Source organism: Cimex lectularius, unplaced genomic scaffold (assembly GCF_000648675.2).
Source record: "Cimex lectularius strain Harlan isolate CLEC.00 unplaced genomic scaffold, Clec_2.1 scaffold16, whole genome shotgun sequence".
Taxonomy (NCBI): domain Eukaryota; kingdom Metazoa; phylum Arthropoda; class Insecta; order Hemiptera; family Cimicidae; genus Cimex; species Cimex lectularius.
In genome coordinates, this window is record NW_019392679.1 from 2,786,278 (window position 1) to 2,898,290 (window position 112,013).

A 112,013-nucleotide genomic window follows, 5' to 3' on the forward strand; every position below is an offset into this window, starting at 1 on the left:
TGCTTCTGAAACCTAACGTTTTCCTAATTTACAACACAAAAATCACTAAACTAACACTAATATAAAAACAATATTGAATCAATGTTTTCCCCTACTTTTTAAAAATAATTGCTGAAAGCATACAAGTGTGTTTGATCACAGATGGCTGGATTGGTATCCAAAATCAACAGAAACAAAAAATAGCTAAGGGTTTCTATATCCTTCCAAATGGACTCAGCTACACACAGAATAGGCTATGGCAGTAGCAGTCAACGTGTTAAAATGGATTTGTATCTGCTAAAGGAGCATTCCACATCTACCGATTTTATTAAGCGAAACGACATTTTATTTTGGTTTCAATTCATTTCTGGTCCTAAATTTTTTTCTTGCTTCTTTTTAAAAATGTCAGAGATGTTCATTAGCTCTTTGAATCCAGGGTTTTTAAACACCACATCTTTTATCTTAGGGATGGTTTGGTATAAGGGGCCGTTTTCCCTGTGACGAAGATTTATATTTTAAAAATCAATTCAATTAACATGAGTCATGTTGGGAATAAATGAGGTATGAGCGAGCATACAATGCAGACCCTAGTATGCATGTGATTAGTGATGGGGGTAGTGGGTACCTTAAATTTGCCTTAGCCTAGAGTACTTAGATTAATTAATTTTGGTCAATAGTGTAGTTGTGTAAAATTGATTGTATTTTCAATACTGTATTTGGGAAAAATTGATTTTGTTTATATTATTATATCTCATAACCCCATGACATAACAACTGGCTGATGAGGAAGAAAAAAATTGTGTTGTGGTAAACTGTTATGTCAAGAGTAGTTCAATTGTGAGAATTAATTATTTTCAATTAATTATTTTTTTAAATTAAGGTTTTGGTTGAAATAAAAAAGTCAGTGTCACAAGCGGGATTTGAACCCACGACCTTCGGCTAAAAAAGATGATTAAGAACACCCTTGATGGTAATATTTAGTTAGTCCGAGAATAATTTTACATGAGATTCATTTTAGAAGACTTAATTTTTAATTAACTTAAGGTTCTCTAAGTATTTATATTTTTCCTCGTTTTTCTAGCACCTTATGATACTGAGTATTCTCCAACCTGTTTCCCGATCATCAATCAGTTGATATATGTCAATATTTGGCTTTTAAAAAATATGTAAACACATAAAAATCTTCTCCCTCCTCAGTACATTCAAGCAATTCCACATCCGTTGTTAGACAAAACAAACTTTTTATAAGTTTTTGTAGTTTTATGTAGGTAAACAAAAAAATTAAAATTGTTTATAGGCAAATACAGACAAACGACACAAATTGAGTTGATAAAAATATTTTTTAATTTTACAAGAATAAAAATGAATAAACAAGCATATATGCGAAGGGGGGTAAAAAATTGTGAAATTTATTCAGCTCCTTTTATCTTTTGAGCCCTTTGTTTGTTAAGTTCGTTCACTAATCGCACCACCTCTGGGTGCTTGAACTTTCCTTGTGTTGAGTCGAAAAATTCTTGCAAGCGTCCTGCATCGTTTTCAGCCTTTTCGTATTCAAATGCTTGCAAAATCATGTCTAATCGGTCCAGCTCTTTGACAAACTTAGCCTCCTCTGTGGTTTGATCCTCATATTCCTGCATAAAAGTAGATTAATAAAATTAAACGAATTAAAAACATAAATAAATAAAAAATAAGTAAAATAAAAACCATGGTTTAATCTTTTCTAAATTAAATTATTTATTGAATTATTTTTCAACCTTGTTCTCTAATGTTCTTGCAATTAGTATCATTTTAATCCCTTATAATAAGTAATGTTGACTTATTTTGTAAACAATGCCTCCACTTTATACTCAGTACATTTTTGATATCCCTTTTAATAAAAATGTTAAGGAATAAAATGCTGGTAATGGTGATATTAAAAAGAACATGTAGAAAAAAATCCTCCATAAATTTAATCAAGGATACATTAAATTGATAGACTGTGTAGAGGTGGTGATATAATTCTACACATGAAGCTTAGCACAACCAGCTGCCCTGAAAAACAGGATTCTAGCAGTCGCTTTTAAGGCCAATCCAACAAAAATCACTCACCAACTGTAAATGAACTAGGTTTATTACAGTAAAATGTAATTCACTTCTTAAACAAGTTCGGGCATGTTACAGAACATGAAGATAAGTTCCATAAGAACTCACCTAGCAGTAAACATAGTTTGCAACTGATAATTTCTTTTTTTTTTTTAAAGATTTTTATAGAAATTTATCTGAGTATTCCAAAACAGTATTGTGTCAATTCTAAATGGAACTAGATCGTTATACAAAGTTGGCTTTAGTGGTGTAACGAAATAGGCTTGACATTCTGTTTATTGGGATTGACAGACTGAGTAGAGGTGGTGATATAATTCTGCAAATGAAGTAAGCTTAGCACAACCAGCTGCCCTGAAGAACAGGATTCTAGGAGTCGCTTTGGAGACCAATCCAACAAAAATCACTCGCCCACTGTAAAATGATCTAGGTTTACTTTAGATAGATAGATATAATGATTCAGGGTATGGTATACTGCGCCCTTTAAGAGCTATTGTATCCCCTGTGCTCTGCCTAAAGCACATCCGTGAGTCCTATTTTATCAAGAAACTTGATTAATAGGCCCGGTTTCAGTGGTTGTAGTTCTTCTATGGTCACATTGTACATCCCAAAACACTTCCTCCTGCGGGCTAGTGTAGCTCCGCAGTTTGTTAGTAAGTGTGTTGGTGTCTCTTCTGCTTCTTTGCAGAATCTACATGTGCCATCTTGGATTATTCCAATTTTCTTTAGATGTCCATTTAATCTACAGTGTCCTGTCAGGAATCCTGTTAGGATTCGCAGTCTGTTCCTGCTTCCTTTGACACATTCTGTGATTTCTTTCTTGCCAAAGTTGGTTAGAAGATTCTTGGATTGTCTATGTCCAATAAGTGAATTCCAAAGTTCGCTCATTTTCTTTTTGTCCTTCTGTCTGAGGTATTCGTTAATAGTGTGTATTCCTATTCCACAGAAGGGTTCGGGTCCTATTAGCGGTGTGGCAGCCCCTTTTCTTGCAAGGGTGTCCGCTTTCTCGTTGCCTTCTACTCCCATGTGTCCTGGGACCCAGCAGAGGCTGACTTTATTCTGCGAACCTAATATATTTAATTTGGTTTTGCAGTTCAGCACCATCCTTGAACTAATGGTATTTGAGCTTAGTGCTTTGATGGCTGCTTGGCTATCTGACATGATAGCTATATTCTTGTTTTTGTATCCTTTATTTAGATTGAATTGGATACATCTTTCAATTGCATGAATTTCAGCTTGGAAGATACTGGTGTGCTTTCCCATGGGTTCTGAGTATTTGGTTCCGGGTCCGAACACTCCTGCCCCCGTACCTTCCTGTGTTCTAGATCTATCTGTGTACCAAAGGATGGTGTAGGTTTACTTTGTTTCCCCTCTTCTTAAAACCATTATAAGAGGCCCTACCGCCAGGCAGCTCGAGTATGGCCTAGACCTAAAGGAAGAAAGGGCTCAAGGAAGGAGGGTGGTGGAAGACATGTTTATGCAGTGTGAGAAATGAAAGTGCAATGTCTCTTGGTTGATGAACATTACAATTTAAAAATTAAACTGTTTCATTGGCTGGATCCACCTTTCCCACCAGAAACTAGGAGTTTCTCAGATACATCCCATGTTTTATATAAATATGCCCATCCCTAAATTAATAAGAATTATTATTTCCAAGTTGTTGATTAATCTTCTTTCATTAAACCCCTCAACATCTATCGTATCATATAAAATAACCTTTTTTTTTCTTACAGTGAGCAGGACTTTTGTTGGCAGGCTGCACACGTTCCAAAAGGACTGAACTAATCTTCAACCAGACTCACTATATAGTCTGGATCTTACTTTATTAGACATTTAATGGATTTCGCCTTGTTCCAGCATATATTGTATAAGAAATTTTTCAATAAAATTGTTAGGAATGGTCCTGCCATTGGATTAAGAAGCTTCAATACAACACGAAATATACTATTGTAGAAAGATAAAATGGTCATAATTTTTTCTTACTTGCCATTACATTTCAATGTTAGAAACTGGCAATAATTACCGTGAACAAGTTGAGAAGGTGATCGCCTCGCTTTCCAACAATGTTTGATATTTTTTCCATTGCATTCATTTCAATCTCATGCTTCTTTTCTGGCGTTATGTCGCATACAGGCGTGAAATCGCCGACGATGCTCTCAGCTAGGTCGTGGACAAGTGACATCTCCAGGCATCTAGAATATTAATAAATGAAAACCTTGTCTAACAAATAAAATACAGTATCGCACTTGACTCTGTCCAAATTGGGGTCTTCAAGGAGAAAGGTCATCATGGCCATGCGGTACATGTGACTTGCCACGGTTTCCGGGTCTTTAACATTTCTCAAAACCCATCCCGTCCTTTTCAAATGCTGAAGATACGATTTTCAATAAGTTTTTGCACTGCAACTGTACTGATTGAGAGAATTTACCTTGAGTTTATTGCATAGGCCGAGATATTCTAAATAATCACTAGCTGACATTATTAACAGAACAAAGCAACGTTATCACCAGGTTTATTTGTCTTGAATTATGATTTTGTACTACAAATTGCAAGTATCACAAGATCACAAGTAAGAGAACGCTAAGCGATCAATCCATTCTCTTTGGTCTGAATGCTCCCTGCCTATAATATATATTATATACATAAAAACCGGCAAAGGAAAACACCAGACTTTAGTACGGTTATCTTGTTATCTTGTCAGTTGTAAGTGGTGCGCTGGTGTGAGTACAAGACAGAGAACGTCATCATCACTGAGCAGCGAGCACGCGTGCCCACGTGGTGCCAACGGCAACTATACAACTAATGCTGCGAAATTCTTTAACTAATAAAAAAAAATTAAGCTCCCCATAATCATATCGTGGCATTAGTTTGTTACTCGTTCCTCCTAAATATTCGAAAAATTAATTTACAAAAGTGTTATCTTGACTGCTACTTCAAACATCTTTTGCGGCTGGCCACCGCCTCTGCCAGAAATTTAAGGCTGATTGTGTTGCATGAAAATACGAAATAAATAATAGTGGAAATACATAACACGTCCAACAATTTTTTTGGCGTACGAGGAACCCCACAAATCCGAATTGCAGATCCATTGGGGCTTATCCCAAGTCAGCTAAGTGGAAACAGGCGAATTAAGCATTATGTACTTGAACTTTAATCTAGTCTAGTTAGAAATAGAAATTGCCTGTCATAACAATATATTTGTTTATTTATTTAATTATTTACCGATTTAAATGTATTTTTAATTATGCATCTTTTTATTTATTTATACATTAAGTCAAACCATTCTGTTTTGTGGTTTTTTGCACACATTTTTCCACGATCCAAATCTTGTATGCTAAATAACTTTTCTGTGTGTATTTAAATCATATTGTAGTAGGAAGTTAGAATGCTTTACTGTTGTATGTATTGTATTGAAGTCATGTAAACATTCATTCCTTCATTTATATAAAGATCTTACCAGATCATCAATTTGGCTTTCGAACCCATCATTCCACTACTCATCAACTTCACAGAGTTACAGATTTCATTGCTTCTTGTCTCGAGCAGAAACTATACGCGACTGTAGTGTTTTAGATGTTTCTCAGATCTTCGACAAAGTATGGCATGAAGGACTATTATACAAATTAAAATGATTTTTATCCCTATTAAGCCTATTACAATGCAATCATACCTTAAGGAGAGACTGTGCGCAGTAAACCAGGGATCGGAGATTTCTGAGGTGAAAGAAGTGCTTGCAGGTGTGCCACAAGGGTCAGATGTTCCCATCGTTATTCATGGATGTTGAAACCCATGAGGAATGTATGTACTTATCCCCGAGGGTACTTCTCAGACGCCCAATGTTTTCAAAGAGAATACCAGGAAGATTTTACATGCATAGACTTCTCACATTCCTCGCCTAGCGGGGTGGTGCAATGCTAACCAAGTTCAGAAGTGCCCTGAAAAGAGCACATGTGCTTTGAAAAAGGCAGTTTTGTTTCTGGCACAGCTTTTCAGCCGTGCCTTTCACCAACCCCGGAGAGATAGAGAAGGCACTCTATCTAGGGCTCCGGTTGGCAGGTACCCTCCAGCTAAGATACAGTTTGTTTGGAAACCACGACCACCACGTGTCCAACCTCAATTAGTAGAGTCGCTTGGATACTCTACTCCCGTGGTACAGTATTATTTTTACGGCGGGACTAATCCCCACCCGTTCATACGAAACCCCTACTGATGCACCCGTTACCTGATCCTGAGGAGTGCGGGCTCAGTATCCCAGGAAGCCTCTGCCAAAGCAGAAGAGAAGGAAAATAAGAGAGACAGCGTATAGGAAGGAAAGGGGGGAAATTGCCTCCATCATTGATTACCCCCCAGGCACCAGAGTTGATGGTCGGAATTTGCCTGGGCCCACAATGAAGGTGTCCCTGTGGGTAGAGTTTTATTGTCTTTTATGTTTTATGGTCTTTACTCATGGGTGTTGAGACCCATGAAGATCTTTAACGTCCGGACTTATTCCCGAGGGGAGTTCTCAGACGCCCAGTGTTCTGAAAGAGAATACCTCGAAGATTTTACATGCATGGACAGATATTCCCATCTTTACTCATAGGTGTTGGGACCCATGAGGATCTTTAACGTCCGGACTTATACCCGAGGGGATTTCTCAGACGCCCAGTGTTCTCAAAGAGAACACCAGGAAGATCTTACATGCATGGACTTGTCACATTCGTCAGCTAGCGAGGTGGTACAATACTAACCAAGTTTAGAAGGGCCATGAAAAGGGCACATCGATACATGTGCCTTGAAAAAGGCAGTTTTGTGGTTTCCGGCACGTCCTTTTAGCCGTGCCTTTCGCCACCACGGAGAGATAGAGTCACATTTTTTATGTATTTTTCAAGAAAAACGAAAAAAACTGAATATTTTTTTGTTGTCTTTTTCGATGTAAAAAGTAGGCAAGTTTTTTCCATATATTTCAAGAAAAAAAATCGAAAAAATGTTTATTGTGTTTTTCGATGTAAAAGGCTCGTAGGACACGTTTTTTTACGTATTTTTCAAGAAAAACGCAAAAAACCCCAAAAAATCGAAAATTTGTTTATTGTCTTTTTCCATGTAAAAGGCTCGCAGGCACGTTTTTTACGTATTTTTCAAGAAAAACGCAAAAAAAACCAAAAAATCGAAAAAAATGTATTCTTTTTTTCGATGTAAAAGGCTCGCAGGCACGTTTTTTACATATTTTTCAAGAAAAACGAAAAAAAAACCCCAAAAAATCGAAAAAAATGTATTCTTTTTTCGATGTAAAAGGCTCGCAGGCACGTTTTTTACGCATTTTTCAAGAAAAACGCAAAAAACCGGCTCTATCTCCGGCTCCGGTTGGCCGGTGCCCTCCAGCTAAAGTACAATTTGTTTGCAAACCACGACCACCATGAGTCCAACCTAAATTAGTAGAGCTGCTTGGATACTCTGGGTATAGTCACTAAAATTACCAACACAAAAATTCGTTTTTGGGATTGTTGTTTGATCAGGACAGCAACCGATTTCTTCTTCTTTCCTGGCCAACTCCTCAACCTCAACCAATAATCAACAAAAATGAAATCCAACACGACCAAAACAACGAAAACTTTATTTTACAGTTCAGGATCGTAACCCTCCTATGATTGTGCTTGCAACCTTTCCCTCTAAATGAATATTGTTAATAATTTCGGTGTTAGAAAAAGATTAGATGTATTTAAAATGTATTTTTCATATATCATCTGGCAAAAGAAGATCCGTTGAATAGGTAGGGATATTCTAATAGCCTAGTTGAGAGATCGAAGTTGCTATTGATGTGTTTTTAATGCACTTGTGTACTTATCAATAACGGTGTGTGGTGTTTTTGGTTTTTTTAATTTATTTTAACAGTGTGAGACTTTCGTTCTTAGAAAGTTAGTGCTCGGATTATTCCTTTGAAGTTTAAGCCGACCTCGTTTCTTTTTGAAACGTGCCTTGTCTTTTTATCTCATTAATTTGTCCTTCTTTCAAATATTTCTGTTTATTAGCAATGGACTGTGTACGTTGATGGGAACTGTATCTTGGTGCTTCAGAACTTCAAAAAATTGGTACGATAGAACTGAACTCCTGGTTAGGGATGGTTCCATATTGTTATTAGAAGAACACCAGAATATCTTCCCTGGTGTTCTTCAGAGATAAATCCGCTTAAAGATTAAATCTTACGTGTTTTTTTGAACTTTTTTACTTTGTCCTACATCCAATCTCCCACTTGCAGCCAGTGGTCCTTCTTAGGAAGTGGGGGACAACTTGGCAAGCCGCGGTCTTCGGCTTCGTCTGTCTTTCCAGTCAGCAATGGGCCCTTCTCCACATCAATTCGTAGGATTCTTCTTCATCTTGGCTTCTGCCACGAGTACGAACTTGCACAGAAGACTGCCTAGGAACGTCGTACCGGTACACTATCACATCGACTGGGTAGTCACCAAATGCGAATTCTCCGGAAAGGTATACCCAGCAGGATTTATTAAGACATTAGCTGATAAAGAATTCTGCGTAAAAAAGTTTTCTTGTATCTGATTTATTAAATTTAACCATATTTTATGCTCTTTTTGACATAAAGGTTGATTAAAACATCCTAGTTCTCATTGGATTCTAAACACAATTTCACAATAATCAAAATTAGGGAACTATTTGGAAAAATGTTCTTTTTTGTTAGTTTATTGAATGTTTATTCAATCCTTCCTTACTGAATACAAGAAAACAATAAAATTTAACTTTAAAATTAAATGATGGAGTACAATTACGACTTTCAACTGCCTCCAGAAGCTAAGAATTATCAAGTTATAAACGGTGGAGAGAGACTTTTACAGATAAGTCTTAGCCGAAGATTTATGAAATTTTCCATGATATTATGATCTTAAGATTGAAATTTCAAAGTAAAACGAATTTAAAACAAAAAGCCATAAACGGCAAATAATAAATACATTACACACCTTTTTTATATTTTCTCCTTGTTTTCATTCCGTGATAAAGCCAGAAGACGAAGTGCCTGAATCTTCACCGATGAGAATTAAAATAAGCAGTGTTGGGTATTGAGTGAAAGATAATAATCGAATATTTTGCACGTTAAACATAATTTTGTGTATGTTTCCGTTGTCAGGAAGGCAATAAATCAAACGGGCGTGTCAAAAAGCCTTGTCGCAGTGCCCAGACCTCGCAAAGATAACATTGTGAATCAAATAATTATCATTGCCAATAAACAGGGATCCATATTTTACATTTACATAATGTTGGGTTAACGTATTCGAAAGTTGACAAGCGATAAAAAATATCATTCAAAATATATTATATGACGAACAATTTTGGATATAGCGTGGAAAATTTCTTTTCTAGCTTTCTTTAAGTACAGACAAATTTCTCTTATTTTAAACTATTAGCAGAACAGTTACAATAAATTTCTAAATTGAATTTTGAGAATTAGTAGTGTAGTATTAATAATAGAGAAAATAAAAATTTAAAAAAATTCATGCTGTTTATGTTACGAGCTGACCTGGCAGGCGAAACCTGAAGGAATTGCTTAAAAAAAACCTTTTTTTTTATCCATGGTTATTTAATTATTGTACCGAACCGAGGTCTCCACGGATAGCGCATTTCGCGACGTGCTGGTAATTATTGTGTTTAACCAAAAAGGTAATTCTGAGGCCACGACCCCGCATAAAAAAAAAGAAGCAAGAGCGCGAAATTTATCACCTCTTTACAACTCAAGCCTTACCTAATTAAAGTTGATGATGCGGGTTGGCTACTGTCCTGTTATTTGGTTTTAAGAATCTACTTGAAAAACTGTATTGCTTGCATTCATTTATAATACATATAAAAGTCAATATTTTTTTGAGTAAAGCGAGTTTCGGTAGCAGGCGGCATCGATCCATGTAAAAGACAGCCGGGGGGAAGGACGTCATTAACCGCATCCACGATTATCCAACTTAACGCTAAAAATCAAATGAAACCCAGGAAGAGCGACTCTCACGCCGCGGTCGTGGGTTCGATTCCCACCGTCGCCTCTGGCCCTTTTTTCACAATAACCCCCCCCCCCCCCAAATTTGAACACACATACGAATTGTCACATGGCTAATATGCATAGTTCATAACGCAAAAAAAAACCAGGAAGAGACCAGTTATTAGTAATCACATAATATATATTCTGTACAGTTAATACATTTTATAACACAAAGAAAAACGTTTAGCTGGTTAATCTAAGAGTTGTCCAAACCAATGTATTCACCTGTAGGTTATTTTATTTTTAAAAATTTGTATTTTGTAACTTACCGTTGCCCTTGTATCTTTATTTACAGGCATCGATTTTAATTAGTCATTACACCCTATACGACATATTTTCACCCTGTACATACGGTACGTTTGATTAGACAAAATTACATATTGGTGTTGCCTTCTTTTGTTAACCCCTTCCTAGTCTTTAAAACAACGTATACATCAGTTTTCTATTTCCACACTTTAATGTTCATTTGTACCACATCAGCGTGCTTTTTCATCTCACCTCACGTCAACCCGCTTCTTCTTTTAATTTTTCATTCGTACAACTTCATTTTATTTAGTTTTAGTACCTCCTCATTTATTTTCATCTATTTTGATTTTATATTATATTGGGAAGTCGTTTCTCTCATTATTGACATCCTTCAACGTTGCAACCCTTCTGTAATTACATACTATTTTTTACCCTCGTTCTCGGATATTTTTGTTTTGTTTTAGGGTTGGCAAATTGGTCATCGCTAGCCCTCTCTTCCTCAGCTTCATATGCATTTTCTTATCTCTTTCTCGATATTCTATGGAACAACGGTAACCAACCCTCTATTTTCTTTGTCCTATTACTAGCCTCTCTGTACCTCAGGGCCTCGTCAATTTTGGGTAAAATAAGGCAAATAACAAAACACAGACAGAAACACAGAACCAAGATAAAAATATGGTTAGCATTCACACTACCCAAGATTACTCGATATTCCTCGGGGTAATTGGGGATATGCCCTTCCATTCACGCTAATAAATTATGTTCACACACCAGACGACATTCGCACTGCCTCAGGGTACTCGATATTCTTCGACGTTCTTTGATTGGAAAGCCAAGTATGGTGAAACACAGAAGAGGGTTGTCAATTAAAGAATTAAAATATCTGTACGACTACAATACATTTAAATTATTGGTGAAGCCTAAGATTCAATTAAACCTAATGTAACTATCCAAGCAAAAGGGTTATCCAAACAAGACAATTTCATCTCTTGAAAGTTTGCACTTTCTGAGGTAGTGGATACGGTACATTGTTAATCGGGGGCATATTGCTAAGATTATTTTCATTTTTATTATTTACAGCTCAAATCCTACCTAGGCTACCAGGCCAGAGTCAAAAACATAAATTATATATGAATATAAATAAATATAAAGGAAAAAATTAACACAGATTTAGGACAACGCCGATTAGTATTTCCGGATGTACGAGCTGAGGACATCTTGGAAAACATAAGTCAATAAGGCAGTCTCATCCAAAAGGCGAGAAATTATTTCCCCTGTACTGTAAAGCCCGCAGGAACATAGCCACGTGGAAAAGTGGGTCATTCCTCAGGGTGTGTTGAGAGTCCCTCACATGGAGGGATATCCGGTGCATCGAGTTGTGCACTTTCCAACCGAAGGATAGGAAGCTGCTTTATATGGATTTTCTTTCGCATTCCCGTTGCTAAGTAGATTAGGCTCTTCATTAATCAAGATTCCCCTATTATTTTTAAAAGCTATTGAAGTTCATAAAATTTTAAATCCGCAGAAAAACATTTGCTACCAAGAACCAAGAATTATTCGTTGGAAGATAAAGAAAATCTTTAACGAAATAGCATAATGCAGTATGTTCGACTGCTTTAAGATCAAGATTGTTCAGAATCTCGTCTGAAGTTCAATTATAGTAGTAGTATTTTTACTCAAGAACTTGCTATTGATTATTTTGATTTTTAATTGCTATTTTCTTTTTATAATTTAAGTGGTAGTGTTCATAATTCTCTTGGTTTTTATTTTTTCTAATGAAACAAGTGGAAAAAGTACACAAAATTCATATTAAACTATCTTTTTTTGAGGCCAAAAAATAAAGATTCCAAATTGTTTAAAGCTTAAACGCCATTACACCGGATGCGTTGAATTGCAACGATATGCAAAGGCAGATTAAACATTCAGCTTAAAACATGTATCTTGTCCAGGAACTTTGTCGGCCGAATGAATGCTTAATCGAGCTGGCACAAGGTGTCTATTCTGGAAAGGCGTGTTATTCAACCCGGATCGAGAACATTACAATTTACATCGTTGGATCTTATTCCAGGTCATTTATTTATAGAGACGTTTCTCTTGATTAAGGATTCATCACGGTCCTGGTCTATTTTGGTACTGCTAAGACAATATGCCCTTAGCTAGAGAAAAAATTAAAAAATCTCATAATGGGGGTTAATTCTACTTATAGTAACAATTGATTCGTTTATAAAACGATCCGTCTATCATTTCGAAATTTCTAACAGCTATAGACATTATTTTCTACCAGTATACGTATGCAAATAAGTTTTTCCATATACAAATAATATATATTTATTTTTTAATTAACTTTTGTAAAAACGAGATACATTATGTAATGGGATACAATACAATCATTTGACATTGTTGTTATACATCCTGAGAGGAGCCAGCCACTTGCTTGATTTATGCTTGTTCCTCTCCCAGTTTTCTGAATAGTTCCATACTATTCGTTAGGTCCCGGGGCCATATCTCCGCTTCTATCACCTGACTGTTGTAGGGTTGAGTACTGTTAGTCATAGATCGGGCTGATGGGATGTGAGGATAGGTTTTCGTAGAATGAGGAAAATTAGTTGAAAATGATCGGTATTGGAAGGTCATTGAGAAGCGTAGTGTTGGAAGCATAGTAGAGCGCGTTGACAACGATTCTGAAGAGTTTGGACTGGAAAGACAGTATTCTTGGGATGTTATCAAGTTTAGAGGTAGCAGTATGTCCGTATGTCCAAATCGGTTTCAGTAGTGCCTTAAAAAAATTGCTTTTTGTTGTTACGTCTGATGTTTTTGAGAATAATTTTTATAATAGTCTTTTATAATAGTCGAAACGTCTAATTCCCGTCTTTTAGTTCATGTAATAAGTTTCGTAATAAAGACGTATAGACTACAGTAAAAAAACAAATTAATTTAAAAAAAANCATTTTCTTTATCGTGCCAACGTTTCGATCTTTATTGAGATCATCTTCAGGGCTCAAAGTGTTTGTCTTCTGTGTAATTGTGCCATTCTTGCGTGTCATGTTGAGAGTGCCCTCAAAAAATTAAATAATTGATTTTACAATTAACAAATTTCTAATAAACAATTATCGTCTTGCCCCATAGGAATCAATCGATCTCGAAGTGCGGAACTCCACCGATAGCTTTAAACTTCATTCAAGGGACCTTCAAGTTGACTTCGAAACGGTGAAAATTACGAAACTTTCTACCAACGAAGATGTAAACATCGTGCTCGTAAACGTAAGTTACCAAGGAAATGTTTATTTGGGTAATCTGTTGCTTACTTCAAATACTCAAATATTTTTATTATATTAAAAAAAATCTTATTGTCTTTATTATTGTTTTTGCTTCTGTTATAAATTCTTATTTTCAATTTTTACGCAATAACGGTCGAGAAGAAAAATTAGTGTGACGAGGAGGATTTTTCATCTCAACCGTGTTTGCATAAAAATTGAAAATAATAATTAATAGTAAACCGATAACTAATTAAATAAATAAATTCTTGCATCGTTTAATAATTGAAGTTGTGTTAGAGATAATTATATTAATGCTGTATATATAAGAAGAAGAAAAAATAATTTATTCTAGGGCAAGATTGTTCGCTTAGAATAATAGGTTAAAGTAAAAATTATTAACCTTTTGACATAAAAATAAACCTTGTCGTGGTGATCAACGTGATAACAATGGATTGTATCAAAAAGTTAAAGGAGTTAAAACTAAAATAAAGTACTCTGAAAATTAACGTAGAAAAATAATAATTACTGAGTGTAATAAACTGCGCTTAGATAGACCTTTGGAGGGAGAGGAGGTACAGATGTTTAAAAGAGGTAAGAGAAGACAGTTAGGGGGAGTGATTTCCAGATTTTTGGTACTCGGATAAGGAAAGACCGTTTAAAGGTGCACGTTTTCTGCCGGGGAAGGATTAGGTCACAGGAGCGGGTATTGCAGGAGTGAAAAGAGGATTTGAATCGGATGGACATCACGCATACACACATTATCCAAATGTAATGTGGACGATGGGTGTTAATGGCCTGGTGAGCTAAGGCACCGAGGAAATATAGACTTCGGGAAGAGGGACATACTTCGTCCTACTCAAATTCTTCATTTATTTAATATATTTCATCAAAATAATAAATTTCTCGAACAATCGTTAAGACAAAATTGCATAAAAAAAGAAATGGTTCGTTTACATAATTTGATAGTTTGGTCCTGGTCCCTAAGCGGTTATTCTCGAAGGATATCTAGTGTTTGGTTATACGGCGAGATTAAACTGACCAGGGTGACCGGAGATGTGCTATGATTTTTTTCCCACAAACAATGGTGTTGGTTTATTGAAGATACTTTAGTACTTTTTTCTTTGGTAGCATTCCAGACTACCATAGCATATCAAGGCCATAATTCATTCTCCTTAGGTTTGTTCAATGTAAAAATATATTGCTATTTATCGGTTTTGGTATATACAAAAATATTTACAATCCTCTTAACATTTCACTAGTTTTCGTGGTCCGCTTGACCAAATAATATCTTTCAATTAATTAAAAAATGAATGAAAAATGAAAAATTGAAAAATGGCAAAAAGGAGGGACAATTCAAAAGGTGTGGTTGAGGTGGGAAGTTGGTGTCCGAGTGGATCGAACTCACGATAGCTCAAGTGGTAGAGTAGCGGCGTATGTAGCCGAAGGTCGTGGGTTCGAATTCCGCTCTTGACACTGACTTTTTTTTCTCAACTAAAAACCTCTTAACAATTTTTCGCACAAATATCTCACTAATAAACTCTAAATTATTAGGTTTTGCAAGAAGTTGTGCGAAATTTCACTATTTTAAAACCACTAGGTCTTTCTTTCTCTTTCCTGCCCCTTGGCCCTCGAAGAGCTTTGCAGGTGTCTTTCTCTGCCTAGTGGCCGAAGCTCAATTCCCCCGCCGGAACTTTGCGGCGCCGAGCTGGCGCCCCCAGGATGGGCCTCGCGGAGGCGTCCGGTTGGGATCTGGGGGAAGAGCATCGTTTTTGGCAGTCTTATAATCTTATCCATTTTTATAGCTTGCACGTTACGGTACTGGTCTATGCTATGCCGGCCATCCTTTCTGCCTCATTACTGCCTTCCATAGCATTTCTGTGGCCTTGTACCCTGCCCTGGTGGATATGGCACGGCGGACGGTGTCCATGGATGCTACATCTACTTCTACTTCATACATCCATTTTGTGCGAAGTACGATGTACCTTTCGCACTCGAGAGCCACGTGGTCAACCGTCTCAGGCATTCCGCATTCACACAACGGGCTATCTTTTAGTCCTAAGCTGTGCAGTTTTGCTGAAAAATCTCCGTGCCCAGTAAGGAATTGGGACGTGTAGTGATCTGCCGTCAGATGTTTCATGGCTAAGCGATCCTTTATGCTGTTCAGGAGTCGGTAAGTGTGCCTTCCTTTTGGCGTCGAATCCCATCTACGTTGCCATTCCTCTATTAACCAGGCATCGACCTCTTCTTTGGACTGCACGGGGACACAGGGCTGGTACCCGTTGGCAAGCTCCCATGCAGCACACACAGCTTTGGCCTTCAGATCAATGGGGGGTCGTCCGGCAATCACTGTCAAAGCATCCGTCGATGTCGTTCGGTAGGCCTGGGTGACGACTAATAAGGCCGATCTTTGCGCACTGCGGAGTTTCGCCCAATCGGCCTCTCGCAGCACTCTTGTCCACACTGGGACAGCATATAAAAGCACAGACTGGCACAATGCAGTATAGTAAGTTTGCCTTGTTTTGTGGCTGATGCCCCACGTAGCGCCGCACAGGGCTCTAATTGCCGCGATTCGGGCACTATTTTAAAACATTCAAAATTGAATTGCTTCACTAAAAATAAAGGTTTTTCTCTATATCTGTTTTGTGTAGAACTCTTTCATGTATAGAATTATACCTGTCAAGAGAAGATGATCAGGGGTGATCTCACTACGAGGAAAATAACGATGAAGGGAAATAAGGCATTTTTACGAATATATCTGTATTTATATTACTTGTGCTATTGACAGAATATTTTTTGTTGGATTTGACAAATGTGAAATATGTATATTCATAAAGATGTTTACGATTTTAAAGATTCCTATTATTATTCCAAAACCTTCAGTTTTGAGATTAAAAATTATATTATAATTAAATATTTGATAGTTTACTGTTGAACAAGGATTACCTATAGATTTTATAAACAGACTTGAATTTATAGTCAATTCGGTAATATTGCCAAAATGTTCATCGTTAAAACTACCAGGGGTACATATCTCGGTTTCAGTAATACATTAAATAATGTTTTGAGTGTTACATGACGGACTTGGCATTGCAGGGCGAGAATAAGGACGTCGAGAGCTTTGAGTACTTCACGAACGACGACTCCCCTCGAAACTTAAGTGTCAACTCGGTCAAAGGAGACAGGCTTAAAGTGTCACTGAGCGAACCGTTAGAGGTTGGATCCAAATACAGGCTTTACATGGAGTTTAACGGGACCATGAACTCGAGGAAGGCGTTCGGCTTCTACTGCCAGAGATATCGCCATGGTAACCAGACCAAGTAAGTGTATTAACGGAATATTACTATGCCAGCCGGTTTCGAATCAAGGTCGATTGACAACCCTATAACATTTTATATATTCATGAATATTCATTCGAATTTTAGAAAGAGCGATCTCACGGTTGTGTTTGTGTTAATAGCCATCCTGTGCACACTAGTGGACAAATCAAAACTGAGTATATAATACACTGTAATTAAACAATTATCATTGGAATTTCCATTCTACCTACTGCGTGGCTAGAACATTTTTACAAGGGACGAACACTAATTATAGCAATTTTGAAGAAATTCGATTTTGTTTTTTAAAATTCTTTCCATATACGATCTTTTATCTAACATTGAGATAATAGAAAAGTAGTCAAAGACAAACATCAGTTAAAACAATAATTTTCTATAAATGTGATCAAATTTCGTTTTCTCAAATCCCATGGGACGTATCCTCTCAATATTTCCAACGAGGATCCACGTAATTGTGCTCTGACACAAAAAATTAAAGACATTAAAATGTATACATGGAGATCTTTGTGTTGGTGTCAGAGTGAGAAAGGTTCAAAGAAAATGAATAACTGAAAAATTAGGAAATGCTTTTTTCAAGTTATTCAAAAAACATTTAAAAATCTTGCACCCATTGAACCAAAAACCAAGACTAAGCACTCTTTAAGTACGCTGAAAATGGGACAATTAGATGACTAATCTCACACTGGTTAGAAGTCTGAGATGATAAAAAAGTTACAAATATCTCCGGATAAGAAATGACCACCTGTCTCTCAGTAAAAGAGATTTTAAGAAAACAATGGGTCATTGCTATTTTAGTAAATCGAAATAGGTGAAAAAGAAACTTCATCCCTCAGTTTTATTTCGCTGAGAGAAAAGGAAATTTAAGTCCGTTTGCGGTATTTACAATAAAGAGCCTAAAGAAAACAGCGAAGAAGTACCAAGATAGTCAAATTCGTTAAGAAATGAGCACCTTTCTTGTTTGGATATTGATTAAGATTTTTTCTATAATAGAGCTGTCTAAATCGCAGTGAGCAGGAGGAGAGAGATGAACCCTATAAATAATAAATAAAATATAAACAATCGCAAAAATGAAGTCACGTGGTCATCTAAGCTAAAATCAAATTGGATACAATACGTTGTAATTAACTTATATGTTGTTGTATCTTTGTGAATGGGCTTCTTGCCCGTCTAAATTAATAGATAAATAAATCAATACAAAGACAAGCCTATCTCCGTATTATGGTGCAAACTTTCATTTTGATTAATAAAAAATAGAGATAGCTTTTCTTATTTTCAATTAGTCCTAATTGTTCGGGCAGGTTTTCTTCTTATTAATGTAAACAAAGGTACTAGCTAAAACCGTACGAAGAAGTGTAGGAAAAATATTTATTTGTTTTAAAGGTGGTTAGCGTCTACTAGCTTTGAACCAGGGAATGCCAGGTCTGCGTTTCCATGTTTCGACGAGCCGGGACTCAGGGCGAACTTTACAATTTCAATAACCCACGACAAGAAAATGACAGCGCTTTCCAATATGCCGCTAAGTTCTTCGGCTCCTTCGTAAGTAGTGAAGTACTAGGTGGAAAGGCGGACTGGACGGTTCATGCTCGGTTCGGTGTTTCAGAGATCTAGGCGAAGACTGCGTCGTGGACACGTTTGAGACTTCACCGAAAATGTCGACGTACTTAGTAAGCGCTTTTGTCGGTGAGTACGACCACATCGACTCGAAGTATTTGAAAAACAAACCGATTCGGGTTTGGGCTCATAAAGAAAAGGTGTCGTACGGGGACCTCCCGCTTCGATTGACAGCAAGGCACCTTTCTTTCCTGCAAAATTATACTGGGTAATTATAATCCTTTCATATCGGAATTATTAAAATTTTGTTTTAATTATAATAAAATCTATGCTTTCAGAGTGTCAGACCCCATGCCGAAACAGGACTTACTGGCGATTAGAAATTTCGCCGCTGGAGGGGTTGAAAACTGGGGTTTGATTACCTATGAGTAAGTTCATTTTAGGAAAATATCGAAAAACTTTATCACTTACATTAATGATGGACGATTAAGCAATTAATTACTTTTACGACCTGCCCTTAAATGCATTTACAAAATCAAAACAACTGATAACTTCATTACAACCACACAATTATTTTAATCAATTATATTTTTTACCTAGGGTCTTGGTTGAGGTGAAAATGTTAGTGATACGAGCAGAATTAGAACCCACGACCTGTGACGCTAACTTTTTCATCTCAACCAACACCTTAGATAACGATTTTAACTAATTAAAATAATTGATAGATCGATTAAGACTACTAAAGATATATGGATTGACCAAACAATAATTATCGAGCAGCCGAGGGAAAAAGAGGCAACTAGTCTACAAAGACCATTAATTAATTGAGATTGAGCGGAAGCTTAGATTAATTGAGGTTTAAAGAATCGAATGAAGAATGCAGAAAATTAGGAAGTTGGGTTTTGTCTAAGTTTAAGCTATGTGCACTTAAAAATTAAATAAACCCTAGTTATAGAAAATAATTTGTTTCAGCGAACGTTTTCTTCTTTTCAATCCTCGCCACCGTAGAAATAAGCAGGTGGTGCTTCGTGCTTGCAACTTAATCGCCCATGAGCTGGCGCATATCTGGTTCGGCAACTTGGTCGCCCTGGACTCGTGGAGGGACATTTGGCTCAACGAAGGCTTTTCCACGTACTTCGCGGCGCTTTCCACTAACAAAGTACAAACTAAGCTTAACCCTTTTTTACGGCATAGTTTAAGATCTTTTATTAAGTTTATATTTTCTACTTACTGTATTTTCCTATTACGAATAGAATATTTTGTTGCACCATATTTGTTATTGACATAAAAAAATGTTAGATTTTTAACTTTTTATCCAAAATGTAGAGAGTTACGGGGAAAATATTATCATAATGAATTCCAATTAAAGGTGTACCGAGAATATGATACCCAGGCTTGGATACTTGCAAAAGAGAGTGCGATGTTGAGGGACTGCAAGTGGACGACTCACCCTTTGAGACCCGATTTGGAATTGGACGCTAGAGACATTTTTGACGAAATAACGTATTACAAAGGTAGAATAGAGTACTAATGCCAATCCATGGTTAGAAAACGTTGATCTTTCAGGGTCTTCCATACTTAGAATGCTGAATTTCACACTTGGTGAAGATGTTTTGAAGGAAGGCGTTAGGAATTATCTGCAAGAGAAGCTCTATTCCACCGCGTGCCACAAAGTTCTATGGGCCAACCTGGAGAAAGCTGCGGTCGCTGCTGGTCATAGCTTTCCAGAAGGTGTCACTCTCGAGCAAATCATGGACGCTTGGTTAAATAAACCCGGCTACCCGGTAGTCACAGTCAGTCGCGATTACACCACCGGAGAAGTCACCATTTCACAGGTAAATGTTAACAAAACATTTTAAGAATATGATTATATATTATATGGCCTAATTTGAGAGGCAAATACGTGTGTTTTTGTAGAAAAGTGTTTTGGAAAAAGAAGAAGAACTGAGGGAGGAGAGCGAATCAGATGGGTGGTTTGTACCTCTCAGTTACACGTTCCAAGATGAAAAGGACTCGACCGTGCGGACCAAGATTTGGCTGGACCCGAGACAACCGAATCTCACGATCCCCGATCCCGCTGCACCCGACAGATGGCTTCTGTTCAACCTCATGGGAGCCAGTAGGTGGTGAAATATTTTATCAAGTCTATGTTCTAATTGCCTTTTTTGTTATCGCCAGGTTACTGCAGAATACGTTACGATAGTACGAACGCCAAATTTCTGCTTAACGACCTTTCCAACTTTTGGATCGATGACAGGGTTTTAGTCTTGTCTGATATGTTGGAATTGGCGAGGATCGGTTTCGCTCCTGTAGAGGGTACGTTCGACGCTCTGACCTTCCTCAAGGACGAGCTTTCGCCATATCCCTGGTTGGCCTTACTATCTTCCACGTCAAAAACTGTATCTTTCTTTGAAGGAACTGAGCTGGAGTCTATTTATGTTGTATGTACCACGCTTAAATATTTCTACGCGAAAACCTAAACAATATACATATGTGAAACAATGTCAGAACAGTAAAGAATATATTCAAATTTTGAAAGGCCAATCTTTAAGCAACATACATAATGGCGATTATCGTAGATTGTTAACATTAAAGTAATAGTCAATGGTTGTAAAAATGATAAACAATGAACTATTCTGTTTTGATTTTATTCCCATATATTGTTTTCAATATTATATCACCGCTTTTATTGAATTCAATGCATTCTGGCGGATTAATAATAGAGAGCAGATTTTAACATTTGAAATATCGAGATTTATAATTTAAATTGGAAACTTTAGGACTTTTTGAATGGGATTCTCTCATCCGGCATGGAAAGATTGGACGAAAGCTCCCCCCACAGAAAAGAGCTGATCACCTTATCTTGCAAATTGGGTGTCGAACAATGCACCAAAATGGGACGAGAACTCTTCCGAAAATGGGCAGAAAATCCTAATAACGAGTAAGTTTCGAATTCACAATTTATACCTTTTCCCAGCATTTATAATCTACTGTACAGTAAGTACTAAGTGAGTACTAAGATCGGATTGTTTTATTAAAAGAACTGAGCTCTCGTACTTTCATACTCATAAATCATATGGGAACGAGAGTGAAAGAAACACTGATTTAAGGGGATGAAAGAAAAGAGAATAATAGTTTAAAAGGAAGGATGAATGGAGAGAAAGATAATAAAGAAACGATAGGTATATCGATAGAGTAAAAATAAATAGATGAAGATATAGATAAATGTATAGATGCATACATGTATACATTCACAAAGCATCGAGAAAAAGAAAAATAGATAGTAGGTAGATAGATAGATAGATAAATAGAGAGAGAGAGGGAGAGAGAGAGGAAGAGAGAGAGAGAGAGAGAGAGAGAGAGAGAGTGAGAGAGAGAGAGAGGAGCCGATTGAGTTTGTAATGAAGTTTAATATTAACATGTCATATTTTAAAGGTCATACATTACTAACATGTAGTTTTACAATTTTAAGCATAGAATGATAATCGAAAACCAAATAGTTTAACTTTTAATCTCCGGCACTACTTGTGAACTAAGATTGTTGTTAATTATACGTATCCAGAATCCCTGAGGACATTCGATACCCGGTGGTTTGCCTCGGGGTGGCAGAAGGGGACGCCAAAACCTGGGAGTTGGTCAACAACAGGTTGTCAACTTCTCACGAAGCGTCAGAAAAGAAAGATATCCTCAAAGCACTTGCGTGCAGCAAAGACGAGAAACTACTACTAAAGTAAGTTCTCATTATTGATTGTAAACTTTTATTTTATTTTATTTTATTTATTTTAAGGTATCTTCAATACGGACTGTCGTCAAATAAAACAGCTTTTTCGGGAAAGAAATTGTCTGTCATTTTGAAATCTCTTGCTAAACAACATCCCGATTTCGTCCTTAACACTCTATCGGAAAAAAATGTGGCACCGCCAAAGCAGTAAGGAATCAAATTTTATTATTTTAGAATTTATCATAAGGATATTCACATTATTGAGTTAAAGTTCAAATCCTATGAACGCATAAACCACTTTTAAGTGATAACTTAATGTAAAACTAACAAGCTACCATATTTAAAATGAAGATATCTAAATATAAAAATTATTTTCAGTAATACAAAATGGCAGAGGCTCCTGGAAATCTTAGCAGATCAGGTCAATAGCCCCGAACGTCTTGAGAAAGTAAGGGTGTATTTTTTTATATATTAAATCTTTTTCTGTATGAATTAATTTAATAAACAAACATATTGAAAACACTGCATTTTCAGTTCACCTATATCGTCAGCGGAAGTTCTGATTCTTTCAAATCGGCTGTAAGGAAAAGCCCGTTGCTGACAATCGCTGAATCCAACCTCGAATGGTTTAGCAACAATAAGCACGATGCTGAAGCTTGGCTCAGAAACCACCAGCAAATGAAAAGACAAGTTTAAAATTTCATTGTAAACAACGTAGGGTTCGTTTTTTTAAAATAGATTTGTTTATTAATTTTTTACACGTGTTAATGTTTCGTATTTATTGCTGTAAATTGTTTAAATAAATTATTTATTCAACAATTTCTTTTCATTGTTGTTATGCCTGGAATTTAATGGTTGATCGGTTTCATTGCTACACACACGCGTGCGCACACACACACACACACACACACACACACACACACACACACACACTCACACACACACTCACACACACACACTCACTCACTCACTCACTCACTCACTCACTCACTCACTCACTCACTCACTCACTCTCTCTCACTCTCTCACACACACACACACATTCACTCACTCACTCACTCACTCACTTACTCTCTCTCCCTCTCACTCACACACACACACATTCACTCACTCACTCACTCACTCTCTCTCCCTCTCTCACACACACATACACACACACACACACTCACTCACTCACTCACTCACTCACTCACTCTCTCTCTCTCACACACACACACACACACATTCACTCACTCACTCACTCACTCACTCTCTCTCCCTCTCACTCTCACACACACACACACACACACACACATTCACTCACTCACTCACTCACTCTCTCCCTCTCTCACACACACATACACACACTCTCTCTCTCTCTCTCTCACACACACACACACACACACACACNTCTCTCTCTCTCTCTCTCTCTCTCACACACACACACACACACACACACACACACACTCTTGTACTATTATTTTAATATTAATACCATTTATTTTATGGAATCTATTACTTATGCATGTATATATGAGAATATGTTTGTATTCTCTCGATTGGTTCCAACATATATTTGAATTACATACATAGGATATAATCTGTTTACAGTTTTCGCTCAAATACTAATTATTCAAAACTCATCTGCTATGTAATAAGCAAGTAATGCTAAGTAAAAAAAACTTATTGCAATTATTGTAACTAATTATACTTATAATACGTTAAATGAAGCAAGTAGAATAAAGTTAATAAAAAATATAATATATATAAAAAATATACACCCTCACACTCTCTCACAGAGGTTTCCATTTCTTTTCCATGAGACATGTTCAGGTGCGAATCGCTTCCTGTTGGCTTCGTAACACTTCAACAATTCAGATGTTCACTGGTTGTAAAGGATAGTTCACCAATTTATGAGTAAAATTATCTTTTGCAACCAGTGAGCTACCACTTCAATTATTTCTACTTCACATTACTTCGGCTTGTTCACAAATTGCCCACGCAGCGACTGAAGAGAGATGGATACTTGTATATTGCCATGGACTGGAGCAACCTTCAGGCCGTATTTATAATCCAACCTAACAAAAATTATTGTTTTATAAATGTCGAGAGAAAACTTTTTTTAAAGAAGAGAATCTTTTCAAGAAAAATAACTTGTTTAAAAAAATTTGTTAATCAGAAAAATGAGTTTAATTGTATTAATTTTTATTGTATGCGTTTTATATTCTGAACTTCACAAGTAACTGTTTGGTCATTTAACAACTTTTTTTTTAATACGCAATGAGAATTCGGGAGATACTATTTCTTTGTATAGCTAATTAGTTACACAACTATTTAATTGTACAGATATTATTGTATTAACTTTATTGAACAATTCGAATGAGGCTGTGTAAAATTCGAAGTAACGCATTTCATGTTTTCCTTGGATGTTCGATGTTCCCCTCCAAAGCAAAGCTCAAGGATCTAACTAACTAAGAACAAGTATCTGCCACGGGGAAGAAAGCCCCACATAGAGCCTTCTGGGGAGGTTTTCAACAGCCGGTGCTTACAAAAAAGGGCAGTTGCCAGTCAGTGGTTGACACGAGTATGGAGTAGTTGAGTGACACTGGTCAGTTTGTCACGTAGATAAATGGCATAGACTTTTGTTTTATTTTTATGGAGTGAGAGCGCATTGAAGGGCTTCGGCTTATATTGTGGAATTTAATCAGTTAACAAACGTGAAGAAAAAATGTGAAGATTCGGAAGAAAAGCCACTTCTCTGACAAATGTTCGACTCTCCGAGATATCCGTCTCTCCCTGTCTCTCCTCCGTTATGCCTTTCTCAATCTACGACATATACATTGGATTATATCTATAATTTTTATACGTTATATGCCCATTTTATAGTAATAATATTACACAATATTGCACATGGGTTTGCGTGTAACTTTTTTGGGGGTCGTATATTAAACTGGTTATACCATTCCGCAATGCACGTAGGTTGTGCGTTATGGTGGTTACAAAACGTACTACATTGAATTATCCAAATTGCTCACATTCAGTTTAATTCAATTCTCTTTTTATTTATAACAATAATTCAATCTGAAGTATTTAAACGTTTAATTAATATTAAATTATTTATATAATTACATGTTTATAGTTTATAACAAATTTTTTTAAGGATATAATCAGGTGCACAGTTATTAAAAAATAGTTTTATTCATTACGCTGTACACCTTTTTTTTAAATACATTTATATATTAAAACCGGTCAAAAAGAAACCATTCATGAATTTTACAAAGACGAACGTAGAAATAAATAAAAATTACAGGAATGGCTGGTCTCGGTGTTTGGGTGGCTTTCAAGACGAAGTTAGTCATTATAAGCATCTCCGTGTCGATGTGAGGGATGTTCAGGTCTCTGTACGTCGCTATTGCGAATACACCAACGATGTATAGGGCCGTAATTGTGAAGTTGAACTGGGCTGAGGTACCCTGTATAATTTTTTCCAAACAAAGGTAAAAATTTGAAACTAGTCTAAAAAATATTAAACACTTTTTTTTATAGCGTCATTGGTTCAAGAGAAATTCAGCCGGGCCATCTAAAAAGACACCCTGTATATCTAAGTGACACGAACACCACAAGCTAAGTGATCTCAATTTCGTGACTCGTGCATGCTAGGTGGGAAACTGTGATTGACAACAAAACCGACCTTGTCCCTCAAACCCTCTAACGAATGGCAAATAATTTCTAATATTCCTTTGGTTTGCTTTGCTTGTTTACAAACATATTTGCATAAACATATTTAATCACTTATTTTGATAATTCTGCTCATTCATCATTACAGCTAATAAGAGTTTTTAAATAAAATATATTCTAGCATCAAAGCGTTGTTGATACCAAGGATTGTTTCCGAGATACAGTTTCATACAATATATTATATTTTATGTATGTGTTTATTACAGTATATATCCCTGATCCAAATATGAAAAATAACTGAAACAAGAGACACACGTCTGGCATTCCACCATTTTCTAGGAGTCGTTGCTCACTGTTAATTGTTGAATGTTAGATAAAAATTCTAAAGACCTTTTTTTTTCGCAACATATAAAGACCAAACGCCATCATACGTACATAATATCATCCATCCCTTTCACCAATGAACAACATAAAAGGGAATTCGACTAACTACAACAATACACCACTGAAGATGGCCGAAAACGCGTGTGTCGGAGAGACAACGACAATCGGAGGACTGGCATGTTCGGAAACGGCCAAACGACAGGTTCATAATTTTGCAGACCTCAACGGAAAATCACAAAAAGATATCAATTCCTAAAAATATTATTATTTGTTAAACTAACCGGACTCTTTATGATAATATAGTAATAGCGATTATTGAGACAGCCTTAGGTTAAGGACGCTCAGCAATAAGCCATGAAAGAAACAACTTTGCTTCATGAAAGCTAACATAACCTTTTCCAATGATCCGTTTTGAAAAAATATACATTTAGTCAGAAATTATGAAACATAAACTCCAAGAATATAGTATAATAAATAAAAACAGTAAAGAAACTATTAATAATAAAATTGTATAGATTATAGTATTAAATACTAGATGTAATCGGTTGTAAATGGTCTAAAAATCAGAAAACTCCATAAATAAGAACATCCTCAATCTCACCGGTCAGTACTCATACTTACAAAAAAATTAACTAAATTTTACGTTGCATATTTTCGACCACTTTTTACCCGTGGTAATTTTTACAGATGAAAGGCTATATCCAAAATCCAAAATAAAATATCATAGGTATACTATAAAAGAGTGTATTGTCATTGATATTATTGAAGCTTAAATACTGATAGCCACAAAATATCTTTGGTGTGTGTGAAAATGTGGGGTGTTTAGTGACAGTCAATAATTATTCGGAGATCGCGAGGTGCGGTCTGGTGTGACTTAGGTTTTAGAAAAACACTTTTAAAGTACTTAAAGGAAGTAAGTATTTAAGAAACTTAATTATGTGTGGTGATTAGTGACCGTTAGTCGATGATTATTCGCAGATCGTGAGGTGTTTTCTTTATCGTGCCAACGTTTCGATCTTTATTGAGATCATCTTCAGGGCTCAAAGTGTTTGTTTTCCGTGTAGATGTGTCATTCTTATCTGTCGTGTTGAGAGTGCCAGTGAGATATTGTTGTTTTATGTTTATATACGTTGGATTTTGGAGGGGAAGTCGAGATAGAATATTCTATTGTATAAATTCATTTTTTTATCTAAAATTTTCTAGCATTGTATAAATTCATTTTTTTATCTCCAATTTTTTAACGTTGCATAAATTCATTTTTTTATCTAAAATTTTAGCATTGTATAAATCTATTTTTTTTCCTACATGTATTTGTAAAATTTAAACAATGTTTATAAATCCCAGGCCCTGAAGATGATCTCAATAAAGATCGAAACGTGGCATGATAAAGAAAATGTTTTTCTAAAACGTACGTCACACCAGACCGCATCTCACGATCTCCGAATAATTATCTTTAGTGTACTGGATTGCGTTAAAGAACGGTAAATTAAAAACCTAGTTTAAAAATAATAGTGTAAAAGAAAACAATTGTCAATCATTTCTAGGTTAAATTAATTTATTTTCCTAATTTTCTTAATGACTAAATGACTAGAGATTTTACGTTACGCCATACCTATTGCACGTGCTTATTTTATCTCAGAGTTCCAAGTGTTCCAGTTTGTTTTTCAAACCAACTGCTTGTCCTTGAGATGTCTTTTTATTGTTATAGTTATTGCTTTAAAAGCCATTTCACGCTCTTACAGATTTTAGATTTTCTGGTCACCTTCTTGAAAGAAACTATCACTCCTTTTTTAGTTGTCTTAGAACTCCGGACTAGAATACAATTATCTTTACATCGAATAATTGAACTAATGTCGTTTATTGTAACTGTGCGTCAGGCTGAAATAAATTGTAAGTATTGAAAATATAATAATTACTTGCACAAATACTCACCCGAGTTAAAGTAATCTTTTGATAGATCAGTCTGTGGCTTGATTTTCTTTGTAACAAACAACATCCTTTAAATACATATTATTTAACACGAATCGAATATTTCAAACAATCTGGTATTTCAATTATTATCAGTTCTGCAAATTCACCTATTTTTTTGTACCATGTTCCCTTATACGTTCGAAAGTTCAAATCACTAATGATTAAAATATCTAAAGTACTTTAAAACTTTAGATAAAGTATAATTGGTCCACAGTCAAACGACTATACAAAAGACGATACAAAAATGATGTTGCTGTTCATTGAATACATCATTCTGAGGAAAAATTAAATAATAATGTAAAACAAAATAATGTACGATGAACAGCCTGGTCTTAGTAAGTTTAACTTGGGCTTGAGAGCAGGAGTTCTGAGCTCACAAATAGGATTATGCTACAAGGATAAACAAAAAACAGATTTATACAAATTAGTGGTAGCAGTATTCATTCAATTTATTTGACTATTGTCATTTTATGTAATTTTTTAAAAAATTATTGGAGGAATATTGCTACTCCATTTACTAAACAGAATGAATGCAATGTATATAGGTGTGAATGTATTTATTTGTGTGAGTGCGTATTGAGTGTGTTGTATTTCGCACGCGCTTGGGGCTGAAATTACCAAGCTATCGGATGCCACTATACAAAAATTGTTTTATTATTTCATTATTTATCACTTTTAAACATTTTTTGTTTTTAATTATATATGTTTAAAAAAATTAAATTTATCACAAAAGGAAAAATAATTTATATTAATTTCGTTTTGATATAAGAATCATAATGCTACATTACAAGCATCGTTATAATGTATGTAACTTTTTCTTTAGAAACAATAAATTTTATTAACGCATTTGTTCCTGCAATGAAATTGAATTTAGGTAAAAATTTATACTTATAAATTCATAATAGGTAAAAATTTATATTTATAAATACTAATACATGAATACATAAAAAATAATTGACTTTTAATACTTTAAAATCAATGTAGAGTGGTTTTGTGTTGTACCTTCTATGTTTATTTAGCAATATTTTTATTATAGAATTTTGAACAATTATTATTGGAGAAATTGTAGATTTTGTGGTACCTCCCCAAACTAGGATCCCATTTGTTATCAAGGGTTGTAATAATGCAAAATAAACAGACCTCATTAAATCTAGCTAAAGAAATATCTTAAAATTTCAAATTTTCGCATATTTCCACGTCTACATATATGTTATCGAAATTATTTAATACAGTAAAATAATCTTGCTTTAAACTTGTGCTAACGCTGGATGATTTTTCTTATAACTTGTGTGTAATTAAATTTACTAATTTCGTGGTCCGCTTACCAATTAATATACTATAATTAATTAAGGTTTTTAGTCAAGATAAAAAAGTCAATGGCACGAGCGAGATTCGAACCCGCGATCTTCGGCTTGATACGCCGCTGCTCTACCACTTGAGCTATCGTGACCTCGATCCACTCGGACACCAACTTCCCACCTCAACCACACCTTTTGAATTTTCCCTCCTTTTTGCCATTTTTCAAAATTCAAAAGGTGCGGTTGAGATGGGAGGTGCCCGAGTGGATCGAGGTCACGATAGCTCAAGTGGTAGAGCAGCGGCGTATCAAGCCGAAGATCGTGGGTTCGAATCTCGCTCGTGCCATTGACTTTTTTTATCTCGACTAAAAACCTTAATTAATTACTTGTGTGTGATTTTTTCAAATAGATGAAAATGGATCGTCGTTTATAATTCACAAACGGAACCTTTTTGAAATTTTGGACAATGCGTTTTTTTTAAACAAAGGTAAAATTTCATTTAGGTCTGTAAAATTGGATTTTTCAAATCACTGTACTATAACATAGCAAATTAAAAAAGATATCGATCATTTATTCAAATCCAAAGAAATAAATAACAGATGATGATGTAAATATTTAGAGAGATGGGGAATAAATGTTATTTTTTACAACTATTTCACGGCATAGGCAAACCGTATTCAAAACATTATTAATTATTATAAGTAGAACGAGCCCATGGTGGAAAGGATTTGCAGGAAACCGAGTCGTTTGAAACTTTTCGCTAATCCTTTACCAGCCCTACATAAATTTAGCAAGCCAGTTTAAATTCCGGTCTGCTTTAAGTTCGTCGGACCCATGAGAAAGTAAATTTCCCCTGCAAATCCTGCCTTCGGCTACACGAGGAGAGTAATTCCGGCAATGTACATAATCGTATACTTCTGTATACATAGGTAGCTGTTTAGCCGGGTTTTTTTAATCGTTTTTCACACTACATTGTAATGCTACTTGAGCAACGAACCTATGAATTATTGAAAATTTGGTCGCAATAATCTCAGGCCGTGGTCAGGGTCAATAAACTTGCGGCCTGGGCTATTAAACGATTTCTCGCTTCTTTAAAACTCATAATGGTTTTTAAATATCCATTTTCTTCTAAAGAAGATGCAGATTAAACGTTTCAAACATCATAGTAATCAAGCGTATGGATTAAATCTACAAATTATAATGAATATTGGATCTTAAACACTCTGATTAACAAGAATAATAAATTTCTATTTATTATATCATGTGATACTAATTCATCATGGCCAAATACTTTACAAAATCATTCGTTGTACAGGAGCCTGGAAGGCAGGGTACAACATAACTCTGGTTTAGATTTTATTTAAACATTTTAAAATGGGGGAATCGGTGGCCCCAACGGTTTGGGCGTGGACGCGGCACTCATCGCTGTAATGTAAAGGTCCCGGGTTCGAATCCAGTGGCCCTGCAGTCGAACCCTATATACTTACAATTTTTTTTTCTTTTTAAACACCGGCACCCCGAGGGTTCATACAACCTCGTATTTGAAATACCCTCTGGGAAAAAAAAGGTTTAATCGATTTTCTTCAATACAATGGAAATGTTAATGTAAGTTTTGTAATCAACTAAAATAATTAGCTGAGAAGGAGACGAATCCCGATATACACGCGACAATACAGCGGAATCAACTATTTACGGCGACAGTTGCGTGCTCTCAGGAATTTGACGTTGCTTAAGAGTTTTGGGCAGACTAAGTTTCTTGCGAAACTTTTCTCTTTGACCTAGAAGAAAATACTTCTAGATCCAGTTGGAAAAATCAAGTCACCGGAAAGTATTTACGAAACAGAATAGTTAGGGATATAAAAAGCAAGTATTCATTTTGCAAGAACCTTGGCCTGTATTATTTTTGTTCTTCTATTAAATGTCTTCAACAATTGCAAGTGCAACCCTGACCTTGAATTTTAAATTTTTAAACTAATTTTATGTACAGATAAATAATTCTGTCTTAAAAATATTCCAAAATGTGTAATATTACGATAAATATGTATTAGTACACTGTGGATTAAGGCAATTTTCTAATTTTGACTTTTGTTTTGCTTTTATTCCTCGAAATCTCTGTAGTTGACCAGTTTACTTGTCACTACAACAATTAAGCCGAATTTCAAATCAATCATAGACTTTTGATACCTGTCATCAACCCCTGATGCCTGGAGACAAGTACATTGTATTGATGAGAAAGTTAGACTTTTCTTACACGATGTCAGGGAGCGAATGAACGTCAAAACTTTGTACAAAAAGTATTTTCTGCCTTCATTCCTAGTCAGTTTTCTCTCTCTACAGAAGACAACCTCTCCTGGAAGACAACCAGTTGATCATAAAAAAAACCATTAATCCTCAGTAATTGCCATAAATCATGGAGTTGATATAAACTGTTGAAAAATGAATAGGGATATTTCTAATTTATTCTTATTCTATTAATTTTAATTAAATTAGCCGATATATTCTTGTTAGTTGATAAAATGAAATAGAAAATACAAACCAAATAAAAAAAAAGTTAATCCTCACTTTTAATAAATTATTGCATACTGCTCTCCACACCAATCCAATCGTCATTCGAAAATAATTTGGAGCGCTGTTTTTATGAACCTTAATAACGAAGATTAGCGACAGAAAAAGAAAAATTATTTTTTCCAAATACACCTCCAACTTGCCTAAAGTGCAGCTTTCCAAGATAAGCGTAAAGAAAAGTTTCATAAAACGAAAGGAAATTGATAAGTATTGCCAGCTACCGAAACACCTCATTTTTATTGTCGATACAGCCAAAATGTCGTATACTTGGATTGCAATGTCGAAAACCCGTTTAAGAAAGGGCCATTGGAGGTTGACACATGAACACTTATTTTTCGGCCAAAACCCGAGTATGTGTCAGACATGCAGAGGAAGGTTCGATGTCGACCAACTAATTGACGGGTGCAATTCCTTAGCTCCGTATAGAGAGAGCGTAGGAATGCCACCCGATATGAGAATAGTTCTTGAGTACGGCAGCAAATATCTGCATCCCCTGTTCTGATTCTTGAAGAAAACGGTTGTTTTATTGTATATAGTAGTGATAGTTTTGTGTTATGGCTTATATTTATGTTGAGAGTGAGTGTATTTATTGACAAAATGTGTACTGTAAGAGGGCCGGCCAATGGCGTAATATTGGCTACCCCATCGTCCTTCAATTAGGTTAGTTATATAACAGGTGTAAAGGGTGATGATGGAATATCGAGTACTCGATCCTAATCGGGTGGGAGGTATGTAAATAGGAAAAAATTTATTTAAGAATGAGTGGGAGTGTAAATGGGTCTGGATCTCGGAACTACAAGCGTTGGAGCTGAAATGACCTTGCGTTTGATAGTCCCTGGAGCCCAACCTCGGAGGCTGGACGTCATTGGATCGAAATGCTGGACCAAAATCTGGTCCCGGCCTGCCAACGCCTGGGGTGGGTTATTCTTCAGGCCTGCCGGTAATTTATTGTAAATTACAAAAGCTGGGGTTGCCAGTGGACTACAAGAAGTGAAAAGTGAAGCATGTACGTATATACGCGTGGGTGTGAGCTTATATAAAGCAGTAATCTAAAATCAGCAATGTAAAAAATACGGCAGTGTTATAAATAAAATACGACATATAGATGGATATTTGATATTGTTGTGAAATTAATGGCAAACCTAAACGGCTCGAACAAAAAAAACCGTCAAAAGAAAATTAAGACAAAAGTTTCTAATTATCGTTAAACAATCGAATGTGCCGAAATCTCAGCGTGTGACGGCTTTAATTGGGGAGAACAATGATATTCATGGCGCTCACGTGCTTTATGTGACAGTCGGCTTTTATTACAGCAGGCCCGTTTGGAAGGAAGCACGCTTTTGATATAAACCTTTAGCTTAGCTCGAAACTGACGTTTGAGTGACACGTACGCTCCAGGATATCAAAACGGCTCTTCTCGTTGTGTTTCCCATTCCGTTTATCGTCTAAGCCCCAACCTATAATTGACAATCTCAATCAATACAACCTTTGATCGTCTTGTGAGACCTCATCATACTCTCGCCGTCCCCTTGAAACTTCCGTTGATCCTGTCAGCCGTCAAAAATATCACTAAACCTTCATCAATTGAAAGCAGATCGAGATAACCGTTACATTGATAACCTTATCTATGTATACACAAAGTTAAAAAATAAAAAATGTTCCAAGTTATAAAAAAAAATTCTATATAGTACAGAATATTAATGCTGAAATGCTCTGCCTTTTATTCAACTCTCAATCAATTGGGAAAACGCGTTAAACAATTATATTAACAAACAAAAAGAGCAGAGTAGAATAGAATTTTTTATTAAGGTAATGTAAGTTAAGATTCTAATTAAATGAAGTCATTAAGTACACTACTTGGTTGTATTGAAGTGTTTATAAAATATATATATAGTGTTATAAAATAATCTTAAAAGTATTAAAATGTTCTCATAATGAAACAGATTACTGCCAGTCTTTTAGTTTTTTATTAAAAATATAAATTATTATTGAAAAGCATGATCCAAAACTATTTTTGTTCATTAAAAAAGATTTTTTTAAATTAAAATTATCGCTCATTCTGTCCACTAATATATTTATCTAACACACCCTGAATTAAGCTTAAATTCATTTATAAACTAACTTTAAACGTTGAGCTCATGTTATAATGTAATACATGCATTGTCGAAAATGAGTGCATTACATATTTATGAAGTGGTAACAATTTCTCTCTATATTTAACGCTGTATTAAACCTATTTTATTAAATAACACGTTTAATATTATGAACTTTAAATCATGAAGTTTTCTTCGGTTGGTTGAGTGCTATTGAACAGTTTGAAGGAAGACAGCGAGACTAGACGGTTGATCAGGGTATGACTGTTAAAAGGGTTGAATTAATTAAATAAAAAATTTAGGGCTTAAATAAGACATCAATTTGTAAATTATAACAATATTTTTAAATGGAGCTTATCTCAAAGGATAAGCTAATCCCCTACAGCAGGATCGGGCAGTGCGAGCTGAGCTACGAAAGGACGAGGAAGGACTCTCTGAATTTTGTTTGAAGACACCTGCTCTTTTTATGTAAATGGCAAGGAGTTAGTTGCGTATGTCAAAGATCACATTTTTTTTCAAATCTGAATACATTTATTTTTTTTAAAGGTTTTGTTATAATTTATTTGGATCAGGTCCCAATTTTTGTATTTTCCGTTTAATTAAATTGAGTTTGTGGCATAAATATTTTTTCTTATTTTTATTTTACACTCGCAAGGATACGCATTTTGCATCGTGTGAAGGGGATTCACCCTAACGCGTAATAAACATTGGTATGACTGTTAAAAGGGTTGAATTAATTAAATAAAAAATTTAGGGCTTAAATAAGACATCAATTTGTAAATGTGACTCATAATTTTCTCTAATATTTATTAACAATTGATATCATTAATTACGTAAATTAAAGGTAGGAACAGTGTATAAGAAACAATATAAATCTCACTTCTTACAATTATTAGTATTAAAAGTACTACGGGACTCGGCGGATCAGGCCCAAGGTTGTTCTGATGCTGACAAACTGAGGATAAATGTTAAAATACTTGATGGTTTCACAAGATGACATCGCTTGATACAGTAAAAAATCATTTATTTTCTATCCAAAATTTAATTTGTTTTTATTTACTTTATGTGTAAAAGTTGTTATTAGGAATAAAATGGCAAAAAAAATCAGTGTTCTTATGTTGTGCTTTTTTCCAAAACCTGTAAGTTTTACTATAGTAAACTTTGGCAAACTTGTCTTTATAATAGAATATTTTTTGTTCAGCCGGCCAAATGTTTAATCAAAGTTCTCAATGTCATTCAGCCAAAACAATTGTCTGAATATAGTTTGTTTGGTTGGCAAATTGAACGTCGCGTCAACAATTGAAATTGTCATTCACGCAACTGTTCTTGCATCTTACGGACGGTATGTATGAAATTTGGATTGATTTCAACTCAAAGAATACAAATTCACTAATTTTGTGGTCCGCTTGACCAATTAAATTCGCTAATTTCAAAGAATACAATTAGATTGCTGTAAAGCAGTAAAAACCATTAAATTGCGTAATATATCTTCTAAAACAATATTAACATCGCAATATAAAGTATCTATATTAAGCTTAACACAGCTATTGAAATGAAACCCTATGTAGACTTCATTTTTTTTAAATAAATTTAAATTATTATTAACGCTTAATTTTATCATTTGATCCGACAACGTCTTTTTATATCATTATAATGTGATTAATTTTTTTTTCATTTTTTAAATCGTTTCTCCAACTTTTGAAGAGTTTTTTCTCGCTTTTAGACTATTTATGCTGGTTTTATCAATGGTTAGTTTCATAATAGTTTTAAAAAAATCATAATAATTTTTTAGCACGATGGTGACCTAACGATTTTTTTTTTTTTTTAAATAAATCCACCAAAGTAAATATACATCTCGTTACAATATATTTATTTAAAATATAGTTCTGTAGCATCTAATATAATTTAGTATGATAACCATAGTCATATCAATGGATGGACAAATTTAACGCATCACTCAATTTATTTAGTTTAAAATTAAATCCATTATCTTTCTACATTAGTTACAAGTAATTAAAAGCTATCGTAGTCAAAATAAACTGTAAGTATTGCTTTGTTTACATCCTTATTTTCTTTTGTACTAATTAATTTGCACAGAAATTAGCATTATGCCCTTCCATTCTGCTACGCCTAAAGTTAATATTTTTCCTTCATTGATGTTATTCTTATTTTTAAACCTTTTTCAATAACTCCAGTCAGGCCTTCGAGTGAGTATGATAGTGTCAGAATCATAACTTATAAAAGGAATTAAACAGCCGGCGCGAAATCGCCCGGAGCCTGAATGTAATCACTCTTCAATAGGAACGGATTTTTCGGCGCTTAAGAGAAAAGGGCTTTACACTAGAAGGCCTGTACAGGATCGACTTAGGTCTACAGACGAGAGAGACGATGGGTTCATCCGTCATCACGCTCTACAAAACTCCAGCATTACGGGAAATGGGATAATCTGACTCTCAGACAAGTCCGAAATACTTCGATTTCCTCCAGGAAGAAGAAGGCTCAATGAAAATTCCCTCAGTGACCGTCACCCGGCTCGTGGACCTCTATAAAATGGCCAGGCTTCAATTTGCACGGGAACATGTCAATTGGGCATTGGCAGACTGTGAACGAGTTCCCTTTTCAGTGGAGGTGAGTTTGTTTCAATTGAGCATAATTTCATATGGAGAGGCTCTGGAGAAAGGTAAGCCCCACGCTGTATTGTTTATTAGCATTCCACGATGAGTCACTGATGTTCTGGGATGGCATTTCCTTGGACGCCCGCACCGAATTGGTTGTCGTGCGAGAAAGATTTCTACCTTCACAGAGTTACAAGACATAATCAAAGAATATGTAGTGCCATTTGCTCCCACATCAGTGAGAAATCCTTGCTAATGCAGGATAATGCGAGGCTCCATAGAGGATGTATTGTGGATGACTACCTAAATGAGATTGGAATTATGTGCTTGGTGTGGCCTGCTCGAGATTTGAACCCAATCGAACACATTTGGGACTAACTTATTCTTGATTAATGGAAAATACGATTTTATCAGAAATCTTTTCCAATAAATGCAATTTTTTTCATATTTCTTTCATAAATGCAATTTATATATATATATATATATATATATATATATATATATATATATATATATATATATATATATATGGGTGTCATACTAAATGATATTAGATTTAATTAATAAATACAACGCCTTTTTCTCTTTCCTCTCTACAATGATAAATGTATTTTCAAATTTACAAAATGAATAGGAAACAAGTTATATTTTATGTAGATAGATTTATCAATAGTTAAATAAGAGATTTGGCACTTGAATGTCGTTGACAGCAGCAAGCCTTAATCTGAAACTCTTGATTGGTTCTCGTTGCTCTAAGGCCATTTTTGTTACTCCTTATTCGAATATCTCTAATTGCTGTAATCGATGAAACGCGAAGGAATTTGTCGAAAGGGATCGTAATAATGACAATAACACATGGCGACAATACCTGGATTTTGTAGTTAAATAGTGTATATTTTATTTTTATTTTAGTAGTTCTAATATTGGATTTTTTCTACAGAAAATGGACTTGCCAAAATGGGCCAAATGGGCGTTAATCATAGCTGCAGGAGGGATACTTACAATTATCTTAGTGAAGGTAAGCCAGAATGTATTGACTTTAATGTATCTAGTTATTTTAACGAGAATTATTTCATTTTTATTTAATTAGAAAGGTGTTTTTTTAAAAGAACTGAATGATAATTAATAAAATATTTCAATATAAATTTCATTGATATTTCTAAACGTACGTGCTGGCTTAAAATGTACTGTATGTAGCGAAAATCTCTTACGTCATACGTATTACACCAGATAATTCATTTAATTCTTTTAAAAATTCTAAAAAAATCATTCACTTTGCATTTGATAAAATAACCAGTCGTATGCTTTAATAGATACCTGCTGGTTTTGTACCGATACTTAATATAAATAACCACTCATTACGGCAGTCCATCTTTCCCTCTGAGTGGAAATTTGCTAAGTAGTACCTTAAAATCTATCAATAAAGTTAGAAATCCCGCTGTCACCTCTGGTTAAAGAAAATATCAATTTTCTGCTCTACATCAAAGCTGGGGCTTAGCGTATAGTTCACAAACCAGATCCAAGAAGGCAGTAACCAACTAAATCCGATGCAGTGAGAATTCGAGAGACATTTTACCACTCAAACAGTATTGGTTAAGTGAATGATGACGTCCGAAGGTGTATGGATGGTGGCGTGGTTGTTGTTTGTGCTTTTCGATTTTAGCAACGCCATTCGGTTTACCACCTTCTTCAAAATATAGCTTCCCTTGTTTCTCCAGCTTCGAGGTATATTGGTTTCGGTCTATCCTGTCGGGACGGAAGCAGGCGATCATTGAAAAAAAATGCAATTTCCACTCCACGTGGTTGCCAGTAAACCGATAAGGTCCTCGGGGCTCCATCCTGAGCTTTCTTTACTTTTATGATGTAATAATTAAAAAAATTAACCAGAATTTATTTCAACTCAAAGTTCATAAAACACTTTTACTAATACTGTTATTAAAATTCTTATACAGACTCTAGTATTAAGAATACTGTTCTTTAAAACAACTGATCCTTACAATAAACTCCTTGAACCTTCTCCCAAATCACCAGTTCGGCTTTCATTCTCAAAATGCCTCCGCTCAGCATGTGCTTGGCGTTGTGGACCACATATCCTCATCTTTTGATGGGATGACTGCTGGCGCTTTTTCTACCTCTTTCCGTTTTTTTTTATTATCCTACAAGCAACAGTCAAAATTATTTGAACGTGCTCTAAATTCATGTTTCTGTTTCATCTTTAGTGAAAAAAAAACCATATAACTTTTTCCTATCGGCCTAAACTTTGTGTAAAGTCAAGAAATTTTATTACAAAATTACTTTTATATCGCCATTTCAAAACAAAAAAATTGCGTTTGTCTTATTTCATTTTTTTATTATTAGTAGTTCAATCTTATTTTCTGAAAAATGGCATGCATGGTTTTAAATGAAAAACTTTATTGTAACAAATATTGTTAAAATTATGCCATTATCGGAGAATTTCTCCCAGGTAAAGACAAACTAGTTTGCTTTCTTCCTTTTTTTTTAACTAAACGTTAAATTACAAGTTAATCGTTCAGATTTTAATGGCAAATTTGCCACAAAAAAAAGGTGTTAACAAAATCAACTTTATTTTATTGTACAGAATATTTGTATTGACTAATGCACTTACTTATCTATGTTTTAAAAAACGTATTGAACCGTTTCTAAAATCCTTTCTAATGGTTGAAAAAATTTAATAATTATAAAATTCTCAAAACTCGTGACACTAGACTTTCCATCTCAACCAAAACCTTAGATAAAAAGTATAATTAATTTATTAAAAACAACCGTTAAGTATAGAAACGGGCATGAGCTGGCATGTTATCTACGACACAGTTTCTCGACTTCCTTTCTTAGCATGCGACCTTTAAGGCTTTTACTGGACTTTAGATAATGTTGGCATTTGCATTTCTCAAAGGATTTCCCTTCTTCTTTTTTTCTTTTCGATCTTGTTGATAAGAAAGCCATCGGGTTTATCACTGTGGAAAAAGAATTGAGATGAGAATTCAAACGTGTGAGAACGAAAACTTTATCAAAGCAGAGATGATGTAAAGTAGTAGAGGTTTAGAGAAATAGATCGATAATAAGCTTTATTTGTAAATATTCATTACTCCATAAATAATTTTTAAAAACAATAAAAAGCTTATTTTACATGGTTTTCACCGTCTTCCTGTAGAATTTTAAGAGGTAAATTACAATAGCAGTAATGATACATTATACGAGCATTTTATATTAATTTATGGAGTGCTGTTTTGAATAGTACAAAAAACATTTCTTTTTATACATTATTTATTTTTCTCTATGAAGTATTGAAGTATTTATTCAGTTCAGGTTTTTTTTTTTTTTTTTTTTTTTTAAGTTTAATACATTTCATATTGTAAACGACCGTCATTTTCTGGATTTATCGACCATTTGTTTTTATTTGGGACAAACAGACGTATTAGAAAGATGTAATTTAATGCAAAAATGCAATTTTAAGGCAACCTCCCCTGTTGAGGATTTGTGAGATTATAAGGAATTGTTAAGGATACTTGTTTGACGGAGTGANAGCGTAGGACACAATCGAGCGGCAAACAGCCAAAAACAGCCTGTATTTGCTGCACACCGGGACAAGATTATTGGAAGTGAATTTAGCCCAAATTGAATTCATTGCATATTTTGCAATATGAGTTTTTCGCTTGAGATGAACATTGAGTGAAAGTTTAGGAGTGAGAATTAGGCCCAAATATTTATACTCATTGACTGTTTCAATGCGAGAGCCCTTAAAGTACCAGCGTTCATTAGCCGCAAGCCTGCCTCTCCTACGAAAAACCATAATTTTGGATTTGTTTAGGTTGACCGAAAGATTCCATTTATTACAGTAAGTCTCTAAGGCATTAGTATTTTTTTGCAGGGTAACCGGTGAGTCTGACAGAATCACAATATCGTCCGCGTACAAAAGAATCTTTATTTCAATATTTCCGTAGCGTATACCGTATTCAAGACAATCCGGGAGATCGTCGAGGAAAAGGGAGAATAATAAAGGACTCAAGTTACATCCCTGTCTAACCCCTGAGCGCACCTCCAAATATCCCGAGATACCCTCCCCAACGACTGCAGAGCAGGATTGTTTAAATAAGGATTTCAATATTGAAAGAATTTTTATTGAGAAAGCAAGGTTGCTGAGTTTTAAGTATAAGCGCATTCCTATCCACACAGTCAAAGGCAGCCTTAAGATCCACGAAAAAGGCATATACTTTCTTATTTTTGTTTAAGTGTTAATTAATAATGTTGGTTAATGTGAAGATATTATCTATGGATGAGTAACCTTTCCTGAACCCGCCCTGGAACTCACTTAGGAGGCTATTGCTTTTGACAAATTTCTCGAGGCGTTGAAGAAGAAGATTTGAAAAAATGTTAGCACATGCATTGATACAAGAAATACCTCGGAAGTTGTTAACATCATTAACGTCACCCTGTTTGTGTAAAGGAAAAATAATTGACCTCCCGAAGGAAGACGGGACATCACCAGTGTTAAATACGAAGTTATAAAAAGATAATAATTTTTCAAGAAAACAGTCGGTTGCAAATTTATAGAACTCGTAGCTAATGCCATCAGGACCCGGAGCTTTATTATTTTTTAAACTAGAGACAACATTTTTCAATTCATTTAACGTAAAAGATTCATCTAAAATGCAGTCAAAAAGAGGGGGTTGAGAAACATGTGCAAAGGTGATCAAGGGGGGGTTAAGTAAATTTTTAAAGTGGGTTACCCAGGAACTCATCGAGATATTGCTGCTTTTGGAAGGAGACCTGTGTTTAAAGTGGTTCGCCAACTTCCAGTATTCTGTGGCATTCCGTGGTTTTCCAGAATCTTTCGAACAGAGTCCAGAAGTCTCATCCCAAAAATAGCACTTGTTTTGGAATAACAGTTTGTCAGAGCGCAGGAGACATTTAGCCCCTGGAATACGTCTTCGTATTTCGCCTCGAACGCGAAGAAGGCTAAATCTTTTCTGTCTGATCGATGCTGGAAAGTCTTGAGCGATACTGTAACCCGTCCCACGAAGAATAGGTGAGCTCCTTAGTTTTTTTCATTTTTCAATTCATTTAACGTAAAAGATTCATCCAAAATGCAGTCAAAAAGAGGAGGTTGAGGAACATGTGCAATTATATAATAATAGATAATTATTTGGAATATCCTTCGCAATCTCAGACTGACCAGTTTTAAAATAATTTAATTGTAGATTATCTGTTTATATATCTGGACTTATATTTTAGTTACGCAGGACAAAGCTTATCTGGTAAACAATCATGAACTGTTTATTCTCAACTTCAATTGATCATATCGCTATCTATAATGTAGCTTATTCTACATTTAATGATTATCACGGTATTCTCGTACCTAACATTTATTAATGATGACACTATAGTGTGCTTACCTCGTCTATTGTTATTTATTAATGATTCGCCGAATTGATTAGCCTACTTTTACAAATGTTACCAATAGTAGTCACCGTAATTACCGTCAGCAATTAAATTTATAATTAATTTGAATTAATTGATGGATTTGATAAGTTGTCACTTTACTACGAATGTAATTAGAACGTTCACTTATTTTACCTCGTACAAACTCACACACAACATATTAATTCCTCCAGTCTTAAACACTCACCTCCATCTTACACTTATACATGCAACCAGTGCCGGTCAGTTGCATGAACATTCTCCCCACAATCACACTGTTATATATTCTCATTCATTCATTTTGACTTACTAACTCAAACAATTTCCATAAATTTTTGTCACTAACACACCTAGAAATATTATAGTGTACAGAGTGTGTGTGTCCTTTTTAGATGGCCCGGCTGAATTTCTCTTGTACCAATGACGCTATAAAAAAAAAAGTTTTAATATTGTTTAGTCTAGTTTCAAATGTTTACCTTCTTTTGCAGAAAAATTAGACAGGGTACCTCAGGCCTAGTTCAACTTCAAAATTTCAGATACGACTCTATACATCCTGACATATCATTTTAAAGAATTTTTTACGCTGAAAACAAAGATGCAATCGGATATTAAATTGGTCAACAAATGACAAAACGTTTGGAAAAAACAGTCATTTCGTTGCTATTTATTAACCACATTTTATGTTCGAACTGCCTTTCTTGCTATTGTCATTAACATCAATGACTATATACATACCTATGACATATGCATACTTATGATTTTTTGTTTTGTACAGATTACTGAGGGTGAAAAAGTGGATGAAAAAAATATACAACGTCAATTTAATTAACTTTTTTGTAAGTAGAAATACTGACCATTGAGATTGGAGACGACCTTCTTTATGGAGTTTTCTGGTTTTTAGAACTAGACCATTTATAACGGCTTAAGTCTAGTATTAACACTATAATCTATATAATTTTATTATTTGATAGATTTTTACTGTTTTTTAATTTATTATGTTATATTCTAGCAGTTTATATTGTCTAATTTCTAACTAAATATATATTTTTAAAAAGGGATCAATGGAAAAGGTTATTTACTTTCAATTCATGTCGAGAGACGTGGTTGTAGAAGTCCTTCAACCTGATGATGAGCTAAAGGGCTCGAAATCCAGATCGTTACAAAACAACTTACTGTGAGTAGGAACTATCTTTTTAAAAAGGATTGAACACCACATTCCCTCCATCATTTATCATTTCTATAAGGTTATTTTAGTTTTCATGAAGCAAAGTTGTTACTATCTAGGTTTATTGCTGAGCGTACTTAACCTAAGGCTGTGTCAATAACAGCTATTAATACATTATCGTAAAGAATCATGTTAGTTTAACAAATAATAATCTTTTTAGGAATCGATATCTTTTTGTGATTTTCCGATGAGGTCTTTAAGATTATGAACCTGTCGTTTGGCCGCTAACGAACATGTCGCTGTATCCCTGTCAGTCGCTTTTTCGGCCATCTTCTGTGGTGTATTGTTGTTCTTAGTCGAATTCCCTTTTACATTGTTCATTGGTGAAAGGGATGGATCATGTTGTCTACGTATGATAGCGTTTGGTCTTTATATGTTGCGAAAAAAAGGTCAAACATACAAGAGTTGACAACAGTGAGCAACGACTCCTAGAAAATGATGGAATGCCAGACGTGTGACTTATGTTTCAGTTATTTTTCATATTTGGATCAGTGGTACATACTATAATTAACACACACATAAAATATAATATATTGTATGAAACTATCCTTCGTATCAATAACGCCTTGATGCTAGAACATATTTGATTTAAACTCTCTTATTAACTTATTATTGATGAATGAGAAGAAGTATCAACATAAGTGATTAAATATGTTTATGCAAATATGTTTGTAAACAAGCAAAGCAAACCAAAGGAATATTAGAAATTATTTGCCATTCGTTAGAGGGTTTGAGGGACAAGGTCGGTTTTGTTGTCAATCACAGTTTCCCACCTAGCATGCACGAGTCACGAAATTGAGATCACTTAGCTTGTGGTGTTCGTGTCACTTAGATATACAGGGTGTCTTTTTAGATGGCCCGGCTGAATTTCTCTTGAACCAATGACGCTATCAAAAAAAACAAAGTATACGTGTTTAATATTTTTAGGCTACTTTGCATTTTTACCTTTACCTTTTTGTAGAGAAAAATTATACAGGGTACCTCAGGCCCAGTTCAACTTCAAAATTTGAAATACGGCCCTATACATCCTGACAAATCTCTTTAGAGGATTTTTACGCTGAGAACAATGTTGCAAACGGATTTAAAATTGGTCAAAAAGACAAACTTTTAGCAAAAACTTTGAAAAAACGTATTTTGTTTGTTTCGTTGTTAATTCCAACTAAAGTAAATAAATTGCCTTTATTTTTTACATTCTGTCATTGTTTGTCAAACTGGCATTATGACTACCTATGCGTTACATTCGGTATTCCATTCAAAATGAACCGAAGAGCAAATTTTTCCGATCAACAGCGAGATCGTACTACCTGTCGTGCAGTCGAGTTGCATTCCCAGAAATTTCCAAGTCGACCCAGAGCAAACCGAAAAACGTTTATTTGCGTTGCTCGCAATATGAGGAGATAAGGATCAGTTGATATTCAATCACCAAGAAACCGGCAGCGCAATTTCGACGAGGAGCTGACTATTTTACTGTATGTTCGCGAAAATCCGAATTCCTCTCTCCGAAATGTTGGAAGAGTTTTTGGTTTTTCAGAAAATAAAATTAGATTGAATATTTCTTAATTATAGATTTAGATTGAATATAAAAAATATATTTTTTGCATTGTATAAATTCACTTTTTTCCACATGCTACATGTATTTGTTAAATTTAAACAATGTTTGTAAATCCCAGGCCCTGAAGATGATCTCAATAAAGATCGAAACGGTGGCAAGATAAAGAAAATGTTTTTCTGAAACCTAAATCACACCAGACCGCATCTCACGATTTCTGAATAATCATCGACTAACGGTCACTAATCACCACACAAAATAAAATTAGTTGTACACCGGATTTACAATTTCAAGCCGTATCGCTTTCATCTTGTCCAGAGACTTCGGGACTATGATTATGGCAGGCGTCTAACGTTCGTTGCACAAATGTCGATTTCGGAGGCTGAAGAGAACGTTTGGACTGATGAATCCATGCACACTTCTAATGGCATACTAAACCGTTGGAATTTTCGAACGTGGGCAGAGGAAAATCCAAGAATTTCAAACTCTTGTCATCATCAGGTGGTTCACAGTATCAACGTTTGGTGTGGACTTCTCGGAAATAAATTAATTAGGCCTTAATTCTACGAAAATAATTTAAATGGTGCGCTCATTTCCTCAATTTTTTGGAGCTGGTTTTACCAACACTATTAGATGATGTTCTTCTTCAACAACGACAAAGAATAATTCTCCAGCTTGATGGATGCCCGCGCTTTGCAGGTGAGAAGTTATTTGAATCGTCATTTCCAGGATAGGTGGATAGGACCTCAAGACTCGAGCAGTTGGCGAGTTCGGTTACCCGATTTAACTCCACTTGACTAACTCAACGTCTACGCTAATCATAGCCCAGCAACCTCAGTTGAAGAACTGTGGCAAAGGATAGAGGCTTTGTCTTAGGCTTTGTCTTAGGCTCTGTCGCTCGGAGCACCGGTGAAGGGTGGTTAAAAATAGCAAATCTTTGCATCTTTACGGAAGGCAGGCAGTTCGAACATGAAATGTGATTAATAAATGTAGCAAACCAAATGCGCGCTTGACAAACAATAACATAATGTAAACAATAAAGGCAATTAATGTTTACTTTAATGAAGAAGTAAATTATTGGTATTAACAATGAAACAAACGAAACGCGTTGTTTTTTTTTCAAACTTTTTGCTATAACTTTGTCATATTTTGACTAATTTTAAATCTGATTGCACCATTGTTTTCAGCATAAAAAATCCTTTAAAACTATATGTCAGGAGGTGTAGGGTCCTATTTGAAATTTTAAAGTTGAACTGGGCCTGAGGTACCCTGTATAAATTTTCTTCAAAAAAAGGTAAAAATTTTAACTAGACTAAAAAGATTAAATACTTATTTTTTTTATAGCGTCCTTGGTTCAATAGAAATTCAGCCGGGCCATCTGAAAAGGACAGCTGTATTTTTGGAGTATTATAGTAACTTTAGCAATATATTAAGTAGCCTGTAAATTAGTTTCTTGAACTATAACTATAATTATAAAATCATAATTATAGTTTAATTTTTTAAAGAAATATTTTAATGATATTTCTAACTTTCGCATATTTCATCACCCGACATTACATGAATTTAAACATCTTGAAACTGAGTTATAAACGGGTATTCTAAACAACATTGTTGTTACACCATAAATAAATAAATTACATACAAATGCGACTTGCAAAGATCTGTCTTTGAAATGTGTATTCTGAGGGTAACTGGATGTCAGTCATTCCCAGACACGTGTCAAATGCAGCAGACAAATTTATGAAAAACGCATATAATTCGTGATCGATTTTCTGCTTAATCTGATCTTAACAATAGTCGTACGATCCATAATATTATCAGCTTGAAATCTTGGTACATATTGGTATCTTTACTTGACGAAAAAGCTGCTTTATGTGCGCTGCCTTAGTCAAATTATATAGAAGGCGGAAGCTAAATCTGAAGTATTGAAATATCTAAAATTTCCAAGATTATCAAGGATTTCACCGATCAACGCTAAGGGGGAAGGATTGAATGAGTTTCTTTTCAACTACTAATAAAGAAAGATAGAACTTGAAGTTAGTTATAGCTCAAGTGGTAGAGTAGCGGCGTATCGAGCCGAAGGTCTTGGGTTCGAATCCCGCTCGTGACACTGACTTTTTATCTCAACCAAGACCTTAGAAAGAATAATTAATTAATTGAAATGTATTTATTTATTATATTATAATGAATATAAATAAAGAGTATTGATCAATTTTACTTGAGTTAAGTTATCCGAAAAAGGCAACGATTTCCGGTCCGAACTCCCCCCCCCATATGTACATCAAAATGACAACAATTGCCTAGGGAAATTTTAGAGGTAATAAAAAAATCGATTTTTTTCCGGCAAAGATGGCAAAATGCCGAAAAGTGTATAACTAAAACTTACTAACTAAAGGGATGCTGGGAAGATGTTAACTGGAAGACTTATCTTTAGATGTTAACATGCCTGGTACATTAATTTTTCTAAATTTACGCATGATTTAAATACTAGTTATGAGGATAAAATATGCTTGTGCGGACGGTTCTTTTACGAAAATACGGTACGTTCCGGTTACAATGTTATTTATTTTTATTATTTTAAACAAATTAACGTGTATCATTCTGACTCTTTTTGTGTGTAATATAATTATTAAATTGATCTTTGTAGTAAAGTCCTTTCTGCTGACATTCACTCTTGGGGTATTTAATACTACGGAACATTTATTAATTATATTAAACACAACAACAATTAGATAAACTATTGCTCCAGTTTTTCTATTTCATGTTATTATTATATTATTTGTTTTATGTTTAAAGTATACTTTTAGTTCAATTTGGTACCCATTTGTAATTTAGTCCTCAATTTATGCGATGAGTTATTTATTTGCAAGTCTGGTATGTTAATGTTACATTTTCCTAAATCAAGCAGTTTAGGTTTTAAAAATATAATCTCAACTAAAAACCTTAATTAATTGAATGATATTAATTGGTCAAGCGAACCACGAAAAATAGTGAAAGATCATGCTTGTTGTCATGCCTTGTTTTTCTAATTCAACCATTTAACGATCAATTTCCTCTTTATGAGCGTGAGGTAAGCAGTATGGTTTTAAACTAGATATTATTCTATGAGTAACAACTGATCACCCAGTAATACGATATAAAAATGTTGATATATTTATTCATTAAAGGGAGTAAAGCTTCCGTTTCTTCTTTGCTCATATGTTCAGTTCCTTTCAAGGTATTTAGAATTTTTATACGTTTAAAACAATTGTTCCTCGTCTCCAAGGGTATTACATAAATAATTTCGAATGTTTCTTTTCGTCATATAATTGGGTGGCCGCAGCGGTTTAGAAGTTGACACGTCGCTCATCTCTGTAAGGTATAGGTCCAGGGTTCGACTCCGGCGGCTCTGCCTCTCGCCTGGTTTCACTCACCCTAATACTTTCATTTTTACCTTTGCCGAATACACATAAATAATCACCTCCGATAAAGACCCCGTTACAGCTTCACGTAATTTACAAAATCACACACGCAATCGAATCCTGGCTCCGCTAATGGAGAATCACGGTTGATAAAACTAACAAGGGGACGACCAGGTTGGTGGGTTACGGATTTGAACCAAACTTTTTTTGATGATTCTACACTCCAAAATATCGGACACCTTTCCGCCATTTCTTGAGAATAGGCCCTGGTTAAGCTAAAAAAATCTGAAAGTAGGAATTTGCGATTTTTTAATATTTTTATTTCGCCATTCTACTTGCTTAAATCAACTATGTGAATATATCATTATACAGCATATTTTATGTTGATTGCAGTAAAAATATAGTAAAAGCTATAAAAATTTAACAATAACCAAAACATTTCTAAAACTAAATATTTTTCAAGTAAACTAGGTCATATTTTGTATAAATTTTTTATTCCTCTTTTCCGGTTGTTAACTTTTTTTTACTAGTTTAAAGAAATGCTGATTAAGATTATGGGCGGCCGTCTGGACCCGCCAGACTTGGTGTTGGTCTGAGGGGCGTTTGGTTATTCCATAACTTGCATTATTTTGAGCAAAACCATAAAATAAATTGTTAATTGAATTTTATGAATACAACCATGTAATAAATTGTTAGTTAAATTTAATTGTTTTAAATAAAGTTTTTCCGGTGTTTTGATCAGTTTTCTACCAAATCATTAAAATTGATTTTATTTAATAAAAACTGACGAATTTTTGATCTCGGTTAATTTGGTTTATATTAAAATAAGTTTGTTTTAATTAATATAACGACAATAATACATGTAATTGGAATAAAAATATGAGTGTCCGGTTCTTTTGTCTTCAGTTATATGTTTGGAACACCAAAAGCCGTTTTTAAAAAGATTTATTTTACCTTAAAACATATAAAGAAGATTACAAGACAGAAAAAGGCGAGAGAATCGTCAGAAGTCGTACGCCTGAAGAACGGGGAGAGAATACGCTAGGTTTATATGAAGTCGTAATGCAGAGTCAGCTGGGGCAGTTCCTTCAACTCTTAACTTTCGACTGTACTCGATGCGACCCGACGAAAATCTGGACAGTGGGGATCGCAGAGCGTAGAGTAGGGTAGCGTAGCATAGCATCGGGCAGATGTGCACGAGGGTAAGACTAAGACAATCTTATGGAAAAATGGGCTTTGGATTTGCGTCGGGTATCATCGGGTAGCGTCACATGGTGTTGCTTAGAGTAAGTGTGTTTCCGGCCTTACACGCCCTTTTGTACATACTAGTAATAACATTTCTCTTGTTGCATATTTAAAGTGCAGCTGTAAATATATAAATGGATTTAAAAAATGACAAGACAACGTGTTTTAATAAAGTGTATCCTTTATCTGTGTCTCTTAAAAATGTACATGTTTTCTTGAGAATCTTTACCCTTACTACATTGAGATCTCCTTTTATCGAGTAAATCCTTAGATTTTCGCAGCCGGCGAGACCTATTTCCGCTATTTCGATGGTTGCCGCTTCCAGGAACGCTCCGGAAGTTTAAATTTGCCTCTTGAGCACCTTGATTTTTATTTTTCATTGAAAAACAACCATCGATTTCGTGACCCGGTTTCCTACAGTATTTAGTTCCAGCTTCAGTCGAAACTGTATAAACATTTCACCGATTTCGTGGTCTAAAATGGTTTCATTTATGCTTATATTATTAAAAGCAGGTGAAAATGGAGTTCGCATTGAATAATTAGGATACCTTGGATGAAAATTTGAGGATCTTAATAAATTTTGACTATTACAAGAAGATTGGAGAAATCTGAATCAATCGTACCTCGACTTCCAATAGAAGGATGAAATTTTACGTCGGCTTTACTTTTTAATCTTTTTCTTCTGCTACCGCAAAAGCAATAGCGGCTTCAAATTGTTTGTGACTTTCAAAATTGAAGTAAATGATTCTTTTATTCCTTAAATAAAAACGTTTTTGTACGTACCTTTATCAAATTTTCATTTGTTTCTCTAAATTTCTCTGCCACAGTTCCAGTTACAATCAATTATTTTTTACATAATATTTTCGAGCCCTTTCACCGGATTCCATTACACTTTCACTATTTTTTTACATGAATAAAGATCTAATTCCATTGCGTTTGCGAACGTTTTTCTCAGAAAACTTCTTCTAAATGCATTTTTAATTCCCCAAATGAGGCAAAATTTATATACTAAATATTTTGATAAGTTTTTTTTTTTAATTTTAGTTTTATCACATTAAAACGCATGTCCTTCTCTGCGTGTGCAACTCGATTTAGGGCTGACCGATTGACCTGTAAAAATTCCGAAAGTTTTTCTTTATTTTCATTGAACGATCGTACTTGTTTTTCGACTATTCTGAGATTTAAATATGAAGATCTTCCATTTGAGTTGAATTATTATTATCCAAATATAAAGTATAATCATTAAGTTATTTTTTATTTAAATGTTAAATAGAATCAATACATTTTGTTATGTCTTTTGGCTGTCAAACAGAAAAAAAATTTTTTTTAATTGTTCCTAAAATTATATTAATGAAATTATTGTTCTTTTTATCAATAATGCCTATTTAACATAAAAAAGAAAAATACTATGCTAATAAAATACAAAGAAGAGGTCAAGGTGTGAAAACTACATATTAATGTGAACCAATGGTTGGGGAAAACAAATCAATTCGCAATACAAAGAAGTCGTCGAGACAGTTGTGATGAAGGTCATCCTGAGGCTGATCATTCGAACCTGGGTTGTTGCCTCACTAGTCGAGGTGTCCCTTGTTAAACTCCGAGGTTGCGGTCACCCTGTAGAATTTTTCCTTAGTATAGTCGTCTTCCTTCGCTGCTTGGCAGAAAGGCCGTATCCGACGGGACGTCTCCCTTGAAACGGTAAGTCCCGGTATATAAATTCCTAATGAGAAAAGATCTTATAGGTGGAAAGAAATTTTCATGTGGCCAAAATCTGAAAATTTCTTACAAGTCTCTGAAATCCGTCTTCTGATACTACAGAATTTTTGTTGGAGGCTGGGTATTGGTAGAAACTGCACAGTATTTAGGTGGAAAAACAGTATTTAAAAAATGTTTAGAAGGGTAAGGGCATATTTTTCTTACAATACTTCATTTTATGCCGTGGGATTCTCGGAGGAAAGTTTGTCCAGTGGGGGAAAGGGGCATAGCTGTGGTCCTTATCTCATGTAACTTAGGAAAAACAGAACCGGATTAGGGCTATTACATAACAATCAGCAAAGAGAGAAAGGTCTAGGGCGATCATCGTTAATATAAACAGCGGTTCTCTAAAAGACCAATTCTATACAAACACTCTTCAATCAATTGTGAAAACCAAGTACAATAAGAACGTGAAAATTTCAGGTAGAGAAGTCCCTCTTATCATTAACATGATAAATCAATAAAGTACCCGCGACGAGCTTTTGAGAAAGAGAAAATTCCCAGCGTTGTTTAATAAGAAGAACGTTTCAACCAGCCGCAGATTGTCGGCATCACACATGACCTTCCACCATCACATAAAACCTCCTACTGACATTGGCTCACTTCTTCAGGGTTTCCCCGTACATCTGAAAACTTTTAAACACTCTAAAAGACTTTTTGTAAATAAAATTTCTTTAAGTGGTACCACCAGAGAATTGAAAACCCTCTCGATCGAGAAGGATATGTCCAAAATTAAGAATAATTCGTTAAAAATATAAAATAATTGTAGGTACTCACAATATTATGCTGATAACGATATGATTAGTTCAATAGGTTATAATAGAGTACAATTGAAATCGAAATACTTACATATAACGTATAACCAATTATACATATATAATTTGATTTTTTTGTAAATAGGGGTTACCAACAGTGAAGTCATTTCAGCCCCACTCACTGATGTTGACGCCATCGGCCTTATGTTCTACATAAATCACACACTCATAATAATGTAATTATTTACAAATTTAATACAAATATGTACTTTACTACAAATACATCATTATATATATATATATATATATATATATATATATATATATATATATATTGCACACGGCAGAGTATTTGGGTCTTTCTTCTTGGATCTTGGAGGAAACGGGGTTGTTCTATTGTATATAGTAATAATAGCTTGGGTGAATGTATTTATTAGCGTGAATGTCGAGTCCCTATCAACCCTCAATTAGGACAGTTTTATAATATGTGTAAAGGGTTATGGAGGAATATCGAGCACTCCATCACCCTAATTGAATGGTGTGTAAATAGTATTGAATGTATTTAAGAATGGATGTGAGTACGAATGGGTTTGGAACTGAATGCATTGGGTGCTGAATTGACCTAGCTGATGACAGTACCCCCTCCCCGGAGCCCAACCTGGGTGGGTGGACGGATAAGACCGAGGTCAGCCCCCGGACTGCCAAAACCCTCGGTGGGTGATTCTCGAGTCTGCTGGCAATTTACTGTAAATATAAAAGCTGGAATTGCCTGGGGACTACGAGAAGCGACTAACTCGGCACATGTTTGTATGTGCGTAAGTACAAGTGCTGATTTGAGTCTATACAAATCCAAATTCAAATATATAAATTATTTACAAATAATTTATACCCACAGTGGTATAGAATATTTATATGTGAAGGAACAGCACGTTTCTCTTAAGAAACTGTACGGGGATCTTACAATCGACTTGCACGCTCGGGTACCATCTTCATGCCACGGTTCATGCCTGTCGCTCCCTGTAAGGGGCCAAGGTATGGCACTCTTCGATCAGATGTGACCCACTGAGAGAATTTTCTCTACAAGCGGTACACCTGCGTGGTTTTGACTATATTCAAATAGCCAAAAATGTTACTTAATACTTAATATTTATCTAAGTTAAATATTTATATGAAGAAGTGGTATTAAACAACCTATCCAATTTCCCTCGTTGCGGAACAGGGACAAAGCGATTTCGTAAATTCGGCCGGCGTCGGTTGACGCAAGCGTTGTTGACACGCGACACATTACTGTAAGATAAATGTCGAGGAAAATACTTTCAAATGAGGTTTTTCTAGGCACCCCGGGGGTTCCGAATCCCCGCAAAAAAAGGAAAAATAAATAAAAAATTATGTCTGTAATAGCAGTGATTGCAAAATTTAAAACAAAGCAATTTAGTCCATACGTTAATTTATAATAATGATTTGTACGATTTTTCAGCTTAAACGTACTTTATGCTGAAAATTTTCAACTTTTTTTGTATTGTTTATTAATCGATGTGCTTAGTACAAATAACCCGATAGTTTTGTAGAGAAAAAAATGGTTAAATTAAAGGAGTTAAATTACGTAAGAAAATACTATTGTCAAATAACAATGTAAGGCAAATTAATACCATATCCTTAATAATATTTGTCTATTCAGAAAATGCATAATTTATAAGTGCTCTAGTTGATACCAAAGTCTTAAGAAACCTAGCAGCTTCTGGAACTTATATATTTATACATTTCTACTATTACTCAAAAAAATTTCCATTGCAGTCTTTTGAATTTTATATTCGTTAACTTAAATACCGAAATAACAACGTTAATATCAAAAGAAATGATCACGCCGAGGGTACCATTGGCAGGGAAGACGGCAGGATGTGTAGAAGGGATGAAAAGGAGGGGGTGCGGTGTTCGGGTAAAACAGACACCATTAGTGTTGCGACCAGTTAGCTGCGATCCTCAGTTGTCCGTCGGATCTCATCGAGAACAGGCATTCGAAAAAAGTTCAATTGTAAGTTTATCGGTGCTTAGCGTAGATTTTACAACGGGCTTTCTCATGGAAAGTTAACACTGTTTTCTGTTTCGTCAGTTTTCCCTCTGACACAATGACGGACTTTTCGCCAAATACAGATAATACATGTGTATGTTACAGTGCATAAATTTTTTATGCTTACAAAAAAAGGCTGGCTTTTTATCTAGAATCTATAACAATTTAAGTTCTAACGATCTTCAACCTTGAAAATATACATATAAACTACCTTAAAAATGTTTTATAATTACATAACCGCAAATAGCATCACTTATAATTTTCGTTTACGTATTATATTACATATCACATCCCTAGTGAAATAATCATCCCACTAAATCAACGAAATAAGACTCCTATATCTTTTATATTAATAGACTCTTTTTAATATATTTTTCTCCAAAAATTATTTATCAGTTTGTTACTATCTTCAATATTTTGCTGAAGTAGTGTGTTATGAACTCTTTCGATTTTTTCGTTATACATATTTATACGCTTATTTTAACATAGATTGAAAACGCGTTTGTGTATTTAACTTTATTTTACACAATTTATTGGAGTGCATACTCGTAGACATTGCCATCGATAGCATAATTTTTGTAACTTTTACGCAATGAACTCAAGGTCTAAACAACAAACAAGGAGTTTATGCTGTTTTCTTTTTTCATTTGTATTTGGTTTCCCCTGCTCTCTTTCAGTGTAACCGTTTAATTAGACTAGTCATGTCATTATAGCAGTCCTTAAATCTAATCTAAAACTAATATTTAAAAGATTGGTTGGTCGTTTAATTCATAAAATTCAAGACAATAAAACGACTAACGAGGTATAAATATGTCATAATTTTTTCACTGACGCTACACAAAAATAACATAATAGACCAATAAAGCTGATATAAATAAGCAAAATTACTAGGAATCCAGTTAATATTGCAATTAATTATAATAAAGAGCTTGATATCATATTCTATAAAATTTATATGCTATATGATTATATAATCTTAATATTATATTTCTTTATAATTATAAATTTAATGTTCGAGGGCAGTAACTGTTTTTTTTACCAAGTTTGTTCAACGCTTTTGTTGGCGTTATGTCCATTTTTGCCGGACGACTACTGCAGAGCAACTTTCACTGGAAGCCCTGACCCGGCTCGGACTTCGCATAACAATTTACAATGTTATAACACGATCAATGGGCATGAAGGTTTTTAAAATCGTGCTAGACTTTCGTATTTATTAGTCGAACGAATCCCCCGACCTTGTATGCAATCTTTAACAGGGCTCGAGTTAAGCCTCAACACTCAAAATGCGAAAAAACGTCTCCTGCACAATTAAACAAATTAGTAATGGACCAATACCACATAGAACTATGCATCTTTCAATTTTGTTTGATGAACCTCAATTAAATTTGACTCTTGTTTCATTTGAAGGTTCCTTAGCAGGTTTGCAGTTTGAACATCAGTCAGTTGATTTTTAGATATTTTGTCGAGATGTCCAGTTGAGACCTATATTTCGTAAAGAATGTTAATGTCTTAAAAGTTGTGGGATGGGTACTATTTTTACCATATCCATGGTAATCAAAGATTTCAAATTATGGTTTGTTCCAATCACTGATTTTGGAGTTTTTTATCTTCAGTGGTGAGTTTATTTCCTGCTTGGCCTGTTTTCGTAGGTGTTCGCGTTTGAAATAGGTTTTTTGAAAACTAACCATTTAAGATGGCGATGCGGAAACGTTACCAACTGGAATGGGCTGATCAGGATGATCAGAAATGACCAAACCAATGATGATAATTTCATGATCAACTCATCTGCATCGTGTTGTCAAACAATGAGTGTAATGTGTAAGGGACTTGGCGTTTACATCTTCCGTTTGTCTTTTAAATTCCGCTCGATTGAAGATAAATGAGATTTTGAGTTCTGATTGAAGGTCTTACTGATTACTATTTACAGATCCATGTTACTTTCCTTTTTTGAATGATGATTGATTTTAAGGTGGCAATGACTGTTTCCTTCTCAACTATTATTCAGCAATAAATATTCCCCTCCCAGTCTGTCTTTAAATTATCTTCATTAAGTAGCTGTTAATGTTATTACGTCGCTACCCCAATTAATGTGCACTGTAAAAATTATTATACGTACAATCGCCCAGAAACTAATGCCGTAAGGCCAACCAGGTTTGAGGGTTGTGGATGGATTAATATCTGGATGGCTAAGTTTATGGGAAACTAAACAACTTATAAAATGTTTACTTATCTAACCACATAAACGGCAATTTTTCCTATTAAAGTTTTAAGTTTAAGTCGGAAAATTTAATCGGTTGATTTTCTTATTAAACACCACGAGTTACCCTGGCTCTTCACTGTCTATCGTACATTTTTGTCTCCTTGATTTTTATTAACCTACAAAAGTATAACTCTGACAGGCGAACTGTTTCTTTTACTCCTTTCGCATAATATTCATAATGCATATTAAGCAGTGCAGTTTTCTCAATTGTGCCCCATTGTAAGTACTAAATTTGTTTAATCTTGTTTTCAAGTTTGATAGAAAATTTTGAAAAGCCTATGCCTAAGCTTCACATGATTCATGTGTAAAAATACGCTCTAGTCATTAAAGCATTTCCTATACTCCCACCATTACATGTCGGACATTTTACATTTCACGCTTAAGCACATTTGTGTTCTTAACATTATTTTAATTTTTGTTTTTGTTATGCTGCTTTCTCATGCCATTCCATTACATTTGACTGCACAGATTAGCATCTCCGCCGACACGATAAATTTCGGGGCATCACAGTGTCTGAAGAATAGTGGACATGTCCGCAGTTTATCCTTTTCTCAGGCTGCTGGTGAGTAGTATTTCACTTTAACATTTAACCCAATCAAGAATAACAACTAATTACGATTTTATTTATAATTTCCAGATAAAAAATTTAATAATAAATATGTTGTTACACCCCCTTTACTGAAAAATATGCGTATTATATTTTTAAAAGCTAAACTGCTTGATTTAGGAAAATGTAACAATACCAGACTTGCTAATAACTAACTCATCGCATAAATTGAGGACTAAATTACAGATGCGTACCAAATTGAACTAAAAGTATACTGTATACATCAAAACAAATAATATAATAATAACATGAAATAGAAAAACTGGAGCAATAGTTTATCTAATTGTTGTTGTGTTTAATATAATTAATAAATGTTCCGTAGTATTAAATACCCCAAGAGTGAATGTCAGCAGAAAGGACTTTACTACAAAGATCAATTTAATAATTATATTACACACAAAAAGAGTCAGAATAATATACGTTAATTTGTTTAAAATAATAAAAATAAATAACAACGAAACCGGAACGTACCGTATTTTCGTAAAAGAACCGTCCGCACAAGCATATTTAATCCTCATAAATAGTATTTAAATCATGCGTAAATTTAGAAAAATTAATGTACCAGGCATGTTAACATCTAAAGATAAGTCTTCCAGTTAACATCTTCCCAGCATCCCTTTAATTAGTAAGTTTTAGTTATACACTTTTCGGCATTTTGCCATCTTTGCCGGAAAAAAATCGATTTTTTATACCTCTAAAATTTCCCTAGGCAATTGTTGTCATTTTGATGTAAATATGGGGGGAGGGGCTCGGACCGGAAATCGTTGCCTTTTTCGGATATCTTACCTAAAGTAAGATTGATCAATACTCATTACTTATATTCATTATAATATAATAACTAAATACATTTCAATTGATTAATTATTCTTTCTAAGATCCTGGTTGAGATAAAAAAGTCAGTGTCATGAGCGGGATTCGAACCCACGACCTTCGGCTGTCTTTTTTATCTCAACCAAGACCTTAGAAAGAATAATTAATTAATTGATTGAAAGAAGTAACTTGGTCAATTGACTACGAAAACGTAAATGAATAAATACATTGTTAAAATAAATTAGCTAGTAAAATAATGCACAATAATTATAATAATAGTGTTAATTTCATTAATTTCAACACTATAATATATATAAGTTAACAAAACATCGATTTTAATCGCTCATCATCACATAATCGCGTCGCCAGTAAAAAGTGGCTCTCCTGAAAAGTTTAATTTTTTGGACTTAACGTACTTTTTCTCCATAATACAATATATAATATAATATACCATCGTATTGACTTCAAATTTTAACCACACAATGTCACATTATAACTAAAAAGACAGACTTTTTCTGAGGGAAAAAAGGAGGAACAATTGGCTAAAACAAAAACAAATATCGCATAATAGGCCATTGTTTTTACGATTTTGTCTTTACGTGTGTAGCTTTTACTAAATCAAGAAGAAAATTAGGCTTTGTATGTGCCTTACGAATGTAATATAACTTTTTGTACTTTTGTTGGAAAGTAATTTAATTGTCGCGGAGAATTTGGGTGAAAGCTTTATTAATTCTGCTAGATACATAAACTGGAAATACCGTTTAATGCAATCCTAATCGGCTGTTTCTGACTTAATTAAGCTGTCTGTGAGACCAGTTTCGAATAACTGGAAAACTAACGGTCACTTATTTTCGACACCGACCTACCTACATTTTACATTATCCGTAAATCGATTAGATTAAACCATCGGGTATTTTAAATGTTCAAACATCAATAATTGTAAATATAAGATTAATTTAATAGTAATTATTACTTGATTAATTTCTTCAGCTTTGATTTTCTTTTTAAGTTTTTGATTGATTTTTGAAGTTGATTTTTTTAATGAATTTAGCATTGTGACCGGACCAAGCGTAACAAAATACGATTATGGAAAAATATAACTTTTATTAGCCTAGTTCAATAGAAATTTTACGTTTGGTTGAATTGTTGAACCATTTAGTTACTCAAGCAAGCAATTTGCCCTTTTATTTCCATGCATAAAAATTGCAACTATCTACCAAAGACAAAGATTATTGAGGAATGTTAACAAAAGGTCTTACAGCATATAAAATATTAAAGGAACGGCCATTTACAGAAATCAAGGTATATGAAGAGACTTTGTGGTGTGTGCAATATAAACGATCAATGTTCTTAAAAAATATTAATGTCGGTAGTTTATAATTTTTAATAATACTGGCGTTTTTAGTTGAAAAATTCCGTATTAATGTACACAATTTTAAAAGCAAATTTCAGGCAAACTTAAAAGATCTATTTATTGTGTTTATTTTGCTAAATCAATTTGAGCACTGTGAAGAATTTTACAAGAACTGAAATATATAAAACCTTGAAAAAATATTTGATAGATTATGAAGTCAGTCTTTAGTACAAATTCAGGAACGAGAGGATTAAGTAAATAATTTCAGTTTAACCTAATACATCTTCATCACATCTTAAAAGATGTTCATTTGGCCTTCGTTGTCGAACGATTTAATTATACAGATCCCACTTTTCACACCCTTTCATTGATCTTCACAACACATTCGTATTAATTTTGTGGAGTCTCAGTTTAAACACGTTTTCGCAATTATGTTAGGGAAATTGCTTCAAAATAGACAGAATTTAAGAACTATCATTTATAAGAAGAAGATGAAAAGGAAGAAGATGAAAGAAGAAAAGAAAAATTTAATTTACATAATTTGATTTTGCAGTAATATACTTATGTTTGTATTTACAGTTAATTTAAATAATATAAACTAAAAAATACATCTAAGTATCAAGGGAAGATAGCCCGTCTGTCAGGGTTATCTGCATAAAATAAAAGTCAATAATAAAAAAGAAAATTACATTTTGCTGGTTTGTGGTAGAAAAATGAAGGATATTACCTAGTCCATGTCAAAAAACAATTGCAACTTGAAAAAACACCACACCTTCATGAGATAAAATACAGTTATCAACGCAAATAAAATTCCTAAAATTGTTCGTATTGGTATTGTTAAGTTTTTCTCGCATTCTGAGGCAGAACCCCAAAATTGCTAAGGCTGCTGAATACGGATGTTCACTCGAAAAGGACCGGAGTCTAAGGTGTCGAACTCGGACAGAATAGAGCATTTCGGCCTTAAAATGAAGAACATCCTCCTTTGCTCCGGAGCTGCAATTTGGACGTCACATTTATATGCTCTTCTAATCTAACCCTGGCTTGCAATTAAATAAAGTTTCTCTGCCTTAATAATTTAAAAAAAAACAGCGAATATCCCATGTTTGATGTTCAAACTTCTTGGTTATCTGGGAGGAGTAAATGTAAGCGTACATCCAGAGTTTGGTCAGGGTAATGAATAGATGACAGAATTCTACTTAATCATTTTCACTGTGGCTGTTTTTAAATTTTTCTAAGTTTCTTTGAGAGCTCTGACCAGGCGCCACATTTCCAGTGTTCCAAAAGAAAGATTACATCCCAAACCCTTGCCAATTCCAGTGGGCAAACCAGGAGCAGCCCTGGCTAATAACCGTATGTGCAGTAATTTTAGTAAATCGAGAATTATCATGTTTTAATACCTTGCAGACATATTCGACGTGCAATTGAAGAATGTGTAATAAGTAAGGTAGAGGAGGCGTCTGTGGCCGCAATGTTAATGCATTGGCATGTAGTGTTAAATACAGTCTTGGCTGGGGAATCGATGTTGCTGGCCCAAAAGATCCTAAGTACTGCTGTTAATCCGACCAAGTAAAATAGGTGACATTTGATTCATTCAAGCAGTGGAAAGTTTGCTTTTATTGGCAGACTTTGGAAGACTCTCCAGTTTGAGTTGGTTTTGTTGAAGTGTACATTTCACTTTGGACGGATAGCCGATTTTACCTGTCGGGCAAATTGCCTCCTCGCCACTCGAGGATCAGCCCGGCAATGGATGAAATTTACATTTATTTGCTGAGCCTGTGTCAAGCACGAACCTACATTAGCGATGAGTAGTCTTCTCATTTCAAAGTAAAATCAAAACGGGACGTATCGGTTTGAAAAGTTCGTGAGCATCGGGCTATCATCACAGGGAAATGGTCTTCACATCTAGTACACCGGTTTTTCAAACTAAACGCTCGTTACAAAAATCCTAAAACACCCAAATTGCGTTAGACAATACTCGTTTTAACTATAAACTTTTTTAAATCGACCCTGATATATACACGTATGTAAATAAAACTATATAAGCAGAAGAGATCTTTTCTTTCTCCTATGCATTATTTAAACATACGCAACAGCTCACCACAGAAGAATGTGATTTTAAATTTCCAGCTTCAGGCTATTATTACTTATTCGAAGAAGAATTCTTCGTGTCAGCACAATATATTTTATTGAACGGAAATGCAAGTTTTTGCACCGCAATATAAAAATAAAAAGCAGATTTTTCAAAGCATAGGCTTTCATAAGTACATTAATAAAACAAATGCTATGCCAAGTTGTAAATTATACATATATACTTACAATTTCGTCAAATGTCAAAATGATTCAGCGTGTAAGTATTGGAATTAATTAAGCAATCATGTTTTCTTACATGATTTTATACATCATACAATTTAAACTTTATTTGCTAATTCAATAATATTTATACATATGATTCACATAGCGTTTCTTGATCGACTGGACCTACATTTTTGGGGAGACTACTATCCTTAAAAAAAGAAGACAGCTTGTCTTACTTCAACTTAACCACCACATGTACTTCGAGACCTCATTGTCGATGTGGTCGTGTCTGTTCGTAATTCTGCAATGTTAATATAAAAAAATAGGATTCTGCCCTGATGATGATCTTATAAAGGCCGAAGCTTGGCAAGTAATCACAGTCTACTTCTTTCTCTACATGACCAGAAACCAGATCCCAAACAAACTTTCCCATTATTGTTACTTTATCATCAATGGGACTGGCCGTGGAAAAGACTTTCGTTTCGGCTTTCTTGGAGCCAAGGTCAGGATATACATCTACATTCTACAGAATACAGGCAGGTCTAATAATGAAAGTCAAAAATCGATGACGTTTGAAATATTGTAACATTACAAAAATAAATGTATAACAAAATCCAAAAATAAAATTGAACGTGACATAATGTACACATTACTGTTTTCACAGCTTTTCAGTTGTGCTTCAGTGTGGGTGATGAAAAGAGGAATAAGAAAACGGATTATGCAATTGTTGTTATCTATACACAGGAAAATTTTAAATTTCACTGAAGGAGTCGGGAGTTGCTTAGTGCCTATCCTTTACTTCGTAAATATGGATATCCACTGACGACCTTTGGGAAATAACATTTTAAAATTCTTCTTCCATGTCCGTGAAACCTTGAACAATGGCTATGGGTGAACTTTTAGTCTCTGAACGGAGATCGTAATAAAATTAATGTTTATAAAACGTAATAGAAGAAGTAAAATATAAAACGAATTCCATTTTTTCGGGAAGGGGTCGCAATGAGATCCCCAGAAATTTAAGACCTTCGATTGATTTTTTTATACGAAACTGACGCAAATTTCAAGACAATACCTGTTAAAAAAAATTTTATTTCTACTTTTCAATATTGTATGAAACATCAGCGAGAAGAAATAAAACAACTGATGTTGAATATGGTTGAGTCTGTTTCAAAATTTCGTGGCAAATAATAAATAAACGAGATCGTTTTAGTTTTCAATTTGCTTTCAGTTAAAATTTAAATGAATGGGAATAAAACATATATTCGAACATTCTTTAAAACTGAGTTTTGGTGATAACTTTTCCCCCTGAAAATAAACAGATTAATATCAGTGCTCTTTTTTATTATTTTTTTATGTTGGAATTGTTATACCAATTGTTATGTTAAACTTTCGTTATTCAAATACAAAGGCTGGAGGAGTGTTTGATGAAACTGATTTATTGACAAATGACATTGCTAGTGATAATGTGTACTTCAATCTCAAACAGGTAAGTATAAGGAACAGTGCTTGAGGAATAGACAAAAATCAAGTTCCCCTTTCTATATGTTTAGTTAAATTTAAGTTTTGTTCAGCATGGTCATCAGTTTGACTAGTAATAATGGAGTCTAAAATCGAATATTGTTGAAGCTGTTTCATTTATAATTTGTTTGTTTGACTGCTTCATTGTTTGATAGTTTTACTTTGTTTTGTTTACTAATCAATGATGATGGTATACATAAATTATACTAATATAATGGTTGTGAATTTGACATACAGCTTACAATATTTTCACGCATAAATTGTCTATATACCAAATTTTTCTCTCATAACATAATTCATATAGAAAGGATCTTTGCAAGGCAAAATTCACAAGCGCAATCTTTTCATGTGTCAATTATACCCACGAGGACTGAAAGTATAATTTTTTTTGCTGTAAACTGGTCTTCATTTGTATTCCTGAAAACAGCTCTAAACTTGTCAAACCAAATCTATTTGGCCAACACCATAACATACACTGCAGATTTTTCTCTATGCTTAATGTTTAAAATCAATAATAATTATTAGCATTAATTATTGATGATGAAATAATAAAACTAAAACATGCAAGAGCATTCATTTAAGTGGCCACATACATTAGGTCATAAATATTTCATAAAGGGAACAATTGTCAGATTAATGAAAATCTATGATAATGTGCAAACATCCAACTTACAGCAAAAGACGATAAAGAAAATGTTTTTCTGAAACTTACATCACACCAGACCGCATCTCACGATTTCTGAATAATTACAGCAAAAGTTATTTTCAATTCATAATGATGCCCAATTATATAAAGACAACAAATCATTTTGATTAATTAACCTACTGGCTTGTAGATTGTAGTTTGTTGTGGAATTCAGTGTTTTAAGAACTATTGCACCTCCATTCTGTTCTTTACCTGAAACCTGTAAATCATAGTTTATTTATGAATCTGATTACTTTTCATGGTTGCAAATATGGTGGTTATTTCTAGTTATCATTCCCCAAACCAATGATGTAATGTTGCTCTACAGTCTTTTAATATATGGTTCGGAATTCTTCTGCCTCTTCAAAATCTACATACTGTGTTCACTGATGCCAATCTTGTTCAGATGCCCGTTAAGTCTGCAGTGTCCTGTCACAAAACCTGTTAGTTCTCATTTTCTTCCTGCTTCTTCTTATACAATCTTAAGAACGTCTTAAATTACAAGACGAATCTTAGATTGCCTTTGTGAAAGTGTTTACTGCTTTGCAACCGTCTTCTGCTATAAAATGATTCTTATAATGTATGAGCCTATCTGACAGATAGGTTTGGCGGTGGGGCAGCTAGACAAAAGCATAATCAATAGAAAGTGACCAAGCTGACGATTCAGAATTCAGTACAATGGTCACTGCTCAGCTATTTGATATGACAACTATATTTTTTCTTTTTTTATGAGGGTTTGCAACATCAGAGGTCGTATCAACACTCAGGGTGCGGTGTTTTTGAACCCCTTTCTATGTCAGGTTCGAATGCAGGGGCGCTGGATTCGAACCCGGGACCTTTACCTTACAGTGATGAGCGCCGTGTCAACGCCTAAACCATTGTGACCACCGACGCCCCCTATCTACATTATTATTTTTTATCCTTCATTCGGATTGTACTGAGTACATCTTTTATTTGAATGAACATGTTTGAATTTCCCCCTGTATTCCAAAGAGATTTTAGAACCAAATAATTCTGCACCTGTAACTTTTATTCTCCAAAAGATGTCAGCATACCCAAAGATTGCGCTTTTTCTAACCAAAGCAGTTTTCACAACTTCCAATTCTTTTTTTTTACTACTTAAGTGCATTAAATCTTATAATCATGTATTTTGTATGGTTACAGATGCTATGGTTACTTATATCAATTATATGTGGTTTGGGGGATGAAGGAAGTGCCCTACCTGGATACAGATTGCCTCAGGATGTTAAACCAACAGCTTACAACCTTAGTTTGGTTACTGATCTAGATACATTCAAATTCCAAGGAAATGTCGAGATAAAGGTTTGAAATTTTCAAATATTTTCAATTTAATACCATAATACTTAATAAATAAGTATTAATTTTCATATTTTTTATATATGTTAATTTTAAACATGAAATTTAATATAAAATACTTAATGGCAAAATATATAATATTTTCAGGTGAAATGCCTTAAAGCTACAAACAGCATTGTGATGCATTCAAATGATCTCTTTATTCCTGAAAGCGAAGTAAATGTTTTTGAGTTTGTTGGAACAGAGATGTCTCCAGTGGGTGTAACTAGCTGTAAAGAAGTTCCTGAGAATGAATTCCTTATAATCAAACTAGCAAAAAGTTTAAAGCCAAACAAGGAATATACATTGCAAATTCCATTCAGAGGTAATTTGACGCAAACTTTGGTAGGGTACTACAGAAGCAGTTATTTTGATAGGACATCCAACAAAACAAAGTATGTACTTCCATACTATTGAGTTCTAAAAAAAACAATTTATTGAGAGATGACTACATTTGTTTCTCTTATAGATGGCTGGGTGTGACACAGTTTGAAGCGATAGACGCCAGAAGAGCTTTTCCATGCTTTGACGAACCAGAAATGAAAGCCAAATTTACAATTCAACTTGGCCATCGAAAGCACTTAAAAGCTATCAGTAATATGCCACAATTAAACCAAGTCCCTATGTAATTTTAATCACTGTTTTAATGTTTATTTATTTATGAAAAAGCTACAAAAATAAATTAAATAAGCTAATAAATTATACTCATATTTATAGGGAAGATAATGAATGGGTGTGGAGTAATTTTGCAGAAACTGTACCCATGTCGACTTACCTTGTAGCATGGGTCGTTAGTGAATTTGACAAAAAAGTTGCGCCAGATAATGGAGACATTACTTTTCGTATATGGGCAAGAGAGGAAGCTGTCGAACAAGTAATTTTAATTACAATTCTTGATACATAGCTAGTCATAATCAACATTACAGTTAGGTCTTTTCCACCATTTTGTTCCATCTATCCTCCAGGTTTGTTTGTCATATTTATTTTAACTGTGAAAAATTTATTGACCTTCAGTGAATCAATTTCTTGGCTTTGCTGGAATATGTGTTTTATCTCACGTCATTTTGCCGTCATCAGTGGTGGGTTGTGTTGTGTTTGGCATGAGTAAATGTGAAGAACTAACAACAATAAAATTATTATTTTAAAAAAATATGAAAATATTAAAAAAGGCCAAATATGTCTGTCCAAACTAGTAAGGATAGACAGACCAAAATGATAGGAAATGACCAAACTACAGATTCATCATCCTGCAGAGTGCAGGCTCCATGGAGAAATCTCACAATACATACTTGTCATTGTTTTGCTTTAGGTTGATTTTGCAAGTGAAGTTGGACCTAAAGTTTTAAAACATTTTGAAAAACTGTTTGACTTAAAATACCCACTTCCAAAAGTTGACATGGCTGCTATTCCTGATTTTGCAAGTGGTGCCATGGAAAACTGGGGCCTCATCACGTACAGGTATGCACACTTTTCTATCTTCTCACTATGATATTTCATATAGAAAGCTTGCATAAATCTTACTTAAAGTTCTCTATGTCTCAAGTATCCATTAATATTTGTTCCATCTTTAACCACCCAGCTTTATGTTTTATAGATTCAAGTACCACGTTTTTCCTTAATCAATGTTTACTGATTGTATAAACCTTTTAGGGAAACCGATTTACTATATATTGACAAGCAGTCATCACTTAAAGGAAAAGAAAGAGTCGCCATTGTGATCGCCCATGAACTGGCACACCAATGGTTTGGAAACCTTGTGACGATGAAGTGGTGGACGGATCTATGGTTGAATGAAGGCTTTGCTACTTACGTCGGTTGTGTTGGAGTTAATTATGTAAGGGTCGACTAAGTGAATTATATATTTTCTCGAATACTAACTATAATTGCATTTCAGGTTTTTCCAGAGTGGAACTACGACAATAACACAGCCTTGGATAACATAGGCCAAGTCTTTGAAATAGATTCGCTTAAATCTTCACATAAAATTTCTGTGAAAATAGGCCACCCATCAGAAATCAATGAGATATTTGACACGATTTCATATAAGAAAGGTATTAAGAAAGTGTTTTCTCTAATTTTCCAATTCTTCAATTAACTTCCATGAATATCATCTTAATATTCTTGAGTGAGATACTAGATACAACCTTTATAGTTTGTGATGATTTCAACCTGCCTAAATATGTATGTATTTACATAAAATGTAATGTCAGTCAATAAAACATGTCAGTCTTACAAAATTCTATAAAATATAATGGAATTTCTTGGATGCACACAACATAATCAAAAAGTCAACATCAATACTACTCTTGATTTAATATTTTCTGATCAACTAGTAACATTGAGATGATAGATGGAGATTCCCTACAGACAATTGCCATCCATGCATCTCTGGTTATATCAATAACTTTAATGAAACCAATTAGGCCTCTTAGGTGCCATAGTTTGCACTATGCTATTTTTCTACTCTTCTTTCCCTTATGTCAATAATTCTAGTGACAGCATTCTTTCCAAACCTCCAGATTCTTTCACAAATAATAGCTTTAACCTTTGCATCCATTCCTTGCATGAAGTAACTGCTAAATTGGATCTATTGGCATCTGCAGGCCCAGATGGAATCCCTCTAATTTTCCTAGAATGTTTTTAAAATATATATTAAAAAACTATCTATTTGTTAATTCCTTACCATTTCATACATACCTTGGCTTCTCTTTATGGTTGGAAATTATTCCGTGTTCCCTATATGCAAATCAAGTGAAAAATCTTGCAAATCAAACTATCGGCCTATTTCAACACTATCACACATTTCTAATTATTTCAATCCCTAATTTATGATTCTTTATATCCTCAGTAGCTCCTTATATAAATGGGTAATGTGGATTTGTTTTTAATAAATTCAATAAATTAGGACGCTTAGAAGAGATATTACACTCGAGCAAAATTACAGACCCCTCAGGGGTATCACAAGTAGTCCTCTCTTCTTCAGTTTATACATAAATGAATCAAATCCTCCATTTATACATAGTAATTTTTTCCTATATTTCAGTAGAAAGCCTTAAGCTTAACTATACAATTGGAACTCTAGAGAAATGCCTCATCTTATAGTCTGACTTAAATCCCTTACAAGCCTGGTTTCTGAACAATCGTATGCAATTAAATATCAATAAATGCAAACAATGAGTTTAAATTTTTTTTTCTATTATGCATAGTCTTTCCATAGCCCCCTAAAGGTATTCTCTGAAATTTGAGATTCCAGTATCATATTCAATACTAAATTCTATACAATTCCAGTCACATATTTCCCACATTACAAAAACTATGGTTTACTAATGATATTTATGATCCTGCCTTCTGTAAAATACTTTACTGTTCCAATCTGCTTCCCTAATCATAAAACATTTCACTACATTGAAAGCATACAAAAGAAATCCTTGGAATTGCCACAGTTAAATTTGGTATCCCTCAACAGAATCACAATTATTCTTTACTTGTGGCTGAACGGCTTGTAACCATTACTGTGGAGTTTAAAATTTATTTATTCTCATAATGTTTGTCGGTATATAGTTCATTTAATAGAAATAAACCTTATTCTTTCTTTCTTCATACTCTCCTCAGTATTAAATTTTAATGTTTCACAGTTTTACCTCAGAAATCAATGTTTTTTAAACTCTACACATATTTATGTTATTTATACAACTACACACCTCAAAGAAAGTTCTATTTAACAGATTAGTGCCCATAGCCAATTACCTCCTTACCCTAAATGATTCAAATCTACTCTATTGTCTATTAATTACAGTCTTTATTATTTCAAATTAGATTACATATCATTTTCATTAACAAAAAGTTTACTGTTCTACCTTTTAGGTTCAGCCATTATCCGAATGATGCATAAATTCTTAGGAGAGTCTTTTTTCAAAGGAGTTTCAAATTACCTAAAGGAGTATAAGTTTGGCAACGCAGAGCAGGACAACTTATGGGAGTCATTGACTTCCCAAGCCCATAAGGACAGAGTTCTTGATAAAAACCTCTCCCTAAAACCTATAATGGATTCGTGGACACTTCAAACAGGATACCCTGTACTTACTGTAAAAAGGGACTACGAGAAAGGAACTGCTACTATAACTCAAGTAAACACAAATTTTAAAACAAATTGTTTTGTAATAAGCAATACATAAAACATATTTATTAACGGTTGGATATGAAACAAAATTTAAAATTCAGTTTCTATCATCATTAAACACCATTCTGATTCCTTGATAGTCCTTACTGAATAAAGCAAAACAATCTGCTTCCATTCAACTTCCATTCATAGGATGATAAAGACAAATATGATTTTATTTTGTCTGTCATTTTCAGACTAGATTTTTAAGGATTCCAGATGATACAGACAAAAAAGAAAATTGTTGGTGGATCCCTATCACTTATACAACATCCAGGGAGAAAAATTTCAGCAACACATATCCAAACGTTTGGTTCAATTGCCTTAAAGAGAAAACACTAGAACTCACTGGTCTTCCAAAAGGGAGAGATAATTGGTTAATCCTTAATATAGATCTTTCCGGTAAGATGACAGAATTAAGACCTAAATCAACACCTCCTCACTGATTCATTTTTTCCTTTAGCTCTGTACAGAGTCCAATATGACGACAACAATTGGAAAATGATCATAAAAACATTGAAGAGTGATAATTACAAAGACATCAGCCCTCTCAATAGGGCTGGATTAATTCTCGATGTATTCGCATTTGCTAGAAGAGGGGATCTCCCTTACAACCTTGCATTTGAACTTGTATCATACCTGACGAGAGAAACTGAGTACTTACCTTTCTCAAGTGGTTTCTCATCTTTCTCGCCTATTGTCAACTTCCTCAAAAGAACACCTGGTTACGGTGTCTTAATTGTAATAATTATTGACAATATTTATAATTAAATATTCTTCTTAAATAATAAAATGTTTTCAGAATTATATTAAGCAGTTGATGAATCCGTTTTTCCAAAGATACGGCCAATTTGACCAACAGCTATCTTCATTAGATGAAAAGAAAATGCACAAAACAACAATTTCATGGGCTTGCCTTCTTGAAGAGCCTAATTGCATTTCTCAAGCAAATTCATTGTACAATCTTTGGACAAAGACTGAAGATCTCACCGAAAATAACCCGTAAGTTTATTAGTGTAATTAGGTTTAATGACCACAATAAATATATGGATTAAAAAAATATATTGCCAAAATGAAAGGAGTTATCTTGCAGAAAATTTTTAGATATCCTATGTTTGTAATTTTAGTAATTAAATGTTTAGGATTCCTACTGATATACAAAAAACTGTATTGTGCACTGTGGTCCGATATGGCGGCTATGACGTATGGGAGAATCTTTGGAATAGGTACAGGGTATCAAATTACGGTTTCGAGAAAAGTGTTTTACTCAGCTCTCTCGCCTGCAGCAGAGATGTATGGGTAATCAACAGGTAAATTCCTCAATTGGCAAATTAGTTTAAACAGGAATTACTAATTGTTACTTCTAATGTTTACTACTAGGTATTTAGATTGGTCTATAGACGAGAATTCAGAAATCAGGAGGCAGGATGCAATGAGCATTTTTTCGAGTATCACTTCCAATGAAAATGGCTTCTACATAGCTAAAGACTTCCTCCACAGTCGCATAGATGATATACACAAATTGTGAGTAAAAATTTTTTTAAAAATTTTATGACCATTACAAAACCAAAAGTTGAAAATGTATTCAACAACTTATTAATGCATAATTACAAATTGAATAAACCACTTTTTTATAAATACACAAAATTTCTGAACCAACCATTTTGTGAAAATAAATTTTTTTTAATGTGTTCATCTTTAATGAAATATTTAGAGTAAGATTTCTCCTTGCATTGCAAATAAAATGTAGACCTTTTCTCTTATTACTGAACTAAAAAAGCACAGAATTTATAGTATCTTTTACTACATTTTTACAAGTACACATGCTTAAATAATCTATTGTTATTATTGTGAATTTTTTCTGTGTGGTTGGCAGGATTTCAACCAGTAATTTTGTTATTATTGATCATTTTGGTCTGCCCATCTTCCATAAGAATGTGATATTCCTTTTTAACATCACAATTTCATTCTATTTTAATTTGTTATGGTGACATTAGACTTAAAACAAGAATACTCTTTATTTTCTTGAATTCATAATAAATTAATATAAACTTAATACTTTTTTTTTAACAGTTACAAAAACCATCCTAGTGTACTTGGAAAATATCTGCAAACATATGGATCACGTATTGTTCATCATCATGAACTGCAGGTGGTAAGTAGAACTCTGAATGAGATATTCCTTTCTGTTGATAGCCCATTGAACCTAACTTTGGTGGCAGGATGGAAAAGATTAAGTTCTGACCCCTAGATATAGCTTATATAAATCTTTTGTTTAATTAATTTAATTTGTGATTTATTTATTTACTAATTTTGTGTTTTATCAATTTTTTTTCATATAAACAAAATATTTTTCAGTTTAAGGAATTCCTCAATAAGTACAGCAAATCATACTTCAAAGACATAAAACTGCAAGCAGCGCAGTCTTTGGAAAACGCAGAGGCTAATGTTAAATGGCTGGAGAGAAATTATAAAGACATCATTAAAATGCTGTCACTTTGACAGACTAAAATCCCTGTCAACAGAGTCCAAATGAAAAACAACTCTCCAACTTTCAAAATTATCAGTTCCAAGTTACTATTCTTAACAACATTATCTTTAATGGGAAATGTATTTTTATTGAAAGATAACTGAAAATGTAATTGTACTTGAAATCTTACAATGAAAATTTGTTGTGAAACGTAGTAGTTATATAGAGATAAGTTAGAATGTGATGAAGGGTGTGGTTAAGGTGAGTCAAATAAGATAATGGCTATGTCCACAATCTACTCAATATTTTTGTGTGATAAATACGTCAGATAACGTAGTCGACAAGAGATTCTGCACCTGTTAATATCAGTTATAAACTCAGTTTTCATCAAATCAGCAATAAAAAATGGCAGTATTAAGAACTGTATGTTACGGTACACTTGTACTAGGTAAATATAATAATCAAGAATAATTAACATTGGATTTTAATATCAATAATAAAATTCAATATTATTTTGGTTAGTTTTATTCAGTACACTGTTAACTGATGTTGAAGCAAGAAGGAAAATTTTAAGAGGTCGTAAAACTATCACCAGGGAATATTATAGTAAGTAGTAAATGATATAATTTTGTAAAGTGAAGAGAAAAATTTGTTGGCTGTTTTGTACTTTGTAAATTTTGAAATACAAACTTAATTGGAAGATATTTTGTAATCTATTATGAATCATTCATTGCATTTAGAACCTCCGCTAATTCCAGCCTGGGCTAATGTTCTTTTGACTGGGATCGGCATCCTGTTGGGAGGTGCAGTTCTTTATGGCATCCTTTGGGCTTTTTTAATTCGAAATAAAGGAAAACACTAGACAATAGAAGTCGACCTAATTTTTACTTTTAATTTTTACACGTTTCTTTATGTAATTTTTTACTAAATAAAACATTAACATTCCAAATATGTTTTCAAATTTTTAATTATTAATTAGGCAATTCATCAAAATTCATTGATAAGATATTTTGAAGTAGTACAAAAAACTTAATATTGTTATAATTTTTTTTTTTAATTATTCAGAAAGTTACTTTTTATATTTATTTTGTATATTCAACTGAGACCAGGTATTTATAATGTAAGAAAAAATAAACTATACAATACAATTTGAAAAAGTTTCTTTTTTTTCAATTAATCTGCTCCATCAAATAGTAATTTTTTCCCTATGAACCTTTTTGAGGCCACTTTGTGGTTAATAATGCTTTGGTCTTTCAAAATGCTGTTCTGTAAATCTGGTGAAACAAAACTATAACATAACATTAAGGAAAGTAATAGCAAATTATATATGCATTATAAATAGTTCTAAATTAATGTATTAAATATGACTACTAAATGGTAAATATAAATATGTATCTATTTGATTATGCACTCTACACTGGTGGGACTAATGTGAGACCAAGAAGTTTTTCGCTGCTGATCAATGGGTTCTTATGAGTCCAACCTCCAATTGGCTACTTTTATTAAAGTGGTAAGAGGGGAGAACCCTCTTATTACCACTGGCCTGACATTCTGTCTCCTCAATAAAAGCAGCAGCCCTGTGTTCACATGGTTTGTGCCTATTCATTATTTCACGGGAAGAACAATTTTTCATGTTTTTATGACAAAATTATCTTGGAACCTAACCATCCCTAAAAATTATTCTTATTTTTCTCAGATTACTTTTAATATTAATTGATTTATTAGTTTTTCTGCAAAGTATAGTTGAATCGAAAAATTAGTATCACAAACAGGACTCAAGCTCATTCAGAATGTTGTGATTTGAGTGATGCTCGTGACACTAATTTTTCAACTCAACCTTACTTTGCATAAAAAATAATACATCAATTAAACAATTACTTTGGTTAATATGACCATCTAAAACATATACATTACTTTTAATATTATTGTTATAGAACAGGTCTACAGAAACTAGGGAAACCAAAAATAGAGGGGCAATTTGCAGCTCAAAAGCTTGCCTCTTTACAAAATAGGTTTTCACACAAATTCTTTCGAGACAGACTTACTGTCTACTATTGGCAACAATATTATGAACTCATCGATCTTAAAATTAAAGAATATACAGGATTTTACAATACAATCAGTGAAAACCACAATAAAAACAACATTGAAAAACTGGCTACATCTAGCCAGTAAAATGTTCTTTGGGAGAGGAGAATGCTTACTCAAATTATAGAATTTACCAGGATAGGAGCAAAATGGATGGAAAGGTGGTGCAATAGCCTACACTCCACTGTCAAGAAGATATAATTTATGTGGTGAGGTCATGGCTTTATTAAACTGGACTGACATATATTTTAACATGAGGGAAGCACAGGAAAGTCAATTTTGAACCCACTAATGCTGTTTCCCAATGGTGACCCACATAGAGCACTTTAGAGAGAATTGTAAATAGCCGGTGTTACAAAAAGGACAGCACTGGGCAGTCAGTAGCTGACAAGAGTACAGAGTATTAGAATGGAGTTGAGTGACCCTGGTCAGTTATTCACAAATCAGTTACAGTTTGAAGTTTAGAATTAGCCACTGATCAGTGGCCAGTGATGAGTTAGAATTGAATTTCGAACTTTTTTTGGTTGTGGGTTGAAAAATGTAGACTTGTGGGCTACATCTTTGTTAGATGTTTATGGAGAGAACGAGCTTTGGAGGTGAAATGTCTGGCTTTGGCTTGGATACTTCCTCTGTGGACTTTAAGCAATTAATAAATGCTGTTTTCAAATACAAAGACCTAGGATTACTTTATCACCCCAATGATGTATTCAGGCAAATGATTGACACTCAAGATATTGACTCTCTGTCTTCGCGTCTTCTCAAAGTACAACATGTATAGTGTAGTGAATGGTTTATGAATATGATTTTTAATTAACTTAATTTTAGATTGTGACTTTTTAATTTTTCAACCAACAATACCTACTGCAAAAAAAACTCTTACACAAATAAATAAAAGGATACTCTGTGCTATTTTCACAATTGTCTTGCGGGGAAGAAGCATTTGAATTATAGCAAATGTAGCCATGATTTGAACCATAAGCCTCAATTTTGTCCAATTCGCTTGTTAGGTCATCAATCAACATCTTAGCAGAATCACTGTAGTCGTTTTCTTTCCTTTCTTCCCAAAACCGTAGAGAGTCACTTATGTTATTCTAAAGACAGATATTAACCTTCAATTTATAAAAACATTTACGCAATTTTAATTACTCAAATTTAAATCAAATAAGTTAAAAACATAATCAGATTATTTGGAGATCTTGAGACACTGCCCAATACAATTAGAGAAAAAATTATATATGTACATATCAGGGTAGTAGTAAACTGGAACAATCCTTTCCCTTTTCTCGTTAACCCAACCCTATGCATACTCATGAACACACATGTGAAGATGGTACACTCCAGACCAACTGGAGCTTTGACTCCCTAACCATTTGTTTAATTGGCCCAATTTACAATTCTCACAGTTCCTACTGAGGCTGAATTTACAATCGCCGACATATCAAATAGCTTCATCATTCAGGTTTGCTGATAGTCACTGGTTTTGTCTGTAAGATAGGTTTCAGCATTTTACCATTATTAGTCCTGTGCTGAAATGTCTGAAAAAACAAGTGATACTAGGCAAGTTAGAATGATGGCGTCTACAACTCACTCACCTCACTTCAATGTTTCACAAATTAAGTTTAGGAGTTGTAATTACTAGTAACTACATTCTGATGATGGTAAAAATCAACATGAAATATGCATCAACATACAATGACCAAAGGAACATATCCTAACTACTCGTATTACAAAGAAAATAATAACATGATCGTACAGTATAATAATTTGGACCAATTGTGAGCTTTCTTTTAAGCCCAAATGGGATGCATTCCAATACAGAGCACTCATACATATCAAACAAATACATATAATAAACATAATACCTCATCATCCAGACAAGAAAAAATGTTAGTCTTGAAAGGCAGTGTTAAAAAGGACCGATATGAAAATATGGATGAGCTATAAAGCTTCTGATGGTGGGCAACGTCAAAGAGCTAAATTTGCCTTAGGTACTTTGCAGCACGTTGGCATGACTAATAATTCAAGGGAGAATATAACATTGCAACCTTACGAGAGATGGTACAAAATTCTCATTATCTTCGTGTTTGTAAAATCAACCATCAAACACTTGATAAGCCCAAGATTTTTTAAAGCTTTGAAGCCTGTTTGATTAATGTGGACATGGAAATCACATTTTGAATTGAATGTCACTCCAAGATCATTAGTTTCTAACTGGTTGGGCATCCCTCAGGTTGGGACCAATCTACTAGGCTTTCAAATTTCTAGACAAAATTGGAAGCGACTTCTTTATAAATCAACAAGTCACTTGCGAACAATGATACCTGTACATGTTTGAAGACTGACTTTGTATCATTGATAAAAATCAACAAGCATACAGGTCCAGGATGTGAACCTTGGCAACCCCAAACCAATTTCAAAGGCTACATCTGTAAGAAATAGATTGTCTTCTAATGAACAAATAAATCAATATAGCACTGGTATAAATAATATAATGAAACTACTTGTGGATAGTTTCAAGAAAGAATCCAGGTCTTCTGTGGAATTACTTATTTTATTTTTCATTTCGGGTTCAATCATCCATCTTCAGCAGCTCTAACAGGCCATCTCCCATACTGTGAACACAGCGTGTGGTTAACAGCCGACTTAAATGACGGTATACTCAACTTAGGTGCTTAAGTTAAAAGCCGTGGAATGAACACAGTATGAAGAAAACTTACGTCTTAATTTCTGTAATAAGACCCAAAATAACCTATGGATCTGGAGGACTAAAGCTCAACAAAAAGTAGCTACTCAAACATTAGGCAGCATACAAAGGCTAGCAAACTTATGTATCACAGGAGCAATGAGAACAACCCCTACAAGTGCACTAGAAACTCTGCTAAACCTACCTCCATTGGAAATATTCATACAAGGAGAGACTAGGAAAAGCTCATTTAGGCTCCAAAAACGATTAAATTGGATAGGAACTAAACAATTCAGGCGTACAACTATATTAACAAAATCAGACATCCATTCTTTGAAATGGGGACTGACTATATGATCCCGGAAACAATCTTCACAACATCCTACAAAGTCTCAACGGACTATAAAGGAGAGGAAGTACACAGGAGAGCAACAGACACAATGATATGGTATATAGATGGCTCCAAAACAAACGAAGGAACCGGATCAGGCATTTACTGTACAAGCCCAAAACATGAGCAGTCAAACTCATGAGGGAAGTACACTTCGGTCTTTCAAGCAGAAATATATGGCATCAATGCTTGTGCCCTGGAAAATCTTAAAAGAAGTTACATTGACAAAAAATCCTCATAAGATCTGAGCCCACACTAAGCCAAGCAGCCATTAAAGCATTAGCATGTAAAAGAATCACATCAAAATTAGTCAGTGAATGCATCCAAAACCTCTAAAACCTGGGGATACACAACAACCTGATGATATCTTGGGTGCCAGGGGGGAATTTTGGGTAATAAAAAAGCAGATAGTCTGCGGAGGATCTGCAAGACCATACATAGGCACCGAACCTACACTTGGGATAACAAAAACAAATATAGAATCCTCCATCGTGGAATGGATCCAAACAAAACAAAAGGAGAAGTGGTTAAACTCTAGCGGTGCTAGACACAGTAAACTTATGATGAAAATACCCTTGCCAAGACCCAATATCATCTTCGACTGCGAAGCAACAGCTCAATGGAGATTCAACCTAACTTGCGAAAAAAAAAACTCAGAGAATAAAATTGTAGCAGCGACAGTGAATGACCTGATACTTCTAAGGAGAAGGATAGAGTCTATTGCACTTTAGGAATGTACAATAAGCCAGAGGGCTGCAGTGCCTGGGGAGTGCAAACCCTGCTTCCTCGTATCCTTAGCATACAATACCATATGTCTAGAATAGAAAAAAAAAACAATACAACAGTGGTCACAGTATATTTACATGTACGACCATAACGCATACATCTAACCCAATACCTCCAGAAAATTTGGGTTTTGACAGACATTTTCAAACAAACAAAACCTCTCCCTATCCTGTTTTTTCCCCTTACACCACAAATTTTGTGAATAACAATTGTTACAGTTTATTGTATTGTTATTTGGTTTCGGACTGAATCGTCCATCTTCAGCAGGTCCAACATCTCTTACATGTGAACACATCTGTTTAATGGCCAACATGACTTACAGTACACTAAACTTACGTACATAACGATGAACTAGATTAACGACCTGCTGGATACAAGAAGTCTTTTCAGAGGATCTTCAGAAGAGGTCAAAACAGAGAAAACTTCCTTACGGTTTTCGCCCAAAACACCATGTTGTTTAATTTCCTATTAAGGTTTTAAAGTAAGATGTAATTATTGTTTTTTCATGTTTTAATTGTTTGTTTATATGATAATAAAACAGGCCCTGAAGATGACAGTATAAAACTGTTGAAAGCTCGGCGAAAACCGTAAGGAAGTTTTCTCTGTTTTGACCTCTTCCGAAGATCCTCTGAAAAGACTTACGTACATAAGTTAAAAACCGTGGAATGAAAAAATATAACTTACATCTAGAGTTGATATTCTCCGGTTCATATGATCAAAAGCTTCGGGTGATGATTTTCCGTCTCCCAACCGTGAAGGTTCCAACAATTTATTGTTTAGGTACTTTAGGATGGAGTCAAATTTTTTCCCTTGTTCTATATTCATTTTTCCCGAATGGTAAAAATCAATAGAATAGATTATCACTTGACTCGCTATTTCTCTTTTTAACTTTTATCACTCTTCCCTCCGCAGTCGGCTGATCGCAGATGACTCGATCTGTAAGTTGTCCATTGACAACAACAAAAAATTTTTTTTCAATTAATTAATCTTTAATTATGGTCTTCGTTGAGATAAAAAAGACAGTGTCACGAGCGGGATTCGAACTTTGACTTTTATATCTCAACCAAAACCTTAATTAATGATTAATTAATTGAAAAGAATTTATTTGGTCAATCAGACCACGAAACACCTAATAGAAATAAAAAAAATAATTTCAGACAAATTTTTTTATACATAAACGTTAAAATATTTAAAGTATTTGAAATTTTAAATTGACTTTAAACCAAACTAAGCACTAGTTTTATTTGTTTTATAAGTAAAAAAACGTTATCAAAATTAGTTTCCCTCCCAATTCTGTGATTCGGCCAAACGGTAAAGGTAAACACATCGTTGAATGTTGCTAATACTAAACTTAAAGTTAAAAGAAAAAGTGTAACTGTTGCCTTATAGACTCAATACTTAAGCTTTAAAGTAAATATGATTTCTAATTTAAACATTGAAGTAGTAGTCAAAGAGAACTGGTAAGACAAAAATATTTATATTTGGGGTAATTAGGGTCGTTATCTATCGCTTTTGTCTGCCTATACTTGGTGGGTTGGTCTATCATCTTGCAATTTATATTTGCATTTTTTTAATCCATAGGATTGATTAAACAGTATTTATTAATAAAAATGTATTAATCTTACAATGAGAGTTTACAAAAGACAAAGTATATATGTCTTGTTTTAAACGTAAATATACATTATCAAAAAACATTTTCACAATAGGACTTGGCCCCTTTACGGTGAGTAGAAAAATATAAAATAATGAAATAACAAAAAGGTTACAAAATATAATGCAAGAAATAATAATTAACAAGCAAAATTAGTTTTAGTAATGATAATTAACATAGTTGAATATGAATGACTGAGTGAAGTGGGTATAAAGGCAAAGTATAAAAGATAGAAGAAAAAGAGAATAGCAACAAGATCAAGCTGAGTGTGATCAAACCAAGGATTGTTTGCTAAAATGTTGAAAACTTGCCTGAAAGCACGAAGGATGTCGTTTATAATTCCAGTAAAATAGGGTAAAATAAGAATTTTGACTAGTCTGAGTTGTAGTTTCAGAGAGATAAATTGCCGATTAGATATTACCCAAATGAATTTAAAGTCCCATTCACCCTTCTAGCTAGAAAACAACATGAAATTGGATGTTACATTCAATTAAGTGGAGGGCAATATTTATGCTGTTTTTTGGACAATTTTTGACCCATTTTGCGATCATACAGAAACATATTATACCATTAACAGGGTGTGTTTAAGAATAAAGATCTTAAATATGGTGCGTTGAACGTGTAGTTTAATCATTCAATTTGATGTAATTATCCTGCTGTTTTGAGTCCATTAGATATGTTTAGACATTTTATCAGACCCAGCACAGAAGATGCAATTTGTCTGACAGACTATACCAACAGGGATAGGTAGACAAAAATGTTCTAAAACAGCCAACTAAAGATTTACTACTGTTAGTTTCCCTAGGTCCAATGGTATTGTAACAGTTTTAACTTTTGTAAAATGCAGTTAAATACTATTTGGTATCAATATTTTTAAGGATTTTTTCCAATTTTTTGTTTATTTGGAACAATATGGAATTATAAAATAATGTATTGGATTTTTTACTATAGTCCACTAAAGAATGAAGCACTTATTTCGTCAGTGAAAAATGAATTAAATGGAAAAATTGTTCAATTAGCAGATAAAATAACAAATTTTGATTTGGATGTGCTAACCCAACATGTTGAATACATTCGGATCTGTGAATTCTTCAAATGCCCTTCAAATCAGACTGAATCCGACAGCAGTAAATGCCAGGTACCTTCTGTTTTTATGGCTTTCATTATGCTCTCAATTGGTTTAAATTGTTTTTCAGGAAAAAAAAGAAAAAGACTCAATAACATTGGTGTCGGATTTGCTAAAAATATATTTTCTGCGGTTGAACAATGAAGGTCCACAATCAGAAACAATCAGTGCAGAAAATGATGATACATTGGTGGCAAACTTCACATTATTGCCCTCATCATACTATGATGGGCTCTGGGAAGCTTTAATTTTTGATTCGAATATAAAGGACAATGTAAATAATTCTATGGAGGAAAATTTGCACAATTATTATGTACAATTTTATTTGCAGTTACTTCAATATGCCCAGGCAATGCTGCGCTACTCCAAATGTGGAGTTGACCCCACAATCGTCTCGTGCAACAGAGTGGTATTGCTCCACGGACCCCCAGGAACAGGAAAAACATCTCTTTGCAAAGCCCTCGCTCAGAAATTATCCATCCGTCTTTCACATGCATTTTCTCATGCCATTCTCATCGACATTAATACACACTCACTTTTTTCTAAGTATTTTTCTGAGGTGATACTTGTATTTAAAATATGTTCATATTAATTTGAAAAATAAATAGTGAGGTATATTTTAATTTATTTTAGAGTGGTAAACTGGTCGCTAAGATGTTCGATAAGATAAGAGAATTAGCTTTTGAGTCAAAGACACTCGTTTGTGTTCTTGTCGATGAAGTCGAGTCACTTACACACTGCCGAGAAACCACACGATCTGGAAGTGAACCGTCTGATGCTTTGAGAGTTGTCAACGCTGTACTTACAAACCTTGACAATCTTAGCCAGTAATTTTTTTTTTTTTTTAATATCGTATAGTTTAATTTACTCATCTTCTAGATTATTTAAATTTTCAGCTTTTCCAATGTTATCACTTTCACAACATCTAATATAACTAAAGCTATAGATAGAGCATTTGTAGATAGGGCTGATTTAAGGGTGTTGATTCCCAATCCAAGCCCTTATGGAATATACTCAATTTATTATTCTTGTTTGAAAGAGCTGGTGCAGGTGAGAAATTTATTTCAATACCAAAGAATTTCTAATAAACCTATCAACATTTGCAGAAGGGTCTCATCATAGGTCCATTACCGGAAAAAATCCGTGATAAGGAGACGTTTGAAAATTTTTCCGGATGTGATTACATCGAAGGCACAAAGTTGCTGATAGAACTGTCCAAGTAAGGCATGAAACTACTGATAGACCTAAGCCGAATGTTAATGCTACTTGTTTTTATAGAGACAGTTACGGCCTCAGCGGTCGCACATTGAGGAAAGTTCCACTACGTGTTCACGCGACTATGATACACCCAGAAGCACTGCCACTTTTTGTAAATTTCTTAAAGTCCATGTTTCTAGCTGTTAAAGTAATCAAGGAGGAGGTAGACAAGTTCACCGATTCTCACATTACCCTGCAATGATCCAGTAATATTTATATTTTATTATTATTATTCGTATTATATAAAATAGAAAGATGTTTATTATATTTTGTTCTTTTATATCCTTCTTTAATGAAATACTAAACCTTAATTAATTGTCTTGTATTAATTGGTCAAGCGGACCACAAAAATAGTGAATTAACTTTATTTTTATTTTTAGCTGCTGATGTACATCACTAACAATTAATTTTAATAAATCTAATACTCTGTTCATTCTGGGTGTTTGAATTGTGAAATGTATTGTGGCCAGCTATCCAACAATAGTTCGATCTCAACACGATAGTCAAGGATGAAATGACAAAAACATGATAAAACTATAATTTTTAAATTTATCATTAAGAAACATTACACAAAATGAAAATAATATTTATTTTCTATTATGTTATTCTTAATTATACATATAGCCAATTAATTTACACAATTTTTTCTAAATGAAAAATTTGTGTCACAGGCGGGAATCAAACCTTTGGCTCTATATGCTGCTGCTCCAACCGCTTGCGCTACTGTGACTTCGATCGCCCAGGCCACAAACTATTCATTTTGACTTCCCATTTTATTACAATTGTATTTCATTTTGAAAAAATCGTGATCAATTGAGTGAAAATAATATTAAAAAGTATAATTATATCACAATAGAACTGCTCAATTAAAAATACTAATTGTTCTAATCAATAAAAAGTACTTTGTTATAAAAGTTAAACCACTGATTTTCTCACCTTTGTTCATTGATAATAAATATTGCAAAAATATGCTAAATTATATGTCTATACGAGGCCTGTATTGAAGGCGAAGTGGTGGTTCTTTGAACCTCCACCTGGTGACATAAACGAACTTAAGAGTGTGGTCTTTGCCGAGGAGTTCATCGTTGCAAAGTATGTCGATGTCTCTGTATTTCTCCATACCATCGAGCACTTTCTTGGCTATGAATTTTTTCAAGTGTGTGATGGTCGCCTGAGACGAAAGGCGAATGAACTTCCTCTTGAGCGCTTTGAGGTTTTCAGCAGTACACTCCAGCCCAACGTTGACTTGTTCATCAAGCCTGTGGAAGTCGGCTTCCAACTGGTTCTGAGGTTTCTCGTCTTCGATTTCGTTGTTCGGTTGGATGACATCCTTGGGGCAAGTGAGCCCCCTCTGTTTGTAGAACTCCCTTTCTCTTTTCATCTCGTTCTCTTGCAGGTTGGGCACCAGCTTGTAGACAATGTCCTGCATCGTCCTGTCGAAACTGATGTACTGGAGTGGATAGGATTGGTGTATGACTATATTGCACGTCGGGCACGTATTGTTCTCTTCGAGGTGCTTAACGACGCACGTCTTACAGAAGGTGTGCAAACATTCCGTCACCGTCGTCGCGTCGACCAGGTAGCCCTTGCAGATCTTACAAGTAATGTAACTGTTGAGCGTCTTTAATTTGATCTTTCTCTCCATCGTGCTATGTCCTAATTCCACTGACACATCAAACTGAACTTGAACCTATTCACAAACGTTCTACTCTAGGCCCACAACTAAAGCGTACAAAATTTAATTTTCACTCGTAAGCTATTCAATACAAAATCAGTGAATAGAAGAAACAAATCGGTGAGAAATTAAGAACGAGATAACCTCCGCTTATTGCTAGTTTTCATGAGTCAATTATTTTGACCAATCAAGAGAGTCCGTCACTCTGACGACTGCATGCAAAACAACACAGTTTTGTGTAACAAAGTAGAAATATATATTTTTAAATAATCAACCTTGTAAGTTTTTCGTTATTGTTTAAAATAATCTAAGATAAGTATTAAAATAGTTTTAAACACATGCATATATTATTATTCTTTTTTAAATACATAATTAAATTAATAAATTAGAATTAAGAGAAGAATAATTAAGTTATTAATTAAAATTAAGGATTAATTAAGTTACATGCCATCAATGGTGCTGGTCCTGATGTTCTGCCGCATGTGTTTTTTAAATCCCTGTCTTTAGTTCTTACACACCCTTTAACTTTCTTATTTAATTTTTCCTTGTCTTATAGAAAATAACATTTGTTAAACCTTTTTACAAAGCTGGTGATAAACTAATTAAGAAATTGACATGTCACGAGTCAGGACACTGTTTACCTAAAGTTTTCTTTAAAAAAGAAATGTTGCAAACAGGCTAAAAGTAAATTTAAATTGCATTATCCCATTGTCAGTACAGTTTTATGGCACATCACTTGATTTGTGTTAATTTAGTCAATTCTGAGCAGTATGTAATGAATTCACTAGACTCTAGAGTCAGGCTATTTACAGGTAGACCCAGTTCACACAGATATAGCTAGGATTGGGGATAGGGATAAAAGGTGGCCATAAGGCTTTCTGTACTTCGACGTGAGTAGATCCTCCGGTTTTTATAACTTACAGACCAGCTTCAAGTTGTTAATCAACCTCCATAACCTTGACATCAGCTCCTTAGTGCAGGTTCTTGCTTGCAACTTTTCCTCTCCTAGTAGCGAAAATCTGCACTTCACAAAAACATAAAATGTGTTCTACTCCTATCCATGCATGTGCCTTCTTAGGTTGTAGTGCCCTGTCAGGAGTCCAACCAGAATCCTGGTTCAGTTGGGGTTTCCTTCCAGTAATTCCTTTGTAAGTTTTGCAGATGACCCTTTTATGAATCTCTTTGTATGCCTCATGCCTGTATTGTTCGACCAGGTTTTGAACTCATTAAGGATTACGATATAACCTCTTTTGGGGCAAGATTTTTGGCCACAGTAGGGTTTGAGTCCTAAGAGTCCATGTTGGCTCTCTCTCAGTTTATGAGCCATCAGTGTACCAGTAGGAGCTTGCCTTTAGATGCGTTTCTTTGGGCCCACTCTCATATCAGTACTTTTTAGTAAAGGTATATTTTGTAGTAGTGGCATATACCTAAGATATAACTAAAGCATTTGACACTGTTAACCACAGGATATTGCTATCTAAACTCCACTTTGTGTGACTAGTAGTTTATTCTCTTGGATTAGAAATTATCCGTTCACAAAATTATAAAAGTAGGATCGTTTCATTCAAATTTGGCCACTGCATTCTGGGGGTCTCCCAAGGTTCACATTTTGGTCCAGTGCTATTATTTATATTTGTTAACAATTTGTCGATTATTTGTAAGGATGTTAATGTTTTATTGCTGGCAGATGATCTAAAATTCCTCCTATAAAATTACAAATGTTTCATTCATCGTGTTGTAATAATTGTTACCAATGGCATTTGATATGCCTCAGGAGAACTGTTCTAACGATTCGTAACTCCATTAAGCAACATTCGATGAATGGAATTGAATGCTCTAAATGTGATAGTCTGACGAAGAAAGGGCTTATGTCATATGCTTGAGATAGCTAACATCCTGGACATAAGGTTAAGGTCATCCATTTCAACAATGAGTAAGAAATGGAGAGCAGAGGGCAGCAGACATGAACCCTTTTATAGAAATTATGAATGAAAATTTGGTTCGGGATGGTTAGTGATCAAAAGAAATGGAGGTGGTAGGAAATATTAATTTATCTCTCCCTTCAAGTTCCCATTGTTGAAGATAAAATATCCTTGTTTATTCCTCGAACATTGTCCCAGCATAAAGAGTGCTCTGAAAAATCTGTCATCTACCTTCAAAAAAACTAATTGATGGGCACTAAATTTTTATTTCTAGAGAACAATGAAAGCAAATAAATAAAAACTTTTTCCCAGGCTTTCTAACATTAGCCTTTACTTTTTTACATATTTCAGTTTCTTCACATCCCTACAAGAGGATAATGAAGTACTAATTCTATTTTCTCAATACTAGTAATGAATTGATTATTTTGATACCAAATCCTGATGGTTAAACTATCAAAATTCCATCAGCACATTTGGAAAATATTTTGTTAACTTTGCATGTTCATAATTAGAGAAAAACAATCTTGAGATATTCACAAAAACTCAAGGTTGTAAAATCAAAATTTCTGTTTATAACTTAATATTTATTACATATTTTAAGAGCCAACCTATATCATTGTTAGGCACTAGGTACAAAAGAAAAAAAATTGTTTTTCTTTCAAACCAACTTTATTAAACAGAAGGAATCTGATAATTAAAAATATGAGGTACCTATGAACATAATTATAACAATAATTAAAAATTCTGTTCTGTAAATAAAAGATACTTGTCCAAAAAAGAAGTTAACATGTAAAATAAAATGTAGCTTAAAATAAATAATCAATCATTATACAAAAGTATAAAATGAGAATTACACAGTTTTTTAAAATAATTCACAAGTGTAATTTAGGCATCGATGAATGGATTGTGCATTTTATAAACTAAAATTTGCCTCATCATTTTTAAAACAACATATTGCACATAAATTAATGCCTTATTCAATAACATGCTACAATTAATATTTTGACTTACGTCTTTCTAAAATCTATATTATAACATATTAAATATATCATAATACACATAGATTAATAAAGTAATCAAGCCGCATGGTCTAATATTTAAAAATGACAGCAGCTGGCGTAAAACAAACAAACAGTTTTGCACACATCCTAATTTTTCATGTTTTAAATGTTTGAGGAGTTTTGATTTTTATTTCGTATTGACTTTAATATTGCTGCCCTCAGTTCAACAACAAGCTTTTCCATTCTTTCAGCCTTGGTTTTAAGATGAAGGTTTTCTTTTTCCAATTTCCCTTCCATCAATTTCATTTCTACATCCCTCTGTTTCCTGTTGTATCTTGATCTTCGTGAAGCTTCATTATTCCTGTCTCTCAGTTCTCTATACTTGTCAGGTGCATCTCTTGAAGAAGACGCCTCACTGACCACAGAATCCCTGCGTTTTCTCTTTTGACGAGGTTTCCTTTTTGCAGGGGTTGGTGAGTATGTGGAATCGTCAGAAAACTCGTCAGAATCAAAAACATAATCTGATTCGCTATCTTTCCTTTGCTTCTTAATGATCCTGCCTCTTTCTGTTTTTATTAAATCAGGAACTGTCTGTTTTAACACCTCTTCCACGATTGGTTCATGCACAGGTGAAGGTGGTTCTGATTTTATTTTTGGTTCTTTCTGAGGAATTACGATTTGCGAACCCAAATAATTATGATCTTTCTCAACTACGTCAAGATCGCAACTACCAGCCAAAAGATCGATGTAGTCTTCCCCAGAATCCTTGAACAAAAAACAGGTAGTAAAATTTATAATTTTATATTTATACTTATCAAATAAAAGTTCAATATGAACTGAAAGATGCAAGTTGTTTTCAATCAAATTTCTCTATTTTTTTCTACAAAGTATTTATGAAAGTACATCAAAATGTAATACTTACAACATAATCGACCAAGTCGAATGAAGCATTAATATCTGTAACAGGCCTCAGGACATCTGGTGTGTTTATTTGGTAGATCGTTGAATTTGTTTTGCTCGTGGTCGCTGCTGCAATGTCCAATTTCAGTTTTGGTCTTTCTTGATTATTTGCACATTGAGGAACTGTATAACCTGATTCTTCTTCTTTAATCTGATTTAAACCAAGCACGCTGAGGTTATTTTTTTCATTCTGGGCGACTAAATAATTTGGTTCCATAAACATCTGTTTGCTATCGATAGATTGAGGTGATACAACGCTTTGAGATAGCATAACATTTCCACTCGAATTCTTAAGAGGTGATTTAACATTTAGAAGTAAATTGCTCTCTTCAAACAACTTATCGCTATTGTTGTTGTTGTTGTTGTAGGGCACGTCCAACAGTTGGATAGTGTCGTTATTATTGTTTTCCTCCCCTAGCATTAGGCAATTTGTCCGAAAAAGATCGGTTCCCCATAGATCACTTTCGGAGTCTACTTGAGACTTATCATCCAAAACTTTGACGTTACCAACATCACTAAAATTGAATTCATCTTTGGCTGAAAAGAAAACATAAGAAATTAATCTTCAGATTTTCTAACTTTAGATCATTTAAATTGTGTACTTACTAAATTGGGGTGTGTGCAATTCATCCTGAGGGGGTTGGTGACACCAAGATTGAAGATCCTGAAAACATTCGCCCCATCCCTCCACTCCCGCCTTGCCAGGCGTAGATGAGCCTAATGGCTGCACGTTCAATTGGATTCTCCCGCTTTTCATCGTCTGTCTCTCGCCAGGACATATAGCCGATGGTCGTCTTGTTGCGCTGCATTTTGCACGGGACTGTGGATTCGAAAAACAATCGGTATATATCGATTCGGCTGATGGAGTCATTGTCGATTTTGGTTTTTCATAACAAAAGTACATTGGAAAAAGAAAAAGCAAAACAAAAACGGATAACCGCTTCGCGAGTAGGGCGTTGTATACTTACTATTAATCCAACGTGACCCTCAAATGAAATGGTGGCTGTTAAGTTAGCAACCGCTTACCAGGATAGTTGAGATGCACTCAACCTGAAAAAATCACAGTTTTAATTTAACAAAACAATTTAACATTTTAAATACAAAAATATAATGTTTTAAAAATATTTTATTTTTTGAGGGATTTGCATTAGCACAGGTCATATCCCTAGAGTATTTACCTACAGAAAGTTTAACGTTTTTCATAAATCTGGAAAAATTGTAATAACCTATGCTTAAATCTGCAAGGTGATAAATCTAAGCTTGCTCAACCCTGAATATGCAGAACAGGATGAACAACGACAACGAATGATGCTTTATAAAATTTAAAACTTCCTTTTTGAGTGAACTTAACATTTACTATGCAGAGGTCCGATATTAGTAAAGTAGTCTTAAGTTGGCTTGTCAGCTTGTTTGTATATATTTCCCGATCTTGGAATCGTTTTACTAAATTGTTACTCGACAGTTCTACCTTAATATGTTTGTACAGTAAGTACGTATATATGTAATGACAAAAAAAGTTACAATCTGGAAGAGGATGAAAACAGATATATGTACCAGCTTTTATAAAATTAGGTACCTTACCTTCCCATCCATAACAAAAAGCAGTATTTATTACAAGTGATAAATTATATTAAAATTGATTAACAGCAATTCTATTTCATTTTAGAACAAAGTAAATTTTGTCAGTCTTGATGAAAAACAAAAACAGTGACGACGCATTTGCCCAGCGGAAATCGATCGTCCTAATTTGCAGACCCCCAAACACGGGCGGAGCCGCTCTACGAGTAGAAAACACCTTTTTTTAAATAATATTTCGGAATATGAAAGAAAATCTGTAAGCTGACGCTCTGTTGACGAAATCCAACAGGTCTATCTGTGAAAAGTGGACGACCTTGAGCTTGAATTCGTCCTAAAACGGCCATGACCACGGCTAAGGTGGAAGAACGTACTGCAGGACAACCCCCTTTAAAAATAACACTACGATATTTGACTTTTTCTTTCTTTTTTTTCGAACTGCCTCGACTATGAAAGGAAAAATATTATCATACTCAAAATAATACTACGCAGGGAACAAAGAAAAGGCCTTTATAACATTTGACAACAGTATATCTATAGAGTTAAAAAGCGCGCTCAAGGTCACGGGAGAAACAAGGGGCCCGAATTGGGTAGCAAAAATATAATTGTAATCATTGGCTTGAAACAATATCCCTATAGCCCCAAAATATAAGGATTCAAACTTGTACATTGGAGCTGTAAACAAAAGTGGAAAAACAATAACAACAACTGTAAACACTCACCTTATCCTGGAGTTAACGGTTTAGATTAGAAAATCAACAAATACGCGTTGTTATTCCGAGAATAACAACGAAAACGCTGGGCGTTCGGATTCTGGATTCGATTCCGAAGGGTTCTAGAATGTTCTAGACTGAGTCGGAACACAAAATACTTGATCGAACGAACTGTGAGACTCTACTGTGAGGTCACAGGGTCTGCAATAGGTTTTGTTCCGAGCACCCCCCCACCAAGCCTTCGGGATGACGTTATATCCCTCCAATAGGAACGCAGGAGGGCCGCCCTGCCACGACCGCCCCCCGCCAAAACGAGGTTCATATCTCGCTGAGTCATCCAGAGTTAACAGATGATGTTTATTGTTTATCTATCAAACATATTTCAACTTGTACTTACATTGTAACTGGCGAGAACAAAAATGTCACAGGGATAATAGAAGATGATTGAAATCTTTTAAACCCTTCTAAAGATGAAAATCGGCGGCGTTGTAGCCAGAACGTACGTTCAAACTGGACGTCGACTGAAGAGTGAAGAGACGTACAGTGTTATGTGGGGTGGGGTGATGCAGGGATCGGTCGGCTGATGCAATGTGCTTACGGGAACTGAGCCCATTGGTGCTTCCCTCGCTCCGGTCCTGGACCTGAGCCATTCGGGTCTTGGTCTCCAAGGATACTCAATTTTCATCGTTAATTATCGTTTTGGGGCGTTCACCCTAAACAACTTTTATGATTCACATAAACAGTTTGACAACTTTTGGACAAAGCGTTTTCCAGGAAACGAACGGCTTTCCTTGGCTGGTGCTGTTTAAATCAGTACAAAAAAATCGAACTGTTTTTTAATATTTTCCCTCAATGGTTCACAATGAATAATTATGTTTAATAAGAAAAACATTTTTTTTCCGAAAATGAATTTATGATATTTTGCTGTATATTTGAGCTTTAAAAGTTTTGGGAAAAAATGGCCATCATTTTTCCTGGTGAATTCTATTCGGTAAATTTTTGATTTTTTTTCCAACAATTAAAATAGAAACAGTTACAATTTGAGGAAAAAAAAGAAGTAAAAATTGAGTTGAAAAGGGTTACCTATGCTTTGGGCTGAGTTTCAACGCATATGTAAGGGTTTCACTTGACTTAAAAGGGTTACATTTAATTTGCAAAGGATACCCTTGATTTAGGAAAGGTTCAAATTGACTTGTTTAACATGATATTAATCATTTAAATTTTGAAATTGATACACAGTTTGTCAATTTACGTTATTTTTTGCCTTTTTACGTTTCAGGCCTCTGACGCAATGTAAAATTAAATTTAACAGCCCAGACCAGCCAATAAAGTTAACAATTCGACAATTTATTGCCATTGGCTAAGTTCTTCATTTGAAAGGTGTTTTCTTTGTTATTATTGTTTAGCTTTTATAAATTTGGAAAATTGAACGTCTAAGATAGATTATTTGGAGATCGCGAGGTGGGGTCTGGTGTGACGTAGATTTTAGAAAAATATTTTCTCTATCATGTCAACGTTTCGATCTTTATTTAGACCATCTTCAGAGCTCAAAGCGTTTGTTTTCCGTTTAAATGTGTCATTCTTGTGTGTAGTGTTGAGACTGCCTAAGATAGTCTACTAATTTCTGTATTCTCAATTTGGAGATTAGTTTCATGTGGTGGTTCATAGGTTCAATATTGTAAATGGATAACACATTTAATTTGCAAAGGATACCCTTGATTTAGGAAAGGTTCAAATTGACTTGTTTAACATGATATTAATCATTTAAATTTTGAAATTGATACACAAAGTGTTTGTCAATTTACGTTTGTTAATCCTGTAAATTATTAATAATAGTTTCAAAATTCTGATAAAGCTAGACGAGAGAAACTTTTTTTTACTCGGCCCATCTCTGATTTTTAATGTAAAAAAATTGATTTAGTCAATTGAATATCCTTTTTCGTTCCAAGTTTTCTTTCATTAAATATTTTTCTGAGTTCGTTTCGGACTTTGTTTTTCCTGACGACTTTATACCTACCTAATATTAAAAACGGCAAAATATAAAATTTATAATTTTTATCCTTTTCTGTTTATTAATAAATTTGCGCCACCAGTATTGTTTGTCTTCAAAAGATAGCAAGGCTAATAAATTGTTGACCAAATTTCAATCTTGCAAACGTAGTTCCTTAGAGTAGTCCCTTTTTTATGTTTTCTTTACTAAGTTAGCGGTAAATTGCTGTTATGTCTTTCTTTTCGGACCTTACTGGCTGATTCACAAACAGCTCAATAACTTTTGTCCCAAAACTCTTCCCAGGTAATAAAAAGCGTTGCGTGTTGTATTCTCTCAATTAAAATCATAATAATTATAAGTTCAGTTTAATTTAACAGGTATGTGTACTTCAATAACTGACTCAATACGAAAAACCACGAAATAAAATGTAAAAAATAACTACTAAATTGTACGTTTCATCGTTGATATCATACGGTCGAAATTGTCCAATCACCTCTCAATAATTTTTATTTGAAAAGATAAGAAAAAAATTACATTAAAAACACTTATCAACCCCTTATTTATATACTAAAAAAAAGTCGTATTTTGTTGTTTATTTCAAACTATATGTAGGTATTTTTATCGTTATATTGATTACAACATACTTATTTAAATGTGAACCAAATTAAACGAGATCAGATATTGAGGACTTTTAATAAAAAATATTTAAATATGATGGTTTGTAAGAAAATTCACCAAAACACCGGAAAATCATTAAGTGATATATTAAAATTTAACTAACAATTTATTTTATCATTAATTGATTTTCTGGTGGTTTGGTGAATTTTCTTTGAAACCATCATAATGAAATATTTTTATTAAATGGTTAGGGATAAACCATAATTAATATAAAACCATAATTTGTTGATTCGTGAGGAGCGGTCAAGAATGAGGTAGTTTAAAAGCACCTTGTGGTATCATACTGGTCACAAGAATAGCACCACACTCTATGTGACTATAAAGTACTTCGTTCATAATTTATATTTACATCTTAAATTGTATTTATTCCAATCAACATTTACCGCTTTTTAATTTACCCAGGCCCTGAAGATGACCGGAATAAAGGTCGAAACGTCGGCAAAAAAATAAAAATGGTGTTTTTCTAAACGATCTACCTCATTCTTGACCGCTCCTCACGACTTCAACAAATTATGAACAACCGGTCTCTAGGAAACACACATTTTTATTAAAACTCATAAATTTATGATCTCGAGTAAAATGGTTTAATAGACGCATCATTATTTCAACAGATTTGAAGTAAAAAAGCTTGACAGCATAAATAAATAAAAAAATATTCATTACGGTTATTCTCTTCGAATCCCGAATACATATCTCAACAAAAACCTAACCGTAAAAAATGTTCAAAACCCCCTCCAAAAAAATTAGCTATTAATGTAATGATGTCTACACTGTGGCCAAGTCCGTTCTTTTTCTAGTCCATAAGCTGGGAGAACTCAAAAGAAAAGTACACGGTGCCTTACAAGTTTGATGATTAGACTAAACCCTCCCCTCGAAAGTGGCACTAATTTTGAGAAAATTGCAATTTTCAGATTCTTACCTTTACTTATACCAAATATCTCATTTCTACTTATACGGGAAGTGCCTTATAATTTTGATGATGAGACTACTCCCTCCTCCCCTAAAGCGACGTTAATTTAGGGAAAATTGCTATTTTCAAATGTTTACTTTTTACAATTTAAGACCTACTTTTGGACCTTGTACCAAATTTCGTGTTTCTACCTACACGGGAAGTGCCTTATAATTTTGTTGGTGAGACTACACTCCCCCACTAAAGTGGCACTAATTTTTAGAAAATTACAATTTTCAATTTTTTTCCTTTACTTGCTTTATAAACCCTACCATTGGTATCGAATTTCACGTTCTAGCTATTCGGGAAGTGCCTTATAATTTGGATGGTGAGAGTACACTCCCCCCCCCTATAGCGGCCTAATTTTGAAAAAATGCATTTTTCATTTTTTTCCCTTATTTGCTATATAAAACTTACCTTTTTACTGAATTTCACGTTTCTAGCTATTCGGGAAGTGCCTTATAATGTTGATGATCAGCCAATAACGACAATTCAAATTTTGAAATTCTCCCCTTTCGAAAAGGCTTAATATTAAGTGCTCAAATTTTTACAATGTCCTAAACGGCCTAAGCTTAATACATGTTTCATACTTCAAAAGCCCATCTGAAGAAAACCGGGTGAATTGGTCGTGTAAAGATATACATGGCCAGCATATTACCGTGCACTCAGATAACAAATTTCAAAGACCTTTTTAATAAGGATCACAAAAGATTTACTCTAATAGGATAAATCAACGGCCAATGACATTTTGTGAAACAACGTCAATGTAGCGATTAACGAATAATCAAATAGATCATCAAAAAGTGTGCGGTGGGCATTAAAGTCATGCTTTTTTTTTTATCATCATTGGTTCTATTTTTCGTCCTAAGAGGAAAATTTTGAAATAAACATCTGTATTTGTCTGAGAGTTTGTTGTTTTCGAAAAACAATCGTACGATTCGACAGTTGTATAATCGAAGAGTAGATTATCCTTTATATACATCCACTGTCAATTCAATGCAAAACAAAAACAAAAAACAGTTACAACTCCGCCTAGAAAATGTCGGCGTGGTTAAGGGTTCATTACCGTGTACATATTGCAATTTGCAACTCTAGTTGTTAACTTTTTAGAAAGAGAGCACTAATTGTTTGAGCTGTCGTTAATACCGAAGGGGTTGAAATGCGTAGTTGGAAGGGTGATTGGATGGTTTTCTAAAAAGGAAAGGGCAACAAGTCTCTATTCATAGATCCCATCAGGGCAAAATGTTGGAGATTAATCGCAATTTGTTTATTGGCTGATCTTATAATGTGAAACAGAACTTGCTATTCAACTAAATTACACATTGCCACATCGCCTATTCGTAAATATTATATTGTAAACATGTAATATGTTAATTTTTTAAATGTTATATTTACTAAAATAGAAAAACTGAAGATTTTATAAAAGCAGTAGTAACATTGAACTACCCCACTGAGAAGACACCTCTTCGTAATGGATATCCTACCAGATCCCTTTTGTCGCTTCTGCGAAATAAAAGAAGAAACGGCAAAGCACTACCTCGCAGAATGTGATAGGTNATATATATATATAACATTGATCTACGCGTGTCACAATTAGGCCACTATCTGAATCTATTAATTCACACCGTCGTCAGTGTGTAACATATTTTGCAAAACATATATTGCTTTTATAATGTATGTGTTTTTGGCACGTCTTTTCCTGTCAGGCTTCTGATCATCTTCCTTTTTGGCCCTACCTGTGATTTTTACGATGGATTAATCTTTTTTTTATATCATACATGTATTTATTAGTCATAACTGAAGTATTAATTCTTTTAATTAATTATACTTTTTATCTAAGTTGTCCGAGTGGGCCGAAGACACGATAGGTCAAGTGGTTAGAGCAGCGGCGCATAGAGCCGAAGGTCGTGAGTTCGAATCCCGCTCGTGACATTGCTTTTTCAACTCAACCAAGACCTTAGATACAAAGTATAATCAATTAAAAAAATTATTTAAGCGTTTTACAAGACAATATTATTCTTGACAGAACAGTACTATTTATTGTCTATTCTGTAATTTTAAAGTTACTATTAGAAATATTAATAAACGAAAAAATCACAATTGTTTATTTTCTAAAATCTGCTGTAATTATAAACTTTTTTTTTACGACCGAACAGTTTAGTACAAATTAAATGAATTTCCATCAACAAGAACTCGTTTTGGGGAGCGTTTTTTAAAGACTGGCATCCGTCCCTGAACCCCTTCTAAATAAAAATTGCAGTTAAAAATACTTTTCTTTCCACAGCCGCCAAGCCCAGCCTCTATTGAAGAAAATATGACGGAAAATTTTCAAGTTCAACAGCCAAATCAGCGATGCGCACAACCCTGGGGCCCCACCTCAAACGACACGTAAACGTAATAGAAACGCAATGTGTGTACAAATGACAAAAATAAAAAGAAAGTACATAAAAATATTTTCTATTTAACAAATCTATAGGAAAATTATGGAAATAAGATGTAAGAGCCCAAAGAATTCCGATGGCAAAGCTTTTGTGTTCGAAGCGCGGACCGTCCTGTTTGAAAAACGAGAATCCCTATAAGTTCCACGTTTTTATGTATCCTACATATTCGATTTCAATTACTTAAATTATTAAGTTTTATGGTTACACAATCGACCAAATATCATAACGAGACTAGGCGGTCCATTATTTTATATTTGTTATACTATCTATGCATAGTATATATTGTATAATATTTATTTTCCTCGAATGTTTGAAAAATGTTTACTTTGTTGCAACGTTTATAAACTATCGGCTAGTCAATCTTTCGATTAGCAATGAACAGTTTTTTTTCTCAGAATTTACTAGCAAATTAAAATTTTTTTTTATCACTGATTTTAATTACTTTTTAATTTACTGATTTTATGCTTCTTCGAGATCAACATTCCTACCTGGGCTACTTACAAATTAACAGAAATGCGTCTCAGGCGGGATGAGATGTAAACCAAAATCAGTGTTAATGAGTCGGTTTTGAAAATAAGGCGATTCTATCCTATCTAAAGAAGGCCAAAGAAGATTTTTATTTTAAATAGGACAAAATATCAGGGAAAATCCAAGAAAAATATTTTGGCAGATTGCAAATATATACAGTTCGATCTATTTTTGACCCACTAAATGCATTAGAAAAGGTGCTCCCATCGTTTTTATATGAGGAAGGCGATAGCTTTTCAGTTGTTACTATGTGCCGATAATACAATGACAGTTTATGGTTTTTAATTATAGCCATCACCTAAGAACAGTATCTAAAGTCATTATAACAAAAATGTTCATAGCGGATCTTTCGGCACTCCCAGAAACTTCAATTAACACAAAATCCCACTAATTTGAGGCAAAGATAAATTTTTTTGTCCTTGCTCTTGTGTGTTGTATAGGTCGACAACGCCCGAACGTGTCAACGACTTTGTCAGAGTCACGCCTGCTTGTGTACGAAACCAATGCCTTCTTCCTTATCTCAACTGTGTCCAAGGGACATTTTCTAGATAAGCTTTTCAGCCCGGCGAAAATATTTCAATGACAACTCGAATTTAAGACTTGAATACTTCGGAAGACGAGACAAATAATTGAAAAAATAAGGATTTCGTACCAATACACATATGAAATTTAGCGGTTTTCCTGTATAGACATACAACAAAGTAGGGAATAATAATTTTAAAAAAATAAGGATTTCACATGAATATATTGGGTTGTCCGGAAAATAATGCAGGATTTTGGTATTAAACAAAAAAAAAAGAAACTAGTTACTTTAAAGCAATGTTCTTTAATCAAAATAATTTCCCATNATACAAATGAGTAATCCTGTAAACGTAAACAGAATATTTTATATAGATTTTTTTTAATGAAAACTTAAAATCCTGCATTATTTTCCGGACAACCCAATACATATGAAATTTAGTTGTTTTGTTGTATAGACGTACAACGAAGTAGGGAGGAAATATTTATATATAAACTGACAGATAAAAAGAAAGAAAGAATATATATATAGCTAAACTCATAGGCAAAAAAACTGGACATTCGCATTTTGCTGTTTATTTTAAACTATATGTGTTTGTATCTATTAATTACAACATAATTAACACTATTAATGTAAACCAAATCAAACGAGATCCGAAATACTTGAGTTTTAATAAAATTTAATTAATTATGTTATTTTATTAATTGTTATTTCTTTTAACAGTTAAAATAAAATTCACCAAAACACCGGAAAATTATTTAGGGATAAATGAAAATTTAACCAACAATTCATTTTAACATTAAATTATTTTGCAGTGTTTTGGTGATTTTTCTTTCAAACCATCATAATTAAATAATTTTAATTAAAACTCCTTTAATTCGTTATCTCGTTTAATTTGGTTTACATAAAAATAAGCATGTCGTAATTAATATAACGATAAAAATACTTTCAGTTTGAAATAAACAACAAAATGGGAGTGTCCAGATTTTGTTTTTGGGTGTATGTTGAAGATAAGAATATCACGTAACCTAATTAGCCAGAGATCATAACATGTTCGTAATATTTTTCATTACATTCATAAAATGTTTTAATTTCCGAGAAATATCTATTCCTATGTACGTACTGAGTTTTCCATTTGTTAAATAGAACAAATACATAACCATAAACATAATTTATATGCGTTGTGGCGATTTATATATTTTTAGTAATGAGTATAGTACTAATCTTTTATGTCGTCTTCAATGTCGTTTTTGTTGATATTAATCTTTTTTTCTTTATCAAATTATTTTGTTATTCATTAGATGATAATTACACTGCTTTGACATATCAAAAACATTGGATTGTGTTGCCTTTGTGCACCAACAGAAGAATTCCAATGTGTTGGAAAAACATTTTCTTTATCATGCCAACGTTTAGATTTATTGAGATCATATTCAGGGCTCAAAGTGTTTGTTTTCCGTTTAAATGTGTCATTGTGAGAGTGCTCTCAACACGACACACAAGAATGACACATCTACACGGAAAGCAAACACTTTGAGCCCTGAAAATGATCTCAATTAAGATCGAAACGTTGGCACGATAATGAAAATGTTTTTCTAAAACCTACGTCACACCAGACCGCATCTCACGATCTCCACATAATCATTAACTTAAAGGTCACTAAACACACGAAATGTTCACTGTTCATCAAATGTTCTCATATCAGTAGAAAGCTAGCTTTTAAGTAATAGTTTTGATAATCTCCCGAGCATAATCGGTCGACATATAATGAAAAAAAAGGAACCCCACCACATTCACTATTTTTACTAATGGAAGCCAAATGTAAAATCAGGTTTGCTAGATCCAACCACCATTTCTCCCCATCCACAAAACTTTGCAGTATTTAACCACAATACATGAACGAAAAACGTTTACATCTATACTGGTAGTTACATAAATGCTCATGGAATATCTTCCGATTATTAGTGAAGTGAAAGTGTTAATTGGAATATAAGAAAACAACATGAATTAATTGTCCTTGAGAATAGAATTGGTAAAAGGGCATATAGGTTTTGAAGGGAACCTAAATATTATGATTTATGTTAAATAATAGTGAACTAAATGTGTTGTAAATGAATCAGTTAATCACTACCCATTATCTTACAAAAAAAAAAAATATAATGCAATTAATTGTGAATATAGTTTATATCGAAGAATAATATAAATCAAAAACCTGTAATCCTATTGGGAAAAAAATGTTAAAAATAGAATCAAATAGAAAACAGGTCTATAAAGAGGAATGAGTAATAGAATATACAAGATATTATAACTGACTTTGAATACAAAGCCGAAACAAATCGTTTGAATAATGCGACGATGGTTCTTTCGAAAACAAATTAAAACCTGTGATTCACAAAATGTTATTTAACGGCTAAGAAGGATGTTTGATAAAAAGGCACATCACGATTAAATTCGCCGGCTTCCTTCAACTGTGAAACAAATGCATTTTTCCATTGCAAATTCTGCCCTTTAAAATTAGAAAAATCAAAAATAAAACACTGGAATTCTTTACAGATGAACAAGGTCAACAAGTCAGTTTTTGTCTAAGTAGTCTAATTATACACTAGTAGGTACATAAGGAAAGGAAGTTTTGATTTAAAAATAGATTAATATCAACGAAAATGATATGAAATTTACTATACTAATTTCTAAAATATATAGAACGTATAGATACATAAACGTAATTGCTACTTGTATGTTTGAATTTAAAACTTTGAAAAGTTCAGTGCATAAATAGGAACCAAGCAAATTCAGAAATAGTTTCATATTGATGAAATTCAATTTTTTAACAAGAAATAGTTTCTTCCTTTAGTTTGAGGACGGTACGGGATGGTTATCTTTCCATGACTTGTATGGTTTACAAATTAAACAAATTTTACAGTGAAAAAGTTTTAAAAATTTTCCTTCTACCTCCTATCCATAAAATTAAAACTCGAAATCTAATTTATTGGCAGTAAACAAAACATCAGCTTTTTATGAGGGCGCATAAGCCACCCCTTTCGGACTTCAGGTCCTCGATCCATGCGACTTATTCAACCTTATTTTAACTCAACCCATTGAAAAAGCTAGTTGTAAAGCTCCGACTTGGCAACGCCGCGCAATGACTAATCGTGATCCATTGACGTCATTCGCGAGCACGTGATAATGTTTTTCTCGGAAAAGAAATCGATTCCCTCCCCCGTCGCTCAATCTCTCTCTTTCTCTTGCTTGTATCATGTATCTTCATGCGATTCGTCGTAAAACTTTCTTCTCCTTTCGTCCTTAACCTCTTTCCAATTCCGCCTTTCTCTCTCCTTAGATTCTCTTCCTAGTAGCATATCACGAGCATAACACATGTATGTAGTAACTAATAGAGCAGATTTCATTTAACCCAATTTACCGTTAGCGTGGCATTTAGTCGGGCGCCCTAAATACTCCTTGCTGCTATTATAAATATATACTAACTATGATGGTATATATTTTGAAATATTTATACATATAGTTAGTAAATTCCATGATATTAATATGGTGAGATCTTCACTCGAGTTTTATTCTCCATTCTGGAATCTACACACTGCTCATGCAAATCAGAAACTTCAGAGAGTACAAAATAAGTGTTTAAGAATGGTTGCCTTTAAGCTGGGTATAACCTTTCCGATTATAACCAGTTTGAACCACAGTTAAACTTAATCCAATTAAAAACACGCAGAATACTCTTCGACTTACTCTTTTTAAAATTATTAATGCGTTCGAAAGGTAGGTTGGGATGGGAAGTTGGTGTCCGGGTGGATCGAAGTCACGATAGCTCAAGTGGAAGAGCAGCGGCGTATCTAGCCGAAGGTCTTGGGTTCCCACTCGTGGCACTTAGCTTTTTCATTTCAACCAATACCTTACGTAAAGATTAATTAATTGAAAGAAGTTGGTCAATCAGACCACGAAATATAATGGATAATATACTTCTAATACTTCTAAGATACTTACTATGATACTTCTAAGCGATATTAACTTCTCCACTAGTCCAGCTTAGACGGCATAGGAGATATATTCCACACCGTAATACTTACAATCAAAAGCAAAATCTCATCGCTTGGCAGAATAAGGTTCTCCGCAAGTGATATCCCTCACTTTATTATTTAATTCCTCTATTAATATTTTTCAGATTCGACTTCACAGTTCGCTAAAAAGGTCATGACATTCTGTGCATTTATAATTGGACTTTTCACCCCGAAGGGTTGTCACTCCTCGATTGCTAACCCTAGGGTCTATACATCAGAGGAGGTCACCTTCCGCGTTATTCGGCTGGGCCACTAATAATCCGTCGCTTCCCAACCAACGGGGTTAGGCTCCAATGGGGCGTTAGCTTTCGACAGCTAGGTCATTACAGCTCTTAGTGCATGCAAACTATAATCTAACCTAAAGCTAATTAAATTATAAAATTCACTCTAACAAATAAATACGATCAAACCTATATACATTGCACTTATTCTGATTAGTCAGTGCTCGATATTTCTCTATCGACCTACATGCAATATTGATGATCTAATCTAAATTAAAGTCGATAGGGGTATTGAACTTTTATAAATATTCCGCTATAGATCTTAGACACATACTGCTGGAGGGGAATGGTGACGCTATATTTCACTCATTAACTCCTCACCACTCACACTTATAAATACACGCACTCAAATAAAACACGTAAAACAGGTCTATATACACTAAAAAAAATCACGATCTCCAAAAAGCAGAAGAGGCGACCCAGAAACCCGCTATGTGCCGAGAACCATTTTAAACCAGGCGGAATTCGTACGCTATCTGTAAGGAGCCAAGGCATGACAAGCTTGTATTATGTGGTACACACGGCATAACAGACTACATCTGCCCGTGTGTCACCCGCCTATGACCTATTCTTAATTGGGTAAGGACGATTCCTCATTTCCGATTTAAGTTCTCGGTGGGCCATCAGCAGATGATGCTCTTCACACACTCAGAGGACCCTACCAGCTTATTTAATTATTATATTTACATAATTAAAACTATTTTTGTCTTTTTATTGTAAACCATATAATATGTTTAAGTAAATATTGTAAAGATTATTGTATTATTATTGTATAAATATTGTTAGCATGAACTCTTTTTACATATAATAACTTGTAATACGCTTGTATATTTTGTACAAGTATTGTATCCATATATAAATAAATATACTCATGCAACATTAACTATTATATTAATTAAGAAGGGTTAATAATGAACATATGATTGGTGTTACGTATTTCATATTATTTAAAAAACATTTCCTCGAAGAACTATGATAGACCATCTGAATGTCCGAATTGGTTGTCTAGGTGATATAAAATTCAAATGTAACTATTTTGCTTTGATGTTTTATTGCCTGCGATTTGTATTGTTCGACTGTATGACGTCTCGTCAAAGTTGTATCATTACAGTTTATCAATCAAAACTATGATTGTTCCGAGTAGAAACAGCGAGGATGTCAGCCTACTTAATGCAACTAGATATCAATTGAATTGAAAACTATATTTTTCCATACTAATGTTAAAAAAATGGAAAAAAGAACGATGGTTCTATTTTCGTAAATGATTCATGGTGTCGCCAAAAGATCTTTATAGATGGGTTATCTTTTATGATGGTTCATCCTTCTGGAATGAAAGACGTATCCATTATTTTCTGTTTAATTTTTAATTTTATAGCCTGTATACTCTTTTGTACCATTTTTTTCTCGAAAAACTCAATCTGTTAGGTAGATTTTTCATGTATAGATTGTTTACGTGTTGTCTATTTTCCGATTTCTCAATAATTCAGAAGAAAACGTTTCAAAGAAAACGAATAGAAAGAAAACAAGCCGGGTAAATCGGGGGATTAAACTCAGCCGGAAAGCGTCTTAAACGTTTCTCAGAATTAACAGACCTTGGCTTTCGACCAACGTTGTAAACACGACGCACGTCGACCTCCACAAATTTGGCTTCATAGTTCATACACTATTTAAATTACTCTAATCCTCTTTTTAAGTCATATCATCAAGCTTATTACTCGAGTTATTCAATAAGAGAATAAAGTAATGACAAATCTCCTTAAAACAGTCTTTACTTGCAGTCTAGACAACGTAAATAGGCGACCCGCCGAAATGATGGCCATTGGCCAAACAGGATTCCTTCAAATGAAAAACCTAATTTTGCCCTAAATAAAGAAATTTATTTTCCAAAGCTGGAATGTGAAAATGTGGTGTCAGATAAAACGAATTTGGTTTAAAATCTCCCAAAATTGTTTGATAGTTACCTATCATCCTGGTCTGTCTATCCTTGCTGATTTGTCTTAATTGAGCGAGGACAGGCAGACAAGGATGTTAGGTAACTATCAAACAATAGTTTTATCACTTCGCACACCAAAGGAGGAAATAAAACTATCTTCTAATATGTTATTTACTAATTAACAAATGTTTAATTGAAAATTTTCCAACAGTTTAATATTATCGAGGATTTATGAATAATTGCGGTGTTTCTTATTTTTCAATATTTACCCTTCTTGTTATTCTGAGAATTATTATCGCTGTGTTCACAAGTGTGATATCAGGAAGAGCGTTCACCAACGCGAGGGCAAATACAGTTTTCGCTCTATTAAAGCATTGTTGAAAGACGTATGGTTTATTTGCTTACTTTTTTCAATAATTATTTTATTTAAAAAAATCAATTAAGGAAGATGTAAGATGTAATGTTCGGAGCGATAAGGTATGCGCCCTTTGAGAGTTATTGTATCCCTTCGCCATCAATAATTGACTATAAACTCCTTTATATACCTATGACTTTTTATTTTGTAATTTGGGTAAAGCATTTCATCTGCATAAATTGCAGTGAATGAAAAAGTGGTCCAGGGAAATATACATCAAATTTAGAAAACTTATTTTGTAAAGTGAAGTACTGACCTTTGAGATTGAAGACGACCTTCTTTATGGAGTGTTCTATCAATCCTGGTTACTTTGTACTAGATCGTTTATAACCGTTTAGATCTAGTATTGAATACTATAATCTATGTGTGATGATTAGTGACCGTTAATCGATAATTATTCAGAAATCGTGAGATGCGATCTGGTTGATGTAGGTTTCAGAAAAAGATTTTCTTTATCGTGCCACGTTTCGATCTTTATTGAGATCATCTTCAGGGCCTTGGATTTACAAACATTGTTTACATTTAACAAATACATTTAGGATGTGGAAAAGTGAATTTATACAATGCAAAATATATTTTTTAAATTCAATGAGACACTCTCAACACGACACGCAAGAATGGCACAATTACATAGAAGACAAACACTTTGAGTGAGTAGAAATACTTTGATTGAATATAAAAAATATATTTTGCATTGTATAAATTCACTTTTCCACATCCTAAATGTATTTGTTAAATGTAAACAATGTTTGTAAATCCAAGGCCCTGAAGATGAATAAAGATCGAAACGTTGGCACGATAAAGAAAATGTTTTTCTGAAACCTACATCACACCAGACCGCATCTCACGATTTCTGAATAACTACAATCTATATAATTTTATTATTTAATTGCTTTCTTAATGATTTTTAATTGTAATTTATTTTTTTATTATATTATTTGTTTTATTTTATATTTAATCAGTATAATCTTTTTAAAAAGATAGTACCTACTCACAGTTGTTTTCATCGATCCTTTTTTTAACCTTACAATCAACATGTAGCTTATCTTATATGTACTTGTATAATTTAAACAATGCTTATAAATCCCAGGCCCTGAAGATGATCTCAATAAAGATCAAAACTAATCTTTATGTAAGGTAGTGGTTGAGATAAAAAGCCAGTGCACGAGCGGGATTCGAACCCACGACCTTTGGCTAAATACGCCGCTATCTACCATCCCGTCTCAACCCATCTTTCGAATTTTCCCTCCTTTTTGCCATTTTTCAAATTCGATTCCCGCCATACCAATTGAAAGAAGTTAGGTCAATCGGACCACGAAATCTAATGAAAGATCGAAACGTTGATAACGTAAAGAATATGCTTTTCTATACCAATATCACACCAGACCGCATCTCACGAACTCTAAATAATAGTTAGTTTTAAAGTTTATTGCTGAACGTCCTTAAACTAAGTCCTAGTTCATCGAGGAACTTCATTAGTAGGCCCGGTTTCAGTGCTTGAATCTCTTCTACGGTTACAATGTACGTCCCAAAACACAGCGAGCAAGTGTAAGTTGTTAGTAGTGGGTTGGTGTTTTCTCTGCTTCTTTGTAGAACCTGCACGTGCCGTGTTGGATTTTAATAATCTTCTACAGATGCCTTCAGTCTGCTGTGTCAAGAATCATGTTGGAAGTTTTTCTTGCTTCCTTTGATGCATTCTGTTGTTTATTTCCTTCCAAAATTTGTTGAAAGGTCCTTGGATTGTTTACGTCCAATGAGTGAATTCCACTGTTCCCTCATTTTCAATTTGTCCATTTGTCTAAGATGCTTAATGATAGTATGAATCCCTATGCCACAGAAGGTCTCAAGACCTATGAGAGGTACAGCGGCCTCTTCCCTTGCAAGGGCTCCGCTCTCTCGTTGACCTCTATTCCCACATGTTCTGGAACCCAGCAGAGGTAACTTTGCTTTTGATGCCTAATATATTTAGTTTAGTTTTGCAATTCAGCACCACTTTTGAGCTATGATATTTTAACTTAGTGCGTTTTTTTTTTGCCTTCCGATTCACCTAATAGGGGATTCGTTATCTTGTTTGTTGTTACCCTCCCACACGTGATAAATTAAAATACATAGATATAATATTTACACATTTTCATAATTCACATTCATACTAATTTGCTAACCTATACTACAACTAAATTGGAGGTCGGAAGATTATCGTGATCTTGCGGCCTCCTGTCTTTCACACTAATAAATACGTTCAAACTGTATTTACAAGTTCCACTCACATACTAACCTATCCTAATCTAAATTGTTTGACGGGCCTGTGGAGTACTCGATATTCCTCGACAGCCACGTCCTTTCACGCATCACCTCTCACGCTAATAAATACATTCATTCTGGACAAACCACTACACTTCGGTACCAACGTATAGTACCAACGAAATGCCAATGACTCGTCCCTCACATCATACTACAAATATATAACATATCTATACTAATTTGGTGGGCCTGTGGGTACTTGATATTCCGACACAGCCACACCCATGCATACTTCGACATTCACGCAAATAAATACATTCGTACAAATAGGAGGGATCTACCACGTGTGGTGGGTTATATATAGCTATACGCATTGATTAATTTTAGGTAATCAATGACCTTCCGTTTATAATCTTTCCTGATGACCTGATCCTGACCTCCGTTTAGTTTTGCAATTCAGCACCACTTTTGAGCTATGATATTTTAACTTAGTGCGTTGATGGCTGCTTGGCTACCTGACATGCTAGTTACATTCTGAATTTTGTACTCTTTGCTCAAGTTGAACCGGGAAGCCTGGAAATTACCCAGTACATTCTCCGTTCTAGATCCATCATTGTACCAGCCAATGTTGCCGTTCTCAACCGAGAGGTTTATCATTCTGTAACTCACATTACACTGTCATTCACAAGACCGAATGACTCATTCGACAAACGTCCATAAGTATTATTTTCCTATAATAGTAAATAACTATTCAACTGTTACATTCAATTTGTATGCAGTATTAACACAAATTGAAGTTAAAATATTGATACAATTATGAATTCAGGCGTAGTACATTTTTTCGGCATTATTTTTTAATCTAAATGAAGTTAAATTGTTGTAATTTAGAATAAATGGTTTTTAATTAGAATAAGTATTCTAATACCTTATAACCGAGCGGTGATAACAATTCCGATGTACATATGTAAACAGATGGACAGGTGGTACAGTATTCATTATAAACTCAATCCATAAATTCATTATTACCGTAAATTTCAATATTGTAAATATATATTTATTAATAATTAGTAAATTGATGTTTGTTAACGTTTTAAATAATTATTAATCAAACAAAATTTCAAAGTCCTGATGAACAGTATATGTTACACGCAATTTTGACAAATGAACTGAATTTTCCAGTTTTTTTCTTTCAAATTAGCCTTATCACTAATTTTTAATATTAAATTATTCACTGAAGCCTGGTATAAATTACACTGAGATTTTGTAACGATGAACTAGATTATCGACCTACTGGATACAAGAAGTCTTTTCAGAGGATCTTCGGAAGAGGTCAAAACAGAGAAAACTTCCTTACGGTTTTCTCTGTTTTGACCTCTTCCGAAGATTCTCTGAAAAGACTTCTTATACTGAGATTATTACCTAGGGGAAAATACGTATTTAAAAGACAGTTCACGAAGGCTTTTTTCTACGTCTATAATAATGAAAAGTACGAGCGAAATTTGAAACAATTTAAATTGTTTATGCACCAGAAGTGAGGAGAGACATAATTGTTCTCCCTGGAATATGTTACCAGATGAAACTGTCTTTCATTCTGTGTGTATCTGCCCAATTTTGAGGAACTACAGAAAAACCTAAATCCAACGTGATAAATTGGAATATATTTCTCGAATATTTAAATAGACGAAATTGGCAGGAACTATACAATTATGTAATATACGCATTAAAATATAGAAATCAATTGGCACAAGAATTTAATTATTAAATTAATATATTTAACAATTTACTTATATATTTATTTGTTCATTTATTTATTCTCCTGTTTTACTATTTGAATCTATAACTTGTTGTGTGGGTATTGTTAATGGTTTTAAAGACTATTTGTTTTGTGAATGTAAAATTGAGTAATGTATACAATATTTATATATTTATTAAAAGTTGTTATGAATAATAAATGCTTTATGAACATACATTAAACTAATTTATTTGTTACGTTTTGAGAAATTGTTTATATATGTACGTTTTTTTATGGTATTATTTTTTCTCTGTAGCTAATTTAATTAGAATTCAGTGCCTCTTATATATATTATATACATATTATGCATGCCAACTTCCGCAGACAGATGATATCTCAAATGTGTTTATGCTTTTTGCACAGTTCATATTTGTATGTTGTTTTTTGAGCAAAAGAAATAAAAAGCATTTCTATTCTTCTGAGATTATTTTTAACTATAACTGTTTCTTTATTAGCTTTAGTTAATATTTAAATGTAACGGCAGTTTATGGTAATGTATTAAACATAAAAAGAGTTTCACCATAAATCTGTAACTGTTATGGAATATAAATTTGTTTAAACGGTAGATTTTGCTACAATTCTTGCATTTCATTGTCGCCATAGCCAATATTTGTCACTCTTGGGTCACCATCTATTTTAGATTTTGATAAGACAAGTGTTCAACGGCCTGAGTAATCGTTTGTGACAATTCGAAGTTGAGTTTAAAAACTAGAAAACGTTCAAAACATAAAACGGTCTTCGGCTGATGAAAAAATATATTTCCCCCTGAAGAGGCCCCACACCCTCCCGAGAAAACTGACAAAAACGATGGAAATAATCTGTAGTTTTTCAAAGCGTCTTATGAGAAGTAACCAATGATGATTTTGGGATTGAATTACACGCCGTCAACGCCCCATGGAAGACTACAGTTAATGGACATTCTGTCGTTTTTGAAACTACATCATGATCTGTGAAATTTGTCCTTTAAAGTCATAATGCCACTCACTTAGAAACTGTATTCGACTTTTAATTATCAATATTATTACGGATTATGAAAACGGAGAAAAGCTGTAGGCTGAATAAGTAGAAAAATTTTTCTAAACTGTGAATAGTTAGGATGTGAAATAAAATAAAGTTGTATATACTAAGAAAACGGTTTTAATTCTACCGAGACCTGCATGCCACGTCCCGAAAAATAAACTTAGTGAGTTAATTATCGAAATTTAAATTATAACTAGTAGTTAACCTACCATCCGTAACTAGTAGTCGTTTAGACTAACTTCAGCTTCCATAGAAATGGAGCCCTTGTTAATAAAAAAATAATCTATTGTAATGTAAACATAACATTGAAATTATTATTGAATAGATATGCTTCCTTGAATTACCTTTGGAAGGGGGACAGAAGTGGTCGGAACGTTTGTGTGGAAAGTGAACGCCTTGAGGATGAATCATGCAAGGTCGACACTCCACACAACTTTTTAACAGATCAAACAATGCCCTATGTTCCGCCTTCTCTCCATTCCATTTGAAATGATAAAATCTAACAACTATTAGATATTTCCATGTTAGAACAACTATATTATTATTATAATTAAACTATATGGTATTCGTTAAAAACATATTTGTCCTCTAAAAATCATTAAGCCATCTTCTTTTCAACGCATTCACTCAGTTTTTAAAGCTAAATACAGAGCATATTGACACTTTCATTCTTAAATACACTCTTTCCTATTTACATAAAAGTTAAGTACGTAGGATGGGGAAATACTCAATATTTAATCATCACCCACTACACATACTGTATACGAATCTAATCGATCTCTCACACTACATATTCAGGCTATTAAATACATTCAACATCAATGTACTCAAAAGGAAACAGAAAACGAGGTATTTGGTTCTGGGTAAACCTAAAATACAGTCCAATCATTTCCACAACAGTAGGAGCCTCCCACCTCACTCTACATCGCCATTCTAGTCACGCTCGTTCATGCCTCTACCCAGTCAACATGATACATGTTCTTGCAAGTCTGTTGGTTAAATAATTTATTATATTATGCGGTAAAAAGTCAACCAACGGAAGCATTCTTACCTTCTCTTCAAATCATCCCAAACTCCTTGATCTAACTTGTAAATAGTTGATTAATTAATTATTTCCACAAAAATACAAAATCGTACGTACAGGGTAAGTTTTAACTTCTCTCCCCCACTAGTTTTATTCATTTTTTTTTTTATGGGCGCGTTTTTAGGAAAACCCCCGAGACAAGAGATTTTATTTTTTGTCTTTTTTCGTGAATCAAAAAGTTTTTATCTTACTCTTCAGAATAGAGGGATACGAATTATTGATTATCTATTGCAAAAGGCAAAGTACTCATCAATGTCCAATTTTTCCTTTTTTTAAAAAACATTAATCCAGAATTCAATGGTGCTATCGGTTTTTAATTTGGAGCCGTTTTCAACCATTTGCACTGTTAAATTCAGCATTAAAAAAACCTTTCAAAAAATGTACATTGACGAGTATCCGCTATCCTGCAGAGTCAGATAAAAACATTCAAGCTTATGAGTCACTAGACAAAAAATAAAAGTTTACGTGTCTCATGGTTTTCCCCAAAAACGCCCTGATAATAAATTTAAAAAAATAGGAGAACAGAAGTAAACACCCTATACATGTAAACCTTTTTATTGAAAAAATAGTAGATACGAATGAATTTATATATATTGGTTTTTATCGTTTTTGTAATACATAATGTCATCAAAAAATGCGCACGAACATATTTGTGCAAGTCTGTCTCTTTTAGACAAGTTGTGTTATATGAAAAAATATAAATAAACAAGGCTGTGCTTAAGGGCTGTAAGTTAAGGGGCTGAAGATGATTATAAAATAATTGAAAAGCCTCCCATGTAAATAAACCTGCCGGAACTAGGAAGGAAAGGATTATATTTATTTATAAAAACACCATTATGGAGTTCCACAGGAAGAACGGTGCCACACTCAACAACATCTTAAGTCTATCTCTAATGTTTAAGCTCCTATGCCCATTTTGCTGAAGAAAAACATGTTCGTGCAAGTTTCCCGAATGTAAGCTCATAGAAACAATATTTATTGTTAATTTTTAGTTTATTATTATTAAAGTTTCTGTATCTACATAAAGATTTCAATTTCTTTTGTACTTCATATCGTCTATTGATGTGCATTATCCCTTATACGATAAACAGGTTCTTACAATCTAAAACTGTGCATATTCGTCGTGGGAGGAATCCGAATGAGGGCTTTTCGCACTCTTCTTGGATAACTGGTTCTATGGTTTTCTATGGCAATGACATGTCCGAATTTTTTGTTTATTCCGAACCGAGAGATTTCCTTGAAATGGCCGTTTCATTAAGATAAGTATTTTTGATTAGCCTCATTCGATATATATTTGGTACGTCGTACATGAAAAAATATAAACAATCATTAAATTTTATTCCATTTCTAAATTAATGACAATTTTTTAACTTTGAATAATTATCACTTAAGAGATTATTCTTTCATTTCCTCCTTTTCCAGCTTTAATCTTCTCGATTTGTCATGAATTCAATGTTTACAAAAACTCTTGTTTAATTTTTTCTTAATGTCAATCATCTAACTCATAAATGTCTTTTGGTCTCATTGTTAGTTTCTTTGATCATATACATTTGAAAAAACATTATAATTTCATACAAGGATTACACACGGGCACCTTCTAGCAGGAAAGCGACCGCAAAGGTGCCCATTATGCAAAGATAGAGTAACAGTCGAGCACCTTTTCAATTGTAGAATAATATTTTGCCAATATTTTGGAATATCGTCGGACCTGTGCGTAGTCTTGGGGCACGGCAGCGGGCACAAATCGCTGTACCGGTACCTCAGGGCTATAGGGATCTTCAAATGTATATAGTTTATGTGTGTTTGTGTCGTGTTAGTGTGGTGTTTATGTTAATACATTAGGATGAATGTAATTTATTTGCGTGAAAGGAAGGGGTTATTTACCCCGCCCCGAGGAATATCGAGTACTCTGGGGTGAGTGTGTGATGTCTGGGGAGCAAAAGTAAGTTATTAGCGCGAATGGCGTGGGTTCGGCCCCGCCCCGAGGAATATCGAGTACTCTGGGGGAGTGAATGTGACCAGACTTTTATGTTAGTATTGTATGTTGTTTATATTTTACTCTGTTGGAATGAATGTAATTTAAGCATGAAAGGAAGGGGTTATTTACCCCGCCCCGAGGAATATCGAGTACTCTGGGGTGAGTGTGTGACGTCTGGAGAGTAAAAGTAAGTTATTAGCGCGAATGGAGTGGGTTCAACCCCAGGAATATCGAGTACTTTGGGGGAGTGAATGTGACCAGACTTCTATGTTTNAATTTGTGAATACCGCTTAATATTCGTTCAATTGTTGTTTTCGCCATGTTTAAATTCATTTTATTATTCGCTATATCGATATGGAATCTTAAGTTGTTTTATTTTTTGCTCAACTTTTATCGATGATGTGCAAATACCCAAAACCAAAATAAAACAAAAATAATTTGGTTTTATAACCCAAGATAATGAAATCTTCCATAAAACACGAGAGAAATACTATATTGTATTTCGTAGTATAAAGCTAGATCCGTAAATAACTGTTCCAGCTATCCA

The 112,013-nt window shown here is 34.0% G+C and overlaps 7 protein-coding genes across 13 annotated transcripts; 3 read left to right on the forward strand and 4 right to left on the reverse strand.

Moving 5' to 3' along the window:
• Window positions 1–1,299: 1,299 nt before the first annotated feature.
• On the reverse strand, window positions 1,300–4,784 carry LOC106661290 (HD domain-containing protein 2). The gene is made up of 4 exons (XM_014384579.2): window positions 4,486–4,784; window positions 4,304–4,425; window positions 4,081–4,249; window positions 1,300–1,609 (listed from the first exon to the last, which is right to left on the reverse strand). The coding sequence occupies exons 1-4, from the start codon at window positions 4,534–4,536 to the stop codon at window positions 1,388–1,390; spliced, it is 564 nt and encodes a 187-aa protein (XP_014240065.2). The 5' UTR covers window positions 4,537–4,784; the 3' UTR covers window positions 1,300–1,387.
• A 3,562-nt stretch (window positions 4,785–8,346) lies between these two features.
• Window positions 8,347–22,982, forward strand: LOC106661289 (aminopeptidase N-like). The gene is made up of 16 exons (XM_014384578.2): window positions 8,347–8,519; window positions 13,444–13,578; window positions 16,668–16,891; window positions 18,290–18,445; window positions 18,510–18,728; window positions 18,799–18,888; window positions 19,433–19,619; window positions 19,830–19,974; window positions 20,027–20,295; window positions 20,378–20,579; window positions 20,639–20,901; window positions 21,241–21,401; window positions 22,023–22,190; window positions 22,248–22,388; window positions 22,560–22,629; window positions 22,716–22,982. Exons 1-16 carry the CDS (start codon window positions 8,370–8,372, stop codon window positions 22,875–22,877), a joined length of 2,742 nt encoding a protein of 913 aa, XP_014240064.2. The 5' UTR covers window positions 8,347–8,369; the 3' UTR covers window positions 22,878–22,982.
• Window positions 22,983–27,976: 4,994 nt separating this feature from the next.
• On the forward strand, window positions 27,977–72,666 carry LOC106661430 (aminopeptidase N). Of its 6 annotated transcripts, XM_024225600.1 has the most exons (20): window positions 36,471–36,777; window positions 37,705–37,782; window positions 56,930–57,023; window positions 64,895–65,053; window positions 65,195–65,481; window positions 65,556–65,711; window positions 65,804–65,960; window positions 66,396–66,544; window positions 66,737–66,920; window positions 66,981–67,137; window positions 68,951–69,213; window positions 69,443–69,647; window positions 69,709–69,986; window positions 70,048–70,247; window positions 70,388–70,555; window positions 70,626–70,769; window positions 71,319–71,400; window positions 71,604–72,163; window positions 72,238–72,321; window positions 72,456–72,666. In XM_024225600.1, the coding sequence occupies exons 3-18, from the start codon at window positions 56,991–56,993 to the stop codon at window positions 71,745–71,747; spliced, it is 2,766 nt and encodes a 921-aa protein (XP_024081368.1). In that variant the 5' UTR covers window positions 36,471–36,777; window positions 37,705–37,782; window positions 56,930–56,990; the 3' UTR covers window positions 71,748–72,163; window positions 72,238–72,321; window positions 72,456–72,666. The 6 variants fall into 6 exon arrangements, with proteins under 6 accessions (XP_014240293.1, XP_014240291.1, XP_024081368.1 ...); XM_014384807.2 differs by lacking the exons at window positions 36,471–36,777; window positions 56,930–57,023 and adding an exon at window positions 27,977–28,112; XM_014384805.2 differs by lacking the exon at window positions 56,930–57,023 and having other exon boundaries at window positions 36,470–36,777.
• LOC106661433 lies at window positions 72,496–78,601 on the reverse strand. The gene is made up of 3 exons (XM_014384814.2): window positions 78,348–78,601; window positions 74,704–74,894; window positions 72,496–73,003 (listed from the first exon to the last, which is right to left on the reverse strand). The coding sequence occupies exons 1-3, from the start codon at window positions 78,486–78,488 to the stop codon at window positions 72,889–72,891; spliced, it is 447 nt and encodes a 148-aa protein (XP_014240300.1). The 5' UTR covers window positions 78,489–78,601; the 3' UTR covers window positions 72,496–72,888.
• A 349-nt stretch (window positions 78,602–78,950) lies between these two features.
• Window positions 78,951–82,459, forward strand: LOC106661431 (pachytene checkpoint protein 2 homolog). The gene is made up of 9 exons (XM_014384812.2): window positions 78,951–79,123; window positions 80,266–80,452; window positions 80,511–80,714; window positions 80,772–80,999; window positions 81,074–81,267; window positions 81,337–81,490; window positions 81,547–81,659; window positions 81,719–81,903; window positions 82,369–82,459. The coding sequence occupies exons 1-8, from the start codon at window positions 79,080–79,082 to the stop codon at window positions 81,897–81,899; spliced, it is 1,305 nt and encodes a 434-aa protein (XP_014240298.1). The 5' UTR covers window positions 78,951–79,079; the 3' UTR covers window positions 81,900–81,903; window positions 82,369–82,459.
• Window positions 82,460–82,563: 104 nt separating this feature from the next.
• On the reverse strand, window positions 82,564–83,576 carry LOC106661432 (polycomb group RING finger protein 3). Its single transcript, XM_014384813.2, has one exon. The coding sequence runs from the start codon at window positions 83,340–83,342 to the stop codon at window positions 82,674–82,676; it is 669 nt and encodes a 222-aa protein (XP_014240299.1). The 5' UTR covers window positions 83,343–83,576; the 3' UTR covers window positions 82,564–82,673.
• A 2,583-nt stretch (window positions 83,577–86,159) lies between these two features.
• Window positions 86,160–90,073, reverse strand: LOC106661533. Of its 2 annotated transcripts, none has more exons than XM_014385001.2 (5): window positions 89,941–90,073; window positions 88,224–88,305; window positions 87,862–88,075; window positions 87,218–87,792; window positions 86,160–87,060 (listed from the first exon to the last, which is right to left on the reverse strand). In XM_014385001.2, the coding sequence occupies exons 3-5, from the start codon at window positions 88,010–88,012 to the stop codon at window positions 86,458–86,460; spliced, it is 1,329 nt and encodes a 442-aa protein (XP_014240487.1). In that variant the 5' UTR covers window positions 88,013–88,075; window positions 88,224–88,305; window positions 89,941–90,073; the 3' UTR covers window positions 86,160–86,457. The 2 variants fall into 2 exon arrangements, with proteins under 2 accessions (XP_014240487.1, XP_014240486.1); XM_014385000.2 differs by lacking the exon at window positions 89,941–90,073 and adding an exon at window positions 89,553–89,735.
• Window positions 90,074–112,013: the final 21,940 nt, after the last annotated feature.

Bases quoted from the DNA above. Each gene is read 5' to 3' on its own strand.
- LOC106661433 (XM_014384814.2), bottom strand. From the start codon at position 78,488: ATGAATATAGAACAAGGGAAAAAATTTGACTCCATCCTAAAGTACCTA. The intron at 74,895-78,347 runs GTAAGTTATATT...ATCTGTCTTTAG, and splicing joins GGAGAATATCAACTCTAGAT to AATAACATAAGTGACTCTCT. The intron at 73,004-74,703 runs GTATCCTTTTAT...GTTATGTTATAG, and splicing joins AATTGTGAAAATAGCACAGA to TTTTGTTTCACCAGATTTAC.
- LOC106661431 (XM_014384812.2), top strand. From the start codon at position 79,080: ATGATTTCTAATTTAAACATTGAAGTAGTAGTCAAAGAGAACTG. The intron at 80,453-80,510 runs GTACCTTCTGTT...ATTGTTTTTCAG, and splicing joins CCGACAGCAGTAAATGCCAG to GAAAAAAAAGAAAAAGACTC. The intron at 80,715-80,771 runs GTAAATAATTCT...TTTTATTTGCAG, and splicing joins ATTCGAATATAAAGGACAAT to TTACTTCAATATGCCCAGGC.
- LOC106661290 (XM_014384579.2), bottom strand. From the start codon at position 4,536: ATGTCAGCTAGTGATTATTTAGAATATCTCGGCCTATGCAATAAACTC. The intron at 4,426-4,485 runs GTAAATTCTCTC...TCGTATCTTCAG, and splicing joins GCCTATGCAATAAACTCAAG to CATTTGAAAAGGACGGGATG. The intron at 4,250-4,303 runs GTGCGATACTGT...TTAATATTCTAG, and splicing joins CCCAATTTGGACAGAGTCAA to ATGCCTGGAGATGTCACTTG.
- LOC106661432 (XM_014384813.2), bottom strand. From the start codon at position 83,342: ATGGAGAGAAAGATCAAATTAAAGACGCTCAACAGTTACATTACTTGT.
- LOC106661533 (XM_014385001.2), bottom strand. From the start codon at position 88,012: ATGAAAAGCGGGAGAATCCAATTGAACGTGCAGCCATTAGGCTCATCT. The intron at 87,793-87,861 runs GTAAGTACACAA...TTTTCTTTTCAG, and splicing joins ATTGCACACACCCCAATTTA to CCAAAGATGAATTCAATTTT. The intron at 87,061-87,217 runs GTAAGTATTACA...TTTTTGTTCAAG, and splicing joins TCGACTTGGTCGATTATGTT to GATTCTGGGGAAGACTACAT.
- LOC106661289 (XM_014384578.2), top strand. From the start codon at position 8,370: ATGGGCCCTTCTCCACATCAATTCGTAGGATTCTTCTTCATCTTGGCT. The intron at 16,892-18,289 runs GTAAGTGTATTA...TTTGTTTTAAAG, and splicing joins CGCCATGGTAACCAGACCAA to GTGGTTAGCGTCTACTAGCT. The intron at 18,889-19,432 runs GTAAGTTCATTT...AATTTGTTTCAG, and splicing joins TGGGGTTTGATTACCTATGA to CGAACGTTTTCTTCTTTTCA.
- LOC106661430 (XM_014384805.2), top strand. From the start codon at position 36,652: ATGAAAATTCCCTCAGTGACCGTCACCCGGCTCGTGGACCTCTATAAA. The intron at 65,054-65,194 runs GTTTGAAATTTT...TAATATTTTCAG, and splicing joins AAGGAAATGTCGAGATAAAG to GTGAAATGCCTTAAAGCTAC. The intron at 71,401-71,603 runs GTAAGTAGAACT...AATATTTTTCAG, and splicing joins ATCATCATGAACTGCAGGTG to TTTAAGGAATTCCTCAATAA.